Source organism: Lissotriton helveticus, chromosome 3_1 (genome assembly GCF_964261635.1).
Source record: "Lissotriton helveticus chromosome 3_1, aLisHel1.1, whole genome shotgun sequence".
Lineage (NCBI taxonomy): Eukaryota > Metazoa > Chordata > Amphibia > Caudata > Salamandridae > Lissotriton > Lissotriton helveticus.
The window spans coordinates 951540752-951684930 of record NC_136061.1 but is presented as its reverse complement, the minus strand read 5'-3'; positions in this window follow the sequence as shown (position 1 = coordinate 951684930).

Here is a 144179-nt window from a genome sequence, read left to right as displayed (position 1 = left end):
ACAAATAATCTTGCTAAAGGTTATAAAAAATGAGGTCCAAACAGTGTACAATCTTCAGGAGACTCTCTTCCAAAAACAACAATCATTGGTAATATCGGTTTCGCCAATGTAATAAATAAAATAGCTATTTTCATCAGTCATCGTCCCGAAGAAGGAAAGAGCTCCTTGACAGATAGCACATGAGAGGGGCAGATGTGGCACAGCGGTAAGAGCTGCTGACTCGAGAGCTGGTGATCTCGGTTCGAGTCTTGGCATCACAGAGCAGCATCCTGTGATTCTATGAAAATCAATCACTTAAACTCTTGGGGTGATATAAATATGCTACAAGAGTAAAAGGCAAAATGTTATGAAAATATAGTTCCACCAAAGCGGATGTTAACAGTATTCCAGCAGCGGGAACCTGATAAGAGAAGCAGGCGAAGAACAAGCATTAGTAAACACAGACAAATATGCTACAGCCAATAGAAATGGAGGAAATGTAAGTGGCACACACAGGAACCAGTGAAAAGCCAGGAAAAAGAGGAGGCGGGATGAACATCTCTTAAGTTTATATTAAAAATAATAGATTTCTCAAGTACAGAGCAAGCCCTGTGCACGCGAAACCTGAAAATATCTGGAAAAGTTGGACTTTTACCTTTAAAACCTGACCAGATTAGATGATATAGTCAGCTTATTACAATTGTTAGCAGAAAAATTACAAAAACTGGATCCATCATGACTCAAATTATATAAGTTACAGCTCGAGTCAAGTTTAGAGGTCAAACAATGCATTATTGATGTGATGAACAACAGAGCTCAATCTCATTGTCAATCCAATTATTCAAATATCTCCAACACTAATGACCAATTGGTTACCAATCCTCGTCACACTGGGAAGGGTGATATCCCGGAACCTGAGTCAACTATTAACTTAGACTTTAGGGAAATTTTAACTATCAACCAAACTTCCCCAACTGAGGAGGAGTTTAGACCATACATTAGTAAACGTTGACAAAAGAAATTTAAATAAAAAAATATATCTGTGAATTCAATAAATACGCAGGCACTCAAGCTAACAACAACTCTAAGGCACCTCTATTTCCAATCTTTGAGCTGAGAGAAAGCGTTGTGGGGAGTGAGGAGTCATATCCTAGTACATCTTCCAAGTCTGAAATCAACACAGAATCATGGATAGGCTCCATGCTGCATCCAATTCATACAAAAAGGGGTTAATACTTCTCCTAAAAATTATCAGCTAATAGCCCCACAAGACGTAGATGGAAAAGCCTATGCAAAGGTGCGTTTGCATGAGCTGGAGAACTGGATTAACAATAAGAATATCATCCCATGTTTTCAGACAGGGTTCAGGCCGAACGACTCAACAATGGACAACGTGATATCTCTCTCCTATCTGGGGGTCAAGGCTACTCAAAGATCCACTAGCCCGCTTTATGATGGTTTAATTTATTTGCCTTAGCCAAACTCTATCACAAACTACAGAGTCCCACGGCTGAGCGGATCTGAATAGTAACACGGGGCTAAACTATTACCCACCATAAGTTATGGGCCCCTCACATTTCCTGGCATGCTAATAGAGACACTAGAGAGTTGCCATATAGCCACGTACAGGAAAATATTCGGTTTCCCCAAATCAACCAGACGAACATTGATTCGAATGGAGTTTGGATTGCTGAAAATGGACTTTGAGTGTAAAAAGGATTTAATTAAATATTACCATCTAGTGGCCAGAGCAGACTGACTGAAGGAATGTTGCCTTGCAAATGATATTTCAAGATAAGAATAGCAACTGGTCAAGTCTTTTTATCAGTGTGATGGATAATATATGGAATGGTGCAATGACATGGACTGGGTCATGATGGTCGAAAAAGCAGTATATTTGAATAGAGGGTGTCCCAAGAAGTGGGAACGGGTGTGGGGAGGGTGGAATACATTTTGAGGACATATCTGTATGCTACTGTCTGGGGGACTCTTGCCTGAGGACAGCTAATGCTATGCTGAACTAGATACCAGAGGAACCAGCGATGCCTTTGAAAACGTACATACGCCCTAGAGCAATCGATTGTGGCGTAGGAATCTGAATTTTCAGACACCTATATATGACTGTATGTGGGATGTATGCCTTATGCACTTTAGGAAATTGGTGTTCAATATAATGCTGCTAGATAAGCTTTATGTATACATTGCCATGCCATTTTAATAAGACTGGAAGGAGGTTTCTTTGTATTTTTGCACAATGGCACTTTAGTATTTTTGCATTTTTGCACATCGGCACTTTAAAACCTATGCTGTTATTTGTAAATATGTGAACCATTCTTCATGCGTTAGCATTGTAGGAAATATGGAGACATAGATAATAATCCACCCTCTGATCCTTGGTTATTATTACATTATGCTCTTGATCTAGACATTTCAATAACTAGGATGTACGCTCTATGTTCTTTAGAAAATACATGTTCAACATATGCTGCTAAATATATGTCCTATGTACATATTGTTGTTGGTTTAATGGTGATCCTTGCATTTGACCATGTATGTAATTACGTGCACACTTTTATGGATAATGTAATATCCGAATAAAGGTTATTTTGAACTTGACTCTGTCTGTATGTGCAATGATGTTTTTTCAAACCATGTATTCAATAAAAAGAGTTTTTAATTAAAAAAACTGTGCGATGGATACACTGAATTTGGCCACAGAATGTCCATCCGACCCAGTTGGAACATCACAGCACCTAAAGAGGTCCTTAAAAGAACAGGGTAAGCTCATTTTAAAGGAATAGAACATTAATGAAATTAGAAGCATCTCAGGAGCAGTGGACCTCAACAAATCACATCAAGTCCCTTCTTGTCAGCCATACCCGAGAGCAGCCATGTAAAGACAAGCACTAAAGAATATTCTGCTGACCAGACTAACTTCATGGGAATACAGGGCCCACTGGAAAACAAACCCACCTGATTATAGGCGGTGCAGGCTGTGCTCATACTCCTCAGTATCTGTAGCGCACATACTATGTTGCTGTCCAGCATTGCTCCGTCAAATACGAATTTATTTAAGGTAATTATTTCTGCACTTTGGCGTAAGAACATGCAAAGAGGTAGTGTTACACATTCTTTTGTCTGATGTACCGATGAAACTGTCACAGATTGGCAAGTTTTTTGCTATAGGTGGAAGGCTACTGAGAGACTGTTAACCACTCCAAGGGGACATCTCTTCGGGCAGCATCAAGTACAAACTTGCTTGAACCTATGCATTGAGCTGCTGGCCATAAAGTTGGCATATTGCACATAGTTCTACTGTGCTGAGATATTGGATATAGTTTGACAGCTTGGCACCTTGCATTTTGAAAGACATGCCTGTTTCAAAATCATCCATGAATGGCACTTGTCTCCATCTAAATTGCATCATGGTAAATTGGTAACACATTCTTTGTGTTGGAGATGTTCTGCTTCTGGTTGTGATATCACACACAATATTTGTGAATGCCCCTGTACTAGAGCATTCTGGCTTTTTATAAGAAAGACTTTGGCTTCTGCCATGTCAGTACCATTACCCTTTACTTCTGCAAATATTATTTTGCATGATTTTCGAGGTCTTCCGAAATTGTCTAAACCACAGAACCGTCTTCTTCATACTGCTTTGGCTACGGCCAAAATTTGTATCTTACGCCATTGGAAGTCTTCCTTACCTCCTTCACAGGAAGAGTGGCTAGTGGCTACGGTACAAACAGCCTCTTATGAACATGTCATTTATAACTTGCAAGATCAGGCTTCTGTTTTTCTTCAAACATGGTCCCCATTCCTAGACACCACGGTGGATGATGACTCTGTCTCTATTCCTTCCTCTCCAACGTCTGTTATCCCTCCTTAGTTCACCCCTCCTGTTTTTTTTTTCTCTGTTCTTCAACTCTTCTCATATGTCTTGGTTTTGCCTCCTTTTCTCCTTTCTCTTGTTACTCTGGGGTTTTCCTTTCTCTTTTCTTTTCTTTTCTCTTTTTATTCCTGCTTTATAGTTCATTGAATATTTGCTATTTTTGATTATTCACATTTATTATATGCTATGTATAACTATATAATTTTCCTACTTGTATTATGCTTCATTTATCAATACCTTATTTTATTCTATGCTTGCACATGTAAGTGTTTTTGTATTGTCATCTAAAAACGTTTTAATAAAAAATTTCAACACAAAAAAGAAAGACAGGCGTGTTCACATCTTCGCCTGATCTGTTTACCCCTATTGTACTTTTAAACCCCCTGTGATGCACCTTTGTTTTCCATGCTGCTGCTTCTTTTCTATATTCCATGATCTTAATGACTTCACCCTTGTTGCTGTTATCCACCTGTTTAGGCGCATAAGGCAAACACTCTGTATTGTCTCTTAAACTGCATGACACGTGGCACTTTAGATAACTTGCACCTTTGCTTCCTACGCTGCTTCTTCTCTTTTGGAGACCCTACATAGTCCATGATCTTAATTAATATACTCATGTGACTTTTATCCAGTTGTTTGGTCGCATAAGGTAAACACTCTGTATTGTCTTTTAATCTCTACATACCACATCTGCATTGACTTGATATATGGTATGAGGCACTTTGGATTACTTGGACACTTGTCTTCCATGCCGCTTCCTCTTACTTGGAGACCCTAAGTTTCATGCTTATAATTATTCTACCTCAACTTCAGCATCTCAAAGTGGCTTTTTATTTAACTGCTTGCCAGCACAAGCCAAACACTCTGTATCTTTCTTTGTTTTAATTTTTGTACAAAATACCTGCTTTGACTTGATGCATGGTGCGTGGCACTGCAGAACTTCAAAATGTTAAGTAATCATGCAATAAACGTACTTACTTCACTACAAAAGCACCTAATTTGCCTATGTCGTAACTTACTAGAACCATGAAAGAAATATATGAAAAAAGCACTTAATGTAATTAATTGTAAATCTACCAAAGTGGCTGTTGCATACTGTTTTTCTACTACAGATCGTCAATGTATTTGGAAGCTATCTAAATTTTTAGATTATGCCTTTTGCCTTCTTAAGGAACATATTTGTAGATATGTTTGTGATTTTAATGTGTTTTTTCTCTATTATTACAATAAAGCCTCATGCCTCATTCATTAATTCAAAAGTGGCATTTCCAAAATTGTAATTTAAAATCTGACTTTACCATGAGAGAGGATTTTTCATTACAATTCTGAAGACACCAAACATGAACTGGTAGCCAGCGCCCATTTGGAAATTATAGCTTATTAAATGTAATAAGGTAACTCCAGCCTTATCCTATGGGAGAGGTAGGCCTTTCAGTAGTGAAAAACAAATGTAAGAGTTTTTTTTACTACCAGGACATGTAAAACTTAAAAGTACATGTGCTACTTTTCAAATACATTGCGCCCTGCCCTCTGGGCTGTCCAGGGCCTACCCTGGCGATTAAATAGCAAGGTTTGTGCCTGGCAAAAGGTTTATTTTGCCAGGTCGAAATGGCAGTTTAAAACTGCACACACAGGCTGCAATGGCAGGCCTAAGATATGTTTAAAGTGATACTTAAATAGTTGGCACAATCAGTGCTGCAGACCCACTAGTAGCATTTATTTTACAGGCGCTGGGCAAAGGTAGTGCCACTTTACTAGGGATTTACAAGTAAATGACATAAGCCAGTGTTACCACATTTTGAAGGAGTGGGCTCATGCACTTTATAACTGGTTGGCACTGATAAAATGCCCAGAGTCCTAAGGCAAGCAAAAACGAGATCAGCAAAATTAGTGAGGGTGAAGGCAAAAAGCCTGGGGCAAGACTACCTTAGGGCTGACAGGTCTAACAGCTGAGAATGGCACTCAAGGTTTAAGTTGACTCAAGTATTGGGGAATTCCATATCACAACCATATTTTAGTCAAGGCTCTAATTTCGGTTACACAAGTGTAGTCTCGTAAAATTTTGCATTACTATTGTTACGCAAAATCCCCAAAATGATGCTATTATTACACAACGTTGTGTAATTATACAATGATTGTGACAAAAAAGTTGCATAACAGGGAACAACACGGATGACCAGAACTGCTGCTTTTGACGTTTGTGTATTTTGCAGGTTTTTTAAGCACAAACTGCATTAAAATGGACGAGTACGCATTTTGCACATAATATGGCGCTAAATACCAGTTGTGCATTTCATGTAATTGTGCATAATTTCCCCAAAATTTTGCAGCTACACAAATGCAAATTACAGGAATTTCGCATATCCCTACTACGTATGCATTCTTTTACTATTGCACCATATGTCGCTGTAGGATTTAGGAATATCTTTACAGCCGGTTTTGGCATGGACGTATTTGTGGGTAATTAGCTGTTTTGGTGTGGCGAGCAAGGTTGATGTTTTAGAAGATGAGGTATTAATCCAACCAGTCCTGCTTGGGATTGTACATTTGCAATGTTTATGATGGAGCTTGCAGTCCATTCCAGGATGCGCTCTTTGGGTGGGTGTGCTGTTTAATCAGCTGTTTAAAGGTTAATGCATGCCTAAAATTCATCCTGAGTAGTAGTTACCCTGAGGTTGTATTGTTCACGCTTCATAAACCACGCCTCACGCATCTTGCAGACGGCTTTGAAACGTGAAACTGATATCACCTCCAGGGATCAATGCCACAAACTTTACCCTAGTAGCATTGTAGACTATTTGAGGGCAGAATTTAAATTGCTAAGTGGTTAAAAACTCATTCTCGGCGACATGGCTGACAGCCCGCGGAGTAGCACATCCCTCCCGAGCTACCACATGTCGCTTCAAATCTCCTATAATCCTGCCACGGGTGACACTTAACTGGCTGTGCTGCAGTGCTACAGACAGACGTACAAGTCCCCTGCATACTGTGGCAGCCCGAAACCACCCGAAAAATCTGGAATGGTGAAACAAAGAAGAGGCTACGTCATGGTGTCACACTCACTCGAACCCGGAGTCAGGCACTAGGACCCTGTAAACCTGAGTGACTATGCACAGTGGTCACCACCTACTCTAAGCAGGGACAGGAAGTAATAGGGAGAAGGCAAGGAATCGTCCAGTGAAGCTCCAGGACCACAAGAGTGTAGGACATCTGCTTTTCTGCCTGCTAGTCATTGCATCCAGTGGATTGGCAAGAAATAAAGAGAAGTGATGATATTACTACCGCCTCTGTATTACTTTCCATGAGGAGGGGCACCTGACAACTGGCGATGAAGGCAGAAGAATCCACACAAATCATCAGTACAAAGTGCAAAACCCTGAGCACCACTCACATACAAGCAAGCACGACTGTGAAGTTAGAAGACCCTCAAATGAAAAGCAGAAACTGCACCTCAACTTAAACAAATGAACCGCCATCAGTGCAGTACACACCACAATGAGCAGCAGTAAAATAACCCCAAGAAAAAGCAAACCACCTATAGTAACAGAGCCAGAGCAAAGATCTTGAAAGATGCGTGAGTTCTCTAAACGTAGCCAAGAAAGTAAGGTTAATCACCCTTAGAAATAATCAAAGTGTGAGCTCCAGCAAAGCAGTAAGAGAAAAGAAGGACCAAGCCAGTGGTGGTCATCTTAGAACCAGTCCAATCCCAGGCATCCCTGAAGTTGGAAAGATGGACAATTTACAGTAGTTCAATGCATATGACTGAAGAATTTGTAAAGCACTTGGATTTCAAGCATCAAAAAATCCCACCACTGTGGGCACAAGTGAATGGCATGGTGGAATGATTGATAGCCATGCTAAAAAAAGCTATACAACACGCAGGGAAAAAAAGATAACCCTTCAGCTGGCACTCAACACAGAGGTGTAACAAAGGCCCCGCAGCCCCTGCAGTACGGGGGAACCCCGAGCTCCAGGGGGCCCTCAGAACAGTACTCTGACCTGAGAGCTCCTGAGAGAGTCCGGAGGGGGGGCCCTCTATATACTTTGCAGGGGGGGGCCCTCATGGTTCTTTACGCCACTAACTCAACACTGTGCTCAAAGTCTACCGGACAACTCCACAGCCCCACAGAGAAATGCAGGAGGAGTGTACCCGGATACAAGGGTGGACCCTAGAAGAGGTGCCCCTGAAAAGCAAGGGAAACCACAAAGTGATACTGAAGTAAAAGGTCGGCAAAGGAAAGAAAAGATGAAAAAAATGGCAATTGAAAATGGAGAGTCAAGGACTTGCCCCTTGAGGTGGGAGATTGGATGCTAGTCAAACAGGAACAACGAAGAGAGTCAGATGCCAAATACCTGAGTTGATCACTGCACGTGACTAATTATGGTAAGCAATGGGGATGGAGAATTGCACCTGACCCAAAACATCTTCCATTTCAAGAGGTATGATCAGTCAAGCCAATCTCCCAGTCGAGCATTGGCAGATCTGAATGATCTTACATCATTGGATGATGATGATGATGATGCTGGAGTAAGAGAAGAACACCACATGCTGTGTGTAGGTTCTTGTTGCAGTACCCCCCCCCCCCAACCGTTTGCCTAGAATCTGATGCAACTTTGACTGAAAGTGTACTGGGTTCCTGCTAACCAGGTCCACAGTGCCAGTGTTCGTTCCCTAAACTGTACTATTGTTCCACAATTGGCACCACTTTAGACTCCAGGTAAGTCCCTAGTAAATAGCACCCCAGCTACCGAGGGCTTCGGGTCTAAAGAGGGCCTCTAAGGGCAGCAGCACAAATTGTGCCACCCTAAGGGACCCCTCACCAAGCTCATGCAAGTTACCATTGCAGCCTGTGTGTCTTGGTGCAGAGAAAAGTGAAGAGTCAACATAGCAAACATACCTGCTTATTTAGAACTACTGGATGGACACGCATAGATGAAACGTTTATTTTTTGCAGTGCCGAGTGAGGGCAGGGCTTAACGCTGACATCAAAGATCGGCTTTGTTACTAAAGTGAAAGGTGGAACACACCGTGGAACCAAGGTATGACTGGTGCAGTTTATGACTATTTTCGATTGCAAGGAGTTTCGCAAGCGGTGTGATTATAGAGTGATATTGCACAACAACACCATACGATGCAGGGAGCTGATGCTTATACTTATGTTTGTTTTCAGGTGCATAGCAGCACACAGATTAGTTTAAGGTACTTGGCTGACAAACACACAGGGTTAAGGTGGCACGGAGTAACACTTTTTGATTGAGGTTATGGAAGCATGTGTTTGGACACTCTTTTAATCTATCGTTGATTCATTTTTTAACAAATAACCCAAACACCGAATCAGAACCAAGGTGAAGGTTTACTGTATCCCTATAGATTTAACGATAAAAGATACATACTTAGTTTCTGCTGGTTTAATTTCAGTATTCCCCTGAAGAATGTATTATCATACCGAAATGCATTGGGACAGAAAATACAACATGCTGTGAAGAAAATGGAAACATAGTGTAATGTTGTTCATTGCACAGAACAGAAATATACTTATAAAGGACAGCGTCTGAAAGAAGAAACACAACACGTTTAATTTGTGGATTGAACTTGTTTACTGTTTATGATTTATTTGATTTCTCGGTTAAGGCAGTACTGAATGGCATATAAAATTGTACAGTGATCTTAAATATTTGTTCTAAGAAGCACCTATGGGGCAAGTGACAAGTGCGCCACTCTCAAACAGTACACTGTTTGTTTGGGTAATTTTGTACTGACAGGATCCAGAACGCCGCGGCACGCCTCATCCTGGACATCCCCCGACACAGCCACATCTCCGAACACCTGAGAAACCTGCACTGGCTCCCCGTCAGCAAGAGAATCACGTTCTGCCTCCTCACCCACGCACACAAAGCTCTCCACAACCAAGGCCCAAGATACCTCAACGACCGCCTGACCTTCTACACTCCAACCCGCCAGCTACGATCGACCAGCCACGCCCTCGCCGCCGTCCCCCGCATCAGAAGAGTCACAACGGGAGGAAGATCCTTCTCCTACCTGGCTGCCAAGACGTGGAACTCCCTCCCCATCCACCTCCGCCTGACCCAAGACCACCTCTCCTTCAGGAAGCAACTCAAGACCTGGCTGTTCGAGCGGTAGCGGACCCCCCTCCCCCAGCGCCTTGAGACCCTACGGGTGAGTAGCGCGCTATACAAATGCTTTGATTGATTGAGCCAATCAGTTTGAGTGGCAGCACCATATTCAGGTGAGGATTAAGGTATGAGCACAAAATAAATAGTTATTTTTATACTTTTGGAGTGCAGGGCATCACACATATATGTAACACATTTCTGTGTACCATGCCTACACTGCATGTGGTATAGGTAAACCACCCCTACAGCAGGCATTGCAGCCCTAAGGCAGGATGCACTAAACGCATGTGTGGGCATATCTGCATCAGTGGATGTGTCCCTGTGATATCCACGTTCACTCTTAGCTACCACAAGTGCACAGAGAAGCCATACCAAGTACATGTGCCGGACACTCGTGATTATGAGTTCCCCAGCTACATGATGGCTTCACTGTACCCCCAGATGTTTAGTATCAAAGATCTTGTCTTAATAAACCCACACTGATGAAGTGTTGGATTTATTAAGAAATGTACCCAGAGGGCACTTTAGAGGTGCACCCTGAAAACCTACCGACCACTAGTGTGTTGACTGACTGGTCTCAACCAGCCAGTCACCCAAGACAGGTTTCTGACCTCCTATGGTGAAAGCCATTGCTCTCAGAGGTCGGGAACAAAGCCTGTCCTGGGCAGAGGTGTTGATACCTACTCAATGCAGGAACTGCATTCCTGGGTGGGAAGCTTCAAAGGCCCTGTTGCCTTTGTTATGCAACCCAAGCCTCTTCCTATAGTGGAGATGCAAACCCCCCTGTCCTGACCCCACATTTTAGCGGAAAGACATGCAGGAACATTTCTAAGATTAGGAAATGTGCCCACACCAAGTCAGCGCCACCCCTAAAGTGGACTAGCTGATGTGGACGCCACCCTTTCAAATTCCTCCATCATGTTTTTGACAGAATTAGCCTTCTAGGGTCTGGCAAACTAGCAACACCTCACGTAGATGGAAGACTTGGTCAGACCACTAGTCTTTCTGCTGCAGTCCACTTGGAGGTTGCTTGTACAGAGGTAGGGCCCCATGGTAGGCCACGTGTCAATGTGCAATACAGAGTGGAATTATATGATTCCTCCAAGAGTGCACTGTCCCCCTGACTTAGAATCACTGTTCCTCGTGGGGCAGGGATGGAGGTGCAGTAAAAAAAGAAAACATCCTCGATATGCACAGGCTCATAAGGTGAGGCACCAGTCCACTGCACCACATGCAGTGGTCACGTTCAGGTCACTCAATTTTTCTACTTCCCTGGTGCCGGCCAGCCAGAGACAAACTGTTTATCCATGGCGGAGCTCTGATATAGGCTCACCAATGAAGAGAGTTGTCAATGATCCAATCATAGCTGCTGAGGAGATGAATGCAAAAAACACAGGTGATGGACAGAATGTAGAACAATGTCATACATTCACCCCAGTACAAGGATCTGGGCCTAAATCCATTGTTTTTTTTGCACTCCACACCATCCTGGGTTAGACACTGGCTATATGCAAATCAGCTCTGACCCTGTGCCTCATGGGAACAGTCCAGTCCGAACTACCAAGCCATGTCTTTCCCAGACCGGAATCAAGCATCCAAGGACCGGTTTCTGGCTATCAGCCTTCATTCAGCCTGGATCGCTTGACTCCAGTGGTGTGGAGAGCCTGGGACTCACGTCTGAGCATACCCAGCCCACTCGGGGTGAAAATTGCAAAAAACACAGGTGATGGACAGAATGTAGAACAATGTCATACAAAATGGGAGCCAATTAGACACATGTTCACTCCCAAGTAGCATCCCCTATTAGATCTGGATCAGACTGACAGCTCCCTGCACAAAGACCTGCCATAGTCAGAACTGACTCTGAGCTGATGATCTGTGATGACTTGGTTCTTAAATCAAAGCTGGTACAAGGTGAGGGATCCTAACCGAGATGCACCTTGGACACACAGGAATCTTGAATGAGAAGGCTGATGACCAGTGGGAGGGTGGGATCTACAGGCAGTAATCTTTCCCCTAGATTCTTTCCCCTACAACTAGATGGGAAAATACACAGACTACATACACTTTTCTAGGCAAAGAACCATTGCTTCCCTGTCTTGAGGATGGGAGTCGGGCACAGGTTAGCGTGGGTCAAGGTATGTTCACTCCCCAATTGCAGTGGAGGGTTTGAAAAGATGAGAACCAGCAGGTAGTCTGGCCCAGGACCAAACCTGTGGGAGTCATTGAATAAATGACTGCCAATGCCCGAGATGCCATGCAACATTGCAAAACATACATAAACCTATTAAATAAATACATTATTATTATGTGTAATGTCCGCGGCATGGGCTCAGTACCAATGAGGGCCAAAAGCAACAAGTATCTAAATGCATTCATAAGAGGGATACTGGATGGTTTATGCATAGTCCTGGGCTGTCTATAGGCGCCCAACTCGGAGCAATCGAAATTCTTACAGGATATTAGTGGAGTATTGTCAGGTTGGGTAGCACATGACTGGGTGATAGGAGGAGACTGCAATGCGGTATTAGATATTACACTTGATAGATCACACCCCCAACTACATGCAACTGATAGTAGACGACAAGCTGCGGCATTAGCGACTTGGGCTGATGGGTGGGAACTTGTTGATGAGTGTAGGACATTGAATACGACTAATAGGGAGTAAACGTTTTATTCTCCACCTCACAAATTACATACTAGAATTGACCGTATATTCTGTTCGCGTACATTGACTGGTTCCATAACGTCGGTGATCCACATGGGCAAAACAATATCGGACCACAACCCGGTGGAGCTAACATTACAATGGGGGAGACTTCCTACACCTATACCAACTTGGCGTTTACAGCCAGGTTTGTTGGAAGACTCGGTTTTTCGGTCTGCTTTACTAGATGCCAGCACCAAATACTTTGTAGAAAATGAAAACACGGCCAGTACCAGACAAATTGAATGGGACGCGTTTAAAGCCACTATACGTGGGGTAGCGATGGGCACGAAAGTAGGGGTCAAACATTTGGTGCTGGACAAAATCAAGGCAGTAGAGGGTAGCCTGGCGATGCTCGAGAGCGAAGCTGCGGGCACGGCTGACAATCTCACTCAACTCCAAGAAGCGCATATTCAACATGCGGAACTATTGGAGCAATTACAAGTGATAGATTACAGGGAATATACCTCCATACAACACACGCAGGCCGACAGGGCGGGGCCACTGCTAGCGCGCTTAACACGCAACGCTCCAGAGGGTGCTCCTATAACGAAGGTGAAAGACCAAGGCGGATTACTAATACGAACTCAATTAGACATCAATAGCACGTTCAAAAATTATTACACTGAATTATACGGTCCGCATGCCCCACTATCGGAACATAATCTGGAATACTTTCTTTCAGACTTACAAATCCCACAACTAACACCTACACAACGGACTGAGCTGTCGAAACCCATAACACTAGTGGAAATCAGACAGGCCGTTAAAGTGATGCCACGGAACAAAACCCCTGGATCAGACGGACTGCCGGCTGAATTTTACCTGACGTATATTGATACCCTAGCCCCACGATTACACACGTTATACAAGGAAGCCCTAGAAGGTAACGCACTGCCAGGCACGACATCACAAGCACTGATAGTGTCCCTGCTGAAACCGGGTAGGGACGCCCTGCACCTGGAAAACTATCGACCACTATCCTTATTAAATACGGATTACAAAATCCTTAGTAAATTACTAGCGACCCACCTCTCCCAATGCACCACAGACATAATACACCCAGACCAGTGTGGTTTTGTACCGGGTAGGAGCACCGCACTGAATTTGCGTAGACTAAGTCAGTTGATGTCACAGTATGGTAGGGTTGGAGCCACGGGGGGATGTATTTCCCTGGACCTTAGACAGGCCTTCGACTCCCTGAGATGGGACTACATGTTCGCAGTCCTGGTCAAATTCGGCATACCGCCCGAATACATTGCATGGGTGAAATTACTGTACCAAGGCCCTACGGCACGTGTCCGTACAAACAAATGTATTTCTGAACAGATTGAAATAGCGAAAGGAACTAGACAGGGCTGTCCGCTGTCGCCCTTGCTCTTCATTATCGCATTAGAACCCTTACTGATAAAGGAACGGACTGTGGCAGTTAACAAGGGAATAACAAATCTAAATACTCATCATATTATCTCCGCGTACGCGGATGATATCTTATTGTTCCTTAAAGATTTAACGAGCCCTCTAACACCATTACCAGAGCTATTCAGCGATTTCCAGGGGCTGTCAGGTCTCATGATAAATGAAACCAAATCATATGGATACTGCTTTCATGGGTCTCTTGAGGACACACGATTACAGTTTGCACCACACAGTTTCCGGATTGCGCCCGAGACTTTCAAATACTTGGGTATACAGATTTATAGACAGGCACAGGATATGCTGGACGGTAACCTGGGTAAAGCCCTCAGTACCTTGAAGACGCAGGTCCGTTTTTGGAACACGTTACCGCTCTCAGTGGCTGGTAGGGTTACTATCTCAAAGATGGTGGTATTGCCCAGAATGCTCTATTATTTCACAATCATACCAATACTGATACCCATGTCCTTTTTAAAGCACTAAACACGGTCTTAACGGAGCTAGTGTGGGGATCCGGCAGGAGACGCATCAGTCTGGTAAAATTACAACTGCCGACAGACAGAGGAGGTATGGGAGTGCCAGACCTGATTACCTATAGCTACGCGTGCCAACTTCAGTGGCTAGCCTACTGGCTAGCGGGACGCAACCTCCATGAGTTAAATATGTCTGATGCTGATAGAGCAAGAGGAGCTATACATCGATTGCTACTCCCGCACGCTAAGATACTGGACTCTGCCCCACCTTTGCTTAGGCTGGCGCTTCAACACTGGAAGGCTGCGGTCAGATACACTAACAAACACTCTACGTACGCCCCCACAATACCATTGCTGGGGATCCCCCTGGGAACTGGTACACTTACGGAACGCAGGCTGAAATCGTGGCACGACGCAGGAGTGCTATATGTCGGAGATTTTTTCTCGGAAGGCAGTCTTTTGTCACATGCAGATTTCACTGGGTTACACCAGACCCCAAGGGCGCTTTCCTCACTCACGCGCAAATAACACATTACATAAACACACATTGGGCACGGGACGGAAAGGAACCAGTTACAAACACGTTGATCACAATGCAATACCTTATGGGGACGGGTAGTCGCCTGACGAAGTGGCTGACCAGCGGCATCCGATTGGGCAGAGCGGTGTCACTGCAGCCCCTCCGGACCCGTTGGGAGGTAGACGCCGGCAGAGCTCTCAGGGACAGAGAATGGGAAAAGGTACTGAAATACCCCAAAAAAGTAGCACGCAACCCGAAGTTCAAATTCATTCAGTTAATGATAGTCCACAGGGCATACCTGACCCCGCACAGACTACATGCAATGTTCCCGGAGTCGGCAAATACCTGCCCTAGATGTAGCACAGAAGACGCAGGCCTCTTACATATGTCCTGGGACTGTCCCAGGCTCGGGTATTACTGGGTAACGGTACATAAGATTTTGGAAACTGTAGCACCAAACAGACCTTACACGTCCCTGCTGTTCGGCATCCTGGGTCTGGGCTACAAAGAAAAGAAAGGAAGTGTTACTACTAGATTTGTAGACCTAGCGCTGCTGTTAGCTAAGCGAGCAATAGCGATGAGGTGGAAATCAGCTAGGCCACCGGACATCGAGAACTGGCACGGAGAGGTAATGAAATGGGGGAAAGCGGAAGGGTTGGAGCTGCAGAGAGAGGAACGCAGGGGCCTTAGAAAAACACACATCTCACTAGATTGGAACTCAATACTATCGGAGTTTGAAACATGCACTACAGCGCACTTTGAGCAGGCACTCGCAATAGACAAACGAGTATGGGTTCTGTGCCCGAGTCCAATGTCATCAGATACTCAGTTCTTGATCACGATAAACGAGTTCCTGGTTCACTCGCAGGACAGGATGCGGAACTTGATATCATGATGTGCATCATACGCAATGTAAGGGTGGGAGAGTTGACAGTTAAGACAATAATAAGGTTATAAAGACATGAGGCATTACCAGGAACGTTGTGAATTATGTGTTCAGTAAGTGCTGCGGGAAGGGGGGGGGGTTTATGAACGTTCTTTGAGAAAAGAAGAGACAGAAATAAAATGGAAAATTGCACTACTTTATCATTTCTGCTTTAAAATACAAGAAGGAAACATTGTAATGTAACTTGATACTAGATGTATGTATATGATTGGAATATTAGTGCAACAATAAAAAAACTTTAAAAAAAAAAGTATCTAAATGCAGAGGTGTCCAATTCGTACTCAAAGAAGCTCACCTCAGGAGAAATAAGCCAGAGAAAATGCAATGTAGATGAAGGGCCTACTCATTACTCTTTCTATGCCACGGGAGGCCCTTGCCTCGGTTCGTCATGGGGTCCCTTTCAAGCTCACGGAAACCAACATTGACAGCAAAGAAAGATAGGTTATGGTCAACGGAAAACTAGACAGGGCAGATGTCATCCTGGGTAGTTTTAATGCACCCAAAACAGACCAGACACTATTCGACTATACCACGTCAGAGTGGCCATTAGCCTGAATCCCCCATGTTGATGGGGGGAGATTCCAACTGTGTGTTGGCCATGGCATCTCCCTGTGTCTGGGACATAACTGTCACAAAATGCCTGGGGACTGGCATCATGGGTTGGCAATTGGAGAATTGTGGGTACTTTGAGGCAGGCACACCATAGATATGAAGAATACTCCTTCGGCTCCCTGGTACTTGGCTTACACAACAGCTTGGACAGATTATGCTTGACTTCACTCCACTCCCTTGTGTCATATACAGAATACTTAGGTAGAACCTTATTGGATCAAAATCCACTACTAATGGTGAAGACATGGGGGAAGACAAAATACGACTATCCTGACTTGCCAACTAGAAACCCCAAAGCTGGAAGACCAGGCATTTCAGAGAAGTGGTGGGGGAATTCATATGCCACTAAGGCAATTTAAAGAAAGTGAAGGCTTGGAAAGCACTAGCTTAGTGGGATGGGAGGGTTCAAAGTATCAGGTCACTGGAGGGCTCCAGGAAAAATATGGACCGGGAACTGAACACTTTATACAGGACTTTATGGACCTACAACAGGAAGTGGTCAGTAACCCCCACAACTGACAAACTGGTGACTGCTAGGTGAAAATAAGCCATATCCATAATGAGAGGGATAAAGCATGTTGCCTTTTGGCCTAGCTGTTGCAACTTGAGTTAAGAGGTACACCCATAGCACAAATTAGAGATCGCCAGGGGGCAACAGCGCACTTACATTTGCACCGGGAGAGAAATATGGTGTCAACTGATGAGACCGACTGTCATTTGTGGAGAGCAACTTTTGATCCAAATCCCTCATAGTCGGAAATCTTTGAATCTTCCTGCAACAAACCATGAGCTGAGCTGGTGCTATACCCTTCCACTGCCTCATTGCGTGGGGTTCAGTAGTGAGATACCCACATGGACTTCTCTCCTAAACACCGAGCCGACCACCACCGTTAAAACAGGCGGAATGCAATATTCAGTACATCAAAAGGTCGAGTGCACACCAAACATTACTTGTCCATATATGCTATGTTCAAGGAAGTTTTATAGCGTGCAATCCTGGAGTGCGCTCCATCTGTGCGTGTTTGTTAAAACATTGTTCCGACTGGGGCCTCCTCAGGATTCAATGGGGGGGGGGGGCACATTAAATTAAAAATTTAGGCACATTTTGATTTTATTTCAATGGGGAGAGCTCACAGGTTTATGATTTGGCACATAGAGTGTGATTTTATCTTGGTGCCGAAACACGTGGTTCACAAGAGTTTTTTAAAATTCTCTATAGGTCCCCTGAGGAAGGGCAGTATAGTGCCCAAAATGCATTGGGAATGTCATCTCTACGCTGAATTGTGAGGAAAACATGTACCTCTAGGTGTCTGAGAGTAAAGCCGGTTGGCACTCGTTGAGCCTATGAATAAACGGAATTGAAGAATAAAATGTCGGATTACTTTTGACTACTTATCCCCTTCGACGCTCATGACGAGCTGGGCTCGTCATGGCGTATCCTCCTCGCACGCTCATGACGAGCCCAGCTCGTCACGTAACATGCGTTTCCGCAAAACCCAGCGTACGGGCGGAATTCCGCCCGCACGCATGCGGTTAAGGAATAAACTGTTGAAAGATGGAAGAATATGTTTGAACTTTAATGAATGGCTTGCTTAACTTTTGGTTGTGCATCCTGGTGGGGATCCTGACGAGGCCCCAGTCGGAACAAAGAATTAAATATCCCCCATTAGTGGGATCTCATGTCACAAGGCAGTGGAGTCTGCTGTGCCCCATTTTATTTGTAATGGGGGCGAAGCCCATCACAAAGTTGATGAGGAATTAATGTGCAGAAAGGAGAGTACATCTTTCAGTTTCCTCACACACCATTTCAATATAAATTGATGAACTCCTATTATTATTTAGAGTGGGTGACACTGGACTGGAACCTTCAACAAACTACCTTTGGGAGTTAATTCGGTACTTTAACCTCATGGTCAACTGGAAGAAGGTGCGTGCCTTTGCAATTCAACCAACGGTAGAGGATGGGCACCCTTGGTTGACAGAACTTGCATTATCTGCTAAACACTCACTTTCCGATACCTGGGAGTTACGCATTTATCACACTGATAAGGGCCTCATGAGAATCTAAGCAAGAATTTGCAGTCCTTAAAAAGCTGTGTATAATGTTTGAAATATCCTGCCTATCTCAGTCATGGGTAAAATAGCACTAGACAAAACTGTACTAATACCCTTATCTCATGTAATCTTTGTCACAGATTCTATATGGGTCCCTGGAGTATTTTTTTGAGACTTAGATACTCTATTTATGAACTTAACATGAAGCTCAGGAAACCATCACGCCACTCTTGACAAGTTGAAGCTTCTAACAATGGAAGGAGACCTGAGCGCTCGGGACTCTGATCACTATTACCCAGAAGGGCATCTTCAGTGAGTGGTACAGTGGTAGGGGTGACCCAATTAGCATGAAACTAAGGCTAGCTATGCCTACTAGCTGAGGAGGAGGGGGGCTAGTCTTAATGGGGTGCACGACGACAAATGGTGAGTGGCCTAAATTGCTCTGAACCACGTTGAGGTGCTTCAAGAGAGGATTTATGAAAACGATGCATTGCCTGTCCCGCCCTCCGATAGGATTACCGAAGCCCTTTTGGTACTTTACAGCTCAGTAACTAAATGCCTGGACATGTACAGAAATAGCAGGGAATTGTTATTCCTCTGGAGTTTTGAAGCCATCAGATGAACTGTTGGAGCCAGGAGGTCTCCCTGCAGGAGAGCTTGTGAGATATGATGCCCTGGTGAACATTCAGTGAGAAAAACAGGCATTGAGGACAGTGAACCCAAGACGCATGAATTGATGAACCTGTTGTTCACCCTGGATGAGAGTAAATGAGAAGTCACCTGGCTCTACGAAGCCACTCACTCCATGACAAAAGCTGGCATAAATAATATTCAACATAAGTGAGACTTAATCTGGGGGTGTAATTAGACGAAGACAAATGGAAGAAAATACTCACAAAATCTCCAGAAATGTGGTCCTGGACCAAAATCTACAAGCGTTGGAAGAAAATCACTGATAACTAGCCGGCCTGCCAGACATGTGCATTTTAAACATCTCTCACCCAGCTGTCTGAGACAGCTGGGTTAGAGAAATTAAAGGCCTATGGAAGGTAAGTGCCTTTTTTTTGCTTCTGTTATTTTAGTACCACCCGAATTTTGTGCGCACCACCACTCTCCATACATGGCAGCTGGCACTGCTAGATGTTTAATTCTTCAGCAACCTCTATGCTAATGTCATTTGGAGATGTTAGAACAAAACTAGATATATAAACAATAGCATGTAATTTTAATAAATAGCCAGAGTGACCAATAGAAGGGAGCTTGGGAAATGCTGCGTGTTGTGACTGAAAGTTCATCAAGACCAGAATAACAATAACAGTGGAAATAAACCATTACTTTTCAGCTTGACTGTGTGCTCCAGAGATTGCGAGGAGAGAAGTGGGCAGATGGGTAAGAGACATGAGAGACAGGGGTGTCTTCCCTCTTGGAAAAGATGGCATTTATGTAAAAACTGAGGCCTAGTTAACAAATGTAACTTCAAACGAAACAGTACTGTATCAATGTATACATGTGAATTCAAATGTGGAGATGTACAATCTTGCTCAACCGGACTCCCCTCACCACAGATAACACCCTCAATATCATGAAGAGCATCCACTCTGGAGCACCCTCGGACCCCTGCCCGCATCACATCTCCTACAGAGCTCCCACCACGGTCTCCCCCAAACTCTGCTGCACCATCAACTGCTCCATCTACTCCGCCACCTTCCCTGAAGACTGAAAACATGCAGAAATCAACCTCTTGCTGAAGAAACCCTCTGCCTACCTTACAGACCTCAAGAACTTTAGACCTATCCCTCTTCTCCCCTTCCCAGGCAAGGTCATTGAGAAGGCCATCAACGCCCAACTTTCTGAATTCTTTGAAGCCAACCACATCCTCGACATCTCCCAATCCGGCTTCCGAAGCAAACACAGCACCAAGACTGCCCTCCTCGCCGTTACAGACGACGTCCAAGCCCTCCTCGACCGAGGCAAGACCACAGCCCTCATCCTCCTGGGCCTCTTGGTACCGTCTCTCACTGCACCCTATGCACAAGACTCCACGACACCGGCATCCATGTCAAAGCCCTGGAATGGGTCTGCTCCTTCCTTACTGGCCATACTACTTCCGTTCCTCTCGGAACCCACAGAGATCTGCTCTGGAATGCCTCAGAGCTCCTACCTGAGCCCCACTCTTTTCAACATCTACATGGCCCGGACTCGCAGCCATCGTCAGAACCATGGACCCAACATCATCTCCTACGTCGATGACACCCAGCTGATTCTCTCACTCACCAACATACCCTCCCCAAGAATAACTTTTTTAACAATGGAATGACAGCTGTCACCACCTGGATGAAGAACAGCTGCCTCAAGCTCAATTCAGAGATGACCAAAGTCCTCATCATGGGCTCCACCCCCTCTGCCTGGGACGAACACTGGTGGCAAGCAGCGCTTGGAACCCCCACAGACCAGGCACGAAACCTCAGCATCAACCTGGATGTCTTGCTCACCATGAGCCAAAAGATCAACGCTGTTTCATCATCTTGCTTAAATACACTATGCCTGCTCCGTACGATTTTCAAGTTGATCTCCACAGAGTCCAGAAAAATGGTCACCCACACACTCATCAGTAGTAGAATTACCTACAACAATGCAATCTATGCAGGCATCACCCAAAACTCCAAGAAGCTGCAGAACATTCAGAACCCATCCATCAGACTTATCCTCAACATTGCCTGCCACAGCCACATCACCAGCCACCTGAGAGACCTCCACTCACTCCCAGTCAACAAAAGAATCACCTTCAAGCTCCTCACACACACCTACAAAGTCCCACATAAAGCAGGACCTGTGTACCTCAACCACCGCCTCACATTCTATGCACCCACCAGAGACCTCCTCTCAACTGGTTGTGGCTACTGTCCCACGTATCCACAAGACCACAGCCCGCGGAAGATCCTTCTTGTACCTCACAGCAAAGACCCGGAACACACTACCTCTCCACCTCAGGCAATCACCATCACTGCCTCACTTCAGGAAGGACCTCAGACTTTGCTCTTCGTGACTGAGCCATAGCTACCCCCGCGCCTTGAGACCCTTACAGGTGAGTAGTCGCACTTCACAAGACATCTGAATGATTGATACAAATATAAACTCACAAAAATCTTCTATAAATCCACAATGTGATTTTTTTAAATCACTAAAACACATAGTTGATTAGGTTACCCTATTTAGAAATTATACATCACTTTCCGCTTCTTTCTGGTTGACTCCTCCATCAGCTTTAGCTGGTTGTAAACACGATCCTTATCATTTTCAATCTCAAACTCTTCTTCCCTTGTATGCCTCCAATGACTTTATTTTATCTTAAACCCACAATTTAAAAACAGACACCCTGCCAGGACAGTTTCCCACATCATTACAATTATTGAAGGAGTTAGGATTAATCTTAACCTTTCCCCTCACTTCTATCACACCATTCACCAGACTTGCTAAAACCCTTCCCTATTTCACTAACCCAGGAACCTACTGTTTCCCATATGCCGGGATCTTCTAAAGATTGGACTTCGTGAGAAATATTACTAATATTTTGCTTGTAGGTATTAATAACCATGCTGTTATTAGGTATGAAGGTACAGCACTCTGAACTTCAGTACCCTGCAAACACAGCCTTCCTTCATGCAAAGAATATCTAGTGCTAAATTTTTTTATAATATCAATGCCTGCACATCAATTAACTCTTAACTTAGCTGTGTTATAAGCATGCTGGTCAACAAGTGTAGACAAATGTCTAATCTTCACATCATTCATAGCGACACATATGTGGAATAATTTCTCCTAATATATCTAATACTATCTGTCTAAATCCATGTTTCAGTCTCTTCAAACCAACTGCATCATTCATTCCACTCATGTGATACACTCTAGGAAACGCTAAAGCAAGATAACATGATCCAACCCAAATACTCAGCAGATTGAAATAAGCAGTGGTACCACACACATTATAAATAGACTCCTCTCTTAATTGGCTCTTCACCAATCAAAAAATCTCTATTTATAACATGACTCCTTTCAAACTCACGTTTTCCTCACAAACTGCGTTGTCCCAATTCTTGTAGGATCACAACGCACCATACACATTTCACCCTTACTCTCATGTTCCATTGTCAATCTTAGATGCAGATTTGACAATCTAAATTCTTCTTCAGCTTTAATCTGATCTCTCATCTTCCTTTCATCTCTCCAATCTTTCACAATTTCAACTCCACTCTCATTGTATTTTTTTTAGCAAACTCATACCACTCAGTACTTAAACTGCACACAAACTCCTGGTTAGTACTTTTAATTTTCTGCTTAATTTGTGCAATTTTATTGAGAAATGTACTATATTTAAGGCCCTGATAAACACCTTCACCTTAAGAAATAAGTAGATTCTCCAGTTAGACATTCATATCTGACAAGTAAGGAGAGATAAAAATCATTTTGTTGTTAAAAATACTAGCAAACACATTACAAGACAACCCATACGATACTGGTGGTTGTAATTAGGTAGCACCTTCACCTGCGTAAGAGGGAAGAAAGGTATGCACAAAGCAATCTTTGACTCCTATGATTTCAACATACTCATTTAACATTTTAGTGTAAATATCCTAAAATCCACTTGCTAAACGTTCCTTATGTATCAGTGTATTATGTTTCACTTCATGATGTACTATATTTAATTCGCTTGTGCAGACATATACCACCAGAGAAAGGAGGCAAAATAGACCAACTAAGATCATTAGTATAATTAGTAAGGTAATCAGACTAGAAATATTGTAGCATCTGCCATTTTCTACTGAGAATAAAAGCAAAAATGTTTTGTGAAATTTCAAAAGTAAACACAAATGTTGTTTAAAATAATTATGAACTGTTCCTTTTTCTTATTTTTTCTTTGAAAACAACTAAAAATCAAAATAAAACTGAAAAACATTTTTTTCTAGATTTTATTGAAAATTCTCACAAGTCAGTTTAGTCTTTGACAGTCTTTTAGAGTTCTCAGTGTGGTTCTCATTCTTACCGTCCACCCTGAAAGGTGTATTGGCAACAGTTTATTAGACTGTTCTGACTCTTCTTCTTCCTCTGCTAGATACACCCATTAAGGTGAAACATACCTTCTGATGAGAGGTCTCTTTCTTGTTGGATGCTTTAGCAACTGGTGATTTACTTTCACTATTCCCAAATTCAAATTCAATTACTTCAGATTCTTCATTGATTAACTTTAATCTCTTTTTCTGCCAGTGCTTTCTTTTAGACGATCTTTTCAGTCACTTGGTTGCATCAGCATGTGTGACTACTGGTGAATCTTTTCCACTTACTGATGGACTTGAACTCTGATCAGCATTAGTAGCACAATTCACTGTGAACTGTTCTCTGGGGGTTCTTGTAACTCAACTGGAGACTTTCACTATTTGGATCATAGACACATTTTTCTTGCTGCCACTCAAGCCTTTGACACTGTAACAGCTTTTCCTTCTGACCCTCATTTTGAAACTGGACACCACTGCTGGTACTTTTACCAGAATCTTCGATTTCATCAAGAAGAACTTCTATAACTTCTCTGAATTTACCAGTTCTACTTTCAATTTTTTCACCCCGTCCTGTATCTACGCAGCAAACTTGAAGTTGCCTCTGTGAATCAGTGGTTGTTTTTAGGGGTGGGTGATAAATTCTGCTCTGGCAGAGTTTGCAGAGTTTTGGCCACTCTGCATTACTGTTGCAACACGTAGTTCCAATCAAACTCTGCCAACCACCAAGATTTTTGTCGTGCATTGGTCACCAAAGTTAAGTGACCTGAGAATGAGAATTGGTGCTCCCTAGTGCCATTTTCAGGCGTTAGGAGGGCATCTGGTGAGAGTTTCTCAACTGGGGCAGTCCTGACTGTTTGTGGTAAGAATGCTGGCCACTCAAACAGAAAATCTACCTAAGCAGCAGCAAAGAAGCAGCAACCTCTGGCACGCCTCATGGTGCCGTCCAAGGTAATTTTGAAGCGTGGAACAAGCTCCTGACGCTAACACACAACGTGCCAATTTCCACCAGTTCTCTGAACTTCTCAGAACCTTGTGGAGTTTTCCTGTAACTGTTGCATTCCACAGAGTGAAACTCTGCAAGTTTCACCCACCCCTAGTTGTTTTCACCACTTCTTCATCTACAGATGTAACTCTCTTTGTGTGAACACCGGGGATCCTTTGCAGAGTTCCGGCACACTTCACAGTAGAGTTAGACACTAGTATAACTTGATAAGGACAACACCACCTTTCTTCAGGACAATTTTTCTGAATATAACTTCTGACAACCATTCACTCGCCTGGGTTCAATGAATGCCATTGAATTTCTTTTGCCAGTTCTGCTGCCAAGTTAACTTGGTGAGAAACAGATATCCCCATATCAGCTAGACCTTTGCAGTAATCTAGAACAATGTCATCAGAAATTGAAACAAGTGTAACGGAAGGTGTATAAGCCAATCTCATTGCTCTGGCCATTAATACTTCCTGGGATGAGAGACCAGTCTTTTTATCAGGAGTACTTCTGATGCTCATCAAGAAAAGAGAAAGTGCATCAGGACATTTCAAACCAGTGGAAGCACATACTTTGGTCTGGTTTTTTTTTGTGGTTCTCACAAATACTCCAGTAGATTGAAGATCATAACCACAATGGAACGTCTGGTCAATTAGGAGAGCTGTACAAATCAATTGTAAAATCTCATTTTTAAAATGGGAACCATGGTCTGTTCCAATAGAGGTTGGCAGGCCACATCTCGGTATCAATTCCCTGAACAAGAGCTTGGCAACTGTCAGGCTGCTTGCTCTCCGTGTGGGATAGGACTCGACCCATTTAAAAAACAGACAATCATAAGAATGTATTTAAGGGCTTTGTAAAATGGCATTTCAACAAAGTCTGAGTCAAGTCTTGTAAATGGACCCACTGATTTGCCGAGATGACTCAAAAGATGTCAAGATTCCTGCCACAGCTCACCTCTCTTGACTATAACAATATACCGGCATGACTCGTATCATTCCTCACAAAACTTATGATTGAACAAACATCTTGAACTCTGACTTTTGACCATGCTGTTGGTAATAGCTAGCTGCAACTGGTGTTCCCTGGTTTGTTTGAAATGGTTTAATAGCTTTTACAAATGTTTTACCATGTATATCCAAGGTCAGGTTTCAGGCGCCACAGAAACATCCAGAAAATCCACTAGAATAAGCATCAAGCAACAGCAAAGATGACCTCAACGTAAAACTTCCGGAAGACAGCCCTCATCAAATTAATCATCTGCACTTGTTCTTTGCTACGAGCAATCAGAATAAATTTTATTGCACAGTTAATTAAAACTCACAATTTAAAATACATTGTTAAAAGAAAAAGTGGTTGCTGACGGAAATAAAAGTATAAGTATCAAGAGTTAAAATGATTCAGTAGTTCAACTTCTTCTGCATTCGGGCCGTAAGTTCGAAAAATGCCCTAGGACATGTTTCCGGCTATTGGGAAGGTATTTATTTATTTATTTATTATTTCTTTATTTCGGCCGACGGCCATAAAAGACACACATATATACATTCATTAACTCATATATCATAACAAAATACGTGCATCAAATCATTTAGGACAATAATTTCAATAATAAGGTGCAAAATTAATTTTCACCAATTAAATCATAAGCATCATTCATTTAGCAGGGAAGTGCAATTTTTAGCAGCAAGGTTCACTATTTGAAATCAATCCATCTTCAAAGCACCTGTCCCAATTTCTTTCGGGCAATAAAAACCGAGTGAAGAAACCTACTGATACTAAATACAATGAACTGTGCAGTATTTGTTTTTAAGATCCTGTATGCTGTAAAACAAGATCTAGTTCCTAAGAGAACACACATAGGTTTGAGCCATCTTTTTCGAGCTTTCAGGTATGCTTTACATATAAACAACATATGGACCTCATTCTCCTTACATAAATCTGAGCACATAGGACATCTCTCACTTGTACTATTAGGACAATCCAGTTTTTTATTTGTCCAACGCTCGATGTTGGAATTCAGCATGAGGTTCCCATACCTGAACTTCAGGAAGAGAGTCTTGGCAAGAGGAGGCTCTATTTCGTCCAGGAGGGATTCAAAACACGGTTCACTTTTGAAGGATAAAAAAGGTATTTCTTTTTGTGCCTCCTTGATTCTCTTTGCCACTGCATCAAGAAATTTTGTGGTTCTGCAGTTTAATTGGATCTCGCTTGGGTTGAAGCACAGTTTAACTGCCTGTCGGCACGACCTGACCCCCTCCTGGTTCCATTTTTCACGTAGTAGTGTTCTCCTTATGTCCATTAAGCTGGGACAAATACATATTATGTGGGTTAGGTCTTCAGGTTCTGCCCCGCAGAGACGGCAGGTTTGATCTTTATGGTTCCTTTCCCATGGCGCCAGATGAGCAATCAGAACACAACCTTTGTGAACATTCTAAAACACCTTTCAGAAGACAGCCTCATCAAATTAATCATCTGCCCCTGTTTCTTGTTATAAGCAATTAGAACACAACCTTTGTAAACATTCTAAATTACCTTCTAGAAGTCAGCCTCATTAATTTAATGATATACACCTGTTCCTTGTTACAAACAATTAGGATGTGACCTTAATGAACGTTCTAAAGCAGTCATATTTAAAGACCATCCACACTCCTCCCCTTCGCTTAGCCTTTTCCCCTGCCACTTACCTGTTTCCCGGCTTCCAGGACTCTGTCTTGCAAGCTCCCTTGATCCTCCCGCTTTGACCTCATCACAAAGAATGTCCCGCATTAGTCTCACATCTGGATGGAAAAAAAGAACAAGAAGAAAAGGGGAGACACATTAACAGACTTGATTTTACTACGAGCTGAGCTCAGTCGCAACATCATGCTGCAAACAAAGATAACCATTGTTTTTGTTCAACTTGTACATACTGTTGGCAGGGCTCTGCCAGAGAGGACTTGGGTGTAGCTAACCCCATCCAAATTTGCTTATGGGTTTGATTCTGAAATCATACTCACTAAAGTTTTGAGAACTTGGACGAAGAGGCCTCTGCGGACAATCTAAATGAAAACACAACAACAACAAAACTAAAGGTTGGTTGAAATTTGTGAAAAGCTTTTGTGAGGTGATACCTTAGGACAGAGTTAATATTAGACTAAAGCCTTATTATTTGGTTATAGGTACCATATCTGCCAGTACCATTCATCAGACTGGTGTGAATGCCTGTTGCACTTTTGCTGTTGAGAAGATGAGGCACAGCATCTTGAACTATGTGCTCCCGCCAATCCAACCCTGTTCCCTTGAGATTGGCTATCAAAGCAGTGTTTTCTTATGTCATAAGTCACCTACCTAGATCCCAGATGATTCCAATGGGGCAGTGATGCTAGTTCCCGAATCTTCCCGAGACTTGCCCTCGGGTTACAGGAGGAGACACTCCTCAACTTCTCTTTGATTCTTGTCTGCTTCGCATCAATCCAATCAGTGCTGTATTTGGAACAATTCAAGATTTCATTTATACTCTTTGTCTGCCAGCATATCACAATCTGCTGAATATGCTCACCAAGCTTGGGACACAAACCCATAACAAAAACAGAAACAAAACCACTGGCACCATGATTTCTAGAGATCTTCGTCTCCTCTGTGCTACTTAAAAATCTGCATATGTCTTTCATAGTAGGCACTGACTCCTTTGGCTCTTGTGAAGATCTCAAAATCCCTACCCAATTAATGTCTTTCTCTGACACCTTCTTTTATAAAATGCTCTATCATGTCCTTGTATTTCTGCAAACCAGATCAGATGGAGCACTATTAGGCACAACCCTTGCTGGTTCTTCAATCAGCCAAGCAACAGTAACCTTACACTTGGACCACAAATCACTAGGAACTACAGCCACAAACAATAAATTCAAATATGTCCAGATCATTTTATTAATGGTAGTTAACCTATGAACCACCTGGGGCCACTTTTCAGGTTCCTCTCACAATTTTGGAAAATCTGTCATAAAAGCATAAAGATCACTTCTTGTCCAAGTCACATGCACAACATTACCTCCATGTACTTCTCTTAGTGGAAATTCTGAAACTGACCTGACTTCTGAATCACTAGTTGACTCTTTACTTTTTTTCCTGTCTCTAAAGCCCTTTTACTTTCTTTACTGTCTCTAAAGCTTTCTTTTTATTAGTAATAATTCCAATCTTCCACCTTTCTCTGTATTTGTTTGTGTCACATCATTTTCTTGTCTTTTCAACTAAATCCTTAATGTGAGCTCTTAAGTTTATTAAGTCAGATCTATTTTGTAATTTCTCCTCACATTCTTAATTTTACTGCAGTCTACCTTACACTTATCAGCCAATTCTTCAAGTATGTCATGTGCCTCATTTGCATATCTTGTGTCTTCTTTGAGCAACTATCTAATTTCAGCAACATCATATACCAATAGTCTGTTCAGGTCAATAGTTCCATGTAAATTTTCCCAAAATTACATTTCTAAAAGCCCAGCCCTATACCTCACCCGTGCTATTTCTCCCCCTTCATGTTCAACCACTGACTTGATTGGACTCAAATCAGTTGTCCTGATTATACCTGTGTTTTGTGTGAAAATATATGCAGTAAATCACTATGATACCCTCAGGTCTTGCCAGCTCTATATATAACTCTTAAATAATAAAACAACCCTCTTTAGGAGGCTCTTTGATAACAGCAGTAAAAACAGGTGGACCAATTGAAAATAGAGAAACAGCTGTTGTTTCTCCACTAGTACTCGGTAATGCTGTAATTGCAATCTCAGTTGGGGCACTGGCTATTGTTCTCAACCGCAAATATAGTAGGTTCCTGCTCTTGTACACCCACACCATCTCCTGCTGCAGCCATATCTATCTGGTACTACAGCTGAACCAGATCACTGTCTCTGTATTCCATCTGTATATGGACGGGGTCTGGAAATCAAAAGCTCATTTGAAAAGTTATCCTCCACATCAGAATCTTGATTGTGTTTCTCTATAGCTGCCTCATCAGTTTTCTTTTTATCTGTCATCTTTTGACTATTGCAGGGAAAAATCTTACTCCCATCATCATATCCTCCTTCCACTCTCAGCATATTTCCTGTTGATCCCACTTGCTTTCAAACCATTGCCCAAATGCACTCTTCACTCCTTGGACATTTTCTTTCTCTCCTTTCTGTAGCCATCCAATCCCATTTGTTCAATGCCTAAGACTGTGTAGGTCTAGGAAATGTTTTTCTATCATTCATAGTTTGTCTCAGGAAAGCTAGCTTTGTAAAGTTAATGTAAGTCTTTGTCAGATGCGGTATATACAGACTGTTCAGAAATCTAGGTATATGTATAGAACCCAGTGTGTCATCATCCGATAGGCAGGCATTCCCCTAGCAGGTAATTTCTGACCCTCAGTAGAAGGCACACTAGAAGCTTTAGTTTTTTTCAACAGAGCACCTATTATTTATGTTCGAAACAATCACACCCCAAAAAAATCAGAGTGAGTTAGCTAACAGCCAATCCCAGCGCAGCTTTGCCAAAGTTTATTCAATCACAGTGTGGCTCCGCTAACAACCAGCCAATAACAGAGCGACGTTGTGATGATGTCTCAGCAATCCCAGTGCAATTCCCAGCTGACTAACAAAACATGGCTCAATTTTTCAGTGAAGGAAAACAATTGCACAGCCCATCTCAATGAACTAACGCTAAACAAACCAGATTAAACAATGTCTGCTCAAACTAAATAGGAGGAAACTCAGCAAATTAGAATAAGACAAATCTCACAAACAACGAACAAGAGTAAAACCTTTGCATCACTGGTAAAAAACCAACTCACAGTAAGCGGACCCCCGCCCAGCGACAGTCCACCCTCAATTGATGCACCTACTCCTGTGTACTTAGGAGTAAATGACACCAACCAATATTAGATGCACAAGCACCTATAAAGAAAATCTTGTTAATGCAAAAAAAACAACTATCTGTGTGCATGTGAAGCCTCTTAAAACACACTACCTTGTGCAGACAAGTGAAGCCACAATATCTAGAGATTTCGGATTTGGATAAATCCGATAACCAAACCAACCAATAATAGACAAAAATGTTTCAAAGCAAATCACAATTAAAGCACCAACTTAACCCAGATTCAACATTGCATAGCCAAGATTCACATAAAGCATAACAATTCATCTCTTAACACTGAAACAATACACTAAATACATTCATAAACACCAGAATCATTCCACCCTATTCATACTTACAATCCAAATTGTTCAGGAACAGCACCGCAATTGTGATTCTTAGTGAAATCCTTCAGGATAATCCTCACCAGAAAATCCACGATCACTAAGGGCTGGGCAAAATAGTACTTTTAAAAGCATAAAGGAGGTACTCTTTATGGTGCAGACATCCTCTGCTACCAAACCTGTGTGAGCAAATGGTACCCCAAAATGTTTGATACCCCAAAATTTACCTCGGAGTTTCCACATTTTGCTGGATCAGAGATGGTGTTAAACCTAAATTTCATGAGGCAATGTGTCGCAGCATTAAGGCAACTCCCAAGCATCAAGTATCAGAAAATACAATCAATGTAATAAATGAGTCCACTCAATAACTGAGCTCTAAATCAATGGAAAAGTTATAGGTTTTTATTACAGAATTAATAAATAAAGTGATGCAGAGTTTAAATAATGAAGGCTCTCAATAAAAATAATACAGAGAATGCAAAAATCTGAAATTATTTTAAGACGCAAATGGATGGCAAAACCAAGAAAGTAACGGACAGCATCCCTAGTAGAACAGGAAAGTCGTCTGGTCATCCCCCAAAATCGAGGGTGTTTATACCTTATTGTCACACATGAAATTTTAGGATCTGCAGACTCACTGTGGTGTGTGCAAAAGTAAAATTTTATCGGCAAATCGGAGAACTTCAAAAATAGACATCATTGCCTTAATACCTAAACACTATCCCAGTACATGAATAATTATTCACCACCCTCTATGCTAAGGTCATTCGGGGATGCTAAAACTAGATACATAAACAATAACATGTTAATTGATTGAATAGCCACAGCGAATCAATGGAAGGACCTTGGAAATGTTCCGGGCAGTGATTGAAAGTTCACTGAAAGCAGAATAACCATAGTAGTGGAAATAAACCATTACCTTTCATCTTGACTGAGGGGTGCAGAGTTTGCGAGGAGAAAAATGGGTTGGGTGAGGGGTGGGTAAGCAACAGGTCTGACTTCCAGCTTGGAAAAGATGGTGTTTATGTCAAATATGAATTCTAGTTAACATATACCAGGAAAACGCATTTCTACACACCAGATAAAGTTTGTTTCAAAAGTAACAGTACTATATCAAAGTAGGTATCAGATTCCTTGACTTTGCTTTATTGCTGGCAAAAAGAGCCACAGTGATGATGTGAGATACACGGAAGTGAAAAAATGGGCCACAATTGAGAGTGCTCTTACTAGTAGAGGAAAAAAGAGGTGTGCACAATTTCACATGTACTAGATGAGATACTATCAACCTTCCAAGTTATTGCTACGAGCCGTGGTCTAGACACTGGCCATGCCCGCATCTAAGGTAACTGATCCGTGACAACACTTAGGAAACATTAATCAAACAGCTATAATAGGCACTACACCCTTAAACAGAAAGACACATTTAGACTCACACAAGTCCAAAGCTCGTGCAGTGTTAAATAATCATCTACCCACATGCCCTACTAACAAAACCCAGAGCCTATACTTTTGAAACAATGTGCTATTCCCTTTGTACTAGATGTTAAAAACTACAATGCATCAGCTCTCCAAAATGTCATGGGAAGTTAGTGCGGAGTAGCACCTGTAGCTCTGAAGAGAGGCTTGCCACCTGAAGATCAAATATCTCCATAGCAGAAGTTTGGGCCACATCTTTTCAAAACAGTACAACTTTGTTTGCTTAGGGCTTCAAAATGCATGGTGAGTAGATTAATTGAAGGCCAAAGAGTTGCCTCCCTAACTTTACGGGTAGGTGGAAACAGAAACTGTGTGCAACACATAACAACAGAAGAAACCATCACCAGAGAGGCAACCCCTGGCTTCTTTCTTCAGCAGAAATAACAATGATGGATTCAACTCAGATCTGTGACTGGGGGTGAGTGTCTGAAATGTTTCAGCACTCCATCCATCATCTCCTTGTTTTTGCGTCATTCTACAGCAACCTTGACCATTCAACAACAGGTAACTCCCATTAGAGAGCAATCCTAAAGCTTGATGTATCACAGCTGCCAGGGGAACCTTTCAAGTAGCAGGACAGGTTCACCACAGAAGCATTATAAGCCGTGTGTAGTAAAATGTCCTTGCAAACTAAGGATCCACTTAAAGGACTCTTACAGTCTGAACTACAGAGAAATACTTCAGTTCCTTTATTTCAACACCGCAACTTAAAAGGAATTTCCCAAGATTTGTATACAAACCATTCTCCTAATGCATCATATCTGCCCACTTGGTAATGTTGTAGACAGTACAGCAAAATGAAATGTCGTAATTGGCAGTGTAATATACACATGGATTATCGAATCCGTGGATGCAACTTTAGCAATGTTGAAAGGTAACTTCTCTAGCTTTTCTATGTGTAACAGTGTATTAAGCATCCTTGCGTGCCATAAGTATCGGTTGTTCTGTAAGATGGTATGGGAAAAATTGATTCGAGACGTTGATATCACAGCATGTGGCCAAAACACAGTGTTTGTAAAGTCCAGCTCAATAGCATAATAGACCTAAGTTGGGACTGCCCATGTTGTAACAGGGACATGTGTTGTTGCACAATGTCTATCATTGAGGATATTAGGTTTCCCAAAGAGTATATCCTAGATAATAAGGTGGTACCATTGTCAACTGGAGAAGTGTGGCTCACTGGTTAGAGGCGGCAGATCCGTAAGCAGAGAACAGCCCGGGACCAGGGTTCGATTCCGGACGCGGCAGGGTCGTGGACCAGGGTCAGCGGACTCGATAATTCTCACCTCGGTGCCTACTCTAGTCAGAAACCACACTCGGCAACTCTGGGCATCAGCTTGCCTCATCTTCACAACGGCCCCCCCAGACCGCCGGGGATGCTTGGTCGCACCTTAGAGATACCCATCAGGGACCATCTCTCAGGGTGAGCCAGGACGGGTTCCCCAGCGGTCGAAGCGTGGAGATACTCCTCCGGGAGTCGATTCCTAGCGCTATATAAACCCACAATTAAATTAAATTAAATTAAATTAAACTACTGCAAGAGAATGTTCTAACTTCGGCCTATCAATTTTGCGCAATCTTTCAGCAGCTTCCTGCTGAGAAACCTTCCATATTTTGTTGTATATGGAATACAAGAGGTGTGTAGTAATGACACTGGACACCAAAGGCTGCAGGAACAGAAGCTTATTCGCAACAAGCAGTTCCTCAAAGCAACATGCGAGCGTGTTTCACCAACGCCAGCCAAGGATCAACTGACATTCGTGGAATGGTGCGGCACGAACATTCTAACCAACAGAATCAGGGGACTGGACTCAGCCTAGTCCATAAAGGTAACTATGACATCACTACAAAGTGCTTTTGATTCGCAATTCAGGGACCTAACAAAAATACGTTCCAGGTCATCAGACAAAATGGACAAGTGTTGTTTCACACCTGAGACAGTATTGAGGTTTTTAGCCAGTCAAGGCACAACTTCCCAACACTTTAGGATGTCACCACCTTGAGTGTTCAGGCTGCTCATACTACATATCTGGCCTTCTTGTTTTAAAACCCTCAGTGTTGTTGAGGAAGCATACCTGGCATTTGCTCGTGCCTAGTGGTAATACTAACCATCCCTTCCAATTGGGGTCAGATGAATTGTATGTGCCATTACGCAGCATGGTATCTAATGTAACCTCACTGTAGTGTGTAAATTATTTTCAAAACGTGGAATACTGCGTATTTGTGGTGTGTTCAAATCTTTCATCTTGGCCAGTCCAGGAAATGTTGTTTATTGCACAGTTTTGTTCAGGAAAATCATTGTTATGGTATCAAGCATGCTCTAAACAAAGCCTCAGTTCCCTGAACCAGCCACTCTTTTGTTCCCCCAAATAAACTTTACATCTATAGTGTCCCTCCAAAAGTCGAAACCCTGTACAACAGCTGGGAAAGGAAAGAAGCAGAATAGATCAGCTTGGTGTTAGTTAGCATATTTTTCTTTGCAGGTGATGGTGCAAGCCAAAAACAAAATGAGAAAGGAACCAGAAGAATAAGCAAACTTCTGTGCAAATGTTTTTGAACTACCCCGTAGTGTGTAGGGTAAAGTTCCCATTGAGTAATTGTAAACAGCACATGGAATAGTTGCTTTATGCAGAACATGATGACCTTAATGTTGAAAATAAAACATTGTCATAATTAGATGTACTATCATTCAATGCATCAGAAGAAAACATAGTTGAATGCTCTAGATCTTCTAGCAGTTTATGCACTGTATCAAGGGCCCAATTGCCAGAAACAGTACTAGGGGTAATGACATAATTCAAAGAAATTTTGAACAAATATGAAATTTGTAAAAACTCAGTGGGGCCATACACATCATATGGTACCCTATTCCAAACAATCCCATCGGGAACTGGAACAGCTGAAAAATTCACCAGCGAAAGGTTTCTTCGTTCTCTGTGTGATGATGAATGTGGTTTAAGAACCAGGTTTACCAGTTGTAATACATTGTGTTCTCTTAGAATATGTCCATGCAGAAGCAGGAAAAAACTGTCACAAAACCAATCCAAAGCACTAGGAAAAGTATCGCAATTGTAATCCAAAGATGCATCCATGGAGAAACAAAATATGTTGTTTTCAGCCACACATAGAAAATGTGCACTTTCAGCCTGAAAGGAAAAGGTGGTTGTGGCTGTTGAATCCGATAAGGAGCCATAAAAGTTGATGAAGTAGCCAGAGGCTGTCTGATCTATTTTTGGCAGACAAGCAAGTTTGGTACAACTGGGAGATGACGCGATCTGAGGTACACAGATGTAGACAGTGTTCTTATCAGGTTTCCGACCTGAGTTTCTGAACTAGTTAACTGTACAGTTGTTGTAGTTCTAGCAGGTAGAAGACCTAATTCGTCATTAATTGTTGTTTCTCAGTGGAGAAAGGAGGCTTCTCCAGCTATCAAAGCTTCCATTTGCTCTTCCTGTATGGTAGCGAGAGACGGCAGGAAGCTACCAAGGAGCCCACCTAGCTAACTGTTGCAAATTGGCTACATAGTGTGGTTTGATCAGATCAATGGAGACAAATCTTTTGTCTTTGCGACTGGCAGGGCCAAAAGAAGTATGGTTCTGGTACCTTCAACAGCCAGGACACGTACAGGCACTTCGTAGGATGGCCAACTCTTTCCTGTCCACAATGTTTTCCTTGACCAGATCCCCAACCTTCGGGATACAGCCAGACCTCGCCGAGACTACTTTCCCTTCTCTAGTGGCAGACTGTTTTTCTTGGATGTTGGTTTGTCCATCCCGAAAGTCATTCAGTGCATGTAAAACAGCCAATAGTTCATTGAAGTCAAATAGTGTTTCTGCCACCACTGTGCAGGGATCGTCAAGATCTGGGACCCTTATGTTTACCCCAAACAGGATTTCATAGGGAATCCGATAACTCAGTGACTTTCTCAGCATGTTATTTAGTGCCCTCTGGACCCCATATAGGTGATGGATCCAACTGAGACCTGTAGCCAACAACAAGTACAGTTTCCCTATTTATAATTTTCAAAGGGTAGTATATCCATAAATGTGCATGTCCCAAAGACCAGTAGTATTTTCTAAAATGTAAAGTTTATTACATTTTCTAATATAATATACAACATTAATATAAATAACACATAAGAAAGTGAAATTATCATAAAGGTGATAAAAGTGTACATCAATAATTATGGAGCCCCATAATCACAATCAGTAGACCAATAGACAATGTGCAATTATAAACTTCAAAACAGAACACAAACATAGATTAATAAATTAGGTACATACAAAAATTACAAAGCAAGAGACAATAATATCAAACACAAAATATACAATACAAATATTCACAAAAACACAGGAAATGCGCCAACGCATTTTTCGGAGGTGAGGGATTTTATGCCAATTCCTTCATCAGGGTGCTGTAAAAAGATGTAGGGTGGTAGCCAACAGCCATCCTGGATACAAATACTGTTCCTCAATGTACAATAAGAGGATCTCAATAAATATACATACTACATATGTCTGTAGGGATAACAAGAAATAAAGAAATATTTGTAAAACAACATCATGAATATATAGTATAATGGTGCATATTAAAGTCAACTAAAAGAAGTAAAAAGAAGAAAAAAGAAGAGCACGAAAGTGTATGATGAGAAGCAGCCGCCATCTTAATGGATAGTCCTATACCTGTGTGAAACAGATCAAGAGTGGTGCAACAGTGGAGTAAACAGAGAGAAATACCAAGTTACCCAGAGACAGTAAAGAAGAAATAGATGAAAATAATAGTGGGGCCACATACTGGGTAGAAGTGATGTTATCTGGTGACAGAAAATTATGTAGCTGTTACAGGTCAACGTCGATGGTGCCTCTCCCCACTTGACGAGATGCTAAGGATAGCTATACTGCTAAACACAAGATATATAAAAAGATATCATGAGATGAAATAGGAAAATGGAAGGAGACTATGATGAATAAAGAGATAAGTGACTTAGAGAGCATAAATGCTAGTAACAGGCTCTCTCACAGCAATGGATAAGAGAACATCCACAAGTTCCCATAAACTAAGGGAACGCGTACCCTTATAGTCGAAGAGGAAAATCGAAAGGGGTCCGCGGTATGCGATACCAATATAAGAAAGCCACAATAACGAAAATCTAAAAAGGCAGAATCAAAACACAATAGTAAAAATAAAAGAAGCAGAAACTGCTTTAAGTCATGGTTTTTCCTCTCCATGACATAATTTCCCTCTGGATGGTATGAAGATGAGAAATGCAGGGTCACACCTAAACTTCCTATGGCCTCTTTCTACGCCCTAGAGCTAACGTCGGACCCTGGTCCGAACAATGTTCCAACTGCTTATGTCCCAATAAAGACTCACAGATCCTTGATAGAAGTCGGGCATCAGCAGATTGCTGTGGCCATACCCACAGGAATCGAGAGCAGACATCTACTGCCACCAAGATGTACTTGAAAGCCCCATCTTATGACAAAGAGCTGCAATGAGTCAGATAGACACATGCCAGAAGCTTGCTTGAAATGAGTAAAGTTGTCTGGGATGGACGCGCTACAGTGGAACCCTTCATCTGCTGGCAGTTGTCTCATTTAAGGACAGAGTCCTTGGTCTGTTTGTTAACACCTGGCCACCAATAGCGCTGCTGCATAATGAAATTGAAGCAGCCACACCCTCATGTGCACCTAGTATTAACTCCAATCTGTGATCAGTATTTAGTATTACTCTATACGCCCACTCCAGGAAAGTGAGTATATGGTATGTTCTGTACATCTAACTTGTAGGAGTACTTCACTGGAAAGTCTGCCATCGCATTGAGTGTTGACAGCCATCATGATATCTCGTCTATCCTCATGCTAAAATGAGTAAGTGCAGCAACCGCAGCAGTGCAAACTGTTGCTTTTGTGGCTTCATCAGCCATGGAATTGCCAGCAACGGGAACGCCAACACGTTGATGACTCAATGTGTGGATTACATGAGTCCATGGCAATCAATCTTTCAGCTTTGCCACCATTTCCAAAAGCATCTTGTGCATTATTGTGCAACCCTTTGAATCTACGAATACATTCTGGCTCAGTTATACGAATCCCACACTATGAGTGTGGGGAATCAGGGATCCGTATTTCTTAGTAACAGAATTAGAGTCTTTAGTTCTGCCAGCTGCGCTGGGCAATCCTCAAGTGACTGTGTGTAGGTCTTCTCAGGATGGAAATCTCCATTGGGCATGCGCCCTGTCAATATTGCACACGCTGCTGAGTACTGGTGCTTACTCCCTATGGCAGGCCGGGTAGATCCATCAGTCTATATGATACAATCTTCGTGATCTCGAGGCATTTGATTAGGCAGAGGATATTCTTGAGGAACTGCAGAAAAGCTTGTGTTTGTAGTGAAGAATCAAATCTGTAGTCTACATCTGTTGCGGTGAGTGAGTTAGCCCATTGTATCCATCGTGGATGTAAAGCTTTAACGTTTGAAATTTTTGCATTAATGACGGCTCTAAGGTCTGAAACGGGGTCAAGACAAATTATCCTGAGCCAGGGCACGCTCTCTCACTACAGTAATCTGTCTGGCTGTGGGAATTTTTTCAGTGGGTGCAAAACTGCATTTCAGCATTATTGTATAAAAGCGATTTATATGCAAATGGTACTGCGTCACCTTCATTGAATGTGACATGTGTATCCTGATGCTCCCGCGATGATACAGATCACCAGGTTTGTTGTGTTCAGATGTGTGTGTAAACGTTTGGAAGCTATCACGTCAGCTTATACGGAATATAAAATATTTGTGTGTTACTGTGTCCAATTTGAGAAGTCTTGACATATTAACTCATAGAATGGTTTAACCTGTTCTGTGTATTCTGGAATGTATGTTCTACCAAAATTGAGGAATACCAATAAGGATTGTAGTCTTTTCAATGCTGTTGGAGATTAAAGCAGCACATATTTCTCTAAGTGTGTCTCAAAGTTTTTGCCTTCACTTGACAGGTCACATCCCAGAAAAAGGACATGGAGGTGGACAATTTTTGCTTTTCTTTTATTGAATTTGTAGCAAATCCTAACATTATATGATCTACTCTTCTCAAGTGTTCCATGAGGTCATCATCCATCAGATATATGTCATCGACATAGAACAATGCATGGTCATCAAATCTTGCAGTAGCTATTGTACTCTGGCTGAAAACAGCTAGGAGCTATTCTTATTCCCCTGGGGCAATCAACAGAATGGCCTCTGTAAGTCTAGCGATGAAAATGCAGTCAAGTGTCTGCTTATAGGTGCTTTATTCTGGCATATGAATGTTTTATTGCTTCTGGGATGAGGTCGGAGAAAGCAGGTAAAATTTGCGTTTATCGGTTTGGGAAACCCATTATGAAATCAGGTGGCCCATTCTTTTTAGTCAAGAGAATGTCGTAACCATAAGTTAAGTCCTCCCAAAAGATAACATTGATGTATCTAGGTATGTCCCCCTCCAATTGGAGTTTTATTTTGTATAAACTATTAGGAACACTTACCCTGGAATCAGGTGTCGCCACTGTGATATACTCACTCAGTGCTACTCCCACCAGACAATCCATCAGGTTCTGCAGGGCTGTCTAGCATTGTCACTGCCCATTTCCTGCTCAGAAGCAGAGTACTCAATATCCGGGGTATGCCTGATCTTAAGCCCGGCTAACACCTTCTTTCTGAATTGAGGCTTGGAAGAATTCGGTTTATCTTCCTGGTTGACTATATAGTCAGATGAGCGTTGTGAGCCCTCCTTCGGTTTCACATACTCCTCCAAACGGCACTCTAACCATCCACCACTCTCCGAACGTTTATTGGATGACCCCTAGAAAGAACAAGATGAACGTCTATAAGTATCCTGATACTTGTCAGGAGGTCTACTATCATCACGGTTTTGAAGACTATATCGTTTTTTAGTGGCTTCCGATTGTGGAGACCCACCCCGTGATTTAGTCATGCCTTTATTTATTGTCCCAATTCTTCTCTGTTGATTAGTCGGGTGCTTGCTTACAGTGATCCTTTTCAGAAGGACTCTTCAATTGTGGTTTACCAGGATTCGCTCCCAAATCATCTCTACCTAGCAAAGCATAGGTTTCTTCGATAATTTTAGGAAATTTGCGCTTATGCTCTGCAGGAGTCAAATCCCATATGCACTGGCATATAGCCAAGGCTGCTGACCCCCCCCCCCCTTTATGTTGCTTAACATAATGGCAGATACTGAGGCAAATTTGCCTATTATTTTTCGCCCCACGTTTGGGAATATGGTGGGATCAGTTTAAATTCTCTTGCAGTTCAACACCGAGGTGAGATCCATTAGTAGCTTAATGTACGAACCGCATGAATACAAAATGTTGTCTACAGTGCTTAATCTACACAGAACTACAGAGTACCCTAATACTATACTATAATTGCAGGCTGTGAATGAGCACTAAAGTACCCAGTGGGACTGTGATCGCCCCCTCGTCACTAGGTGAACACAGAGCTTGCCCATCAAAAGTGCAAACAGCAGCATCTCTCCCTGTGGCAGCAGGAAGTACTACCAGATCCAGGGTTTTGGAGATGATGGAGATGATGATGATGATGGAGATGATGATGATGATGATGATGATGATGATTTGGAGATGATGGAGATGATGATGATGATGATGATTGATGATGATGATGATGCCTACACTGTGGAAGCAGCTGCGTGAGCTGTCCCTGATGGTGTTGGTACTGTAGCTGGCAGAATTGTCACTGGTGGGACTGTCGCCAGTGGGACGGTCACTGGTGGTGCCGGCGCAGTCACAGGTAGCGCTGTTGTTGGTGGCATTGGCATTGGTGGTGGCTCAGTCACTCTTGTACTGGGGCTGCTGATGCCGACGCAGGTGGTTCTGTGAATCGTCTCCCTCACTTGCAGGCCAGGAATAGCTTTTCCTCCTCAGTGCTGAAAGCATCATTCCTGACCTAAGAGATGCTGATGGCTGCTGCCGGTGGAAGAAGAGTGATCTTCTTTGGTGGCGCTGATGGTACCACTGTAATAACAAGACCCTAGAAAAGTCAAGTGTAAGGTGATGCGATGGATGTCAACTGTCACTGCTCCTTCTGCCGTGGTGCTGCTCCTTTCTGGAACGAAACAGAAGCCTATATATCGTCAAAGAAGCTGTCTGTGAAGGTAAGTGACTCAGCACAAACATTGAGCTTGTTTGCAAGATCACTGGAACTTGCGGTGGAGCAAACAACTGCAGTGGTGCTAGTGGTGGGACTGCTGACAGTGGTGGTGCTGGAAGACATCTACACCAAGGCTGCAGCAATGGCGGTGTTTGTGGGGGGTGGCACAACAGTGGTAGTGTTAGTACATGCTGCTGCAAGGAGGTGATCAAGGTAAATATAAAAACAACTACAGATAGGGATAGTAATAACTAAAATTCAGAGAGAATATTTTTTATAGAAGAGAAATAGATAGAGATTGTAAGAAGAGGAAGGGAATTTGCAAAGTTAAGAGAGATGGGGAGGGCTCAGAATAGGGGTAAAGGGGGGCAGTGGCAGAGATGAAAGGGAGGAAGGATAAAAGAAAATGAGAGAGAAATATAGAAGGAGAAAGGGAGTCTGGGTGGCCGAAGGCACATGCAATAGATAGAGAAGATGGTTAGGGAATATTACAGAGAAGAGCTGCTAGCTGCTGCTTGGATTTTTCCTGGTACAAGGCAATGTCCTGGTCCTGCATAGGCATCTGAAGTTGGCTGATGTTCTGCCTGTTCTCAGCTACTGGCCCTGGTCTGGTTCCTCACTCCCGAGGCTGGTGGCAATATAGGGAGAAAACTGACATTTAAAACCCAAAGATCTGGGAGAATTGCGAAGGACCGCTCAGAAACACGTCCAGACTGCTTTCTCGCAATAAGGAGTGATGAGAAGCAAGAAATGCTTTGAAGATGCTCAGCAAACCAGGCGCCATAAGGGACAAGGAGCGCAAAGAACTCAGGACACGGAACATGCAATGATTGAATGACATGAAGAAATGCAGGAGAGATGTAGACTGAGGAGCCCAAGGAGCACAGGAAGTGAGACAAACTGACCCATGAGCATATATAAAAAAAAATAATAATATATCAACAAAGGAACTCCTCATTACTTCCACGTGGGCGAAATGAGAAAACAGACCCAGCGGCTTCGGGCAAGTAGATGTTTTATTTTTCTTCCAACCTTTCCTGTTGATGCGTTTCGAGCATCAAGTGCCCTTGTTCACACAACGAGCACCGCGTCAGCCATTACTTTTAAATATGCTTGGTGTACCACCCCCCTGTGTGGGTCACCTGACCACATGCATAGACATAGTGGAGATACTACTTCATAGCAGTGCACATTTTCACAGTTATAGCAGCAGTTAGAAAAATATAAATGTGCCATAAAAATTATTATTGACATTCTGGTTTTTGTACAGCATGAATGCTGGATGCCGGACAAAAGAGGCTAGTGCAATAAATAAATACATACATAATCAAATTTAAATACACTATATGCATCTATATACATTATTTAAAATGCATAATGATGGCTTTACTAACTTGTGCAGTTCGAAGACAAAATGTTACAATGGTATAATCCCGGTTATATAAATTAAAATTCCTTTCAATTTGATTAGGTAAATAATTTGTTGTGTGCAAAATATTATCATCAGCAGTGCATTGCGGGATGTGAGTTATAGTTAGCTGAACTAACTATAATGGCGGAATTTCTTTGGCTTTGTATGAGTAAAATGTCCAACTAACAGTAACGTCCCTGAAACCTATGTTTTTTTCAGTGAATTTCAATGATTTTTTAAAAGCGAATTCCTAACTATAACGTGCCTGAAACCTATGTTTTTTCTGTGAATTTCAAAGGTTTTATAAATGCTAATTTCTAACTATAATGTCTCTGAAACCTATATTGTTTTTAAGTACATTTTAAAAAGATGTGCATACTTTTTGTAATGAAAAACTAACTGTAACAGTAGTCTGTTATAAGTTATAACTCAACAATGTTTAAAACTTTAATTAGCAGTAATTAACATATAAGTGTGGAAAAGTGTGATGCAGCAGCTATGATATCTGGCTTCAAACAACAGCGTTCACAGTTCAATTCCCGGCTCCAGCGGCACGTTAGCCCGCCACTATGTCACTGTGGGCAACACCTTGCATAATCTTCCTGACACCTCCGAGCGCTGGCACAGCTTTCCGGGGGTAGCTGTACGCTTTACAAATGCCGGCATTTTTTTTATTTAAAACGACAGTGATGAGAAATATTAGTACGTATTTTTTTTCTTCTATTTTGAACGATTGTTTTTTATGTCTTCTATTTAGAATTATGGCAATTAATAAATGTTTTTAGTCATGAGAATGCAAATGACACAGTTTGCCGGGTAACAGTTTTTAAGCTTTCCAACGTATGTACATATTAAGGACCTTATACGTGTTTGGATCGAAATCGAAACCTTTACCGCTTCACATTTTGTAACTTTTCCCAACACGTGTACAAGTTAAACAGTTAAAACGTGAGCACGTATGAACTGTAAAAAGTGACATCTAAATGGACAGAGCCGCATCTTCCTTCCATAGACTACTTAATAACCAAAAAGTATATAAACCACACCCGTTGTTGGATTAGTTTCGTTTTTGCGAGTTATTTACCTGTGTCTATTTTGTGATGCTGGTTCCCTTTTCTAGCGTCGGATTCTTGTTTTGCAGCAACAAAACATATTCCAGAGTTGTAAGTTGATTGATTATGGCATAGTATATATTTATAATACGTAGCTATTTGTGAATATTTAAACATTTGTATTTAGAAAAAAGTGTTATTGGTTGTTTTTGCCTTTTTTCTGTAACGTCAGCAGCTTATTTTCAGAAACAGACAGAATATAGCATACATTGCTACTTTTCTGGCTCCTTTGAGCTGATATACTGTGACTTTGTATACTATAATATTGACACTGTTGTAGTGTAGTACCTATTATCCCAATAGGCTCTGCGCATTGGAATAATATCTTCAATAGTATAGACCTAGGGCAGAGGTTAACTAGGTCTTCTACCGACGATATTAGACTTAAAGTTTTGTGTTTGCCAGCTAGCTCAGAGTTCACTAGAAACTTTCTCGAATAGACAAGGAGGAGTTTAACCTCCCTGGATAGACAAGAAGGGATTTAGTTTCTGACAACCATAGAACATGACAACTTTGCTCTCCCCTAATCAAGAGTGTATCTCTAGAGTCGTGTGAAAACAATAGACAACTTATTTTACTCAGTCAGTACGTGCATTCTTAGTTTCACCAGTTTGTAGAGAAATAAGAGATGGGCGTGTTTCAATAAAAGATGTTATTTATTGATCAGTCTCTTTTCTCATACAAGAGAAATGAATCGCTATTATTGCAATACTTGTAGTTAAGTAAAGTGCATACAGTAGAGACAGAATTATAAAATAATACTGCAAAAGCATTGATATGGTTTCTGAGCCATATGATACTTTAAAATGGATAAAATAGATACATACATATATACATTTGACTAATCGTACTCAACTGGTGCTTCTAACCATGCCTACCCCAATGTACCTGACCTAAGCCTAATATGTGGGCGGGAGTAGATAAGTAGCAGTTTAAGTTAAGTTTGTTTTGCCAAGGGACTGACTCGAGAATTCTCTGCAAGGGGTTATTCAGTTCTGTACCTGAGATCTAGAATGATGGAGGGCTGGTATCTCTTATCCCAGGTCTTGATATTCCAGCTGCCTGCGAGGGCTGCTTGGAAGCGCCGGAGCTGGATTTCTCGGCAGGAGAAAGGCAGCGTCTCGTTCTCAGCGCGTCAGGAAGGCGGGGCAGCGTCTGTGGGCTTCGCTCTCTGCTGGGCTCCTCAGCACGTCTCGCTGCTCCGATCTCGTCACCACCGCATGTGTTTGCTTAAGGCAATGTCGGTAATATTTATACCTGAAAGGTGCCGAGATTGATGTAAGGATGGACATATATACGTCAATAAGGATGTCATATGAAAGGGCTCGTTCGCACATTCTTTTGCTGAAGTTCTCGGTGAAATCAAAACAATGGCTATGGGAATTTCCCAGGTCGCTGTAGGTTTAATTTGTTTTGAGAACTCCGTATGCCTTATCAGGGGCTGGAGGAATATCGCTTGTCTAATTAGATGGCATGCGTTATGACCTAATCAGATAACGCGCTTCTGTGCCGTGGTGTGGCTTAATCAGATAACGGTTTTTGCACCGTTGGATGGCTACTAGTTAATTATTAACCAAACCAGGGTCAGGAATAGGGGAATCGATACAGTACCTATAGGAATACATCACACCCACTCCACGTAGACTATGTCCATATTTACAAATCTAGGCATAGTGAAACCAGTAGCGTTTGTGTATACCGTACCACCCCAAAATACAATCATATGTATTTAGAAAATTGGAATTTGAAATATATGAAACACAATCACATGTACTATCACGTGTACTATATGCACAAGCAGTCTAATAATGCTAAACATTTAAATTCAGCATCAATAAATGCGAAAATTACACATGAAATGGCTCTAAATACAGAAAAAAAAAATTCGAGACCATTTCATCACAATCATAAATTTATGTATAACAGTGCTAGCATAGCGAATGTTTCGTGACTACCTAAAATAGAAATTTAGTTCTCTAAGAATAATGTCTACTTTAAGCAGAAGATAAGTGTCCCAAAAAATCGTAAATATTTTGCAATTGGGGAAAAGTTCTTGCAGTCTGAAAAAAAATTTTTGAGAATTTTTCATATCGCCTTTTTTTTTTAAGTTGAAGGCCAAATTCAGCATGTAGGGAACTCCGAGTGCCAATTTGCTCAAAGTTATTCCTGCTGTTCTGGTGAAAACATCATATCATTTAGACTGTTGAAAAAACTGTCAACAGCTTCTTGCGTAAGTTCCACTAATTCGGAAAAAGTTGTTACCATGCATTCATGAGCTTGAGCATGATTGCCTCCATTGATGTTTTGATCAGCATAGCTGACTGAAGGTCGTACCTGATCGATGCTGCTTTCATCTTGTACTTCACTACCCCTCAATCGTAGTGGTGAAGACTCCACGAATGCCGTCATCAGGATTGGTAGCCGCTGGGGACAGCACAATGCATGAGCCGTTACCGGACCCAACAAGGTATCTGCGTCCATTGGCACATCCGATTGTAGTGCCAGACAGGTGTCCAACACGCATTCTTCGCCACATAGCAAGCATCTTAATACAGGCATAACACAACTTTGCCACATTGGTCTAAATGAAAGAAACCAAGTCATGTTCAGGTCTCTAAGCCGGGATAGTCCAAGGATTTTAGTTACCCGGTCCCGGTAGCCAATGGCTAGGATCATTTCTTCCCTTGTCGCAGGTGTTTTGTCTGTGACACGGTTTGCCATAGCGAAATAACAGGATCAAAAATAGAATACCCGCTACTAGTCCTAAAAGGAGAGGAAGTCCGCCAAAAATGGAATGGACAAAGTCTGGAAAAATACCCAGGATGGCTTTGAATGGACTTAAAGAACCCGAAAACACTGCTTTAAATACACTGGAGATACCAGTGGTATCAGAAATATTTAAGATTTCGTTCAGTATTTCTGCGAAATGTATGGGGGAATTAGTTGATAACAATGAATGAATCTCTTCTGTTGTCCTTGCAACTTGGAGATCATACGTTTCTTTTGATGACGTGAGCCTCGTCGGCATCTGTAGGAGCACAGTTTTCATTCTCCTTAAAGTATCTATTCCAATAGAAGCAATTTTCAAATCGGGCCATAACCTTGCCTCCCTGTCTGCAGAGTTGCTGGGGAACAATACATGTTCACAGCACATGACCTTCTTAGTCACATTTATGAGATAAGGTTTTCCGGGCAGCAAACTACAACATCTGCGATCTACAATTAGAATGTAACTCCCATTCGAGAGTCTCCTAAAGAATGGTTCTATTCGTGTTGCAGGTGTGCCTAGCTGGTAACATGAAAGGTTATTTGAAGTCCCTTCACAGGCTCCGTGCAAACTAATACCCTGACACAGAAGTGTACCGCTCAGTGATCGTGCACAATTATTGCCACTGAGAAACACTTTCTGGCCTTTATTGCTGACACATTCGTGTGTATAGGGCAAGTTCCATATTGACTTAATGTATCCTTTACCCAACCTTTCATACTGGCCTGCCGGTATATATTTTTGCAGAATTGAAACTGGAAAGTAGTTATCGGAATATTTATTATTCCATGTATTATCCATTCAATGACAGGTCGTTCTGACATTGTCAATGGTAATCTCTCAAGTTTTTCAATGCTCAGAATTGTATAGTCAGCACCCTTCTGTGCCAAACTGATTTGTTTATCAGTGAGATTATATTAAATAATGACGTTGTGTTGATTAAACGCCAAGGCACATAGCCAGAACGCAAATTTTGTAACGTCCAGCCAAGCTGTACAATAGAACGCAATTGGGACTGACCGTGTTGTAACATCAGTAAGTCTTGCGATATTATATCGATTGCTGAAGACACAATGCTGTCCAGAGAATATATTCTGGAGGACATAGTCATTAACCCATTGTCCACCACAGAAAGTGATTTTTCCAAATTAATACGGTCAATTTCCCGTATTTTTTCTGCTGTCTCAATTTGAGTAACTTTCCAAATTTCGTTATAAGCTGCATATATAGAGGCCGCTATGAAACGTTTTTGACGCTGTTTGCGTGGTCCCAATATGAAATCACGCAAGTCAGCACCTTCTGTGAGTAAAGTTAGGTGTTGCTTAATTTCAGCCAGTGTGGACGTTTGTAGCCATTGAAGGCAGAGCTTGCCAACGCTGTAGGTGGTTACTATCCCTGGATGTTGTCTTTGGGAATATCTAGGGTCTGGCCTAGTCAATGTGAACCCCTGTTCTTTGTTCAGGAATCTGTCTTGACAGTTGTTTGTATCTGTGGGCCAGATCAACCATTTTCTCCATTCAGGATGTGTTCTGTTTTGGTTTAATATATGGTTTACGTCTATCTCAACATCTATAGAGCTATTACTGTTCACTGTTGGCTTTGGAATAGACGGTTTGTTCAAATCTTTGATTTTGGCTAAGCCAAGACAGGTAGTTTGTTGAATAGTGTTGTTCAAAAATATAATTTGTTCTGGGATCATGCAGGCTCTAAACAATGATTCTATACCTTGTACTTGCCAATCTCTTGTACCCCAAACAGTTTTTGCTTCAATATTATTGTTCCAGAAATCAAACCCAAATGTATTCATTTGTTCAAAGAATGAATCGGAATATATCAATTTTGTGTTTGTAAGCATGGTCTTCATACCTGTCTTATTTGACAATTTGAAATAAAATGTTTCTGCATTACTTGTGTTAAACCCTGAAAAGTATGAATATTTATCATAAAATGTTTTCGAGCTATCTTTTGGAGGAGTAGCACAATGTTCCCATTGGTTATAATTTAAAACATTTCTAGGTTGAGCAGATTTATGTAGATAATGGTTACCATAATGGTTGTAGCAGAACATCTGATCATAATTAGACGAACCCTGCAAATAATCATGTTCTGTGAATTTAGCAGACATAACAAGATCAGACATCATATCATTGATACTTTCAAAGTCCCAATCATCTGCAAATGAGCTTGGTTTTACAAAGTCACTCAATGAGATCTTGAATTGGTGTGGATACTTCAGGATTTCAACCGGACCATAGATTTCATAATCAGTTTTGTCCCATGCTACACCGCCTGGTATAGGATTGGCTGTGAAGTTTACTGAAGAAAGTCCTCTTTTCTCGATGTGTGAAGATGTGTGTGGTTTAAGGACCAAGTTGATTTTCTGGCTTGCTGTGTCCATTTTAGCATATTTCCCCTCAATGAAATGTCCCAAACATAGTACTAAGATGAGCCACAGAATGAGGATAAATGCACCGAATGCCACCCAAAATTCAATCCATGGAGAGATCAGATAGGTTTCTTTCAGCTGTTGAAAAAGTTCCTTAGCTTTGTCTTTAAAAGTTTTTGTTGATGGCTGTTTCTTTGCTTCACTCAGGTCTTCAGATGAATCATCGAAGTTGATGAAGTAGCCGGATGCTGTTCTGTCAATTGTTCCAATTGCTTTTGGATTTTGCTTTGTTTCATTAGCAAAGTCTGCAGTTACATCATCATAGGTTGTTGTTTCTTGATGAAAAGTTTTAATTTGGGTTTTAAGAGGTTCAAGTTCCATTGCTTTGTTGCATAGTCCTTGTTGATTCACTGTAGATTTCCCAAATGTGATCAGTCTTCCAGTTTGAGCCTCTGTATTTGTAGCAAACATTGGTGTTCTGCTACTTCTTGGGAGTCCACTTGGCCTACTGTTTGTTATCGGCCACATGATTGTGGTTTAACCAGGTCGATGGATACAACTCGGTTCTCCTTTTTACCAGCAAGGGGCGGTAGTACTACTGATCTTGTCCCGTTGACAGACAAGACAGGAACTGCTTTTCTGTAAGAAGGCCCAAATTCCTTCTTTACCGCGATCTTTTCTCTGACTAGATCCCCGACTTTTGGAATCCAGACAGGCCTTGCTGGGACAGGTGGTTTCTCTTCAGTGGTTGTTGGCTGTTGTTTCAGTTTTATGTTGCTCAGGTCTTTTCTTGTTTCATTTAAGTCCTGCAAAATAGCCAAACGATCTTTGATATCAAAGCTTTTGTCTTTAACCACTGAAGTCTGGCTATCAAGATCTTGGATTATCATTCTAGTCCCGAACAATAGTTCGTACGGACTGAACCCTTTCAGAGAATTCCTTGGCAGGTTATTTAGACTACGTTGGACACTTATTAGATGTTTGACCCACCCAGTACCCGAACCTAATACCTTTTCCGTTATAGATTGCTTTATGTCTTGGTTTTTTCTTTACACCATCCCGTATCCCTCAGGAAGGAAGTGAGAAGAGTCCCGCTATGCTATGCTCATTTGGCCATGCTTCCCCATAAGCTTGAGGGCTAAAGGGAATACATTTAGTCAAAACGTAGCATGCTCCTAGCGTATATGCCATTCTAGACTCGCAAATCTTTGTATAACAGTCCAGACGTCAGCCGAGCACTGGGGTCTACATTATAAGTGAAAATTAATCTTTTTATGTTAATATAACGATTTTTCGTGATGGGTACTTTCTTATTGTTGTTCTTTTTCTGGAGTGAAGTGCCATGGTAATAGTCCTCCTCGCTCGCAACTGCGATCTCTATTGCAGTCTGGGCAGTTTTTTACAAAAATTGTGATGATGCAGGCTCATGCCTGGCCACCTGTGCACTGATTGTAATTTATCCAGAGAATCTTTTAGTTTAAGGTGTCTGAGACCCTCACCCATATGTGCGTCTGCTATTAACAAGCCTCTCCTGTCCGTGTTTGGAATCACTCTATCCCCCACTCCAGGGATTCGAGCAAAAGGAACGGAGTTTGCATCGATTATGTATGTATAATTGAGTGGATAATTGATCGGTAGCGCCGAGCAGTCGCCTTTTGATGACGTTTTCACCGCCAGCACAGTTTCACCGTCAATGTGTTTTTCTGTATGCTTTTTTGTAGCTACGGAAGCCGGTTTAGTTGCTACCGCTGTGGCTGTCTGAGCCAATGAATTCCCTGCAACGTGAACGCCATCACGCTGATGACTCAGTGAATGTATCACGTGAGTTTTTGGTAGTTCTTTCTGTAAAAGAACTACTTGTTCCCAAAGCACTTTTTGCTTTATTGTTGCACCTGTGTCATCTTTGTAATCGTTTTGAATCCATTTCTTCAAATCGTTATTGTATGTTTTGACGCAGTAATACGAATCGCACACAATAAGTGTCGGGAATTCACGATCGGCATTATCTAGCGCCATTTTTAACGCTATTATTTCAGTTTGTTGTTCTGAATTATTTTCCACTGAGTGTGTCTTTTTAAGTAGAGGTCTTAATTTACCTCCGCGCCACACTTCTTTTACAATTTCGCATGTGGCCTTGTAAGCCAGCTCTCCCCAAACTGAGGGTTGAGCATGCCCGTCTGTATGTATTACACAGGCGTATTGTCGTAAAGGCAGAATGTCGATTGGCAGAGGGTATTCTTTCTCATATTCTAGATATTTTAAATCTTTCATTTCCGGGTCAAAATAGTATTTTACTTTGTCTGTAGCAACAGAATTTACCCATTGTATCCATTCTGGATTTAGTGCAGTTGTCGGTAAATTACATGGTGTTGTTAATGCCTCAAAAGCTGATTCTGCTGTTCTGACTGTAACATGTCTACCGTCTGCTTGGTATTTTTCTTTTTCTACAGCTGTTTGAACCGCATGAACAATGTTTTCTTTAATGCTGAACCTTCTTTCAGCTTCTGTGTACAAATGTGATTTGTATGCTATTGGTACCTTCTCTCCCTCATTAGAGGTCAGGTATGTGAATCCGCATCTTCCTGGGATGACTCGAATCACAAGGTTGCGTGTGTTGTCCCGTGTTTGTAATTTTGTTTTAATTAACATGTCTGTTTGTAAAGATCTCAAAATTTCTGTGTGTTTTTGAGTCCAATTGATTCTTTTAAAATCCGGTTTTATTAGATCATAAAGGGGTTTGACCCTTTCTGCATAATTTATAATATAAGTTCTTCCGAAATTCAGGAAGCCTAGAATTGATTGTAGGTTTTTTAGTGTTCTGGGTGCTTGGATTACAGCACATTTCTCTAGGAAATTGTCAGCCAGGCTTTTGCCTTCACTTGATAGTTCATATCCTAAAAACAGGACTGTTAGATGGGCAATTCTTGACTTTTTTTCAAAACCGTTTTTATTAAGAGTTCAAGCAGAATTCGGTACAGCCCTCCACAGTCAGGAGAAGACTGTCAATGATTCACGTGTAAAAGCATGGCAGTGATCCCAGAGTTTCAAAATAACATACCCCAACAATCCCCCCATCCCACCCAGCCCCAAGCAGAAAAACCGCCCCCCACCCCAGCCCCAACTACCCACCCCTTATCCCACCCTAACCCGGTGCACGTGATCAGCTTAACAACATGAGATGAATAGCAATGGCAGTGTAGGCCAACAGTCTAGGGTACAGGATCCACATCAGGAGACGGGACATCGTCAATGTCTATCGGGGGGTCAAGTGTCAGGCCCCTGTAGTCCGCCCACCTCTTCCATATTTTGTAGTGTTTGCGTGGACACCCCCGGGCTTCAAAGACCGGCAGCTCCAGGCCCATAAGAAAGTCCAATCCCGCCTTCCACACACCAAGCGGGGGGGCCCGGTCGCTCTTCCAGGCCTGCGCCAAGTCCCGCTTGGCCACCACCAGACCCAACAGCAGCAAGTGTCGTTTGTAGATGTTACCCCCAACGCCTTCCAGGACATGGAGAAGGCCCAGCCTAGGGGTCCGGGGCAGGTCCCATCCCAACACCTCCGACAGGCAGTCCCAAACCCCAGCCCAGAATCTAGTCAGTCTCTCACAGGACCACACGGTATGGAAAAGCGTCCCCCTTTCAGTACCGCACCTCAGACACTCCGGGGCGGCTATCAGGCCCGCTCGCCACAGACGGTCCCTAGTATAATACGCCCTGTGAAGGTATTTGAATTGGATAAAGCGAAGACGAATGGCTATGGCAGTACCACGGGGAGATTCAAGAGCCTCACGCCAGTCATCCTCATCCAGGGGGCCGACATCATTCTCCCAGGAGGCCTTCAACGTCGACAGGGAAGGGGAACAGTGCGTGACCAGGGAGCGGTATATCTGAGAGACCTTCTTGTCACCCAGGTCCCCCATAAAGAGTTTCGCCTCAATGGGACTAAATTCAGGGAGTTGCTCTAGGCCCACTAGGCTAGGGGCAAGGGCGTGGCGGAACTGGAGGTACCGGAAGAACTGGGATTTGGGCATGTTAAATTCAGAACTGAGGTCCTGAAAGGACTTAAGCGTAGTGCCAGTAAGAACATGACCGAGAGACGAGATCCCGATCGCATCCCAGCCGCCAAACCCCGATAAGGAAGCCAACGCCGGAAGCAAGCCATTACGCCACAACGGGGTCTCGGCCGTTAGCCTACCCCACCAACCCACACGATGCAAGGCTTGTCGCCAGATCGCGAAGACCACCTGAGTGACTCTCGGCAACAATCTCCTCCGTCTGGCCGAATACAATAAGGTGTGTAGGGAGGCACCGTCCATCAGAGAGTGCTCCAGGGCATAGGCCGGATCACTACGGTCCCCGTACCACCACTCGTTAAGCACCAGGAGGTGGGAGGCTTGATAGTAAGACAGTAGATCCGCGGACGCCAAGCCGCCGCAGTAAGTAGAGAGAAAGCACGTGCGCAGCGCGACTCTAGAAGCACCTCCAGTCCACAGAAACCGACCCAGCACCGAGTTAACACCGCGGAACCACCGTGAGTCGATCTGAAATGGATGGTTCTGCAGTTGGTAGAGAAGCCGAGGTAGGGCCACCATCTTGAAGATGGCCGACCGGCCATAAATGTTAAGGGGCATACGCGTCCACGTCTTGACGTCCATCTGGACCCGATCCCACACCGGCTGGACATTCCGATCCCACGCTACCGAGGCCGAAGCCGAGAGAAAAACGCCCAAATACTTCACGCCATCGGCAGCCACCCGAAGGGACGCAGCCCACGGACAGCAGGCCGAGTCACCTCCCAACACCCATAGGGTCGACTTACGCGGATTAAGAAAGAGCCCCGACGCCTGACCAAACTCCTGCATCAACTCAAGGATATGGGGGCCCGTACGCTGCAAATCTGTCATGAAGAAAAGTATGTCATCCGCATACAAAGCTATGCGGTCCGAGTGGTCCGACCCCCACACAAAGCCTCGATAAAGTGCATCTCGGCGCACCCGGGCGGCCAACGGCTCCATAGCCAGTGCAAATAGGTACGGGGAGAGGGGGCACCCCTGACGTGTACCCCTGGTCACAGGAAACCGAGCGGAGACCGCCCCAGAGACCCGCACCGAAGCTGTGACATCCGTATAAAGCAACCTAACATAGGAGACAAAGACCGGGCCCAAGTTCAGCAGCGGCAGAAGAGCAAAAAGATAGGTCCAGCTGACCGAATCAAAGGCACTATCAATATCCGCCAGCAGAAGCGCCGCCTGATCCCCCGAAGACCCGATCGCGTCAATCGCGGCCTGCACCCGCCGAATGTTGTGTCTCGTTGCCCTATGCGGCATGAAGCCCGCCTGATCTGGGTGGACAAGGGCCGAGATGTGAGGAAGCAGGCGGTTCGCGAGCGCCTTGGCCAGGAGCTTAGCCTCGAAGTTAATGAGGGATATAGGACGATAGGACTCGTGGCGATCGGGGGGTCTGCCAGGCTTCTGGAATACTACAATTTCGGCGTGACGCCAGTCCGGGGGGAGGCTGCCACGTTCCCTCGCCAATTCCAGCGCCTGCCTGTAGTGGGGTCCGAGCTGCAGATGAAACTTCCTATAGAATTCACTAGGGAACCCACTCGGCCCAGGCGCCTTGCCCGCATTGAGCTGACCCAGTGCGTCGCCCAACTCCTCTGCCGTCAGGGGGAGATCCAAGGCATCGCGCACCTCATCCGAGATAGCATGCGGGGGGACCGCCGCAAGGTATCCCCCAATGCCGTCCGGGGACATGTCCTCCCGAGAGGCATATTGACGCCCATAATAGTGTGCAAAGCTCGCCGCCAGTATCGCAGGATCCGTTATCGCTACCCCGGCGTCGTCGACCAACCCCGGCAGAGTAACCGGCCGCAAGGACTGCTGACACAGCCTGTGGAGCATGGTGCAAGACTTATCGCCCCACTGGTACACCCTACTACGCGTAGCCAACCACGCCTGGCGAGCCTCGTCTAATAAGGCAGAGGAGTAAGACTGCTGCGCCTGTAGGAGTAGCCGCAGTGTAATATCATCGGCTGCTTCCCTGTGTCTCGCCTCCAGCACCTCCACTCGCGCCGCAGCGGCAACAATGCCACTCTGTCGAGTCCGACGGGCAGAAGCGCACCAGGCAATATCAATACTCCGCAGGACGGGTTTCATAGCCTCCCAGACCGTCACCGCGTCCACCCCCACCGTAAGATTGTCCTGCCAATAATGGGCAATCGCGCCACGCAAATGCTGGGAGTAGTCCGGACGCTGCAGGTGCCACGTAGACATCCGCCATCGAAACGGTTGGCGCGCCTTACAAAGATCAATTTGGACCGCCACGGGGGAGTGGTCAGATAGCCCGCGAGGCCGGATCGCCGCCCCTTTCACCCTGTCAAGGAAAGCCCCCGGCACAAACACAGAATCAAGGCGCGAAAGGGAGCCATGCACAGCCGAAACATAAGTGTACTCCCGCCGCGCTGCATGCAGGTGTCGCCAAACATCTACCCATCCTAGACCATCAATCATGGCACTCAACCGTGTAGGGGAGGCCACAGGTGCAGCCCCCAGTCCCCTCTGCCTGTCCAATGCCATGTCCACCACATCATTCCAATCGCCACCAATCACAGCCAGGGAACGGGGGAGCTCAGTCCACAGGGCAAACAATCGCTCCGCAAGGGCCCATTGCAGCGGGGGAGGGGCATACACACTACCAAACACCACAGGCTCTACACCGATCTTCCCCTGTATAAACACAAATCGGCCCTGAGGATCAAGCCACTGACGCTCATGAGTGTAGGCCAACCGTCTGTGGACCAGAATGGCCACCCCCCTGGAGCCCCTATTAAACCCAGCATGGAACACTTGGTGGAAGCCAAACCGCTGCAGACTCAGTGCCTTAGAGCCCAACATGTGTGTTTCCTGAAGGAGGAGTACATCTGCAAGGTCCCTTTTTGCCCAGCGAAGCACAGCCCCCCGCTTAATCTTGTCCAGGAGCCCCCGAACATTCCAGCACAGAATGCGCATGGAAGCGCCAGGAGACGCTAGACTTGGAACATCAGCCATTGTCATGATTAGGGAATTCCCGCGCTCCCCAGCACCCGACCCAGACCTCCCACACCCCAATTGCAAAGATCACAAAGAACACGTGCACCCCACATAACACAACCCCAAACCCCACACCCCAGCTCCCCCCTCCCCCACCCCTATACCTAAAAAAACAATGAAGCATCTGTCGCGGCATACGGTACTCCAGGCCCAAAACATAGTGCCGAAAGTCAAGCATGCCAATGGATCCCAACTAGCCCCCCCTCAACCAACTAGACACACTCCCAAAAACCACCCCCCAGTCCCAATAGGAGGAGGCAGCCCATAGAACGTGCCCCGAACCCCCATCAAACACATAGCCAGGCTAAAGGCAGTGCAGCACAAAGAAACAGTAGGCCGCAAGAGTCCCATATATCCGCCAAAGAACAGGGTAATACTGCACCAGCCAATGTTAGTCCCACCGAGCAAAGTTCAGCCGCCACGGTGGAAGATCACAGAAGAAAGGCATTCAATTGGTGGCCAGCCAACGATGATCAGACGTCCTTGTCAGATGCGTCCGTAGCATGTTGCGTGTCCCCCAGAAGGGGGTCCCGGGACAGGGACCGTCGTCGCGAGCGGGACTTGCAAAGTCGTTTTCCTTTGCCCGGCTGATCACCACGCTCCTGAGATGAGCTGCGCGAGGAGCCGGAGCACAACCCCGGCTGGGCGTGTGGTCGTAGTCTGACCGCCTCGTCGGTCCACCTGAAGCCGGCCTCCGGAGTATCGAAGAAATGGGTCTTAGAGTTGAAGATCACCCGGAGGCGGGCCGGGTAGAGCAGCGAGTATTGAATTTTCAGGCCGCGCAGCTTGGCCTTGGCCGCTAGGAAGGAATGTCTCTGCTGCTGGACCAGTCTGGTATAGTCCGGGAATATCATGATCTTATGATTATCATAGAGTAGAGTGTCTTTAAGCCGCGCCTCACGGAGAATGACGTCCCTATCATGGAAGTTGAGGATCCGGGCGATGATCGGGCGAGGCCGCTCCCCAGTCGGCGGCTTCTGCGTTAAGGCGCGGTGTGCACGCTCCACCACGAAGCAGCGCGACAGGGCGTCCGGGGGCAGCCAGCTCTCCAGCCACTGGGATAGGAAAGCGTCCATATGTCCCTTCTCACAGTCCTCCGGAAAGCCAATAAAGCGCAGGTTGTTCCGTCGCGCCCGTCCTTCAGCGTCCTCCACACGAAGCGCTAGGCCACGCTGAGTCTGTTCCAGTTCAGCAACCCTCTTCTTGAGAGCGCCAACGTCTCCCTCCACCGTCGTGACCCTGGTCTCCGTTTCGGTGATGCGGGCGACTGCATTGCGAAGGTCCTGACGCAACAGCATCACATCGGCACCCACCGCGCCAATCTTTGCGTCTAGCATGTCGCCGGACTGCGTAATGGCCGTCAGCAGCGCTGCATTGTCCGGTCCAGCATTCTGGCCTCCTCCGGCACCCCCTCCAGGGCCAGTGAATTTGTCGATAGGTCCCATTTTAGCGGCGGCCGCGCCACCTCCACCTCTGGTCATGGCGGCAGCAGAGACGGCCGGGCAACACGCACCTGCAAGAGGGTCGCCCCTCGTAAATGTCCACCACTCAGGCCCCCGGTCAGGGCTTTCGGGGCTCCTCTGCTCCTGCACCTCCGGTCCAAGGATCAGCGTCGGTGACTCCGGGCAGGGGCCGCCAAACTCGAGGCCCCGGCTCCGCCAAGGCCAGGTAGGCCGCAGGTTCTCCAAGGCGCTCACCAGGCACTAGCCCTCCTCACTTGCACTACGAGGAAGGGCAGGGGAGCCCGTGGTGGCTCTCCCGCAGCAGGCAGCCCCGGATCACGGTCAGAAAATGGCGCCGCAGACCCCACGACGAGCTCTCCGGTCCGGGTGTGCCAAAATTGAGGCCCCGGCTTGTCTGATCGGCACTAGGCCGCCCGCTGCTCCAGCCCGCCTCGCCGCCTGGAAGGGTCCCGGCGCGCCGGTCCCGGCACCGGATGTATCCCAAAGTCGTCTGCCACCTTCGCCCCAGACGTGATGTGTTTTTCGGGTCCGGGGGCCAGGAGAAATGAAAGGATAATCGTCGGGCCGGCGGGAGCTTTAGCAAGCCACGTCCGCCATGATCGCCCGCTAAGCCACGCCCCAATTCTTGACTTTTTAAAGTTGAATTTGTAACCCTCTGCTGCGAACCCAAGTATTATGGTGTTCACTCTCTTCAAGTGAGTATCCAAGTCATCGTCTGTTAGATAGATGTCGTCGACATAAGATAATGCCTCGTCATCATATGTTTGTAGTAATTCTGTTACTCTCGCTGAGAATAATCCTGGGCTGTTCTTGAACCCCTGGGGCAAACGACAGAAATTCTTTTGCGTGCCATTTATTGAGAACGCCGTCAAATATCTGCTTTCAGGTGCTATATTTTGACAAAAGAAACCATTAGAAATGTCTAAGGTTGTTTTGTATTTTTTGCGCACTATGTTATTCATTAGTGCAGCACTGTGCGAGTTTTGTACTGCAAATGTTTTGCAACATGAGTTAAGGTGTCTGTAGTCCAACACAAGACGATATGAATTGTCTGGCTTGGAGACAGGAAACAAAGGGTTGTTCATTTGTGATGTGCAAGTTTCAATCACCCCCTGGTATTCAAGTTGATCTAGGATCTCTTTTACCTGTTTTTTAGCTTCTTGCTTAATCGGGTACTGCCTCTGGGCAGTCGGTTGTGATTTTAACTGGATCTTGTGAGGAGGAGAGTCCTCATCCCATCCCACATGATTTTTATATAAGGCAGGGGCTTGAGCTACTGCCCACTTTCTTGCAAGTGTATATTTTTTATGAATTGGAATATGGTTTGAGAAGGCAGGCATAATTATTTCTTCGCCATGTGGGCACTCCCTGACAAACTCTGGAGGCCAGTCTTGTTCAGCTAGAAGGATGTCATAGCCCTTGGACAAATTATCCCAAAATAGTCCCCTTATTTTCCTAGTCTTATCCCCCTCTATACACAATGTTATTTCATATATTTTATGAGGTTTGCTAACTCTGATATCTGCAGTTTCCACCTGAATGTATTCATTCGCGTCCACTGTCTCCAGATGATTCAGAAGGACTTTGCGAGCTATGCTCACTTCTGCTGCGCCGTCTAGCATTGTCTGAGCCCATTCTCCGTTTTTCAGCTGTGTCCTCAGTATTCTCGGCATTGTTGATTACTTTAATACTGGCTACCTTCTTTTTTGGAAATTGTAATTTTTTATTCAGATGAGCAGGTTCTTTGTCTTTGGACTTGACGTGCTCTTTCCTTTGTTCTGATCGTCCTCTTCTTTCCGATTTCTGCGAGGAAGTCTGAAAAGATTGAGAGGGACGTGTATCAATATCTTGATATCTATCAGGTTTCTTTATATTATCCCTATTTCTAAGGTTGTATTTTTTCACAGAGGGCTCCCGTTGGGGAGACTTGCGTCCTTGGGCGGGAGATCTTTCTCTCTGCCAAGGAGACCTTCCTCTGGACTGGAATCTTTTTTCTTTAGGATTGGATTGTTTATTTCCATCCTAGCTCTTTTTTTGAGTGTTTAAGTTATTTTTTATAAATACCTTTTCCGGACTTTCAACTAGTTGAGGTTTCACTGGTATTCCATTTGGGTCATTTTCCAGCAGAGTATTGTCTGCTTCTAGGAGTTCAGCTGCTAGTCTAGCTGTCTCCCTTTCTTCTTCAGTTTCTGACATACTATTGTCAAGAAGATTATTTTATTTATTTGCAGATCAGGTTTCTATGGAAACAAAGATTAGATGCACAATATTTTGGAACAGTGTATCCTTCAACGTTGAATAAACCAAGAACCATACATAGGAGTCTCCTCCTGCGAGGTTTGGCGGATATGACCTTTCACCCACTCCAGAAGTCTTTGGAGTATTATGGGAAAAAAGGGGTTCTGTGTGAAAAAGCACGACTGAGTTACTCTAATGTCTTGCGTTAGTTTTATCGCCTATCCAAACGTTGGGCGCCATGTAGTGTAGTTCCTATTATCCCAATAGGCTCTGCGCATTGGAATAATATCTTCAATAGTATAGACCTAGGGCAGAGGTTAACTAGGTCTTCTACCGACGATATTAGACTTAAAGTTTTGTGTTTGCCAGCTAGCTCAGAGTTCACTAGAAACTTTCTCGAATAGACAAGGAGGAGTTTAACCTCCCTGGATAGACAAGAAGGGATTTAGTTTCTGACAACCATAGAACATGACAACTTTGCTCTCCCCTAATCAAGAGTGTATCTCTAGAGTCGTGTGAAAACAATAGACAACTTATTTTACTCAGTCAGTACGTGCATTCTTAGTTTCACCAGTTTGTAGAGAAATAAGAGATGGGCGTGTTTCAATAAAAGATGTTATTTATTGATCAGTCTCTTTTCTCATACAAGAGAAATGAATCGCTATTATTGCAATACTTGTAGTTAAGTAAAGTGCATACAGTAGAGACAGAATTATAAAATAATACTGCAAAAGCATTGATATGGTTTCTGAGCCATATGATACTTTAAAATGGATAAAATAGATACATACATATATACATTTGACTAATCGTACTCAACTGGTGCTTCTAACCACGCCTATCCCAATGTACCTGACCTAAGCCTAATACGTGGGCGGGAGTAGATAAGTAGCAGTTTAAGTTAAGTTTGTTTTGCCAAGGGACTGACTCGAGAATTCTCTGCAAGGGGTTATTCAGTTCTGTACCTGAGATCTAGAATGATGGAGGGCTGGTATCTCTTATCCCAGGTCTTGATATTCCAGCTGCCTGCGAGGGCTGCTTGGAAGCGCCGGAGCTGGATTTCTCGGCAGGAGAAAGGCAGCGTCTCGTTCTCAGCGCGTCAGGAAGGCGGGGCAGCGTCTGTGGGCTTCGCTCTCTGCTGGGCTCCTCAGCACGTCTCGCTGCTCCGATCTCGTCACCACCGCATGTGTTTGCTTAAGGCAATGTCGGTAATATTTATACCTGAAAGGTGCCGAGATTGACGTAAGGATGGACATATATACGTCAATAAGGATGTCATATGAACGGGCTCGTTCGCACATTCTTTTGCTGAAGTTCTCGGTGAAATCAAAACAATGGCTATGGGAATTTCCCAGGTCGCTGTAGGTTTGATTTGTTTTGAGAACTCCGTATGCCTTATCAGGGGCTGGAGGAATATCGCTTGTCTAATTAGATGGCATGCGTTATGACCTAATCAGATAACGCGCTTCTGTGCCGTGGTGTGGCTTAATCAGATAACTGTTTTTGCACCGTTGGATGGCTACTAGTTAATTATTAACCAAACCAGGGTCAGGAATAGGGGAATCGATACAGTACCTATAGGAATACATCACACTGTACTTGACTTCAGAGGTGTTGGTGACCCGTCGGCGAGAAGACTAAAGATTTATACATAACGTCACCAGCTTCTGGTTGTTACTGTGTTTCCCCCTTGAGATCATATACTGTCAATATGTATATTATAATATTACCAGTGATGGTGATCTCAGAGGAGTTCATGACCCGTCGGCGCGAAGAATAAATATTTATATCTAACGTCAGCACCTTCTGGTATCTAAGTCTGTTTCCCCCTTGGGATTATATAGTGTGAATATGTATATTATAATATTCACAGTGATTATGATCTCAGAGTAGTTCATAACGTGTCTCCGCAAAGATGAAACATTTCGAAGACCCAGAGAAAAGAAACTCTGAACATCTTCACCACTGGATAGTATTTCGTTATTGATCTTGTTTTGTATTCATAACTCTATTTTCCTTTTCCTTGTAACATCAGTGACACTCTTTATATTGTAATAGAGTGTCATGTTGTCACACAACAGGAATTGGTGATTTGTCAGCGCCAGGAGTAAACCACCTGAAACACAGCTTACAGACCTTTATAACTTACTTGATCAGATATTTTTACAGTGAGAATATTTTTCTAAATTGCAGTCTAAAACAAGATACTTTGTATAGATACTTTCTTAGTGAATTCCTTTGATAAACCCTACATTTCTGAATGATATTTAATAAATTCAATTTTCCTCAGTTGCAGTTCCTATTCACCTTCTCCCTATAGAATATATAGGACCAGTAGTGTATATTATTATACTCCTATCCTATATATTCTTAAAAGAGTATGTGATTGGTTAGCGGAGCAGTGAGCGACCTCTAAGCACTACGACAGAACGTTCCCAAATTCTACAGAATAGAAATAGTAAAAAAGGATAAAGCGTACATTTTTTTGTAATATAAAAAGTCATTTGAGTTTAACAGTTTTTTACTTGTTATTGTTCTTGGGACCTCAGATGATGTAGTGCGGGAGTGTTTTTTTGTAGAACTTCTTTTCTACTGTTACTTTTCTACAAACTGTTAGGAATGGGGGTCTCTAGTTGGCAAGGGCTGGCGCCAATGTCTAAATAGGGCAAGTGGGCTACCCCCTTTGATAATCCCTGCTCAAACCTGTGGTAACGTAGCACGAGTAGTTAGGCCTATCTCAGAGGCAGTATGTGAAGCATTTATGACCATGCACAATAAGGCAGTAACTACACCACAAAAGGACACAACTCAAGTAGGTATGGAAAAATAGTATCTTTATCTAAGGTTTAACACAAGACTCTCAAAGCGCTTTAACGAGCCACAATGCACGTAAATTAGTATGGACTTAAAAATGCAATAACGTATTCACCATAATGTGGCACTGACTGAGTTCAAGGCCTGGTCCTACATGACCCGTTATGCACCAGATACCTGCCGTTGGAAGGGGACACAGCACACAGCTTCTCGAAGAAGCGGAGACGGCGGACTCCCAGCGACCACAACTCTTGGCTGCAGTGGTCCGCAGCGTGCACTCAAAATGACTCGGGCACTCTGTGACAGGCGGACTCTCAGCGGCAGCAGCACGTGGCTGCGGCGGCCCGGGCTGTTGGTGGTGATGACTCTCGTCATGCAGCTCCGTGGTGGGCTCACAGCGGCAGCAGCTCTCTCTTAGCTTCGGCGGCCCACAGAAAGACTCACGATGATGCAAAGTTGACAAAGGTGTGGGCACTCAGAGGAAGCAGCTCTCTTAGCTGCGGCGGCCCACAGGACAAATCACGATGATGCAAAGTTGGCAAACGTGCGGGCACTCAGCGGTAGCAGCTCTCTCTTAGCTGCGGCGGCCCACAGGACGAATCACGATGATGCAAAGTTGGCAAAGGTGCGGGCACTCAGTGGCAGCAGCTCTCTCTTAGCTGCCGCAGCCCACAGGATGAATCACGATGCAAAGTTGGCAAAGCTGCGGGCACTCAGCGGCAGCAGCTCTCTCTTAGCTGCGGCGGCCCACAGGACGACTCACGATGATGCAAAGTTGACAAAGGTGCGGGCACTCTGCGGCAGCAGCTCTCTTAGCTGCGGTGGCCCACAGGACAAATCACGATGATTTGGCAAAGGTGCGGGCACTCAGCGGCAGCAGCTCTCTCTTAGCTGCGGTGGCCCACAGGACAAATCACGATGATACAAAGTTGGCAAAGGTGCGTGCACTCAGCAGCAGCTCTCTTTGCTGCGGCGGCCCACAGGACAAAAGATTATCTCGACCAGGCTGGCAGAACGGTGGGCACTCAGCGGCTACAGCTCTCTTAACTGCGGCGCCCCACACAGATTCAGCGAAGGTTCAAGTTAATGCAGGCTGTCAGCGGCAGCAGCTCTCTCTTAGCTGTGGCGGCCCACAGAGTTAACAAGGGTTACCAGTCCGGGTTCCTCACAGTAGAACTAGAGGCTCCGGATTACTCGACGGGGGCCTCACCTGTAAGTAGAATCCCTCGCACAGGAATTCAGACGGCTGACGGGGTGAAGTCTAATGTCCCTGAGACTTCAGCAGGAGGCGCTCTCAATTCAGGCCCTCGGGTAGTTTCTTCAGGAAGCTTGGTGAAAGTTTCAAAGTCCTTTCCTCTGTTCACTCGGACAGAGTTTCGTCTTGACATCCAAAAGGAACACACTGGAAAAATGTTTCAGCACAGCGTTTTATACCAAAAAAGTCTTTGTTCTCTAAAGTCACAAATCACTGAATCCAGGAAGAACCAGTTCGGTGGGGTCGGGGAGAACTTGGTTTACGAGGCGACATCCTGACCTTTGAGAATCAGGGGCTCTGTTATCAGACACCCAGTGGGAGGTGGAGCCATCATTCACCTTGCCAGGCACTGCCCTGCTCAGAAGAGTCACCCCTCCCCATGCTCTGAATGCCGATCTCTCTCTCCAGTCAGGTCTGACCCAGCTGGCCCTGCTGCTCCAAAACCAGACGGCGAATACACATACGAGCAAAGCCAACAGGAAAGCTTAGGCAAGAAAATACCTAGTTTCTAGAAGAGGCATTTTCGAACACGGGATATACAAATGATCCTTACTAAAAGATGTATCTCAATGTCCTGAGCTTAAACATAAAATTCGAATTCCTATCAGGTTCCTGGGAGCAGGTAGGATTATGGAATGTAATACTCAGCCTGCCCATTCTGGCCTATGAAATGGAGGGTAACTCTCTATTAGAACATGCCACACAGACGTAGGCATGTTCTTCCTATGACAAACAACACACCCTGCCATAGGGGTGTCTTACATGGTGCGAAGGAAAGGTGCAAGGACTCGGAAGTGGGTGCACCTCACAGTTACAAAGGTAGTTCTGGACTCCTGGTAGACTCTGTAATGGCAGGTCTGAAACATAGTTTAAAAGCTGCTTCTGTGGGTAGCGCAAATCAGCGCTGCAGGCCCACCAGCAGTATTGGGTCTACCAGCCCTAGGCACACACAGAGCACTTATACTAGGGACTGACAAGTAAACCAAATGAGCCAATTGTGGTTATCCCAATTCATACAGTCATCTTTACACAGGGAGTATTCGCGCTGTGGCTCTGATTAGCAGTGGCACAGGGCCCAGAGTATCTAAATTCAGCCAACATAAAAGATAGGAAGCGAAAAAAGGAAGGGAGACCTGCGCCAATGATGCCAGGTCTAACAGAAACTATATCAGAAAAAAAGGGAAGGTGTGGCCAAGCTTAAGTGATATTTTATGAATTGCATTTTTATTTGTCACCCCTTTGATATCTACAGCGTCAGTTTCCGAAGAAAGTTTATTTGTAATTGCTTAACAAAAACTGTTTCAAACCTAGACTGAAATTTTTGCTGCACAACCAAACCTCCCTGTCAGAAAAGCAAACACCACATTCTAAATAAATAGTGCTCCTGGGAAGTATCCCACCTGCGGACTTAATAAAAAGAAGACCGCAACACACTCTGTTATTTTCCCGCCGTGATTTGTAGGCACCACGCAAATTATATAAATGGCCCTTGAAATATATAAAAAAACAATTTTTACCTTCACAATCCCTGTTCACCACCTTGTGACCACTGTACAGAGTTAATAGTTTTCCTACCTTCCCTGCTACTACTTTTTTTTCCCGTACTCCATTGAAGTGCATCACAAAATGGCTGACAGCAGTGAACCATACCCAGCCAATAATGAGCAAACTTGTACTCAGAACACTTTAGCCAATAAAATGTTCATGGTGTTCCACAGAGGTGGAGGGACTCACTCCCAGCACTTCTACTTTTAATGCTTCACAGCCAATGAACATTAAGCTTGGGAAGGTCCTGCTTGGAACACGTTACCCACTTAGATATTCCTGATGCTCCCCGCAGGGGGAGGGAATGGCTGGCAACACTTTCTACTTTCAATGATTCGCAGCCAATTAACATTAAGTTTGGGAAGGTCCTGCTTGGAACACGTCAGTCAATTAGATGTCCATGCTACTCCGCCAGGGGGAGGGATGGGCTGGCAACACTTCTACTTCTAATTGTTCACAGCCAAAGAACATTGAGCTCTTTGTTGGAACACCTCAGCCAATTAAACGCTAATTTTCCACCGCGCACAGGAAGAGAACAGGCCCGCCCACATAATATTAAATTTCGTCTAACAGTGTGACACTGTCCGTGATAAAAGTGAACACCTCATTATAAGTAAACATTACTGCACATTATATTAAAGCAAAGCTGCAATACGGCACATTGTTATTTTCTCAATAAGATTTCCACAGCCTAGTGAACATTGCCGGAATAGCATTGTTCTCCCGACCAGATTTCCAGAGCCTATGCAACCTTCATGCTTGCTGCAATACAGTCCATTGTTTTCCCGACGGGATTTCCAGAGCCTACACAACCTTACTGCTTGACGCAATACTGCACATTGTTTTCCCGACGGGATTTCCAGAGCCTATGCAACATTCAAACTCACTGCCTGTACACCGTATAGACTGCTTATACTAAGACCACATTGTTCCTACTATACCCTCCTATACAGTTTTTCTCTTTTTTTTCCCCTACTCCTTTCAACTGAGTCACAGAACTACGGACCCGATGGCTTGTAAATGTAGAATTGCGAGCTGACGGACTGAATCACAAAATGGCTGCTAACACTTCCTAGTTTCAACCATTCACAGAATAGAAATCAGGCGCAAGCTCGTTCTCATAACCCCTCAGCCAATCAGATGTCAGAATTCTCAAATATCGATATCTGTAAAATTTGATATTTCTTGAAAACTACTGAATGGATTTACACCATTTAAACAAAAGCGTGTTTTCTAGACCAACACCTTTCTCCCTGCCAAATGTGGCGTAATTCCGTTCAGCAGTTTGACCTGTAGCCTTGTCTAAAGTTTCCTAGGGAAATTGCATTGAGAAAACACGTTTTGGGACCCCCCTTTTTTCTCAGCCCCACCTTTGACCAATCACCCCTAAACTTCAAGATAACAGCTGATCACAAAAGAGAAACTTTTTGGACAATTCCGTAAAGATTCGTCAAACTATGCCAAAGTTATAAGCACATGAAAAAATGCTTTTCCTATGGAAATGTGGTCCTAACTATAACGACCTACTGGTGACCGCAAGTAGGTAATATATATATATATATATATATATATATATATATATATATATATATATATATATATATATATATATATATATATATAAATACACACACATATATATACAAACAAGTATAAATTAGGGGAAAGTAAGGTTATAGGGTGGTAAGGGTGTTTTAAGGGTTTAGAGGTAGGGGAGTAGGTGTATAGGGAGGCAAGGGTATTTTCAGGGTTTAGGAGTGGGTAGAAGTATAAGATGCTAAAGGTGTTTTTAGGGTTTGAGGTGGACAGGGGTATAGGGTGGTAAGTGTATGTTTTAGGGTTTGGGGTGGGTAGAGGTGTAGGGTGGTAACTGGGGCATTTTAGGATTTATGGGTGGGTAGGGGTATATGGTGGTAAGGGTATTATTAGGGTTAAGCATTGGTAGGGATTTAGGGTGGTGAAAGTATTTTTGGGGTCATGGGTTGGGAAGGGGTTTAGGATAGGGTGGGAAGGACATTTTATGGGTTTGGGGTGGCCTGGGGTAGGGGTGTTTTCAGGGCTTAGGAGTGGTAAGGAGTATTGAGTGGTGAGGGTGTTTTTAGGGGTTTAGGTGTGTGTGTAGGGGCATAGGGTGGCAAGGGTGTTTCTAGGGTTTAGGGGTGGGTAAAACTATTGGGTGGTAAGGGATTTATAGGGAATAGGGGTGTGTAGGGGTAAAAGGTGCTAAGAGTACTTGTTAGGGTTTAAGGGAGAGTAGATGTATAGAGCGGTAAGGGTATTTTTTTTAGAGTTTTGGGGTGGGTAGGTATATTGGAGGAGGAACAATTTTAATAAAGGGGGTGTGGTGTCTGACCCAATAAAGAAAAATATAAATGTAAAATATTTTTTTTAAAAGAGGGAGTTCCACATTCATACATTAGTATATATACACACCAGCTAATTCGGCAACATCAAAGTCCTCCCTCCATGGTAGGAATCAGGTGGCACCACAGGCATCAGATAGATTATTTATTTTTAAATATTTACCGAAAGTGCATCACAACAGGGACAAACACGTTTCGGCACTTGCGTTCCACAGAACCATAGAGCCCCGCCATATACACAGTCAATTTAAAGGTGCCCTTAACCATCATCCATCATCACTTTTTCTTAAAATAAAAATAAAACTAGACTGCGGGTTTCATGCTACAATTGTCAAATATCATCCACCATTGCAAGGAGTACTTTTTAAAAAAAAATCAAAATATTTCTATGCATATGAGTATTTGAGCCTACTCTTTTCTTTTCGACATGGCAAAAATTACATTGTTCCTTTAGGATTTGTTTCAATTTTTTTCTTTTTCCTCATATTTTCAGTAACCAGAAAATTGACTATGTTTTTATGAACATTAAAGTAAAGTACTCAATTTTCAGTGACATAGTAAAATATTCCACAGGAGTAAACTCAGAGGAAAAGAGAACCAAATTTAAGGACAAGAGCTGGAGATGATGAGCTGGTCAAAAGAAAGAATAAAGAACATAAGAGGAGAGGTTCTCAGTCCTTTTGGTTCCTAAGTACAATAAATGATTTTATCCTTTCATCAAAAATAGAACATCTAGTTTGTTGAACATATGGGAACCGACCGACTTAAATCATCGCCAGCAAGATTGGGTAATGTTGGGCATGACGGTGGCAAAGCGTAACATTGCTTTATTGTGGGGCTCCGAAACACTGCCTACCCTCCGTAAGTGGTGCAAGGATATGGATGAAATTATGGTGGCTGAGAAGTCGGTATTTATACACCGTGGGTGCCCAAAGAAATGGGAGAAAATCTGGGGAGCTTGGAATAAGTTCTGTGGTGGCATTTGTGACCCTCCGGACATTACAGACAATGATGGTGCCTCAGACTAACATAGATTGTTCAAGTTACGATTAATAATATTGATGTGTCAATGACTATGTTTCTCTATGTAATTGTGACAATGCCCAAGGCTGCTTTGCTCACGTGATCCACACAATGCATTTCATTTCTTATGTATGTATCATTGCCCTGTTTGCTTTGTTAATAATAAAAAAATATAATAAAAAAAATAGACCATCCAATAAGAGGAGAGTTTTTCAATTGTATTAATTCATAATCCAAAAGATAATTTGATTTGTCATTGTGTGTTCTGCATATACAAATAAGCATAATATGCACATTATGAACAGAAGGGGAGGAAGAAAGATAAAAGGAAATAAAAGGAAGGAAGAATGAATAAGAGCAAAGATTTGTTTTTCATGCGAGAAATTCAATTGTGCCTCTTATCTATTTGATAAAGAGCAATTGTTGTTTAATTATTCCCTGGTCAGTTATATGTACCAGGGTTTTCTTGGTAAAGTGCAAATGAAGGATGTGCAAATTTAGCATCATCATAAAGTGCAACTTGCAATTTAAAGGGCATATGCTTATCCAGGTAAAGTGCAATTGTACTAAATATACTCATTCATGTTCCCTTATTGTTCATATTGTAAAATTATTTTTTTCTTGCTTATTTATTCTAAGAACAATCTTTATACTGTGAATTTTATAAATCTCTATAAAATCCCCAGTGATATACTGCAATCTACTCTATCTTTCTAACACATTTGGTATTCTAATTATGCAACTGATTTTAATTTAAAGTATCAATACAGAAAAGTGTATAAAAATGTATAGAAGGTTCAAATAAGAAGATAAAAGATTTTTTTAAAGCCATTTTGGAGATAGGAAGGAAAGAAGGGGGGGAGATACATAGATGTATTCATCAAAGTGCAAGTGCTAAAGTTCAGATGCTATTTCTAAGAAACACAATCCTAATAAACACATAGTGTAAATGTAAAAGTGCAAATGCATAGAATTTCATTTCATATTTCATTCTTCCTTATTCTATATAATGCTATCTCCCATATATCTAAAATAGTTTTCTTCATACATTGTTATTCGTCAAATACAAGGAATTATTTTCATGCCACCTCTAAGCTCCAGCATGTGGATGCAATCTTTTCAATCACTAATTCAAAAAAGTCAAAATTCATTTCATAAATGTACATGGAGTTCAGCATCCAGATTATGTCCCATGGGTGCCTCCATGCCCATCAAGATTATTAATCTCAACTCTATCCTTCTTAAGGTTTACTGGCTACCTTCCCCTCTGTCATTTTTTTATTGTGTTCAATGCCAAAAGTCCCCTTGCTTTTACTCCATGTTCCTCCCAAACATGTTTGGCCACAGGTATGAAAAGTCAAACTTTTAATGACAGATTCTATCAAATTCTCAAACGCATTCTGTTCACAGTGCTTCCCACATTTTCCACATGGACACTGTAGACCATATATATCAAATTCTGTGTTACATTTTATATGCTCCTTAATCATTTCATGTCTTCCATTAAACATTTTGCAACTAGTTTTATTTGTTCCATGCTCCCAGGTTTTATACTTCTGGCACTTCTAAAACCCTGGTTGATTCAGCCAACACGTCTTCTGTACAGTTTCAGGAGTAAAATGACTACTTGTCAAGAGATCTCCTAATGATGCTTCCTTTGTATAGGTGATGTTTGGACAATCCATCAGAACTTCGTTGGTTTTCGTCTAATTTCAAGATTTTTAAATTATTTTCCTGATCTCTTTATGTTCCATATTGTAGTCAATGATGAGAGGCGTTTTAGTTTCTTGTGCATCTCTTTTCTTTAGTGTCAATAGCTCATCTCTTGGTTTCTTTATTGCTCTTACCATTGCGGTTTAAACAACTTCCAGTGGATAACCCCTAGATAAAAACCTCATTTTCATTTAATTTATTTTCTGTTTAAAATCAGAATTATCAGAGCAATTCCTTCTGGCTCTTAACATTTCCCCAAAGGGGATGCTCCACCTGAGAATTTACGGATGTCCACTGTTTCCATGGAGAATGCTATTGCACAATGTTATTTTCCTATCAATTCTTGTACAGATGCAATTGTGCTTTATTTAGACTTTAATATCCAGGAACAATATCAGTGTGGGACTTGTGGTGTAAGTAAAGGCTAAATTAACATCATTTTTATTCAGGGATGAGATTAGCCCCTTCGCTGCGGTGTTAATTTTGCCACGGTGCGAGGGGGGACGGGGTTGGGCATGGCGCTTCGGTACGGATGACAGCTCCCTGCCGTCATAAATCATGCAGGGGGAGTGCTCATGACGGCCGGGAGCCATCAGAACTCCGCCCACTGATTAATTTTCCTGCACAGGCGGGGAATTAGCCGTGCATGGGCAGAGCAGCAACGTTCTGACATCTCCCGGCCGTCATGAGCACACGTCTACTTTGACTCATGACGGCTGGAAGCCATCATGAGCATCGAATCAACTAAATCTTCCAAGCTTTTGTTTTCCCCTTCCCATATTAAGAAGAGGTCATCAATGAATCTAGTCTATAATTTAACATATTCCAATTTCCCATGGTTTTCTTCTGTCCACACAAATACTGATTTACAATAGCCCATGAGGAGATATGCATATGTTGGAGGGAATGAAGTCCCTATGGCTGTGCCCTGTTTTTGTAAATAATACCCTCCATCTAAAGATGAACACATTATGGGTGAGGCAAAAGTCCCACATTTCAATGAGCATGTTTGAGTGTTTCAAATAACTTATCAATTTGTCACGTAAAAAAATGGCTCACTGCTTTGATCCCATAATTGCGTCTAATTGACGTATAGAGTGATGTTACGTCATTTGTGGCCATCTAATAGGATCTTTCCAAGGACTACCTTGAATTTTGATAAAAAATAGCCATTGAGTCACAGATAAGATAAGGCTGTGACATATAATGCCAAAACAAGGTCTACAAATATAGATGTGTTTCCAAGAAGGGAAGGCCAACCTCATCCTTGCCGGACCCAGCGCATCTGCAGAGCTAAGGTAGGGGGAAGAGCCTTGTCCTACATCAACGAAGACCTGGACCAAGCTCCCGATCGACATCAGACACGCCCCCCCCCAGAACACCTTCAAGAAGGCGCCCAAGACCTGGCTCTTCGACTGAAAGTAGCTGCGGACCAGCCCCCCACCCGCCCCCCACCCCCCTCCCACCCTCCCGGCGCCTTGAGACCCTCACGGGTGAGTAATGTGCTTAGTATCTCCCTGATTGATTGATTGATTTTATCAAACTTGCAATTAGATGGCCCTGTCGTTTCTGTAGACCTTTATGGACCTTCGGGAGGAAATGAATTCCTGGCTTTGCCAACTTTACAGTTTTCCATGGTATTCTGTCATAATCATATTCAACTGATTTTCTCTTAACTTTTCATAATGTTGTCTTTTTTTCTGCTTCCATCTAGTACTTGCCTCGATCTTGAATCACAACATTGCCGTCTTTATCAGATGTTTTGATTATAATTTGCATGCCTTCTCTTAGTTCTTTGATGACAGCTCTCTCTCCAGGAGTAATATTTTGTCTTTTGTAAATCATATTTTTCCTGGTTAGTCGGGTCAAATCCTCAATCACTATTTCCTGAAAAAGGTCAACTTTATTCCTAGGAGGTTTAAGACCACTATCTCCTCCCTCTCCGGTTTCTATGCCATTGTCATACACAATTGCCTGTATGTCAGCACACCAGATTCTTCCATATTCCCTGTTCCCTCCAATTCACTTTCCCAAAATGCCAAAGCTATCAAGCATGGTAACTCATTTATTGTTATCTCTGATTCTTTTATAAATTTTGTTGCTTTCACTTATGGCGAGGGATGGGTTAAAAGCTTTTTTTTCAACTTGAATTCCCATGAAAATTTCTAGAGATCACTTCTCAAGCTGGATAAGTCTATTTAAATAACCGGCAGAAGTACAATCCTCTATTGAGAAGTTGCATCTGATTTTCATTAAGGGTCTTCGAGGAGAGATTTATTTAAAAAAATCTAAAGTCTTTTTGTTTAGTTTTGCTTTTTCTTTGCGTCTTCTGTTCTTGATTTTCCAACTTCCTGTGCGCCTTCCGATTTTGTTCCCCTTATGCCGCTGCCTCTTGCTGGCAATTCGTCCTTTCCCCTTTCCCCTTTCCCCTGTATTCATGTGCACCTAGCGTAATTCCCTGGAAAAATCCATGCTGATTAGACTAGTTTCCCTGGAAAAATCCATGCTGGTTAGACTAGTTTCCTAATCCGCTGAGCTTCAGGACTGTCTGACATTTCAGATGCTCCTATACTTACTATGGTTTTTTTCATTGTTTCTCTTTGCCTCGAACCATCATATTTATGGGCAAAAATATATATGCCCACTGGCATAATCAATCCGATCGTGATTACACTTCCTTACCATTCTTTTTACAACTTCAGCCTCATGTTTGTTTATTTTACTTTCTATTTGTTTCAATGTTTATTTTACTTTCCTTTTTTTTTCAATAAATTAGTTATTTCTTCAGTAACCACATGTGTTGTGTAGTTCCTAAAAATACATAGGACCTGCACATTTAGACAACATAAATTAATGGATTGGTATCTAGACTGACTCCATACACCCCCACAGGAAATTTTAGATTTAATACCAGCTAGCTCACAGTGCCATCATAAGCCCCCTAACCTTACCAAGGATCGAATAGTTTCTGGCAACTACCGAACATGACAACCCTTGATCCTTCAGGGATCATGGAAACAGTACAGTACTTTTTGCTCAGTCAATCGTGCTCACTTCGTCTCAGAAAGATACACAGAATAAACGATGGGGACGTTTTAAATAACCATTATTTGAACTAGTGTAATTCTAGTATAAAACATATTTGCTGCAATGATCATTAGAAATAAGCAAATGTATAAGATTACAAGCACCAGCAATGTACATAAAAGGTAGAATTCTACCATGGTGCTAAAACAGTGAATATATGCAGGCATATTTACATGACAGTAATCAAACGTACTCCTATGATGCAACCCTACCCAAGTGTACCTAAATGTACTTAGCATGAATGTGGGTGTAAAGCCAAGAATCCCCTAGGAAAGCGCCAACCCCATTACCTGATAGGAGAGAATGAAGGACCCCATGTTGGTCTTGAGTTGGACCCCCGCAAGGGATGTCAGACCACTGAGTGCTGGAGCTTTTGCAGACTGGGACCTCAGTGTCTTGTGTCAGCGTGGAAGCTTCTCCTCTGTCTATCTAGTGGAGGTATGGTTCCTTTATGCCATAAATATAGACTCTGGGTTCCTAACACAACCAATGTGTTGTGAGTACGAATATGTAAATGATCCTTAATCAATACCTGCAATTATGCAAAGTAGTTATTTCGCCCTAGGATAAAGAGGACCATGACTTTTATATAGAGTATGTTAATCCTGTAATGTACGTCATGTGCAGGAGACTTTTCCTAGAATCCTCATACATAATAAATTAGGCTAGTTTCAAGGAAATAGATCGAAATTTCTTCAGGCAATAACTGGGTAAAAGTCAGTGGTAGAAGAACAAGTTACTTACCTTCGGTAATGATACATCTGTAAGAGGCATATATTAGTTATAGATTCTTTACCTTGGAATTACCCCCAGGCGTCAGACTGGATCGGGAGAATTTTTTTTGCAGCAGTCCTCATGACAGTCAGTAGGTGGCGTCGGTCGACTCCACATTCATTTTCGTGATCGCCGGGATGATGTCGCGATATCAACTTAGACGCCGTCCCTGCACGCTGACGTCAGTTTTTTACACGACATTCCACGGCAGAAGCGCAGAGCCATGCAAGACACTGACCACTGGTGCACAAAACTAGGGCCCTGAAAGGGAGTCCCTTACCCTAGAAGTCAGTTCGCATAACGGAGGGGATGGGTGGGGCTGTAAGGAATCTATAACTAATATATGTCTCTTACAGATATATCGTTACCGAAGGTAAGTAACTTGTTCATCTGAAAGAGACTTTTAGTTAGAATATATACCCCAGCAATACCAACTCCAGTGGTGGGTCTGCGAACTAAGTTCATACCAGAAAGTCCTGGATAACTGAACGGCCAAAGAAGCTATCTTCTTTGGCCGTCCAGGCAGTAGTGTTTCGTGAACGTGTGCAAGGATGCCCAAGTGGTTGCCTGCCAGAGGTCACTAAGGGGGACTCCACGTCCCAAAGAAGTAGTGGCTGCCATCACCCTGGTGGAATGAGCGCCAAGTCCTACTGGAATAACAAGGAATAACAAATTTTTATGCAAAGAACGACCCACAAAGAGATGGCTTGTTTTTGCACGGCCCGACCTTTCTTGGCGCCCACCTAGTCAACAAAGAGTTGATCATGCACCCGGAATAGTTTTGTGCGATCCAGGTAGAAAGATAGCACACCTTTTGGATCCAGACAGTGAAGCCTCTCTTCCTCCTTTGAAGGATGCGGTAAGAATGTGGGCAAAGTGATGGCCTGTCCAATGTGGAAAAAGGTAAACACTTGTCCAGATGAACAGCAAGGAAAGGAGGCTTAGAAGGCAGAGCCTGAAGCTCACTCACCCTGTGAGCAGAGGTGATGGCAACCAGAAAAGCAGTTTTTAAAGTTAAGAGCCTGAGAGGACAATAATGTAGCAGCTTGAAAAGAGAGCACATAAGGTAAGTCAAGACCAGGTAATTCCCACTGGGGCATAACGAAAGGAATAGGAGATAAGAGGTGAGTAATGCCCTTAAGAAATCTATTTACAATAGGGAACTTGAAAAGAGAAGGCTGATCAGGAACCTAAAGAAAGGCTGAAATGGCGAGAGATAGCCCTTAAGGGTGCCCAGAGCAGAGCCCTGCTAGGCCAAGGAAAGGAGGAACAAAAGAACCTCAGAAAGAGGGGCAGAAAGGGGATCCACAGCCTTTGCTGTGCAACATGTCACAAATTTGTTCCATCTACAGGCATATACTGTTTTAGTGGAGGGACGCCTGGCTGCTAAAATAACATTACAGACTTGAGGAGGAAGGTCGAAATCAGACAACTGTCGACGCTCAATCCCCAAGCAAGTAGGTGGCGGCTGGACAGGTTTGGGTGGAGGACCGTCCCCTGCTGCTGCGACAGAAGGTCCTCCTGAAGAGGCAGTCTGATCGGAGGTCAATAGCTCAGGATACCGGACTCTTTGTGCCCAATCCAGAGCCACAAGAATGACTTGGGCCCGGTTGCGCTTGATCTTCTTAAGCACTCAGGGCAGAGTGCTTTTTTATGTACCTTTAAATTGTGGATACACACATGATTGAAAAAATGTGATGTAACTGACTCATGTATAAGTACTAAAACATTCACATTGATGAACGGTGAAGAATCATCAAATGCAATGGATATTTTCTGTTGAATGTCATGAACTTTATTTCACATAATTGACAAAGTATGTTAATTGGCTAGAACCCTTTTGGGTCATGACATAGTGCGCTTTGTAAAAAGTGTGCAGGTCTCTGCACACGAACCTTTGCAACCTGGCATGATCCACCAGCAGGATGCAGGAGGAGGCCCAGCAGCCGCAGGGTCATTCTGACAGAAACTTGGGATAGAGGCTGAAAGATTGGAATCATAGCCCGATTAAACCGGAAACGCTGTTCGGGAGGATAAGCCCGAAACTGTGTTGTATCCAGAACCACTCCGATGAAAAGGAGCTTCTGAGAGGAAATCAGGTGTGACTTCAACAAGTTGATAGTGAACCTCAGCAAGTACAGGAGGTCTGCCGTAGTCTGGAAATGGGAGACGACAGCCTGGGGCGAGCCCGCCCACAACAGCGAGATAGGGAAAGACTGGAACCCCTGAGCAGCGCAGATAAGCTGCGACCACCGCCATCACTTTCGTGAACATCTGAGGGGCGATGGTAAGCCCAAAGGGGAGCCCAGTAAACTGAAAATGCTTGTGGCCTACCGTGAACCGTAGGTAACATTTGTGGGCCATCAGGACCGGATATGGAAATAGCCATACTGCAAGTCCAATGCTACCATCCAGTCTTCAGTGTCGAAATCAGACAGAACCTGAGCCAATGTCAACATCTTAAACTTCTTCTTTCGGAGGAAGCGGTTGACGTCCCTGAGATCTAAGATAGGACGCAGTCCTTTGTCCTTCCAGGGTACCAGAAAGTAGTGGGAGTAGCAACCACAACCTACTTCTGGCACAGGGATGCGCTCGATGGCTCCCTTGGCCAAGAGAGACGTAACTTCCTGACGGAGAAGGGCCAAGTAATCCTCTGACATGCGATGAAATGCAGGTGGCATGGCTGGAGGAGTGGTCTCAAAGTGAAGGGAGTAGCCCCTTCGGACTATCTGCAAAACCCACCTGTCCGACGTGATGTTCTGCCAGTGGGGGAGATTATGGCGAACCCTGCCACACAGTGGCCCTGGAGGGTTGGACTAGGAAGGTTTGGAGGCTGCTGTAGATGGGGCACTGGTGGACTGGCCCGCCCGCTGGCCACCTGACCCACGACGCTGGGTCCCACGTCCCCGGCCACGCCGAGGCTGAATAGTATGGGCAGGCCTGCGGCTCTGGATGGAATGTGGTGTGACACCCCTTCCGTAGCCATGAAAGGGGCAAAAAGCAGACTGCGCGGGGTGAGAGGTGGTAGCGAGGCCCAAGGATCTGGCCGTAGCCCTAGAATCCTTAAAGCGTTTGAGCGCATTGTATGCTTTGTCACCAAACAAGCGACGGCCTTCAAAACGTATGTCCAAAGAGTACATTGGACATCACCCGAAAAGCCAGTGGACCCAAGCCAAGCATAGCATCTCAGGGCTACTGACATGGAAATTGTCCTGCCTAGTGAGTCGGAGGTGTCCAGCCCACATCGGATGGCGAACTTCGCTGCATCTCTCCTCTCGTGAAATATACGGGAGAGCACTGCCCGGGCCTATTCATGGGAATGTGGCAGCACCTGCGCGACCGTGTCTCACACAGAGTGGGTGTAGCGGCCCAAGAGATATGCAGTGTTCACCTATCGCAGTCCGAAGCTGGCAGAAGAAAACATCTTCTTCCCAAGGTGATCCAGCTTCTTGGACTCCCTATCAGGTGGAGCAGTAGGTAATGCGCCCTTGGAAGTAGAGGCTTGGACCACCAAGCTCTCTGGGTTAGGGTGTTGGGAGAGGAAAATGGGGTCACCCGAGGCTGGGCAGTGGCGTCGGGGAATCATCCTATCCACAGGAGCCCCTCCACTGGGCTTGGACCAAGTGCCCAGAAGGATATCTGTGAGGGCCTCATTGAACTGCAACAGGGGCTCCGAAGAGGCAGCTGCCGGTTGACGCACCTCGGTCAGGAGGTTGGTCCTGACAGCCACCGTAGGAAGCACAAGGTTTAAGGCTTCAGCCGCCCTACGCAACACCACAGCGTAAGAGGCTCCCTCCTCCGTAGCCACTGGAGGGGGAGAAAGCATGCCAAGTTCTGGATAAGTGTCCAGATCACTGGCCTCACCCAACTCCTCTCTCCAGTCCAGTTCTTCCAACTTGTCTGCCAGAGGGTCCACAGACCCCTCCCAGTCCTCCTCAACCTCCTCTGGTTGCAACTCAGGGTGACACTGAGGGTGATGGGGGACACCAGGGTAGAACAAGGGTACAAAATTACCGGTTGGTGCTGGTACTGGCGCCGGTCGACGTTGGTCCGGCTCCGTGTCGAGGGGGAGGCCGGGATCGATGTTGGTTGGGGACACAACTGACGTCAGAAGGGGCGGAGGCATCGCCAATGGATTCAACACCGGAGGAGATGCTGTAAGGTCGACCGGCGCTGATCCCGATCCAGGTCTGGATCGTTGGGGGCCTTGCGGCACCAAAGCCGCCGGCATCGAAGGCCTAGAACCCCAACTTAGTCCACGTGCCCGAAGGCGCGCTGGCGGAGTCTGGCAGCCCAAAGATGGAGTGGAGGGTTTCATAAAAGCTATGAAGTTGGGCAGGGGCTGCTCCCAGGAAGGGAGAGAGGCTCGGAACCGACCCAATAGACTACCTTCCGAATTCCCCGACAGACGGGGAGAACGTGCAGAGCGTTGGTGCTTCTTCGCCTTCTTTTTGTGCTTTGACTTACCCAAAAACTAAGACTTCGACGATGAGTGGTAGTGATGGCTCTGTGACCTCCCTCTTGACCAGGACCTTGAGCGGCGCAGAGCCGACTGCCAGCACATATGTTATGTGACGATGTTGAATTAGTTTCTCTGAAACCGTTTTGCTTACGTATATGGCTTGTGATGCCTTGATTACTGAGGCCTTCACGCATGCTCTACAAATGTCATTCTATCTTCATCCACGGGGAGACACGGGTATCTGCATACCCATAAAATAATGATCTGCATATACATCACAAGGATGCTTTTTCATTATAAATAAAGAAGCATTTCCGGGGGGTAAGCAGAGGAAGAAGTCAAGCTTGGAGCCCCCTTCTGGCCCTAAGGGTTGTTGCCCTTTAATTTATGAAATAAAGCAACCTATGTTATACAGGGGCAGTGTTCAGCTTCTGTGGATTTATAGTGGGAGAGGTCTACATTAGGTCTTACAGATAGAGGTTTCCTATAACACACACGTCTCAAGGTCTGTCACATTGTTAAACATAAGAAACGTGCGCACACCTGTAGCAAGGTTGGAAATGGAGACTAGAGGAAGAAACCAAAACACCAGGCCTTCTATAGTGGTGTAGATAGAGGATGATCTAGGACGCCATCAGCATTCGGATCTCACATGCTTTCTCCCTTCTTTCTTCACCTGCAGACGGCCTTTTTCGTCAAGCAACTTCTCGTCTCTGCTTAACTTACCAGGCAAAGAATTCCATAGAGGACAAATCCCTCATCTCCCTTCCACTATCACTTCATGTACATCTCCTCTCCATCATGTATGCCCACTTACTTCTGACACTGTAGTGTTGGACTCTTCTTTTAAAGTGCACACTGTTGCAGCACAAACTTGATTGTAGATCCATGGCATGAGCTCATAGTCAATTCAATGTGTGATGGGATGGGGCTTGGGGAGTGATACTGAAGTTTTCATGTGTAAAATTACTAACACTTCATGAGGTACCTGCCCCGTGAGCCAGAGACAGGAGGGAGACACTGTTGGAATTACACATTTAAGGGTTTGCTTATATGGATGAAGATCATCTTTGCACATGAGATGACTTGTTTATATGTTTTGATTGGATCGGGTCATGAGTAAGCAACAGAATATATATATATATAGCATACGTTTTTGGTACTGTTTGTTGAGTGCAGGAGGCAAGTTATAATCAATGTAAACTCTTTTGACTAACAGTAACTTACCTTTACTCCACTTTGGATTACCCTGGATACCTCTGAAACACTGTGGGCATTTATGCTAAGTTCGCTAAAACGGGTTCCTTAGAGTAGCAATACAATTTTTTTATGACACTGCAAGAAAATGCCTCTTTTAGCATAATCAATCCCATTTTTTTTAACTGATGCTATTGATTTTTGGCGGCTGTACACTGGGACCCTGCTAACCAGGCCACAGTGCATGTGCTCTGACTCATAAAAAATTGTCAAATTGGTTACAAATTCTTATTGCCACATTTTACCTTACCTACAGGTCCCTCGACTATAGTACCCTGTGTACTCAGACCCTGTAAATTAAATGTCACTAGTGTACTACGCAAAAGAAACAATTGATGGGCGAAATGCTGGACAATGCAAACATTCCCCCCCAGTCACAAGGATCTAGGTTTAATCCATCATTCTTTTGCTCACCACACTACCCCAGTTTGGACACAGCCATATGCAAATCAGTCTTGACCCTGTTCCTTATGGGAACAGTCCAGCCCGAACTGCCAAGCCAGGTCCTCCCTGGACCGGAAACAAGAATCCTGGGACCGGTTTCAGGGCATCACCTCTTATCAGCCAGGCTAGTTTGAATCCAGTGGTGTAGCACGGGCCCATGTCTGGGCATACCCTTCCCACTTAGGGCAACATATACAAAAGGGGTATGCCCAGACGTGGGTCCCGTGTTCTCCATGCTACTGGAGTCAAGCTATCCTGACTGAGGATGGTTGAATGGCCCGAAACCAGTCCTAGGATGCTTGTTTCGACTCCAGGGAGGACCTGGCTTGGCAGTTCGGGCTGGACTGTTCCATTGGGTGCAGGGTCAAGACTGATTTGCATATGGCTGGGTCCAAACTGGAATGGCACGGTGAGCAAAAAAACTATGGATTTAGGCCCAGATCTCTCTACTGGGGTGAATGTATGGCATTGTTCTACATTCTGTCCAATAATTGTTCTTTTTACACTCGTGTACTACAGTACCTATTTGCCACCACTAAAGTGACAATAAAAAACAGGTCTTCAGGTTTGCCCATGCAGCCTGAGCGTAGTTTGAAAAACTGCAAATTCAACCTAAAAAATAAACCTTTTTCCAGGCCTACACCTTCTTTTTTAGGTCGAGCCTGAGCCAGCGCGCAGGCGCTGCTCTGTGAGGCTTCTTGTAAGCACTTAAATCTCCTGTGTGGGTGTGACTCCCCCCACGCATTGGGTTAGCTGTTGCCTGTGTCCTTTTCTTATTGTAGCCTGAAAATGGCTAAAGGCGGGCACATGTCCCATCTTTTTGCCAAATGTTCACTCCCACGGCGTTTGGCTTGCGAGAGAGAGCAGAGGCGCACAGGCTGGCAGCTGCATTCCTCTCCTCGTGGGTCAGGTTACATGCACAGCGCCGCGAGGAACTCCTGCGCCTTGTGTAGATCTTGTTTTCATTGTTCATTGTTGTTTTCATTGTGCTAGGGTGATTTATGAACTTTCGGGAGTAATGTTTTACACCTGCGAAGTGGCGCAAATATCAACAGATCAACAGTGTCAAGTGACATTTTTCAAATAACCCAGACACTGCTGTAACAGAAAAACTGCAAAAACACAAAGATGCGCAAGGTCACACGTCTAAGAAAGTGAGCCTTCCGTAAAGAGGTGGGAAAAGGACGCGCAGGCAGAAACGCTGCTAAAATCTAAACGCAAGAGTGAGGAAAAGATTAATTTTGAATAATATGTTTGAAAATGCAAGCGTTCTAATATGAATAAATACATTTGAAATAACTACAATTTGCAAAGGACTGTTTAACTTCGTTCTACACCTATGTTTTTAAAAAGCAGATGTTTGATGGGCAGCATCCCTTGAAATTATTTTTCCCTTTTAAACCCAGTTCCATGCTGCTTGCACTGACCTCTAACCTTTAACATATTTGTTTTGGAAGATGGAAAATAGATGCTTAATATTAATGGAGGGCTACCTGCGCTCTCTGTGCCATCCACCACCTCCTCTCTCTGCCCTCCACCTCCTCTCTCTGGGCCCCCCACCACCTCCTCTCTCTGTGCCCTCCACCACCTGCACCCTGTGCCCTCCACCACCTGCACCCTGTACCCTCCACCACCTGCGCTGTGCCCTCCACCTCCTCTCTCTGTGCCCTCCACCTCCTCTCTCTGTGCCCTCCACCACCCCCTTTCTCTATGCCCTCCACCACCTCTGTCACTTCCACCTACTCTCTGTACCCTTTACCTCCTCTCTATGTGCCCTCCACCACCTCCTTTTTCTATGCCCTCCACCACCTGTGACCTCCACCACTTAAGTGCCCAACACCTACTCTCTCTGTGCGCTCCACCACCTCCTCTCTCTGTGCCCTCGGTTCTCTGTGCCCTCCACCACCTCCGCTCTCTGTGCCCTCCACAACCTGCACTCTGTGCCCTAAACCTCCTCTCTGTGCCCTCCACCACTTCCTCTCCCTGTGCCCTCCACCACCTCTTCTGATCCCTCCACCACCTCCTCTGAGCCCCCCACCACCTCTTCTCTGTGCCCCCTACCTCCTCTCTGCCCCCTACCTCCTCTCTCTGCCCCCTATCTCCTCTCTCTGCCCCCTACCTCCTCTCTCTGGGCCCCCACTTCTTCTGTGTCCTCCACCACCTCCTCTCTCTGTGCCCTCCACGACCTCTGTACACTCCACCACCACCTCTCTGTGCCCTCCACCACCTGTGCCCTGTACCCTCCACCACCTGCGCTCTGTGCCCTCCACCACCTGTGCACTGTGCTCTCCACCACCTGTGCACTGTGCCCTCCACCACCTTTCTCTATGCCCTCCACCACTTCTGTCCCCTCCACCTACTCTCTGTACCCTCTACCTGCTCTCTCTGTGCCCTCCACCACTTATTTTTCTATGCCCTCCACCACCTCTGTCCCCTCCACCTACTCTCTGTACCCTCTACCTCCACTCTCTGTGCCCCCCACCTCCTCCTCTCTTTGTGCCCTCCACCACCTCCTCTCTGAGCCCCCCACCACCTCCTCTCTGTGCCCCCCCTCCTCTCTCTGTGCCCCCACCTCCTCTGTGCCCTCCACCACCTCCTTTCTCTATGCCCTCCACCACCTCTGTCCCCTCCACCTACTCTCTGTACCCTCTACCTCCTCTCTGTGCCCTCCACCACCTCCTTTTTCTATGCGCTCCACCACCTCTGTCCCCTCCACCTACTCTCTGTACCCTCTACCTCCTCTCTCTGTGCCCTCCACCACCTCCTTTTTCTATGCCCCCACCACCTGTGCCCTCCACCACCTCCTTTCTCCATGCCCTCCACCACGTATGTGCCCTCCACCTCCTCTCTCTGTGCCCTCCACCACCTCCTTTCTCTATGCCCTCCGCCACCTCTGTGCCCTACACCTCCTCTCTGCCCTCCACCTCCTCTCTCTCTGCCCTCCGCCACCTCTGTGCCCTACACCTCCTGTCTGCCCTCCACCTCCTCTCTGCCCTGCACCTCCTCTCTCTCTGCCCTCCACCTCTCTCTGCCCTCCACCTCCTCCTATCTCTGCCCTCCACCTCCTCCTATCTCTGCCCTCCACCACCTGCGCTCTGTGCCCTCCACTACCTGCGCTCTGTGCCCTCCACTACCTGCGCTCTGTGCCCTTCACCACCTGCACTCTGTGCCCTACATCACCTCCTCCCTCGGTGCCCTAAACTACCTCCTATCTGTGCCCTCCACCACCTCCTCTGTGCCCTCCACCACCTCCTCTGTGCCCTCCACTACCTCCTCTCTCTGTGCCCTCCACTACCTCCTCTCTCTGTGCCCTCCATTACCTGCGCTCTCCCTGCCCTCCATTACCTGCGCTCTGTGCCCTCCACCTCCTCTCTGTGCCCTACACCACCTCCTGTGCCCTCCACCACCTCTGTGCCCTCCACCACCACCTCTCTGTGCTCTCCACCACCTCCTCTCTCTCTGCCCTCCACCACCTGTGCTCTGTGCCCTCCACCACCTCCTCTCTCTGTGCTCTCCACCACATTCTCGCCCTGTGCCCTCCACCACCTCCTCTCCCTGTGCCCTCCACCACCTCCTCTCTCTGTGCCCACCACCACCCCCTCTCTGTGTCCTCCACCACCCCCTCTCTCTGTGTCCTCCACCACCCCCTCTCTCTGTGTCCTCCACCACCTCCTCTCTCTGTGTCCTCCACCACCTCCTCTCTCTGTGCCCTCCACCACCTCCTCTCTCTGTGCCCTCCACCACCTCCTCTCTCTGTGCCCTCCACCACCTCCTCTCTCTGTGCCCTCCACCACCTCCTCTCTGTGCCCTTCACCATCTGCGCTGTGCCCTCCACCACCTGCGCTGTGCCCTCCACCACCTGTGCTGTGCCCTCCACCATCTGTGCTGTGCCCTCCACCACCTGCGCTCTGTGACCTCCACCACCTGCGCTCTGTGCCCTCCACCACCTGCGCTCTGTGCCCTCCACCACCTGCGCTCTGTGCCCTCCACCAACTGCTCTCTGTGCACCCCCCACCTCCTCTCTGTGCCCTCCACCTCCTCTCTGTGCCCCACCTGCTCTCTGTGCCCTCAACCTCCTCTCTGTGCCCTCCACCTCCTCTCTCTTTGTTCCCTCCACCTCATCTCCCTGTGACCTCCACCACCACCTTTCTCTGTGCCCTCCACCACCTCCTTTCTCTATGCCCTCCACCACCTCTGTCCCCCCCACCTACTCTCTGTACCCTCTACCTCCTCTCTCTGTGCCCTCCACCACCTCTTTTGCTATGCCCTCCACCACCTCTGTCCCCTCCACCTACTCTCTGTACCCTCTACCTCCTCTCTCTGTGCCCTCTACCACCTCTTTTTCTATGCCCTCCACCACCTTTGTCCCCTCCACCTACTCTCTGTACCCTCTACCTCCACTCTCTGTGCCCTCCACCACCTCCTCTCTCTGTGCCCTCCACCACCTGCGCTCACTGACTGACTGACTCTCACTGACCGACAGTCAGTCAGTCAGTCAGTCAGTCAGTGAGACCCAGTCAGACTGACTCACTCAATCTATATCTCTCTCACTGACTGACTGACTCTCCCTCTGACTCTCTAACTGACTGACTAAATGACTGACTCTCAATCTCTCACTGACTTACTCACTCTCTCTCTCAATCCCTCTGACTGAATCTCTCACTGACTCACTGAATTACTATCACTGACTGACTCTCTCTCACTGACTGACTAAATGACTGACTCTCACTGACTGACTGACTCTCAATCTCTCTCTGACGGACTCTCTCTCTCACTGACTCACTCTCACTCTCTCACGGACTGACTGACTCTCTCTGACTGACTGTCATTGACTGACTAAATGACCGACTGACTCACTCACTGACTCTCTCAATCTCTCTCTGACTGACTCTCTCTCACTGACGGACTGTTTCACTCTCTCTCTCTCACTGGCTGACTCACTCTCACTCTCTCGCTGACTGACCTAATGACTGACTCTCACTGGCTGACACTCTCAATCTCTCTCTGACTCTCTCACTGATTGACTGACTCTCACTGACTGATTGACTCTCACTGACTGACTCTCTCACTGACTCTCAATCTCTCTCTCTCTCACTGACTTTCACTCTCACTGACACTCTGACTCTCTCTCTTTCACTGATTGACTCTCTCAATCTGTCACTGACTGAATGACTCTCAATGGCTGACTCTCTCACTGACTGACTCTCAATCTATCTGTCACTGACTGACTCTCACTGACTCTCTGACTGACTGACTCACTCTCTCAGTGACTGACTCACTCTCTCACTGACTGACTGGCTGACTCATTGACTGTCTCTTACTGACTAACTGACGCTCTCTCACTGACTGACTCTCTCTCACTGACTGACTCTCTCTCACTGACTGACTGACTCTCTCACTGACTGACTGAGTCTCACTCTCTCACGAACTGACTGACTCTCTCACTGACTGACTCACTCTCTCACGGACTGACTGACTCTCTCTCTCTCTGACTCTCTCAATCTCTCTCTGACTGACTCACTCACTAACTGGCTTACTCTCTCTCTCTAACTGACTCACTCTCAATCTCTCTCTCACTCACTGACTGACAGACTCACTGACAGAGAGAGTCAGTCAGTCACTGAGAGTCAGTCAGTGAGTCAGTCAGACTGACTCACTCACTCAATCTATCTCTCTCTCACTGACTGACTGACTCACTCTCTCTCTCTCTGACTCTCTCACTGACTGACTCTCACTGACTGACTAAATGACTGACTCAATCTCTCACTGACTCTCTCACTGACTCACTGACTGACTCTCACTGACTGACTCTCTCTCTCACTGACTGACTAAATGACTGACTCTAACTGACTGACTGACTATCTCTCTCTGACGGACTCTCTCTCACTGAATGACACACTGACTCACTGACTCACTCTCTCATTGACTGACTCACTCACTGACTGGCTCTCACTCTCTCACAGACTGACTGACTCTCTCTCTCACTGACTGACTCTCAATCTCTCTCTCTGACTGACTCACTTTCTCACTGACTTTCTCAAATGACCGACTGACTCACTCACTGAGTCTCTCAATCTCTTTCTGACTGACTCTCTCTCACTGACTGACTCACTCTCTCTCTCACTGACTGACTGACTCACTCACTCTCACTCTCACTCTCTCACTGACTGGCTGACTCTCTCTCTCACTGACTCTCAATCTCGCTGTCACTGACGGACTGTCACTGACTGGCTGACTCTCTCTCTCACTGACTGACTCAATCTCTCTGTCACTGACTGACTCTCACTGACTGACTAACTGATGGACTCTCTCTCACTGACTGACTCGTTGACTGTCTCTGACTCACTCTCTCTCACTGACTCTCAATCTCTCTGACTGACTCTCACTGACTCTCTCACTGAGTGACTGACTCATTGACTGTCTGACTGACTCACTCCCTCTCTCTCACTGACTCTCTCACTAACTGACTTACTCTCTCACTGACTGACTCTCAATCTCTCTCACTGACTGACTCTCCCTTTCTCACTGACTGACTCTCTCACTAACTGACTAAATGACCGACTGACTCACTCACTATCTCAATCTCTCTCTGACGGACTCTCTCTCTCACTGACTCACTCTCACTCTCTCACGGACTGACTGACTCTCTCTGACTGACTGTCATTGACTGACTAAATGACCGACTGACTCACTCACTGACTCTCTCAATCTCTCTCTGACTGACTCTCTCTCACTGACGGACTGTTTCACTCTCTCTCTCTCACTGGCTGACTCACTCTCACTCTCTCGGTGACTGACCTAATGACTGACTCTCACTGGCTGACACTCTCAATCTCTCTCTGACTCTCTCACTGATTGACTGACTCTCACTGACTGATTGACTCTCACTGACTGACTCTCTCACTGACTCTCAATCTCTCTCTCTCTCACTGACTTTCACTCTCACTGACACTCTGACTCTCTCTCTTTCACTGATTGACTCTCTCAATCTGTCACTGACTGAATGACTCTCAATGGCTGACTCTCTCACTGACTGACTCTCAATCTATCTGTCACTGACTGACTCTCACTGACTCTCTGACTGACTGACTCACTCTCTCAGTGACTGACTCACTCTCTCACTGACTGACTGGCTGACTCATTGACTGTCTCTTACTGACTAACTGACGCTCTCTCACTGACTGACTCTCTCTCACTGACTGACTCTCTCTCACTGACTGACTGACTCTCTCACTGACTGACTGAGTCTCACTCTCTCACGAACTGACTGACTCTCTCACTGACTGACTCACTCTCTCACGGACTGACTGACTCTCTCTCTCTCTGACTCTCTCAATCTCTCTCTGACTGACTCACTCACTAACTGGCTTACTCTCTCTCTCTAACTGACTCACTCTCAATCTCTCTCTCACTCACTGACTGACAGACTCACTGACAGAGAGAGTCAGTCAGTCACTGAGAGTCAGTCAGTGAGTCAGTCAGACTGACTGACTCACTCAATCTATCTCTCTCTCACTGACTGACTGACTCACTCTCTCTCTCTCTGACTCTCTCACTGACTGACTCTCACTGACTGACTAAATGACTGACTCAATCTCTCACTGACTCTCTCACTGACTCACTGACTAAATGACTGACTCTAACTGACTGACTGACTATCTCTCTCTGACGGACTCTCTCTCACTGAATGACACACTGACTCACTGACTCACTCTCTCATTGACTGACTCACTCACTGACTGGCTCTCACTCTCTCACAGACTGACTGACTCTCTCTCTCACTGACTGACTCTCAATCTCTCTCTCTGACTGACTCACTTTCTCACTGACTTTCTCAAATGACCGACTGACTCACTCACTGAGTCTCTCAATCTCTTTCTGACTGACTCTCTCTCACTGACTGACTCACTCTCTCTCTCACTGATTGACTGACTCACTCACTCTCACTCTCACTCTCTCACTGACTGGCTGACTCTCTCTCTCACTGACTCTCAATCTCGCTGTCACTGACGGACTGTCACTGACTGGCTGACTCTCTCTCTCACTGACTGACTCAATCTCTCTGTCACTGACTGACTCTCACTGACTGACTAACTGATGGACTCTCTCTCACTGACTGACTCATTGACTGTCTCTGACTCACTCTCTCTCACTGACTCTCAATCTCTCTGACTGACTCTCACTGACTCTCTCACTGAGTGACTGACTCATTGACTGTCTGACTGACTCACTCCCTCTCTCTCACTGACTCTCTCACTAACTGACTTACTCTCTCACTGACTGACTCTCAATCTCTCTCGCTGACTGACTCTCCCTTTCTCACTGACTGACTCTCTCACTAACTGACTAAATGACCGACTGACTCACTCACTATCTCAATCTCTGACTGACTGACTCTTTCACGGACTGACTAACTAAATGACTGACACTCTCAATCTCTCTCACTGACTGACTGGCTCTCTCTCTCACTGACTGACTGTCATTGACTGACTAAATGACTGACTGACTCACTGACTATCTCAATCTCTCTCTGACTGACTCTCTCTCTCTCTCACTGACTGACTCACTCTCTCACTGACTGACTCATTGACTGACTCACTCTCACTCTTTCACTGACTGGCTGACACTTTCTCTCTCTCTCACTGACTGGCTGACTCTCTCTCTCTCTCTCTCTCACTGACTGGCTGACTCTCTCTCTCTCTCTCTCTCTCTCTCACTGACTCACTCTCAATCTCTCTCTTACTCACTGACTGACAGAATCACTGACAGAGAGTGTCAGTCAGCCAGTGAGAGTCAGTCAGTCAGACTGACTCACTCAATCTATCTCTCTCTCACTGACTGACTCTCTCACTGACTGGCTGACTCTCAATCTCTCTCACTGACTGGCTGACTCTCAATCTCTCTCTCTGACTGACTCACTCAATCTCTCTCTCTCACTGACTGACTGACTCTCACTGACTGACTAAATGACCGACTGACTCACTCACTGACTCTCTCAATTTCTCTGACTGACTCTCTCTCACTGACTGACTGTGTCTCTCTCTCTCTCACTGGCTGACTCACTCTCACTATCTCGCTGACTGACCAAATGACTGACTTTCACTGGCTGACACTCTCAATCTCTCTCTGACTCTCTCACGGATTGACTGACTCTCACTGACTGACTCTCACTGACTGACTCTCTCACTGACTCACTCTCTCACTGAATCTCAATCTCTCTCTCACTGACTTTCACTCTCACTGACACTCTGACTCTCTCTTTCACTCATTGACTCTCACTGACTGACTGACTCACTGAATGACTCTCTGACTGACTCACTCACTCACTCTCTCACTGACTGACTGGCTGACTCATTGACTGTCTCTGACTGACTCTCTCCCACTGACTGACTCTCTCTCACTGACTGACTGACTCTCTCACTGACTCACTCTCTCACTGACTGACTGGCTGACTCATTGACTGTCTCTGACTGACTGACTCACTCTCACTGACTGACTCGCTCTCACTGATTGACTCTCTGTCACTGACTGACTGACTCTCTCACCGATTGACTGACTCTCTGTCACTGACTGACTCTCACTGACTCTCTGACTGACTGACCCACTCTCTCACTGACTGACTCACTCTCTCACTGACTGACTGACTCATTGACTGTCTCTGACTGACTGACTCTCTCTCACTGACTGACTCTCACTGACTGACTCTCTCACTGACTGACTCTCTCACTGACTGACTGACTCTCTCACTGACTCACTCTCTCTGACTGACTCTCACTCACTCACTGACTGACTCATTGACTGTCTGACTGACTCTCTCTCTCTCTCACCGACGGACTGACTCTCACTGACTAACTGGCTCTCACTGAATAACTGACTCTCACTGACTAACTGACTCTCTGACTGACTGACTCTCTGACTGACTGACTCTCTCACTGACTGGTTGACTCTCTCACTGACTGGCTGACTCTCTCAATCTCTCTCACTGACTGACTGGCTGACTCATTGACTGTCTCTGACTGACTGACTCACTCTCTCTCACTGACTGACTCGCTCTCACTGATTGACTCTCTCTCACTGACTGACTGACTGACTCTCTCACTGATTGACTGACTCTCTGTCACTGACTGACTCTCACTAACTCTCTGACTGACTGACCCACTCTCTCACTGACTGACTCACTCTCTCACTGACTGACTGACTCATTGACTGTCTCTGACTGACTGACTCTCTCACTAACTGCCTGACTCTCTCACTGACTGACTGACTGACTCTCTCACTGACTCACTCTCTCTGACTGACTCTCACTCACTCACTCACTGACTCATTGACTGTCTGACTGACTCTCTCTCTTTCTCTCTCACCGACGGACTGACTCTCACTGACTAACTGACTCTCACTGACTAAATGACTCTCTGACTGACTGACTCTCTCACTGACTGGTTGACTCTCTCACTGACTGGCTGACTCTCAATCTCTCTCACTGACTATCAATCTCTCTCACTGACTGACTATCAATCTCTCTCACTGACTGACTCTCTCACTTTCTCACGGACTGACTGACTCTCTCTCTCTCTGACTGACTGACTAAATGACTGACTCTCACTGACTGATTCTCTCACTGTCGCACTGACTGACTCTCACTGACTGACTCACTTTCCCTCTCACTGACTGACACTCACTGAATGACTCACTGACTGACTGACTGACTCACTGACTGACTGACTCATTGACTGTCTGACTGACTGACTCTCTCTCTCTCACTGATGGACTGACTCTCCCTCTGACTCTCTAACTGACTGACTAAATGACTGACTCTCAATCTCTCACTGACTTACTCACTCTCTCTCTCAATCCCTCTGACTGAATCTCTCACTGACTCACTGAATTACTATCACTGACTGACTCTCTCTCACTGACTGACTGACTCTCACTGACTGACTGACTCTCAATCTCTCTCTGACGGACTCTCTCTCTCACTGACTCACTCTCACTCTCTCACGGACTGACTGACTCTCTCTGACTGACTGTCATTGACTGACTAAATGACCGACTGACTCACTCACTGACTCTCTCAATCTCTCTCTGACTGACTCTCTCTCACTGACGGACTGTTTCACTCTCTCTCTCTCACTGGCTGACTCACTCTCACTCTCTCGCTGACTGACCTAATGACTGACTCTCACTGGCTGACACTCTCAATCTCTCTCTGACTCTCTCACTGATTGACTGACTCTCACTGACTGACTCTCTCACCTACTGACTCTCACTGACTGGCTGACTCTCTCAATCTCTCTCACTGACTCTCTCAATCTCTCTCACTGACTGGCTGACTCAATCTCTCTCAGTGACTGACTCACTCACTTTCTCACGGACTGACTGACTCACTCTCTCTCTCTCTCTCAGACTGACTCAATCTCTCTCTCACTGACTGACTAAATGACTGACTGACTCAATCTCTATGACTGACTCACTCTCGCACGGACTGACTCTCGCACGGACGGATTCACTCTCTCAATCTCTCTGACTGACTCTCACTGACTCACTGAATGACTCTCACTGACTGACTCTCTCTCTCACTGACTGACTAAATGACTGACTGACTCTCACTGACTGACTGACTCTCTCAATCTCTTTCTGACTCTCTCTCTCACGGACTGACTCACTCTCACTCGGACTGGCTGACTCTCTCACTGACTGACTCTCTGTCACTGACTGACTCTCACTGACTCTCTGACTGACTCACTCTCTCTCACTGACTGACTGGCTGACTCATTGACTGTCTCTGACTGACTGACTCACTCTCCCTCTCTGACTGACTCTCTCTCACTGACTGTCTCACTGACTGACTCTCACTTAATGACTCTCTCTCTCACTCACTGGCTGACTCTCTCAATCTCTCTCACTGACTGACTCTCTCTCTCTCACTGACTCACTCTCTCACTGACTGACTGGCTGACTCATTGACTGTCTCTGACTGACTGACTCACTCTCTCTCACTGACTGACTCGCTCTCACTGATTGACTCTCTCTCACTGACTGACTGACTGACTCTCTCACTGATTGACTGACTCTCTGTCACTGACTGACTCTCACTAACTCTCTGACTGACTGACCCACTCTCTCACTGACTGACTCACTCTCTCACTGACTGACTGACTCATTGACTGTCTCTGACTGGCTGACTCTCTCACTGACTGACTGACTCTCTCACTAACTGACTGACTCTCTCACTGACTGACTGACTGACTCTCTCACTGACTCACTCTCTCTGACTGACTCTCACTCACTCACTCACTCACTCATTGACTGTCTGTCTGACTGACTCTCTCTCTTTCTCTCTCACCGACAGACTGACTCTCACTGACTAACTGACTCTCACTGACTAAATGACTCTCTGACTGACTGACTCTCTCACTGATTGGCTGACTCTCTCAATCTCTCTCACTGACTGGCTGACTCTCAATCTCTCTCACTGACTATCAATCTCTCTCACTGACTGACTCTCTCACTTTCTCACTGACTGACTGACTCTCTCTCTCTCTGACTGACTCAATCTCTCTCTCTCTGACTGACTGACTAAATGAATGACTCTCTCACTTTCTCACGGACTGACTGACTCTCTCTCTCTCTGACTGACTGACTAAATGACGGACTCTCACTGACTGACTCTCTCACTCTCGCACTGACTGACTCTCTCACTGACTGACTCACTTTCCCTCTCACTGACTGACTCTCACTGACTCACTGAATGACTCACTGACTGACTGACTGACTGACTCTCTCACTGACTGACTGACTGACTGACTCATTGACTGTCTCTGACTGACTGACTCTCTCTCACTGATGGACTGACTCTCACTGACTCACTCTCTCACTGACTGACTCTCACTGACTGGCTGACTCTCTCAATCTCTCTCACTGACTCTCTCAATCTCTCTCACTGACTGGCTGACTCAATCTCTCTCAGTGACTGACTCACTCACTTTCTCACGGACTGACTGACTCACTCTCTCTCTCTCTCTCTCAGACTGACTCAATCTCTCTCTCACTGACTGACTAAATGACTGACTGACTCAATCTCTATGACTCACTCTCGCACGGACTGACTCTCTCACTGACTGATTCACTCTCTCACTGACTCTCTCAATCTCTCTGACTGACTCTCACTGACTCACTGAATGACTCTCACTGACAGACTCTCTCTCACTGACTGACTAAATGACTGACTGACTCTCTCACTGACTGACTGACTCTCTCAATCTCGTTCTGACTCTCTCTCACGGACTGACTCACTCTCACTCAGACTGGCTGACTCTCTCACTGACTGACTCTCAATCTCTCTGTCACTGACTGACTCTCACTGACTCTCTGACTGACTCACTCTCTCTCACTCACTGGCTCTCTCACTGACTGACTCACTCTCTCTCACTGACTGGCTGACTCTCTCAATCTCTCTCACTGACTGGCTGACTCTCAATCTCTCTCGCTGACTGACCGACTCTCTCACTGACTGACTAAGTGACCGACTGACTCACTCACTGACTCTCTCAATCTCTCTCTGACTGACTCTCTCACTGACTGACTGGCTCACTCTCTCTCTCACTGGCTGACTCACTCTCACTGACTGACCAAATGACTCAATCGCTCACTGACTCTCTCAATCTCTCTCTGACTCTCTCACTGACTGACTGACTCTCTCTCTCACTGACTCACAATCTCTCTCTCACTTACTGACTCTCACTGTCTCTCTGACAGACTCGCTCACTGACTCACTCACTAATTGACTCTTTCTCTGACTGACTAAATGACTGACCAACTCTCACTGACTGACTCACTCTGTCATTGATGACTCAATCTCTCTGACTGACTCTCTCACTGACTGACTGACTAAATGACTGACTCAATCTCTCTCACTGACTGGCTGACTCGCAATCTCGCTCACTGACTGACTCTCTCTCATTGACTAACTCTCTCTCCCTCACTGACTCTCTCTCAATGACTCTCTCTCTCTCTGGCTGACTCTCAATGACTGAATGTCACTGTCTCCCTGACTGACTCTCTCACTGACTGACTCTCTTTCCCTGACTGACTAAATGACTGACTGACTTTCACTGACTCTCGGACTGACTCTCTCTCTCTCACTGACTGACTCACTGACTCTCACTGACTGACTCACTGACTCTCACTGACTGACTGACTCTTACTCTATCTCTCACTGACTGACTCAATCTCTCTCTCACTGACTGACTCAATCTCTCTCTCTCTCACTGAATGACTCACTCTCTTACTTTCTCACTGATTGACTCTCTCACTGACTGAATGTTTGACTCTCACTGACTGACTCACTGACTCTCTCAATCTCTCACTGACTCTCTCTCAGACAGACTCTCACTGACTGACTCTCAGTGACTGGCTGATTCTCACTAACTCTCTCACTAACTCTCTCTCCCTCACTGACTAACTCTCTCTCTGTCTCGCTGACTGACTCTCTCACTGACTAACTCACTCTCTCTCTCAATCTCTCTCTCTGACTCACTGACTGACCCTCACTGACTTACTAACTTTCACTCTCTCTCATGGACGGACTCTCACTCTCTCACTTACTGACTGACTCTCTGACGGACTCTCGGTCTCACTGACTGTCTCACTCTCACTGCCTGACTCTCTCACTGACCGACTCACTGACTCTCTCCCATGACTGACTCTCTCTCTGACTGACTCTCTCTCTTTCTCAGACTGACTCTCTCACTGACTGACTTTCTCTCACTGACTAACTCTTTCCCTCACTGACTCTCTTTCACTGACTGACTAAATGACTGACCGACTCACTGACTGACTCTCTCACTGATGACTCAATCTCTCTGACTGGCTGACTCTCTCACTGACTGACTCTCACTAACTCTCGGACTGACTCACTCTCTTTCTCACTGACTGACTCACTATCTCTCACTGATTGACTTTCACTCTCTCACTGACTCACTCACTCTCTCACTGATGACTCACTCACTCTCTCACTGATGACTCAATCTCTCTGACTGACTCTCTCGCTCACTGACTGACTCACTGCATAACTCTCTGACTGACTCTCTCAGTGACTGACTGACTAAATGACTGACACTCAATCTCTCTCAATGACAGGCTGACTCGCAATCTCACTCACTGACTGACTCTCTCTCATTGACTAACTCTCTCTCCCTCACTGACTCTCTCTCACTGACTCTCTCTCTCTGGCTGACTCTCAATGACTGACTGTCACTGTCTCTCTGACTGTCTCTCCCACTGACTGACTCTCTCCTTCACTGACTGACTAAATGACTGACTGACTCCCACTGACCGACTTTCACTGACTTTCGGACTGTCTCTCTCTCTCACTGACTGACTCACTGACTCTCATTGACTGACTCTCACTCTATCTCTCACTGACTGACTGACTCAATCTCTCTCACTGACTGACTCTCTCACTATCACTGAATGACTGACTGACTGACTCCCACTAACTGGCTGGCTCTCTCACTGACTGACTCTCGGACAGACTCTCTCACTCTCTCTCACTGACAGACTCAGTGACTCTCACTGACTGACTCAATCTCTCTCTCACTGAATGACTCTCTCACTTTCTCACTGATTGACTCGCTCACTGACTGAATGTTTGAATCTCTCTCACTGACTGACTCAATGACTCTCTCAATCTCTCACTGACTCTCTCTCAGACAGACTCTCACCAACTCTCTCTGTCACTAACGCTCTCTCCCTCACTGACTCACTCTTTCTCACTGACTCTCTCTCTGTCTCGCTGACTGACTCTTTCACTGACTAACTCACTCTCTCAATCACACTCTCACCAACTCTCTCTGTCACTAACGCTCTCTCCCTCACTGACTCACTCTTTCTCACTGACTCTCTCTCTGTCTTGCTGACTGACTCTTTCACTGACTAACTCACTCTCTCAATCACTCTCTCTGACTTTCACTGACTGAATCTCACTGACTGACCCTCACTGACTGACTCCCTCACTGACTTACTGACTCTCACTCTCTCTCACTTACTGACTGACTCTCTGACTGACTCTCTCGCTCTTTTACTGACTCTCAGTCTCACTCTCACTGCCTGACTCTCTCCCGGACTCTCTCCCATGACTGACTCTCTCTCTGACTGACTCTCACTCTCTCTTTTTTTAATTTTTTTTTATTGTTCTCCCGAGGGGACAAGTCATCAGCACATACAAAACATATATGTAACAAATCGTAAAGTTCAATTTGAGAGCATTTATACAAACAATTAACCAATCAACATTTCACATCGCTAAATGTTCATGAATTGCACCCCAAATTAACATGCCAAGTCTCCGTTTCTTTGCGCCTTTTAAAGCATACAAACTCCACTCCAATTCGTAAAGATTATATAATTTAGCTCTCCAAAATTCAAATGCAGGAGGTTCCTCTTGTAACCAATCAGAGGCAATAAAGGCGTGCGGCAGTCATAGCCACGAATAACAAATACCTATATTTATATAAAGCAGTTCCCTTCTTCACATTATCCCCTATTCCTAGTAACATAAGTGCTGGAGAAATCTTCACAGTGGTCTGTGTAGTCATAGTGAGAAAATGTTCAATATGAACTAACAATTGATGCAATTTAGTACAGCTGAAAAATATATGAATACTATCAGCATTATCATTTTTACAACGGAAGCATTTCCCATCATATCGTGAGCCCCACTTCTTCATCTGCTCTGGAGTGTAATATAATCTAAACACAGTCTTAAAAAACTGAGCCTTCAAATTAGCCGATAAGAAAGCTTCCCTGGACATCACAATTGCATCTTCTATACTTAGACCAGGTTCCCCCAGCTGATGCTGCCAATACACGTTGAACTTCTGTAAGTCATCAGGTCTATGATCCATCAATATATTGTACAGAAGCCCAATTTTTTCCCGTGTACGAATAGCCTCTACTATAGGAACAGTATCAGATAGAATATGCCTTCGATTTACAAAATCCCTCACTTGAAGGTATTTAAAGAAAGATGATTTAGTTAATTGATATTTTGATGTTAAGCTCTCATAAGTTGCAATTGACTCTCACTCTCTCACTGACTCTCTCTCTTTCTCAGACTGACTCTCTCACTGACTGACTCTCACTAACTGACTGACTTTCTCTCACTGACTAACTCTCTCCCTCACTGACTCTCTCACTCTCTCTCACTGACTGACTCACTCACTGACTCTCTCACTGATGACTCAATCTCTCCAACTGGCTGACTCCCTCACTGACTGACTCTCACTGACTCTCGGACTGACTCACTCTCTCTCTCTCTCTCTCTCTCACTGACTGACACACTATCTCTCACTGATTGACTTTCACTCTCTCACTGACTGACTCTCACTGACTCTCTGACTAACTGACTGACTGACTCTCACTGACTGACTCTCTCACTGATTGAATGTTTGACTCTCTCTCACTGACTGACTCACTGACTCTCAATCTCTCACTGACTGACTCTCTCTTTCTCAGACAGACTCTCACTGACTGACTCACTCTCTCTCACTGACTGACTCTCCTTCTCACTGACTGACTCTCTCTCTCTGACTGACTCACTGACTTTCTCACTGATTGACTCCCTCACTGACTTACTGACTCTCACTCTCTCTCATTGACTGACTCTGTCTCTCACTGACGGACTCTCACTCTCTCACTAACTGACTGACTTTCACTGACTCTCTCGCTCTGTCAATGACTGACTTTTACTCTCTCTCACTGACTGACTCTCACTCTCTCTCACTGACTGACTCTCACTGACTGACTCTCACTGATTGAGTCTCTCGTGGAGAAGCGTGGCTCAATGGTTAGAGCGGCAGACCCTGATGCAGAGGTCTGGTCTTGCCTGGGACCAGGGTTCAATTCCCACCTCGGCGGCTCTTGGACTCAATTTCCCCGGACCGGATAATTCTCACCTCGGTGCCTAGTCTAATCATGGGTCCCACTCTGTTACTCTGGGCAATAGCTTGGTTAATCTCCACAACGGCCCCAGCAGCGCTTGGATGCCTGGCTTCACCTTGGGGGTGCCCAGGAGTGGACTTTCACAGGAAAGCCAGGATGGGTTCCACAGCGGTATGAATACAGCGCTACGAGACCTCTGGGTAGAAGTGCGCTATATAAATACAAACACATTTACATTTACATTTACATTGAGTCTCTCACTGACTGACTGACTCTCTCACGGACTGTAACTATTTCCCGACCTTCACCCTCCTGTTATTTATGCCCCCCCCAAACAAAAAAAACATAACAAGCAACCATTGGACAGGCAGATAGAAGTTGCCAGCATTGAAAGGACAAAAAAACCTCAAGACATTATTTATTGTTAATACTTTTTTAATATGGTCGTTCAGTTGTACATAATGCTTTCTTGGTCATATATAAGGTAACACAAATGCTTCTGACACTTTATTATAACTTTTCAGCATGCTGCAGACTTCTGTACAGCACAACTTAAAGACATAGGCAAAGTCAATATCTCTGGCTAAACACTTATAAGGTCCCAAAGGCGAGACCTATTGGCTATGCCAATGCCTGTTAATACTTAGAAGTCACCACTAAGGTAGGCCCTAAATGCCCATTGGACAGGATGCATAGTATTTAAAAAGTAAAACATGTGTAGATAAATTTTGAATGTTCTGGCAGTGCTAAAGCCCAAAAGATATTTTTCCACTGTGGCAAGGCTGGCTGGCCCATAGAATCACTATACAAACGTAACACATTATAATGCATAACTTTAGTTGGGGAATAGCTAGAACCAGCATTCAAGGTCTCAAACTAATAGCAATTTAAAATTCAATGTAATGTACAAGGCAGTTTTAAATTACTATTTTGTAAATAGCACTTTAAAAAAGTTGGCATTTTCCTGCTTAAGCCAAATGTGCCTTTCTGCCGGTGTTCAGTGTCACCTGATGGTTAAAACCTCTCCTGGGGATAAGTTGTATTTTGCTTCAAGACAGTGGCCAAAAGGTTTGGGTGCGGGGAGATGCTTATTCCCCCTAACAGGATACTCCCCATCAGAATTTTTCCACAGCAGCAAATCGGTTTCAGCATGACATTACAGAAAAGGCATCTGACAATGTCGAGCCTGTTCGGCTACAGCTTGCAGCCTTGCCCCGCTGGAGGAGTCGAGGCAAGTCACCAAGTCAGAAAGTAGAAATCTAATATGGGCAAAGGCACCAAAAGTATCCAACTGGCGAGGGACCTTACTTGAGAATGAATTTTAATCTCTCCAACACCGAGTTTTACCGCCAAAAGTCAATGGCTTCGCCGGGACTTGGTCTGACTGCTATCTGGCCTCCTGGAACCAATCTGGGCCACAGCCTGCTGTCTTGCCCCGCTAAGGATTTTCCATTCCCATTTCAGAGACTAAGTCAGAACCTAAAACTCCCGAACAGGACGAACTTGGTTTTAGCATACAACCCATGCTCGATTGTAGTGGGCCTTAACATTTTACTATGACCCGGTCTAGCGCGACCAGTTGTCCGCGGTTGGCGCTTTGTGCGCTTTGGCACTAAATTTTAATTCAAACTTTAAAAATTGATATCTCAGGTTGCCCTTGTTGGATCTTTGTCATTTTGATGTCTATTTGTTAACTACAATTTTCTCTATTGCTATAAATTGGAGTGGGATTTTTATTGTGTTTTCTACTTTTTACCTGTTTAGGTTGCTGATAAATGCTTTACACCAGGAGTCGCCAACGTGTAGCTTGGGAGCTACGGGTAGCTCACCAGCACCCTCAAAGTAGCTCTCAGAAGTGTAGCCAAGCATCTCATTCAGAGAATCTGTGTAGATGAAAAGCGGCAATACTGCTAATCTCAAGACCCTTAGAGTGACAGCCAGGCAAACCAATGATGCGCCTCATGATAATCAGATACACACTCTGCCAGCCTATGGGGTCTGCGAAATCACCATCTGTCTCCAGTCTCAATTTAACTAGGTACCAAGGAGATTAGACATGTTGTAGGCCCTGCTGTATCAGTCACACACATGTGGATGAAAAATTGGGCCATGAAAGAAGAGTGACAGCAGTAGCCTGAACAGTAACCAGTAATGACCCACCAAAGTGTCAGATGACAGGAGCCAGAGTGAAAAATAAATGTTATTTAGGAGCATGATCAGTCAAAGAGCGGAGAAGAACAGTGTATGGATACAGAGCTGAGACAATTAAGAGCCCTGTCTGGGTGTGTGTATGCATGTGTGCATAATAAACAGGATCGCTCCCTGAATGATTTGCCTGGCGTCAAGGACAACAGAATTATAAGTCCCACCCATCCCCATCATAACAGGTTAACCTCTGGTACAATTGTGTTAGTTCATGTCATTATAGCCTGTGTGGCATATTAAAGGGTATCCCTGACCACCATTTCAGGCATTCTTGGTCTAGTTGTGGCATTCTGGAAGCCATGATTGGCCTAGTAAGAGCATGACTGGCCAACTTGTAGCCATCCCAGACACTGGTAGCCGTCCTTTGCATAAAAGTGGCAACGCCCGATAGTTGATAGTTGAAAGATAATTCAAGCTGAGTTGGGGGTGACCTATTGCTGTGGTTATGTCCTTTGTCCTGGAATGCATGTGATGCTTTGGCTGTTATTTCATTAATTAGAGAGGCATTTAATACTGCTAACGTTTATCCTTGTATTTCTTGTGGTACCTCACCTGTATTGCTTGGGTGGTCATTACTGATAATCTTGCTTAAGTTGTGTCACATCTGGCCACTATTTTACAGTGATAACATTTGCTAGTAGCGCTTAGGATTTTCCTTGAGCCGAAGTAGCTAGCAATAAAGAAAAGGTTAGAGACCCCTACTTTACACGTTTCTCCTAATTACACGTTTCTCTGAATTTAAGCCCGTTTGCCATGTGCTACAGCTACCAAGAGTTGAGCTCAGGTTTAAATTACTAAGACCTAACCAGACCGGGTACAGAATTGTGACATTACTTGGTGAGGACTCACATCCCCCACCCCCAAACATATGATCCAGCACAAATCCTGAATTGCGTTGGAAACTAGCCCTAAAGTAACACAACGTAGCACTATGAATGACTTTGCATTTAAGGAGGCTTACCGTTGGTGGTACATTGGCATTCCTTTGCACCCACCCATGGATTTTGATACTGATCCCCATCTACTGACTTAGGTAGAAAAGTATATGCCTAAAAAAAATTATACCTCCTCGAGGCACCAGTACCGCTGAAGAAAAGATGTATTTTCTCCAAATGTTTTCAACTTTGCACTGTACAAGGCACATACAAAGTGGTGAAGTGTTAAAGTTTGTCAAAGCTGGAATTTTTGCCACGGGGTACCTTTTCAGTATAAAACCTATGATGGACATCACACACACACACACACACACACACACACTTGCACAAAGGTGCACTGGTGTGTGCATTGGCACAATGCAGCTTTAGGTACGCCAGCACTGGAGGAGAAAGCAACAACACTATATCTTATCCAATATGGTGCTGTTGTGCAGTCTCCTTTGTCACACAGTGAAGAGCAGCAACTTAGGTTACTACACTGCGTGAAAACGTAGCAAATCTGTCCCTTCCTTTCGCCAGATCAATCACTCTTAACCTATAATGCCGCCTAGTATGAATGATATGTGACTCTTACACCTTGTATTCCTACTTTCGTAATTAACATTCGATTTGCACACTTAGGTGAATTAATTACTCTGTATAACGTGTGTGATGACACACTGGGCTGAATAGAAAAGAAATCCATGGGGGAGAGGGGCTAAAGAGAGAAAAGGGACACCCTTGGAGGGTGGCAGTGAGGGAATCCAAGAAGGTCATTGCAGAGGGATGGGGTGTGCATCATCAAAGCTTCTCACGCCCTCACCTTCGTCGCTGAAGCCGGCCCTGACTGAGGAGCCGGGAGCACAATTAAAACACGAGCGCTTTCTTCTGCCAAAGGCTTGGCACGTGTCAGTCGCACTGTCAAGACATACTATTTACCTACATAAGTGGAAGCGTATCTTTCAGCGACAGGACAATGCGCGCTATTCTTCGCAGCTGTTATGAAACGGAGTGTGTTTGGGTTCGTGACAGGGCACTGCCTTGCTTAAGCATCTTCATTGAGAAAGTAATGACAGGAGCCAGCTCTCTCCCTCTAAAAGCTTCTGTTTTGTCCTTGCCCTGCCCTCACTGTGTGCTGCATTCTTATTTTAGCTTCGTATCTTTGTAGGGCTTGCTGTTTTTTTTCCTTTCACAGCACAGCTCGACACTAAGAACAATTTGCTGAAAAAGACGAAGAGAAATTCGCGCCCTCTATGGATCACGAAGTGGTTCGGTCGATCAGAATGCTTAGACTGCTTGCGAGCAATATTTTGTGTCTGTATTTCAAGTTCAATCAGAGTCTGTAGCACGGAGGGGGCAGAGGACACGTGTGATCACCTGGCCTGGCAGCCTGCTGGTATTTGACGAGCTTAAGGGGAGTTGGTGACAACAGTCTTTATGCCCACCAGCTGTTGGACAGGAACAGCTGTCAATGCTCTCTGTATTGGTGTGCCCTCACCTTCTGTGCGGGCCCACAACTGCAGGGGGAGGGGGGCAATTAACAGTGTTTGGCGCCTTCTAATCACGGCATTAACCTTGTAATTACTCTTAGGGGTAGGCAATTGAACTAGAAAAGAATCATCATTTCTGTTTTGTAGTCCTGTACACTCAAATCTGCACGAAAGGGCTCACACCTGCGTGAGCAAACGGCCCTTGTTTTATCAGAATTCAGATCAATGAGAAGTTCGGGTGACCTGCCTAAAGTAGAACCTGAAAGTCTTAAGGGTACGTGGAATAAATTGAATCCCTTTAGCAATACAAGGCACAAACAGGAGTTTTTCAAGGGTCTAATGGTGGGACAAGAAATGGAAATAATGCAAACAACTGATGAGGAGATGACTAGTTTGATAAGCACGCCAAAACCTCCTGTGATTCTGGGCAAATCACTTAATCTCTTCGTGCCTAAAGAACAAGTTACTTACCTTCGGTAACGCTTTTTCTGGTAGATACAATATCTGCCTGTGGATTCCTCACCTTGTGAATATCCCCCTGCGTCAGCAACGTTCGGAAAACTCTTTAGTAGCACGCCGGCGTGGACGACGTCACTGGAGCACGGCATCGCGCGCGACTCCGGCTGACATCACTGACTCCTTATTAGGCCTACGTCAGCGTGAGGACATCAGTTCCGCCCTTTTTTACGTGCCTTTGAGGCACCCGGACGGACCAATGACAGTAGATATACATATATACAGTGTACATAGTACATACAATTCAAAACTGCACACATAGTGCGAAGTAAAGGTATGAAAAACCCAATATATATAGAAATATAAATATACATAAAATACATAAACTCAGTATAGCAGAGTGGACAACGGGGAGGCGGGTGGGTCAGTGAGGAATCCACAGGCAGATATTGTATCTACCAGAAAAACCGTTACCGAAGGTAACTAACTTGTTCTTCTGATAGATACATCTGCCAGTGGATTCCTCACCTTGTGAATAGAGTCCCACAGCAGTCCCCACTCCCGGAGGAGGGTGTCCACTCTCCTATACCAGAAAATCCTGGAGGACAGAACGCGCAAAGTGGACGTCCCTCCTCATCTCGGTATCCAAGCAGTAATGCTCTGCGAAAGTGTGGAGGGAGGACCAAGTCGCGGCTCTGCAAATATCCTCAACAGGTACACCTCTAGATAAAGCAGAAGTAGCAGACTTTGCTCTAGTAGAGTGAGCTCTTATACCCTCAGGAGGGTCCTTACCCACCAGGGAGTAGCAGATCTTGATGCATAATATTATCCATCTTGAAAGAGTGCGATTGTGCACAGATCTTCCTTTCCTGCAGCCAGCAAATACAACAAATAGCTGGTCATCCAACCTGAACTCCCTTGTCCTGTCCAGGTAAAAGCTCACCGCCCTCTTAGGGTCCAAGCGATGAAGCCTCTCCTCCTTGGAAGGGTGAGGGGGAGGATAAAAGGTAGGTAGGGTAATGGACTGTCCTAGATGGAAGGGAGTTGCCACCTTAGGCAGAAAAGCAGCCCTGGTCCTGAGAACCATTCTTTCAGCATGAATGGTCAAGAATGGGGGCTTTGAGCTAAGAGCTTGAAGCTCACTTACCCTCCTTGCCGAGGTAATTGCCACCAGAAAAATAGTCTTAAAAGACAAAAGTCTCCAGGGACATGAGTGTAAGGGTTCAAAAGGCGAACCCATCAAGAACGTAAGAACAAGGTTCAAGTCCCATTGAGGCACAATAAAAGGTGAAGGAGGAAATTTATTGGTAAGGCCCTTAATGAAACGCAATACAATAGGAGATTTAAACAAAGAGGGCTGGTCCGGCAGACAAAGGAAAGCCGATAAGGCCGATAGATAACCTTTGATAGTTGCCACAGCAAAACCCTGCTGGGCCAAGGAAAGTGCAAATTGTAATATATTGGACAAACAAGCCCTTAAAGGGTCAACAGACTTCTTCCCGCACCAAGCAACAAATTTCGACCATCTATAAGAATAAATGGACTTGGTGGAGTCACGCCTGGCTGACAAGATGACATCCACCACATCGTGCGGGAGAGAAAAGGAACTCCGGTTGCCCCGTTCAATCTCCAGGCATGAAGGTGTAAGGTCTGGAGGTGGGGGTGTAGAACCTGCCCCTCCATCTGGGAGAGGAGATCTGCCCTGTGAGAGAGACGAAGCGGCGGGCACGAGGAGAGGTGGAGAAGATCTGTGTACCACACCCTTCTTGGCCAATCCGGGGTGATCAATATGACTTGGGCCCGGTCTTGGCGAATCTTTCTCAGAACCCGAGGAATCAAGGGTATGGGAGGAAACGCGTAAAGGAGTTGCGAGTCCCAACTCAACTGAAACGCGTCTCCCAGAGGTCCTTGCATCGGAAACTGGAGGCTGCAGAATGACGGGCAGTGAGCATTCTCGTGAGTGGCAAACAGGTCCACCTGAGGAATTACCCACGTCCGGAAGACGTGACAAACCACCTCCGGGTGAAGCCTCCACTCGTGGTCGGCCGAGAACTGCTGACTGAGACTGTCTGCACGTACGTTCAGAACCCCGGCCAGATGATTTGCCATTAGACAAATCTGATGGTCCTGAACCCAAGACCAGAGATGCAGAGCCTCTCTGCAGAGACACCGCGACCCTACTCCTCCCTGCTTGTTGACATACCACATCGCGGTGGTGTTGTCCGTCAGGACTTGAACCGACCGACCGCGAAGGGAAGGGAGGAAGGCCTTGAGCGCCAAACGTATGGCCCGCAATTCCAAAAGGTTGATGTGAAGCAACCTTTCCTTTGGAGACCAAAGACCCTTGACCTCCAGGTCCCCCAGATGAGCACCCCACCCTAGAGTGGATGCATCCGTTATCACTGTGGCCATCGATGGAGGCAGCTGAAAAGGCTTTCCTTGAGACAGATTGCCTTCCACGCCCCACCAAGACAGATCCGCCGCAGTTTCTCTGGAGATCCTCACTGACTCCCTGAGTTCTCCGTTGTGCTGATACCACTGCCTGCGGAGGCACCACTGTTGTGCTCTCATGTGCCAGCGTGCATGGTTGACCAACAGAATGCAAGTAGCCATCAGACCGAGCAGACGAAGGACCTTCAGGACTGGAACAACCGCTCCATTGTGAAATAAAGGTATCATTTCCTGTATGTCGCGAATCCTTTGAGGAGGAGGGAATGCACGACACAGTAGTGTCCAGTACCGCACATATGAACAGGTTGCGCTGGGAGGGCACCAGGTGAGACTTGGGTACATTTATCGAAAAACCCAACCTGTGTAACAACTGAGTTGTCTCTTGCAAATGATGGAGCACCTTCTCTGGTGACTCTGCTTTGATCAGCCAGTTGTCCACATAGGGGGAACACTGGAATCCCCGACCTTCTGAGATGCGCTGCCACCACAGCCATCACCTTGCTGAAGATTCGAGGCGCAGTAGTAAGTCCAAACGGAAGGACCGCAAACTGGTAGTGTTGCGAATCCACCATAAAACGGAGATACTTCCTGTGCGACTTCATGATCGGAATGTGAAAATACGCATCCTGCAAGTCGATCGACACCATCCAGTCTTCTTCCATCAGCGCATGAAGAACCTGCGCAAGAGTGAGCATCTTGAACTTCTCCTGTTTGAGATAGAGGTTCAAAAACCTGAGGTCCAGGATTGGACGATGTCTGCCATCCTTCTTGGGGATCAGGAAATAACGGGAGTAGCATCCCTGACCCCTTTCCTGCTCCGGAACCACCTCTATCGCACCCTTTCTGAAAAGTGCCAGGACTTCTTCCTGCAAGAGAAGCAGGTGGTCTTCCGAACAATAACCTTGGCAAGGAGGGTAATTGGGAGGAAATTCCCGAAAGGGAAGAGCATACCCATTCTCTACGAGATTGAGAACCCAAAGATCTGATGTAACCGATTCCCAATCTCGTAAAAAATAGGCAAGCCGACCCCCTACAGGACCCGCATGATCCAGAATGGTGGATCTAGGGCTGCTTTGCTGTTGTAGGTGGGGGGTGGGTATTAGAGGAGGAAGTTGAGGAGGAGGAGGCTTGACGACCACGGGCACGACCCCTTTGTCTACCTCTATAGGACTTGTACAAAGGATTCTGCTGTTGCAGCTGCTGTTGGTTCTGCTTATAGGTACCAAAAGTAGACCTTCCAAAACCCCTGAATTTCCTGGTGGAAGCGCCTCTAGTCTGTAAGCCCAAAGACCTTGCAGTCGCCCTGCTATCTTTGAACCTTTCTAAGGCAGCGTCAGCCTTTTTTCCAAAAAGGCCAGTGCCATCAAAAGGCAAATCCAACAGAGCAGCCTGGACATCAGTCGAAAATTCAGATGATTTTAACCAAGCGGCCCTTCTAGTGGCGACTGAAGATCCCATTATTCTAGCTACAGAGTCGGCCGTGTCCATGCCACTCTGAATCACCTGACGAGCCACAGCCTGCGTGTCAGACACTACCTCATTGAAGTTCTTCCTATCCTCCTCCGGAAGCTTAGATGATAACTGCTTAACCGTGTCCATCAAAGCATGTACATATCTGCCCAGCAAACAAGTAGCATTTGTCGATTTCAGGGCCATGCTACTTGACGAGAATATCTTCTTAGCATTCTGATCAACCTTTTTGAGTCCTTATCCCCTGGAACCTGAGGAAAAGCACCTGCCAACCTCTTTGAACAAGCCGCCTGAACAACCAGACTTTCTGGCGAAGGATGGGAAGTCAAGAACTCAGGGTCACCAGGTGCCACCCTATAGCGTCTCGCCACCGTTCTAGACACCGCAGGAGCAGTCAGAGGCTTTTTCCAGACTTCCAATATCGGTTCAGTAAGAGCCTCAGTGAATGGGAGAGTCGGCTCAACAACAGAAGAAGGTGAATGCAGAACCTCAGTAAGGATGTTAGATTTAAACTCCACAGAAGGAAAAGTTAAGTTCAGCAGTTCTGCAGCCTTTCTAATAACAACAAGGTATGGAGCCACATCCTTAGAGGGTGCATCAGAAACTGCAGGCAACCCCCATTCAGGCAAAAATTCCAAACCATTTGCACTATGCAGCTCCTCAAAATAATCTTCCTGATCCTGAAGCTCGTCTTCCTCTACTTCAGGATCCTCATAATCCTTCTCTTCCATGAGACGCTGAGCTTTACGCCTCGACCACTCCAACCGAACCGAAGTCGTCGGATCCGGTAACGACTCCGACGGAGTCGGGGCCGGCGTCGAGTGAGGAGCTGGAACAGCCTGAGGATGGGAAGCCGGAACCGGCGTCGAATCTCGATTCCGATCCCGAGGTCGCTCCGGAGCCGGCGAAGCCGTGTGCGGAGTCGATGACCTCGGCGGCGCCGAACCAAGCCAAAGGTGGATATGGCATTGGCAAAAACGGCAGAAAAGGCGCCAGAGCGTAAGCTTGAGGGACACCCAAGTTGTACGACAACGGACCCATTGGACCAGCCGGTGCACCAGTGGGGTACATTGCTTTCGCATACACGCCATACACAGCATTAAGGAAATGCGAGGGGTCCTGTCCAGGACCAGGAAATGGAAGGTATGAACCCACTGGCCGCTCCAAAGGAGGCTGCACTGGAATCGTTTCTTCTTGACCCTCCTGTTCCTCTGGATGATGCACCGGAGTCGCCGAAGCCTGAGGATCCTCCACGTCTTCTTCCTCATGCTCAGAAGACTGACACGGATCCAGAGACTGATTCCGTTCCGGATCCGGAGATGGCCCTCGGGACTGAAAGGGCGAGGCTTCACCTTCTTCTTCGAATCAGACTCCCTGCCGGAATGGTGCCTCGAGCTATGCTTCTTCCTCTTATGTTTTTTCTTCGAGGAACACGAAGCATGTCCCGAAGCCGACTTCGACGCCAACTCCGATCGGGACCCTGACCTCGATCTCGACCTCGTCTTCGACTTCGGCTTCGACCTCGAGCGTCTGGATCTTGACCTCGAAGACCTCTTGGCATCCTTTCCTTTTACCTTGGCCAGAAGGAGTTTAGCCTCTCGTTCACGCAGAGCCTTAGGGTTCATTTTAGAACAGGATCGACAGCCTCCGACATCGTGGTCTGAGCCCAGACACCACAAGCAATCACTATGAGGATTGGTTATGGACATCATCCTGGCACACGATCCGCACTGCTTAAACCCTGTCTTCTTCGACGACATCCTCGGCGAAAGACAGCAGCTCGAAAAAGATACAGAAACACACAAATAGCAACAAAGTTACTATCCGCAACACAAGAGATCCCAAGAAACCGTTAGCGTCGATGACGCGGAAAAAAGGGAACTGATGTCATCACGTCGACGTAGGCCTAATAAGGAGTTGGTGACGTCAGCCGGAGTCGCGCGCGATGCCGTGCTCCTGTGACGTCGTCCACGCCGGCATACTACAAAAGAGTTTTCCGAACGTTGCTGGCGCAGGGGGATATTCACAAGGTGAGGAATCCACTGGCAGATGTATCTATCCGAAATGAATGTGTGTCCTCATGTAACGTAACTGGTGCTATGTAAAGCGCTCTGATACCCGATTCGGTTCGGGTCTAGTTCACACTATATAAAACTCTGCAAAAAAAAGAAAGAAAAAAGGCAGACACAGAACAGGAACCCCATAGACAAGAACAGGAAATAAACTGCTCAGAAGAAAACAACCTGCGAAGAGAATCGGTCATTGCACGAGCACGGTCACTTCTGCAAAGATGATTATCTCGACAGAGCCTAGGGTAATGTTCTAAACTGAGGGTGGGGCCCCAGTAGGAATTATGAAGGGACATCAATTGGGGAATTTATGGAAGTATTGTCTTTCCTTCCAAAAGTCTATCCAACAACCAACAAAATAGTATTCAATTCAAATAACCAATTGCAAATAATCTGCATATTTCATGGGCACGATCTCTCACGCAAGAGGAGGTATGCTAGGTGGAAGGCAGCTTCCATATAACGGCCATTGTAGAGATCTTATGACACCACCACAAATTACCACAATAGGGCACCAGATTGCAACAAAAAAAAAAGCCACAAATAGCCTTGTTGCTAATGGGAAAGGGAGCATCATAGGCAAAACAGATGTATCTGAGGATCTGAAAATGCCTATATCGGAGCTGGTGAGGTAACCTGTAAAACCTTCCGGAGCCTGTTTCTAGCCTCTTGTGGAGGATCAGTCACCACTTACAGACTGATCAGGGCATAGGAGTAGTAGTAGTATAGGCTTTATTCGATAAAAAACATATCTTAAAAGCATCATGTTAGGGAAAATACATTTACAGCTTGGGAAATCAAGATTTGATGCACAGATTTCATCAAAACACAATAAAAAGAATAAAATCACAATTTAAATATTAAAATCAAAATTTACACATTTTCTTTAAAATCTAAGATTAAACATTTTCTTTAAGCCTTTTTGTTCCAATAGCCCAAGCCCATGATAAAAATTTGGAAAGACCACATACATATAGAGACCGTGTGTCAGACATCAAAATATGCAAGCCTCATTATAGTGGCTAGTGCCCAATAATCTGCATAGCGGTTTGAGCCAGCATTTCCTTGGCAACGCATATGCAGGACATGCAAAAAAGATATGTGCAATAGATTATTTTCTAGATTTACAGATTGGACAAAAGGATGTTGTTTGGAGTGGCCCATTCCAGCGGGCAGTTAATTTGCGCACTGGAAGCACCCCGACCCTAAATCTAAAATACAGAGCCCTATCAGCAGGTTTACAAACTATATCAAGGTAGGGTTCCCGGAAAGCCACATCCTTGAACCTGATGAAATCTTCTGTTAGTCTGCCTAGCTTAGGGTCAGTGCTATTTCTAATTGTGACCCAACTCCAATAGAGATTCTTAAGTATTGACTTAGGGGGGGGGGGGTGGGGGGAAGACCTACTCGCCCAAGCTTCATTAAGTCCCAATTCACCAAGTAAAAACTTCACATCTTTATGCCACTTTATTTTATACCAACCCGACATCGAAATTACTTCTGCAAGTCCCTCTGCATACTTAACTAGTTCTGGCACTCGCCCATAACCCATAACAATAGCGGCCGGACTTTTGCCAGATCTTTAATCGAATGGCATCCTAGATCAAGTAGCAGGGGTAGCGATGGGGTACTCTGCGGCAGTGACATTAGGTCCTTCAAAAATGTATTTTCTGACCTTACCAGCTGTTCCATGTTACAAGTGCCCCAAAGCTCCGCCCCATAGAGGGCCGAGCTAACACCCCTCGCCTTGTAGATATCAATTACCGGGGCAATGGGTCTGGATGAGGAGGAGCGTTGTTCCTTAAGGAGCGCCCCTACAACCCTTTTGTGGCTTAGTAACATTTTGCAAAGGTGAGGGTTCCACTGCATAGTATCCGAAATACGTATACCTAAATAGTCAAATACAGTGACCCTTTCCAAGGATACCTGGTTTAGGACTGGGGGTCGCCCGAGTTTTTTCGGGGGATTCAACACCAGATACTTTGTCTTATCTGTATTTATTACGAGCCCTCTTTGGATACAAAAGGCCTGAAAATTATCTAGGAGGCTCTGGAGGCCCACTGGAGACTTGGATATTAACAGCGTATCATCAGCGAATAAGAGGGTTGGAATTCGCTCGCCCGCCAGGGATGGTGCATCAGATGGATTTTCCAGCAAGTGCTCAACCACACCATTCACATATAGTGAAAAGAGGGTGGGAGCAAGAACACAACCCTGGCGGACGCCTCTCTCCACTGGAATTCTATTAGTCTTTTGTCCCTGAGTGCCCCACCTCACTTGTGCAAAGTTTCCTTCATGGAGCCTCACTAGAATTGACAGAATATTTGGGGGAATCCCCATATCGGACAGTACTCCCCATAAGCTTCCCCGAGGCACCAGGTCAAAGGCAGTCTTTAAATCAATAAACACAAGGTAAAGACTACCTTTGCCTATAACTACCACTTTCCAATAAATTAATAATAAGCAAAATGCCTGCTCTATTGTCCCGGTACCAGCCCTGAATCCCGCTTGGTAATCTGAGAGGATCTTATTTTCGTCAGCCCATTGTAAGATTCTTTCAAGTACCACCTTCCCGACAACTTTCTGGGTGGAGTCTATTAGGCTTATAGGGCGATAGTTAGAAGGGTCGTCCCCGAGTCCCTTTTTAAAAATTGGGACGACCTCAGACCCCTTCCACGATTCGGGAATTGCGGCACCGTTGTCAATGGCGACAAGTAAAGTGTGAATAAATTTCCCCCATTTGGGCAAATCAAAACGAAGCAAGTCCCCGGGAATACCATCTGGACCGGCTGCCTTTAGGGGCACAATGCGGCCAATCGCATTTTCCACTTCCTTAACTGTGAAAGGATATCTATCTGGTTCTCCTAGAGATGTCTGAAAACTACAAGAAGAGAACTCATTTTCGCCTCCCGGTTGACATATATACAGTTTCGAAAAGTGATCAAACCACGATTGGCCAGTGATATTACACGTGATGAGGTCACTAGCAGGGCTGTTCTTAGCTCTTATAATGTTCCAGAATCGACCCGCATCCCTCCCATCACCGGCCTCCTTAAGTGATTGCCAGTACTGGTCCTCCCACTCCTTTTTAGCTTCTATAACTACTGACTTATACTCCTTTCTAGGCTGCTAGATGAGAGCTTGGGACTTGGACTTAACAGCCTTAATTAGAGCAGATTTCTTCTTTCGGCAATTGGATGTGTACCACCCCTGTTTGCCCTTAGGCTTCTGCAGCTCTCTCTGGGTCCCACCTCTAGTTTGCACCAAGAATAAGTTGCCCACCGCTTCAGTAGTGTTCTGGAATGTTGCCGTCACCCTGGAGGGATCACAACTAACTAAAGCGGTTGCATCCAGCTTGCTCTGAGCGGCTGTCAAATGGGCCCCTATGGACTGGACTTTCCATTCATCCTGGGCGACTTTGCGCCACTTCAGGCGCCTTCCACAATTTGATGGGCAAACTTTGGAGGTTGACATTATTTTACTTGGTGCAACCGGCCCATTTTCATTTAGCCATAGGTGAAGCAAACTCAAGGAAAGTAGATTATGGTCACTATCTATAGTTGGTATAATTTCCATGTCCTGCATAACGTGCCAGAGTTTAAAATCAAGGAGAATATAGTCAATCCTTGATGTGTGATTAACCCTATTGTACGTGTGGGCCCCAGGGCATAGGGGTCCCCAAGTTTCCTCTGTGCTGCCTGGGGAGGGGGGAAGCACATGCACAAAAGCAGGAGACCACCCAGCATAGAACCTCAAAACTGCCCTTTAGTCAGTCAGGGGAGAGACTTAGGCATGCTTTGCACTAAGGATGGACAAATAAATGTTTTCGTGATAACTTGGAAAGAAGACTGGTTATTGAATCTTTCATTCAAAAGTGACAGTGAGTGTTTTCAAAGGCAGTTACATCCATATGCAGATTATGCAAACAAATGTCGAAATATCACCATTTAAAACTATACAAATGGCGCAAGAGATGCAAATTAGCATCCACTAAAGGTCACTACTACAAAGCTACGTATGTATTGCATTTATAGAGCTCATTCTGCAATCTCAGGGGGCTTTGGGTCAGGTAGCGCAGAGTATAGTCACACAAGTAGCTACTGATGATAGGAAAGAAATAAGCTCTTATCCAATGTCATCAGAATATTTCAAATGAGTATTGCAAATAGGATAGAAAGGTCTTGAAAAAGCCGATTTATGTCGAGCACAGGACATGACAGGCTACGAAGATGCATTATTGGATAGTAGTCAAGAGGCAGAGAATTTAAACCAAATGCTCACCGAAAGAGGGCGTCTTCAGACCTATCCAAAACTTCTGGAATCCTTATTCTGTTATATATCCAGGTACGTTGTTTTACTATGAGGTGCATTGCACAGGGAACAGGCGACACTTAATCAGTTGCAACTCTGGTCAGGAAACTGGAAAGTTGTGGTTGGATAACCTTGGGGTCCTGGATGACTTGTAAGGTTGGAAGATCTTGTAAAAATATCCCTGTGCAAAGTGATACAGAGACTTGTAGCTTCTGGCAACGTTTCGAACTGCAGCCTTGCTTCAGCAAGAAGGTAAAGTAGGGAGAAGTCACACTGCAAGTACAGGTGTGGGACCGGAGAACTACAAATTCAGCACTCGACAAAAACCCAGAAAGCACTCATGGCTGGATTTCCCATTATGCACATTCGTACAAGTGCAGTATGTCACTTGCTATGTGCTACAGTGTTGCTCAGCCTAGCCTTAACTATTCCTGTCCCATGTGCTAGGGCGTATGCGCATATTGCATTTTCAACTTGTAGAAGCAGAAAAAGTGGATATATAGGAACGTTCCACACAGATGTCAGACACCAAGAGAACACAGACATGCCCCAGTCTCTCTATCCTCATTTAAGCAGCTCCGCTAACTAAAGAGGCTAGCATGCAGAAAGCACGAAGCAGCAAATGAGCTCCAGCAAAAGAAAACAGGAAGGAAGAGATCTGGGGAATGCTAACCGGAAGAGGTTATGCCTCGGGATTTAGCCAATAGTGATGCTGACTACTTAAATGCGGTGTGGCTGAGGACCCGGAGACAGAAGAGAAGGGGCTAGCTGAGGGCAGGCAAGCTGTGGGAAGGCAGGCTCACAGCGATGGTGAATAAAGATGAGAGGTTTCATGGTGAGTACGTGCAGGGCCTGCGGGGTGGGGAGTGGGTAGGGATTTAAGAACATAGCCACACACTGAAGTAGGCAGCCAACTGAAAGTGATATGGAAGGATGCCAGGGAACCAGAGGTGATGGCATGGCAGGGGGCTCTAAGAAGCATGTGTTGGAGAGAGAAGAGGTTGAATGAATTGCCCGCCAAAAAGCAGCTAGGGCAAGATCTGTCTTTCTGTTAAAAATGTACTCTGTGAAATAAGTCTATTTTTAGGCTTCAATGCCTCAGTGGATGACAAACCGGCACAGGAAGGAGCCTGTAACCCTACTAGCACAATTTGCTGCTCAGCAGGAAACGAGAATGATCTCAATACAGAGACACATTGTGATTAGTTAACAGGTTGTCAAACCTCTCCGCTATACAAATCTGACTCGCCACCTTTCAACCAATCAGAATCTATATCAGTTTTCAGACCCTTCCCATTAGTGGCTGGACAACCAAAGAGACCAACTGGGGTAGTCCACTTTTTCCAGGGCTACATTGCAGAATAGGAAGGCACAGACCGGTCTGAGCAGTCATCAAAGCGCAGTGGAAAGCCAGGAACCCTGCAGCGGTGTGTGCCACTGTGGTACTACTACCCATTAGTGTGTCTTAATCATTTCCCTAAAATGACTTTCACATAATGAGCTTCTTTTGGCATCTGTAGGTTGGAAATTGTATATTTTCCTCACTCCTTGGTGGTGGTAGGAGGACAGCTAGAAGATGGGTTCAATCATTCTAGTAAAGGTTTCATTAAGAGCATCAGATCCAGATGAGGAGCTGGGCATGATTCGCTGTAGATCGTCTGCACAAGGGCACTTCACACTCTGTCTCCGGAATGTGACAAAAGGGTCCAGATGGAGCAAGACATTAGGTTCTGACATACAAGACAGACGTTCTTTTGACAAGATACTTGCACCTTCCCATTTATGTATGGCCAGTGAGGATGATCGCCACAAGGGAGTCCTGCACACAGAATTCAAAGAGTGCACGAAAGACATGTGCTGATCCATTTCTCCTAAAAGAGGGAACTGGTGACAGCAAATACAAGTGCACAAATGAGAACTTCTTATTGGACGGTCTATGCCTGTGGTCTACCAGCACACAATGAACTGTATTGCAATATCTATAAATTAAGTTTTCAATTCAGCCACCCTGTTTCAGGGATACTCAAAGGTTGATAATGGGAAAAAAACACCTTTGGACTTAGGGAAACAAAGCCTCCATAACGGTGTGGTACAGACCCTGGTGAGAGGGAAGAGGTACAGCCACTCGCAATAAAGGCCTTATTGGTGCTAACAGCTGATATATTTCTAACAATATTTGTATTTTTGTTATTCGTGGAGCGCACTGTGACCAAAATGGTACCCTGGTGCCAGCTAGACCACTCAGTAAAGGCATAGAGAATGGGAGAATGTCCTGATCAGAAAAACAGAGGTTCGTCTTAGACAGAAGTCTAGCTCGATTGTTAGTGAGGGAAGAGCCAGGGTTTTAGGGAGGTTCTAAAGCTCAACAGGTGAGTTTGAGATCTTACGGAAACTGGCACGTCCTCCTTGTCCGACTTTGTCGAATCTATGTTCTTGGACATAGATAAGTGTAGCAGATCGTTCAGATCTGCGAGGGGTATATTTTCTTAGTCTGACTTGTAGAAGCTTTGATCCTTTATTTTGTAGTGCCTTAAAGACAATGCAGAGTGGTTTAAATATAAGCCTCTGTTTACTAGGTAGCAGAGGCAGAAGAGTTCCGGGATCTGTTCAGCGTTCATTTCGCTGAGACTATCTGAATGTGTTCCAGTTTCTTTAATAGATAACTAGGGGCTCCTAAGAGGAGAGCATTACAATAGTCCAAGCTACTTAGTAGGACACCTCTAGAAATCAAGGATATGGCTGTGGCGTTAAGCATTGGGTACAGTTTCCTGAGACCGCGAATAATAGTAAACTAAGTCCCCGCAACTCCGTTCACATGCTTTTCCACAAAGTAGTCCTCCTCTAGGATTACTCCCAGGTTCCGCACTGCAGTTGAGTTGCCCAGCAGTGTTTCCATAGGTTGAGGACAAAAATTGGGAGGTATGGGTATTCAAATTTTGCTAGAGGGGCAGCAAAGGACCTCCTTTTTGCTTCTGTACATCTTGAGTGAGTCTGCATTCATCCATCTAAATATATCCAGGATGCAGGCCTGAAAATTGTAATACAAGTCAGCCTGATTTTTGTTTAATGATAATATCAGTTGGGTGTTGTCTGCATAATTAATGAGCTCAATCTTGTGGGACTTAATAAGAGAGATTAGCGGTATGATGTAAATATTAAATAAGATTGGCGAAGGGCAGAGCCCTGAGGGACACCACTTTGGATCATTCTAGATTTAGAGCGAAATGGGGTCATGGATACAGCCTGACAACAGCCATCTGGATAAGACTTTAGCCAGTTTATCAGGCCTCTGACACACACTGATCATAGTAGTCAGAAGAGTGTGGTGGTTGATCATGTCAAACGCAGCTGATAAGTCGAGGAGGACCAGTACTACTGGTTGTTCACTGTCTGTAGTCCTACGTATTTCGGAATTGAATCAAAAGAGGGAGAAGGAAGAATTTGTGATCCTTTCAGCTTCCTTGTTCGTTATCAAAAAAATTAAAGTGGGGAAAGATCCTATGTATTTCATCAGTGGCGCAGATCAATGCAGTCTCTGTTCCCTGACCAGGTAAAAAACTGAATTGATCTTCCAGCTATATATTGGGACAAGATTTTGCTAACATGTCACTCATATTTTTATTGGGAAGGGTAGAAGGGAAATTGGTCTAAAGTTGGCTAGGACTGACTGGTCAGCCAAAGCTTTCATCAACAGCGGCTTATAGCCCCTCTCTAGCAGTTAGGCACAGTCTCAGTTTCAAGGGATTGATTACAAAGTTGTAGGAGAGGTCCTGGCCGTTCGTCTTCCCATCTTATCCATTGCTTTGGTGGAAGGGGGTCAAGAGGTGATCTAGACTTAATAGACATTTACAATAACTTAAATGCCTCTATGGAGATAGGATCCAGCCCGGTCAAAGTCGCTGAGAGCATGTCCAATAAGTTTAGCATGACAGGTCGAGATGGACTGTTCGTGTTAGGAATAGAGATATTTAATTCACTGGATCTGTCAATGTCTTCTAGAATCCTCTTAATCTTATTTTCAAAGAACTCTGACAAGTCGTCTCATAATTATTGTGACAATGTATTTTCTTGCTTAAGGCGGGAAGGGTTTGCGAGTGCATTAAGTATTTCAAACATCTTTTTTGCTGTATTGGAGGCCACAGTAATCAGCTCACGATAATAGTTAGCTTTCCTAATCTTGTGTTAGTAGTCATTTAGCACAGTTTAGACTAATTTTGTCTTTGTTTTGGTAATGGCGACGCCATTTCCTTTCTAATTGCCTACAAATGAATTTGGACTCCTTTGGAGTAGCCTCGTACCAAGGGGGCAATACACTTTTGTGAGGTTTTTGAGTAGTCAGAGGTATCACTTCATCTAGTGTCTTTAGGATCTCACTTTCGAACCTTTGACAATTCTCTTGTATAGAATCTGAAGGAAAAGTGTGCAAAATTTAAAAAAAGGATTTGGTGTTGATTGTGGAAATTTTGTGTCACGCTTTAGTTTCTACATATGCTTGATTGGTCTTTTAGGCAGTCCCTTCTTGTCCAAATGTAGATGAAAGGTAATCAATGAATGATCTGTCCAACACAGAGGGATAGCTTCCCTAACTGATAATAGACCTTCTGGGGAGAAAATGAGATCAAGAGTATGGCCTCCTATGTGAGTCGGGCCTCGTACCTGTTGTTGGAGACCAATAGTTTCATAGGTGTTCACCAGTTCTTTGTAAGCCAGGGATAAATCTCCTTCTGCCCAGAGGTTAAAGTCTCCTAGCAGAAAAAGATTACTATGCATAAGTGTCATATTGGTAATGATATCAAGAAAGGGGGGAGGGGAGAGGAGCTTAAGGTGTTAGGCGGTCTGCAACATAAAATCCCTGTAGCCATATTCTCTTTCTGACCCTTTAACTGAAATCCTAGTAGCTCAATTCCATCAACCTGACTCAGGGGAAAGGCGGTAAAGTACGGGGAGAGGAGTTGGCCTAACAGCTAGGGCGGTCAACCTCGAATCTGGGGAACTGGGTTCGAGTCTCAGCAATGACGCTGAACATCCTGTGATTCTGGGCAAATCACTTAATCTCCCTGTGCCGAACAAAAATAAATGTGTCCTCATGTAATGCAACTGGTGCTATGTAAAGTGCTCCGATACCAGATTCGGGTCAAGTTCGCGCTATATAAAACTCATAATAAAAAATAAAAAAAGCTCCAATTGTCTCTAAAGAGAATACCTAGTCCAACCCCTTTTCTGGCAGTTCGAGGTTTATCGAACCATTTGAATCCATCTAGACAGGCTCTGTCGAGGTCAAAGGTAGATTCCCCTGTGGTTCATGTCTCAGTAATAAATATGACTTTAAACCCCCGATGTCAAGCATTAAATGAATCATTTATTTGAGAATGTTTTGGTAGCGATCTGGCATTCAGCAAACCACATTTCAGCATATTCGTGGACATTTTGTTAACACCATAGCTTTTTGAATCAACAGTATCAGCCATGGGGTGAGAGGTGGGGGCGCTTAGTTTACCAATGCATAGGAGTTAATTGCGCATGTAACAGAGGTTTTCTTGCTCAGTTAGGGTTGCACAGGCAGCATGACTGGCTCTGAGCGCAGCCGGGCGCAGACAGTTTTGCCTTTGGTGCACCTACTGCTGCACAGGCGGTCTTGCCCGCTGTTTTTACACATGGTCAGCGACTGGCTGCCGCCCCCCCCCCCAATCCGGCACCCAACACCCAGAAACGTGGACATGAGACTTCTTTACTTTTGGAAGGCGGGCGCTAGTCGCCCGGCCGTATTTATTAAGATATGAAATTAAAAAAGGTTTTAATTGCATGGTCAACAATTATACAAAAATCAGCAGGACATTAGATACAAATCTCGTCAACAAGTTTGAGAGGCTAACCTTAACAAAAATTCTAATACATGTTGTTTCCTAACCGAGTCTAACATCCTCATCTTGATTTCTGTACATTTCTGGCCATATGGCAAGGTCACTACCGGTGTCAGGTCCTACAAGCAGCGCCTCCCCTAGAGCCGTGCGCATGCGCAGTCGTGCCCCGGGAATTGCCCGGTCTACGCCGTGAACTCCATTTACCCACTAAAGGAGGGCCCTTACTCTGCGCCAGCCGGTGACGTCATGAGTATACGCGCGCGGGGTGGCTACCAGCCTAAGGAAAGCGTGACTACTCCTACCCGCGCTCCTTTGAAGCATCAATTACCTTGCCCCTGGAGTTCTAGGAGTGGCCCGCTGGCCCCTCCCCCTGGGCGGGAACCTCCATAGGATGATGCCCGCCCCCTCAGACCTTAAATATGTGCTCACCGATAATGACCTTACCGCCACAGGCCAGCATTGTTAACCGACGATCTGGCCTCCCCCCTCTAGGCCCTACCTAAGGAACGCTCCTGTTTGGAAGTCCCTCCAACCAGGCCCAGATATTGTCAGACCACAAGACTTTCCCTGCTCCATTCAAGTGAACTCCATCCCCAAGTAATACCGTTCACCCCAGATACACCCATGAGGTATCGTCTGCAACAGGGGGGCTCGAAACAGCTTGTCCAACTGTGTGTTGATCCTCTTTACCGAGTGATTCAACGCCCTGACCGAATCCCCCCCCCCGCCACTGCCATCGAGGTATGAGTTGCGACCATACTACCGTGCAACCCGGGCAGGTCCTGGCCATCCACCCCGCAGTTGAGATAATCTCCTCAATCAGAATGCGCCTCCCCAGTTTGGCCAAATCATTCTCCCCCAGGTGAAGTATCACCACTGACGGGGGGTCGGGCTGCTGAGCTCAGAGTCCCTGACAGAAATTCCTGAACTGACCAAGGCACAGACCCCCAAATCAGATCTCCCCTGTACCGCGTCCAGCCTGTTGCTTGTGCTGGGCTGTTGTAGCTCCTCCACTTCTGGTGATGAGTTCCTCCCCTGCGTCACAGGTTTGAGAAACTGCAAAGGACCAGGAAAAGACCAAGAAAACCTGGGTGACAATTCCCACTTCCACCTTAGGGAATGGGTAGCACTTACACCTGCCAGCAAATACTTGGGCCCTTGGTGTCCTCTTTCTCGACGTATGCTTCCCTTTTGACGTCCACCCGCTGCTGATGTTGCGGTGTGGAGCACCCCTCAGATATCCGCCATGGACCCAGCCGTGACTGACGTAAGCATCCCTTGGGCTGTCCACCTGTTGCAGCTGTTGTGATGTGGAGCACTCCAGGTATCCACCATGGACCCAGTCATACATAAATGGAAAAGATAAACACAAACCATTAGTGTTTCTGGCGATAACTGCTGTACACGTGCTAGTCTTACATTACCATCACTTGCTAAGTTTTAGATAAGATTAGCGCCAGATGACTACTCATTAACACTTCGACAGTAAATGTTAAGCATAGCCTCAGTTTGTGTCCCATGTATTGTGATTGAATTAGTGTTACGGAGAGTGCCCTGTAGAATGACCTTTATTAGGAATAATATCCCGTGTGCAGTACAGTGACCCAGTGGGAGTGCCACCATATCCCGTGTGCAGTACAGTGACCCAGTGGCAGTGCCACGACACATTTATGGCTACTAAAATTCTGCTGTAGACCAGGACATCACCTCCTATTCCTGGTTTACCACCCACGTCTTTAGGCCATAGGGTCTAGGTTTGAAAAGGCCAGTCTGTTTGCTAGTGCAGCATCTAGGTCGTTAAGCATAGGATCGGCACCGCCCTAACCATGCTAGGCTATAAAATTGGCTTCCTATTTTCACATTCATTGTTACTACAAGAAAGTTGTGCTGCAGGCGAGGACATCGCCACTTAATCCTGGTTTTCTACCCACGTCTTTATGCATAGGATCTATGTGTGAAAACCAGACAGTCTACTTAACAGCGCAGCATCACAGTCTTTAGCTAAAAGGATTAGCACAGCCCTCACTCAGCCAGGCCGTAAGCTGGCCCAAGGGCCTTTTTCGCTCGCCACTTTGGCTTCTGGGAAATATCATCCTAGCCAACCGGACATGATCACACGCATCCCCAGAACTATGTGATGCCGCAACTAGGCTCTTGGGCACCTTTTAGGTGTGACAGGATTATCAGGACCCCAAGTAATCTTTCTACAGGCTCTAGGCCCTGTCTCTATGCCATTCGTCGTTCCCCTACCACTTTATTAATATATGGCTTTGGTACACCCCTAGAGCTCAACGTATATGGTGCTAAATTACTGTGTGCTATATAGGTTTACAGACTGTAATGATTCGCCTCTAATCTCATCCTAGGCTCAACATATATTGTGCCAATTTACTTGTGTGTTAAATAAGTTTACTGACTGTAATTTCTTGCCTTTAGCCTCGTAAAGGAACTAAAGGGATGTGTTTAGAACAAATACATATATTTGTTATACACCTGTTCTTTTTTCATTCACTCATTCATGAGATTATAGACTGGTAAAACGAGCTGCTCTACATTCCGTCAAGACTTAGTCTGAAGGCTGCACGCAATACAGCTACCACTAGGATAGCTTACTAATAATGTTGACTTTAACCTATCATCAATGAAGGGTCGTTTGGACTGGTGCAATGTCCCCCCTAGAATAGTGAACAGCACCTCATATGTTGATTACCTTCACAATGAAATAAGTCCCTTGCTTGGCTTTCTGCTTTGGCTTGCAAAGGAAAGTGGGACCTGGGAAACTGGCTCTCAGTCTCGTCAAGCCCTACCCTTAGATGTGCGTTAATCCCCAGGAGGACCCCAAGAGAAGGGGGTATACCCTATTCGCGAATGGTTCCACTATTGTTCTAACTATCACCTCAGCAGACACCACTGATAGTAATTCTAGAGTGTCAAAATTTTGACTTATGTCAATGGCTGTTCCTTGCGTAAGATAAATAAGCAGCAACCATGGCTTGGATAAAGTATTGCAAGTGCCTGGAGGACATCAATAAAGAAGCCCAGGAATGTCAACATCCCTCTGATTCTCCAGGTGAAAATTAATGTCATCCATGTACCGTGAGCTCTGATTTAGACAATGAGTTTTTCCAAAACTGAACTTATCAACTGTATGACCTGAGGGCTTGAGAGCCAACGGAGCATTTTTGGGTAACTCACAACCCATGGTGGGGACCCATCCCATCAGGGAGCTGCGTCTGCCTTGTGAATTCTACCCAAGTACAACCTGAGCAGTTTAAAAACGCCCAGGCTCCATATTGATGGGTCCCACCCAGCACGTGAATGCGATCCAGTTGCGGGGCACACCGTGCTGTGAGGGAGCGTCCAGGGACAAGGGGGTCTCCTGGGCGCTCCCCGCCTCTTTATCCCTGAGGGGCCAGGCGGGGGGGCAACGCCCCCCCGCCCCACCCCTCCAGTAGCCCGCCCCCCCTGACCCGGACCTTCTACACTGGTATCCGGGTCAGGGAGGCCGCCGGCCAATCGGTGGTGGGTCGTGCCCAAAGGGCCCGCCCCCACCACCGAGAGGCACCAAGGGGGAAAGGGGGGAAGCGGTCGCCGCGCCGCCATGCGTGCGGGGGGGCCGAGGGCCCCCCTTTTCAGAGTCTTGATTGACGCTTTTTTAGCAAGATGATGGACTCACTTCCTTACGGTACCGCCAATGTGCCCAATAAAGAATGCAAAGTCAAAATAACAGCATGGGAAGTTTAAAAGCTTTTCAGAGTAGAATGTGCCACAATTTATTAGATTGAAATAACTATAACAAAGCCTTTAACAATGAATATTTCCAATAATTACGAGATGCCCTTAAAAATAGGTTTTAGCGTGGCGCGAACACTCCAGCCTGCTTTTTTTTTATAGCATCTTGATTGACGCTGTTTTAGCAAGATGGCGGACCCGCTTCCTTACGAGTACTGCCGATGTGCGCAATAAAGAATGAGAAGTAAAAATTAAAAGCACAGGAAGTTTAAAAGCTTTTCAAAATAGATGCCCCACAATTTAACAGACTCAAATAACAATAACAATGCCTATGATTATTTCCAATAATTAGATGCCCTTAAAAATAGGTCTTAGCAATAGGCGAAGAACATCTGGGATGCAGATCCGGATGTACAAATTTAACCACACGACATATTTGTTCAGTTATATCATTTAGGCAAAGACAAGCTGTGAAAACTATCCCAGGTATAGTCCAGAAAATTGAGCAGTAAGCTCCCTAATTCATAACTGTTGTGCAACAGGAGTCGTCGTCTTGCATTTCACACCAACTACTTTCGAGGGGAGTTGCACAACAATTCCATAAAAACAGACTTAGTTGAATGATATAGAATGAAGCACATTGAAACTAAAAAGGTAGCCAAAAGAGATAAAATGATCATACAGGGATAGGATAGATGCAAAATTATTTAACAAACAACAAAGAAAACCTAAACTATACAAAGGGGGACTGGTTCAAAGGGTAGGTGCACTGTTACACAGAGGAAGTGTTGCCAGCAGTACAGGCTTCATGAACAATATAGCTATCCCTCGCAAAAGCTTCACCTTACTTCTGAAATGTAGTGCTTAGAACCATCCTTCCATTCGGTTTCTAAATGGCGGATTGGTGACTACTTTAAGTAATTTGTACTAGATTACAGTAATGCTCTCGTCTGATAAAATGCACAGTTGTTAATTGCTTAAGGGGTGCAATTTATATTGTCTCTTTTTGGGGCAATGATTGGTTTACTGCGTAAGGCACAAATCTCTTTATTTTTCCTCTTTGTTTATATTTAGTCCTACATTCATACAGAAACAGGTTGCGTGAGCCCCAGCTTCCAGCTTGAGCACCACAATATAGACAGGGCCCTCATTGAGACTGTTTGCTGGTGAAAGAGACAGCCCTTACATGAGACTCCCTTCTAGAAACTGCAATTTCCTTCCAATTAGTGAGAGCTATGCTGAGAGAGGCTCAATTACCACAATGGTAAAACAGTAACATTTGTTTAGGAGGCTGGGGAATAGAAGTGTTGTTCAGGCCCTGAAGCAGGGACTACCGATGAGATGTGTACATATCACCGCTGAAGACCAGAACCTTGGATGAAAAGATCGCCTTTCTTCTGAGAAGGTTGGGCTGTCAATCAAGTGGGGCATGGATTGATGAATCAAGACACCCTATCCATTGTTTGTCAATGATCATCAAATGGAGTTCCATGATTTTTATCACATGTATAAAAAAGCATAGAGGTGGCAGGGTCATAAATGATTAACAGATTCCTGAGCGGTAAAATAAAGGCAGAGATAAGAAAATTACTACTGCTGATGAAATACAAAGGGTAGAGGTAATACAGATACAAAATATGCATGTGCTACTATAATACAAAGCGAAGAACCCTGAGGAAGAATTCCTAGCTGATCGTGTTTCGCATCTCTGAAGCGTACATGCACAAGAAGAATGGCAGTTCTCAGGTTGTTGACTTCCCTGTAGCTTCGAGGGAAAAAGCAAATCAATTGTTGTCAAGAAGCCAAGGGAAGGAATGTGTGCTTGGTGCCAGCCAGTCGCCCAGGGGGTACTAACAGAAAAGGGAGCATTCTTACGAAAAGCCTGGCCAATTGGCTGCTGCATGGCCAGTCTCCAGCACTGAAGGGGGCAGAAGCAGAGGACCAGGGAGGATCATATCACGCAACGCACACACTAACATCTTGTTGTCTTCATCGTAACAGTCCTCACTCTATGAAGAGGAGTCTTTAACCTGGAAAATGCCAGGTTTCCTAAACCTCAAAATACGAAAGAACGTTCCTTTTCTAAAACCTAAAGAAATTAGGTGTTTTAAAAAGTTAACTTCACCCTCATTAACAAAGAAAAAGATACATTCCTCCCACTTTTTTCTGCCTCCATCAGGAGCAGTCACTTTGTATCCAATTATCATCAGGTGAGGAAGCTTACTGAAGATAAAGCTCTCTTCCTTTTGGGGGTTGGCCAGTTGGGGTCTCCACTGGGCTCAGTTGCTTGTTCAAATGCACAACTGCTTTGCACTATTTTGACAGCTGACTTGCACTTCCTGGGGTTGTGGCTTTTGGAATGTCCTGCACTGGTAGTCTCCTGGTTCATTTGGATCGCTCTTTCGCTGCCCAAGCATGAATCCACTAGATCCTTCTTGTGCTTTCCTAGGCATTTTTCAAGGGGGCTCTCCAGTCCTGGCTTTTGCATCTGGTGCCATTGTTACCTACTTTTTACAGTGTTTTTGTTACCATAGATTCTGGAAGTTTTGGGTCCGGTTGTTGCCCATGCACTGCCTTGTGAATGTATTTTTTGTTCCATCGGTGCCCAGGGCTACAGTTTCCCATTTGAAGTCTGCTGTAAGTATTTCTGGTCCTTCGCCTGTCCCTTCAGGTCTCCGAAAAGCGTGTAATACCTCATACAAAAAAGCAGGGATCATCTTTTTGGCCATTCTCCTACGATATGTGCTTTCCACACCTGGTGTGTGTGCATGTGTTTCGGTACGGTGCTTGAGTGCTTTCGGTTTTCATCTGGTGTGAAAAAAGTTAAATTACAAGAATCACCTGAATTTTTTTATAAAAAGCTGTAAATAAAATTAGAAAGAACAGTTTCAGAATATAGCAGTGAAAACGTATTTCCCCTTAACCTAGTGTAAGATTTTTAATTTTTAAGAACTAGCGAGCTATCACCACTGGAAAATTGTTGGAAATACAAGCGGAAGCAAATCGATTTTCCCCTAAAAATAACACCTTATTTAATGACCACTATTCTGGATAAAAACCAGATTTAAAACAATGGAAGTGGGTAGAAAATGGTGAAGACACGTACACACATGCATGCCAACGTGCATCAGATCAGACAGAAGGGAAGAATACAGTCAAGAAATGTAGCCAAGGGACGGCAACAACGAGTGCCTTGAGACTACCATTCTTAACTGAGTTAACAAAAGCGTGAACACATCCTTCCCATGTATCATTTTGACAAGTCCACCAAAATTGATCTACAGCTATGTCTAACCTCTCCAAGTGTGGAAATGGCAGATAATCTCTGTTAGCATAAGCTGAAACCATCTTGTTTGTGGCATCCATTTTGTCAGCTATGAAATTCTCCTGTCCTCTGGTGCTCGTCTTTTTCCCTGCCTGTGCTGTCTATTTTAGTTAACTTCCTGAATCAGCTAAAAGCAATATGCATGCTAAAGAGTTTGTAGCTGCCAGACCACGTGGTCTCAGACCCAACTGTCAATCTCTTAGTGCTGCCATAAGCACTCCTGCTCCCTCTCCCACTTTACTGACTAAGGGATTTCCCATTTGCCCGTGTTTGTCGGTAGTTGTTCCTGTGTAGGCATGTACCTTCTATTTGAGTCTACATGCTTACTCTGCAACAAACTCAGTATAAAAGCCCCATGGTCTGTGTATTCAAGTCACTACCTCCTGGAACACTTGAGAGTGCTGCATGGACGTGGTCTTACTCATGAGTGAATAAACTTGTTATTTTGAATTTCAGCTTCAGTGTCAATCTCGATTTTGTTGGTCTGAAGGACCCATGGACAAAGATAAGGATGACCCCTGCACCGGTGTGGCCCTAAAAAGGCACATTTTCACAGTTTGGCGCCCGACTCGTGGGGCTCATTGGAGTCGTGGCCGCCAGAAGGAGGGGTTTTCATGGAAGAATGGAATCTTGCTGAGGAGACGTACTGCATGAGGAGACCATTGTCTTTGCAGACAGAAGTGTTTTTCAGTTTTTCTTGATCTGACCCCCCAGGTGGTGGCCGGTCCCGACCGAGATTTCCTTTGGTGCACGTTTTAAAGTGACCATTAAGTCGACCAAGAGATTGGCAGTTGGAAGTTGGAGACTTTTGTTTGGTAAGGACGCTGAAGCTACACTTTTGATTTTGGATTTACTTGGCCAAGATTCTTTTTTTTACCTATTGCAATCGTTAAAGGCAGGTAATGTGGAGATTTTTCTCTACCTTGATATATCTGGGATAAGTAATATTTTACTATAATTTGGTAGCATGCCTGCTCTTAGTGCACTTCGCCGGTTGTGTTGATGTCATGGAGGTACCAAAATGGATTTAGAAAGTACATTAAATATGGTATTTCTTCCATAATGTATAGTACACTGTTGAACAAATATACGAAAAAGGATCCCGATTTATGATGGCCTGTGAATGGGTCATTTGACTTTAAAAAGATTCAATATTTAGAGCAGTGTTTACTTAAGAAGAAAACTCGACAAGATATGTTTGATTGTGTACAAATGTGGGAGAAAGAAGTGCATGAGAGAGTGAGGAAAGAAGAAGCTATAGCGGAAAAAGAGCAGCATAAAACAATCTATCTAAAAGCATTGGTATTGAAAAGTAAGGAAATGAAGGATATAAAAGAAAAAAGATAGGGAGCATTGTTTAGAGGTAACTGGCCAGTACCCTATTAGGCGCCCCATTTGTCCTATACTTAATAAACCTCAGATGATGCAAAGGGATATTTTATTAATAATTGGGTCTATACCCCTTGGAGTAGAGCAGATGTTATGGGTCTTAAAGCTGCTTTGTCTGATCCAAGGAAAAATCCAGCCGCTTTTTATGAAGAAGTGGAAGGAGCTATTAGCTCCTGCACTAGGACCCTGCCAGATATTGATATATATATATATATATATTTTTGGGACCTATTTTGCCCCCTGATATGTGGAGAACAATTCAGAAGGTAGACAATATTGCAGCTTATGGTGATACTTGGGTGCATTTAGAGGAAATAGATGTGGCTAGAGAGCCTGCGCAGAAACCACAACAGGTGAAATTAGATCTTCCCAAAGCTATTGTAACTAGGTTAAAAACTCTTATACCCCTTAAGAAAATAGATTGGACAACATTAGCATCCTGTAAACAGAAAAAGGATGAGTTCGTTTTTGATTTCTTTACCCGATTTGAACAGACATTCCATGACTGTAGTGGGGTCATTGACAGATGACACGTTAGCATCTGTTCGTCAACAAATTTGACGCTACCATATTGCCAGAAATAGCTAGTCGCCTAAAGGCCAGCGGGAGTTCATGGACTAAGTCTTCCCCAGTCTCCCTTTTGACTATGGCCCAGTAATATGAGCGTCAGGAATTGGAAGCAAAAGGCAAAAAGGATAAGAAGGTTAAGGATTTAAAGACAAAAGTTATGCTGGCTCAAGTCTATAGTCCACCATTCAGAGGCAGTGCTAGAGGCAGACATGCAGTATATACCCCTGGCGTACCCCCTTTCTCTTGAGCAAGTTTGTCTTCTGATCAGTGTGCTTATTGTAAAGAGACTGGGCATTGGCATTCTGAATGCCCTCTTTTGCAAAGTCAGCAGTGTTAAAAGGTAAGGGCCGAATTCGACCAAGAACCCTTCAGTATTTGCCCGGCGTTAGCCGCCTCTCATACCATTCGAGATTACCAAACAAAGAGGCAGGCGCTGGAGACAGAAGGCAGGAAACAGGAGTTTATTCCGACGGAGCAGAACACGTCAAATCAGACAACAGGGTATCTTCTCGAGGTGCTCTAACCGCATCTCTGAGGCCTGGCCTCTTATACACAGGTTTATGGCTTTATTACATACACTGCATCCGTAATGTTTCTTTGAAGGACAGAAAAGACATCCTCGGAATCCCCGGTCCAGGCCCGTTCCCACACATATCTACAGTAGAGTTCCCACCCCGATCTCAGCATGTGGTGGTTATCGCTCAGCTGGACATTCCGCTGGGAACGGGGATGTGTGTGATCAGTCGGATCTACGGGGTGCGAAAGCATTGATTAATCCCCGCTCCTTTGATGTGAGGCGAGGTCCTACTGTAGGGGGCAATAAACTGCATCTGTTGGGCTAGGTGATGGCCTGGGATCAGGCCGGACAATCGGGCAGGGAGGAAGAGGTTATCAAAAGGGCCTGTTCTTGGAATGAGATGAAAGAGCGAGGGGGTTCAGCACGGGATGTGGCTCGGAGACAGGGTCGCGTTAGAGGTGCGTTTATGGCCCAAGCAGGAGAGACCGGGGGCCGTCGGGGCGCGGGGGAATGCTTGCGAGGCCGGGGAGTGAGGGGGAGAGAGAGACGCGCAGGCTATTGGCAGTGGGCAGAGAGGCCTCGACACACAACATGGCTGCCACTTACGCGCATGATGGGGCCTAAAAGGGACAAGATGGCATGGCCACTGTTTCACGATTTTCACTTTACTTTCAACAGTGGGTGGGGTGAACATAAATGAAGGCCGCTTATATATACCTAATTTGGTCATTTTCCACAGTCCCCAGTTTTTATCATAAGTTAGTTCATTCCTGTTCACGTCATAGGTGAGGATGTACGAGCTGACATTAGTTATACAATTCGCTTTGGTAACCCATATGCATTACAGGTAGATGGAAATAATTCTGCTATCAATGCAGACAGAATCGTACATAACCATATGTAGTCAATGTGATGGGCGGGGAGACAGTGCATACAAAATTACATTAGCTGCGTCATACGTCAGACCTTGGAGGCGGGGACATTACTTTAGACGATGTAGGGGATTCGTCCGAATACAAACATGATGTCATACAAAAAATGTTCTGGCAGGATAAGGGCTATTATCACTTGAGGTCTGGACCCCATGGGGGTCAAAACTAGACAGCATGTTCATGTGCATAACTGGTGTTCTACAATCATCAAGATACAGAGTTAACGCCTTCTTAGTTATCCATGTACAGTTGAAAGTGACCGATGTAAGGTTTCGAAAGCTCAATTGGGTGGTAATCAATACAAAGCGGTTGGGAGAGGAATTCAACTCAATATAAGGGACAGTCAAGGGGTGGCAATGTTCAAAAAAAGGGTTCGTCGTTCCAGTGTCTTATTACAGCGAGCCATCACTGGTAGGCTCTCATTGTTTTTCTTCTTTCGTTGGCGCTGTTGAGCACCGGCGGTGGAGCTATGCGTCCAGCTCGGATTCAGATTTCGCGTTGCAGGGTGTGGCCACTCTTTTCTCTCGGACCACAGTCCTGTTTGTCCTGTTACCTAACTAATCTACCATAGGTACTTTAATGGGGTACCCGTATTCCGTTCTTCTTTCGGGACAAACTCTATTCTATCTTTTGGGCAGTGTTTCTTCTTTAAGTCACGTTCAAAGACTCCATATGAAAAAAAAAGGGGGTGATGGGGGCGTGCTTTGGGAGGCCGAGGGAAAAGAGGGCGGAGTGGGATCAGATCTGAAACGGACCAAGGGGGGCAGAAATTTCAAGCAAGTGGGCCCATCAATCGGGCACAATGGGCTGGGACTTTTGGCACGAGCTCATCAACCATGCAGGGGCTTCTGGACAGCCCTTCTTTCCTTCACTTTCCACGTTGAGAATGGTGCCTTGTCCCGCAACTCTTTGCTCAGTCGCTCCACCTTGGTCGAGGTCATAGATATTCCCTGATCTGCAGCCAGGCGGTGCATCACGTCCGGCCCCTCTCCTCCGACGACCGCACGTTATCTTTAAATGAGTAAAAAAAAACAACAAGTTTTTAGAGAACTGGCAGGGGAAGATGTTTACACACTTTAATTTCTCTCCCAACCCCAAGTAGTTGGGGAAACGTTTATTGGTCACGATAGGGTGGGTGCTTAGTAATCCTTACATCGGTGTATGCTGTTAACTCATGCATTATTGCTGTGGTGCAGGTCTGCAAGTATCTTTCTATTTTCAAACATCGTCTGTCTGGTGTTTATTCCTGTTATATTCACGAGCGTGGCAAGAAGTCTGATATCCAACAATTACATGGTTCATTGAATTCAAACCGGCTTCTCCAGTAAAGACTTGTGATTTTCTAAAACGAATCCTGTTGAGCTATATTTTTCTTCAGAGTCTGCTAATTCATAAAAAAGTGTGAAGTGCTTATTATCATGGGCTTACAGCTACCTTTTCCAGGGAAGGACATACGTTAAGCATTTTTTTCTTTTCTGACAGCAACGGCTAACTTTTATCAGCTTTTGGACGATTTATCTTTAAAAACAAGGTCATCAGCTACAGTCTTTGAGATTTTCTGGGACGGCTGGTTACAGAACTGGGACCATTCTGGAAAAACGGGGACGTTTCGGACATTCTACTCAATTGCAATGGGCGGTGGTAATCCAAATGATGAGGGTGGTGTTACTAAAACACTAAAACAAAAGCCACTGACGTATAGTTCCCTTTTAGGGGTCAGATTAGGGGACATTAGTCGTCTTACCTGTCCTTTCCTTCTCAGCCAATTAAGTTCCATCATTTTACAGAAAGGAGAGGTAGTAATATGGCAAAATACGATCTTTTGTTTCTGTCAATTTGTTCAAACACTGTCGTGTCTAAAGCCAATTATACCTGTGCCGACGAGGTACAGTGTCGTCATTTATTCAAAAGGGAACAAGGGAGCCCTCAGAGGGAGAGAGCGTCGTGTGCACCAAATAGGCTATTAGTACACGTACAACATAAAGAGAGAGAGAGAGAGAAACGTGGATAATAATAGGTTATTCAGTGCACACACATATAGAACAGTACGGGTCGGTTTCACGTAAAAACACAAGCTGAGGGAAAACAAATTCATAGTTTACGTACACACAAATACCAGATAGGGTGCGACAGTACATACATCAAGTACGGAAACCTAAGACAGAACACAGAGCTATTTTGGGCAAAAGGACTTTGTCATGCATGTTGCGTATTCTCAGTATTCCCTTTAATTCATTCTGGGGGTCGAGCTCGTTGTTCTCCTTCCTTCCTAATAGTAGACAATTTTTGTTGGTAACCTCGCTTCGAAAAAATACTTACTCCTTTTTAATTGGTCGGACACTAGTCCAGTCGTGCTTATACTCACGGTGGGGTCTTCCAACATCTAGCAAATGATGATCCAAGCTGAGGTAAAGGAGGGGTGTTAGTCGGACGTGCGGTGGTACAATTCTGACTTTTCTATGAGGGTGGAAGAAGAAGGGGTAAATCTAAAAAAATAACAATATCCCTAATATCTGGGCTGAGGGGGATTTTGGATGAACCCCAACCCGGGGTACTCTTAACTTTTCTTATTTAGTCAGCACATAAATTGACTCATTGGTGCGCATTATTTTGGGCGTACATTTGGGATATCGGTTGGGTTCGTCGTACTGAAATAAGCCTTCAAGTTTCTGCTGTAGGCCACTCTCCCATTCGCTAGCTCCAGAGAGAGTCGTTCCTAAGTAAGGTAAGTGCTATATTTTTATTCGTCTTTCACATGCAGGTACCATGTTCGGGCTTAATTTTCCTATTCCATTAACCGTTCGATCAACGCCTCAATCATACAAAAAGCATTCTTTTATTGACCCAGACGTGCGCCACACATACGCATTCATACCGTGCAAATCAGGGCCCATGCGCACATTCATACCATACAATTTTTCACGCTCCCAGAGATAGGTCCTACATATAATGTACCGTCTCACAGAGCTAGCCTATTTTCCTCGCGTGGAACACGATGCGGTTTTAGGTCGTCTCCATACTTCAGCTGAAATTCCGATGTAACCTGCAAAAAGAAAAAGAAGGGGGGGGGGGAGGGTGCAGCGTTCAAAGCACATCAGCGCGCATAAACACGAAAATGTTTTTACCTACCACGTACTTGACTTATCTCTCTGGGACGCAGTCCCTTATGTCTCGGCATTGAAGCCCAGAGGAACTGGTAGTGCGGTAAAGATAACCAATGGTAGTCTGTTCATTACATAGATCGCCCGAGGGCGGTAGTACAGACCGCGTGTAGGAGAGGGTCAAAGGCCAGGGGTATTCAGTATAAGGTGGGGGGTGACGGATTCATGTTTTCATTCGAGGAAAAGAAAAGGTTTACGGTGGTATAGGGTCGTTCCTGTTCGCAGAGCATGGTATTTAAAAAACACCCCTATCAATCTAAATGACTGTTACGATGTTAGTTCCATATATTTTTTCTATAAAAAAACCTTGATTGTAAAAATGTCAACATTCAAATACGGGCCTCCAACCATACAGGCCGGCCACGGGGCAGACGGGAAACGCATGAGGTAAGGAGAGATTACACTGTAGTATAGGAGTACGTAACGAGCGAGCCATTTAATTGGAAAAAACTAAACGTGACAAACGGTTGCAGGATCAGTGAAGGTTGATTTTATAATTGAAAGTATAACAGGATCAGTTACAATAAAATCGTTCATACGCATACCATGGGCGAGTATCATAAGTAACATTACTTCGCAGCTTTTAATAATACAATAATCAATAGTAAATAAACCCGACATCAATAGGGTTGTCCGCATGCTCAGTCAGTACACTTCCCCACCCGCCATGTGCACAAAGACCGCATACATCCCCCATAACATCAAGGCTAAGTAACTAGAATCGTCATAAGGAGTTGCAAGTCCCGCCCATACTGGCGCCATTTTGGTCGAGGCCAGGCGGGTCCAGAGTATAGTTCGAATGCCTCCAATAACTAGCGGCCGGACCAGAATCCCTTTCGGCAGTTCAAAAAAAAGTTCCGTTAACGTCAGCAGAAGAGACAGGCGGCATAAACCGCGACTTAAAGGCGAGGAAGGCAAAATCTTCCCTACCGGGTCACGCTGAGGTCCCACCGGAACTGATCGAGTTGGCAGTCTACAGTGTCTCTTAGTAATTCGGACAAAGGCTGGTGTCAGCACGAGAGCATCACCATCTTGTGACGACGTTGCGGTCACTCCGGAGAGCGGGACAGCAGGCGTATCCCTCCACAGATGCGTTGAATCAGTCTTTCCTTCGGCACCAGATGTGGATAAGGCGGCGGTCGCCCGGGGCAGCGGCATATCCATGGGGGATAGTCGAGCAGCAGTGGCGGTTGCCCCCACCGGACGCCCGCGGGAGTCGAGGGCCAACGACTCTCGTAGAATCTTTACAACTGAGAGGACGTCTTCAGGAGTGGGGCTCATGCCCGAGCAGGCAAGCATCCGAGTTTCATGTTAGCCCAGAGCCATCCTAGTGGACCAGGACAACTTGTTGGACATCACCTCTGGATGATCCGGGGACGGGCCTTGGCGCGTTGGGTTGCCTCCGGCCTATTCGCACAACGGTCCTCCACCCCAGGCTGCCACCGACGCCACCTCGCCGGCTGATGGCTTTTGTAGACTTTTCTATAGCCCAAAACCAACCAAAAAAACAGCCCAAAGTAGCCCAACATTGAAGGCGGGACAGGAACAGTGTTAAGCAGATGGCGAATGCGTTGGGATTGTTGTTGCAGCCGTTTGCCATGTAAATAGTTGTTTAATAAAAAGTTTTAACATGTTACTTTGCTGGAGTGTTGTATATATTTATAATATTTGCATAGGGTTTGTCGTTATTTGGGCGGGGTGGGCGGCGGAGCCGAGCTGTCTTGCAGCCATCATGGCGTCGAGCTCGGTTCTTCTCACTAGTTTCATATTTCTCATGAGGGGTTGTTCCTAATGTTTCTATTTTAGCGGGGTCAAAAAGATCCCATCAGTGGCCTACTGATTTTGCTCGATTCCTTTTGTTTTCCCTAACGATTTTTATGTTATAGTTTGCTAGCACGATACAACGGCTAATCCGTATTTTTATATATATGTTCTTTTTATTAGGGGTGTCCTCCGGTGGAGCCGGATGATCTACCTCTAATAACGGTCCGGGCTGAACCAACTACTGAACAATGGGGAGAAGATAGGCATGACGGGTTACAATGGGGACAAAAGTCTGCACTACCTATCCTTCACTATCCACAAAGACTAAACAGAGTATTGCGACTCTGTGCTTATTTGTGAATAGAGAATAACCCAACGAGAACCAATTTCAAACGATCAATGTTCGGATAAACAATCAATCAAATGAGGGATAAAAATAGGCACGACGGATTACAATGGGGGCAAAAGCCTGCGTTACCTATCCTTCACTATCTGCAAAGACTAAACAGAGTATTGCAACTCTGTGCTTGTTTGCAAATAGAGAATGATCCAAAGAGAACCAATTCCAAACGATCAGTGTTCGGATAAACAATCAATCAAATGAGGGATAAAAATAGGCACGACGGATTACAATGGGGGCAAAAGCCTGCGTTACCTATCCTTCACTATCTGCAAAGACTAAACAGAGTATTGCGACTCTGTGCTTGTTTGCAAATAGAGAATGATCCAAAGAGAACCAATTCCAAACGATCAGTGTTCGGATAAACAATCAATCAAATGAGGGATAAAAATAGGCACGACGGATTACAATGGGGGCAAAAGCCTGCGTTACCTATCCTTCACTATCTGCAAAGACTAAACAGAGTATTGCGACTCTGTGCTTGTTTGCAAATAGAGAATGATCCAAAGAGAACCAATTCCAAAACAGTAAATGCTTGGATAACAATCAATCAAATGGAGAGGGAAGCAGGCACGATGGATTACAATGGGGGCAAAAGCCTGCATTACCTACCCTTCACTATCTGCAAAGACTAAACAGAGTATTGCGACTCTGTGCTTGTTTGCAAATAGAGAATCTCTCAGAAACAATCAAATGAGTAATACTAGTATTTTCAAACAATCAAACAATCAATTCGCAATTCGTCGTGTTACATGACCTTACCCGGACCGCATGGACAGTTTCTTGTCTTCCGCTTCCAGCACCTGATCGTCCTCTATTCTCCGTAATTGCTGTGGCACTCCTGATGGTTCCCAGTCAGGACCGTAGATCACTCGAGAGAGGTCTGCTCGGAACCAGTGAAGTTCGGATGATCGGCTGCCAGACGAGGGTCTATCGGGCAGGTGCACTTCCCGATCGTTGCAGTCGTTCACTCTGTCGTTGGGACCTCTCCCACTGGATCCACGTGTCGCTGATGGGCCCCACGTTTGGGACGCCAATTGTTAAAAGGTAAGGGCAGAATTCGACCAAGAACCCTTCAGTATTTGCCCGGCGTTAGCCGCCTCTCATACCATTCGAGATTACCAAACAAAGAGGCAGGCGCTGGAGACAGAAGGCAGGAAACAGGAGTTTATTCCGACGGAGCAGTACACGTCAAATCAGACAACAGGGTATCTTCTCGAGGTGCTCTAACCGCATCTCTGAGGCCTGGCCTCTTATACACAGGTTTATGGCTTTATTACATACACTGCATCCGTAATGTTTCTTTGAAGGACAGAAAAGACATCCTCGGAATCCCCGGTCCAGGCCCGTTCCCACCCCGATCTCAGCATGTGGTGGTTATCGCTCAGCTGGACATTCCGCTGGGAACGGGGATGTGTGTGATCAGTCGGATCTACGGGGTGCGAAAGCATTGATTAATCCCCGCTCCTTTGATGTGAGGCGAGGTCCTACTGTAGGGGGCAATAAACTGCATCTGTTGGGCTAGGTGATGGCCTGGGATCAGGCCGGACAATCGGGCAGGGAGGAAGAGGTTATCAAAAGGGCCTGTTCTTGGAATGAGATGAAAGAGCGAGGGGGTTCAGCACGGGATGTGGCTCGGAGACAGGGTCGCGTTAGAGGTGCGTTTATGGCCCAAGCAGGAGAGACCGGGGGCCGTCGGGGCGCGGGGGAATGCTTGCGAGGCCGGGGAGTGAGGGGGAGAGAGAGACGCGCAGGCTATTGGCAGTGGGCAGAGAGGCCTCGACACACAACATGGCTGCCACTTACGCGCATGATGGGGCCTAAAAGGGACAAGATGGCATGGCCACTGTTTCACGATTTTCACTTTACTTTCAACAGTGGGTGGGGTGAACATAAATGAAGGCCGCTTATATATACCTAATTTGGTCATTTTCCACAGTCCCCAGTTTTTATCATAAGTTAGTTCATTCCTGTTCACGTCATAGGTGAGGATGTACGAGCTGACATTAGTTATACAATTCGCTTTGGTAACCCATATGCATTACAGGTAGATGGAAATAATTCTGCTATCAATGCAGACAGAATCGTACATAACCATATGTAGTCAATGTGATGGGCGGGGTGACAGTGCATTCAAAATTACATTAGCTGCGTCATACGTCAGACCTTGGAGGCGGGGACATTACTTTAGACGATGTAGGGGATTCGTCCGAATACAAACATGATGTCATACAAAAAATGTTCTGGCAGAATAAGGGCTATTATCACTTGAGGTCTGGACCCCATGGGGGTCAAAACTAGACAGCATGTTCATGTGCATAACTGGTGTTCTACAATCATCAAGATACAGAGTTAACGCCTTCTTAGTTATCCATGTACAGTTGAAAGTGACCGATGTAAGGTTTCGAAAGCTCAATTGGGTGGTAATCAATACAAAGCGGTTGGGAGAGGAATTCAACTCAATATAAGGGACAGTCAAGGGGTGGCAATGTTCAAAAAAAGGGTTCGTCGTTCCAGTGTCTTATTACAGCGAGCCATCACTGGTAGGCTCTCATTGTTTTTCTTCTTTCGTTGGCGCTGTTGAGCACCGGCGGTGGAGCTATGCGTCCAGCTCGGATTCAGATTTCGCGTTGCAGGGTGTGGCCACTCTTTGCTCTCGGACCACAGTCCTGTTTGTCCTGTTACCTAACTAATCTACCATAGGTACTTTAGTCGGGGTACCCGTATTCCGTTCTTCTTTCGGGACAAACTCTATTCTATCTTTTGGGCAGTGTTTCTTCTTTAAGTCACGTTCAAAGACTCCATATGAAAAAAAAAAGGGGGTGATGGGGGCGTGCTTTGGGAGGCCGAGGGAAAAGAGGGCGGAGTGGGATCAGATCTGAAACGGACCAAGGGGGGCAGAAATTTCAAGCAAGTGGGCCCATCAATCGGGCACAATGGGCTGGGACTTTTGGCACGAGCTCATCAACCATGCAGGGGCTTCTGGACAGCCCTTCTTTCCTTCACTTTCCACGTTGAGAATGGTGCCTTGTCCCGCAACTCTTTGCTCAGTCGCTCCACCTTGGTCGAGGTCATAGATATTCCCTGATCTGCAGCCAGGCGGTGCATCACGTCCGGCCCCTCTCCTCCGACGACCGCACGTTATCTTTAAATGAGTAAAAAAAAACAACAAGTTTTTAGAGAACTGGCAGGGGAAGATGTTTACACACTTTAATTTCTCTCCCAACCCCAAGTAGTTGGGGAAACGTTTATTGGTCACGATAGGGTGGGTGCTTAGTAATCCTTACATCGGTGTATGCTGTTAACTCATGCATTATTGCTGTGGTGCAGGTCTGCAAGTATCTTTCTATTTTCAAACATCGTCTGTCTGGTGTTTATTCCTGTTATATTCACGAGCGTGGCAAGAAGTCTGATATCCAACAATTACATGGTTCATTGAATTCAAACCGGCTTCTCCAGTAAAGACTTGTGTTTTTCTAAAACGAATCCTGTTGAGCTATATTTTTCTTCAGAGTCTGCTAATTCATAAAAAAGTGTGAAGTGCTTATTATCATGGGCTTACAGCTACCTTTTCCAGGGAAGGACATACGTTAAGCATTTTTTTCTTTTCTGACAGCAACGGCTAACTTTTATCAGCTTTTGGACGATTTATCTTTAAAAACAAGGTCATCAGCTACAGTCTTTGAGATTTTCTGGGACGGCTGGTTACAGAACTGGGACCATTCTGGAAAAACTGGGACGTTTCGGACATTCTACTCAAGTGCAATGGGCGGTGGTAATCCAAATGATGAGGGTGGTGTTACTAAAACACTAAAACAAAAGCCACTGACGTATAGTTCCCTTTTAGGGGTCAGATTAGGGGACATTAGTCGTCTTACCTGTCCTTTCCTTCTCAGCCAATTAAGTTCCATCATTTTACAGAAAGGAGAGGTAGTAATATGGCAAAATACGATCTTTTGTTTCTGTCAATTTGTTCAAACACTGTCGTGTCTAAAGCCAATTATACCTGTGCCGACGAGGTACAGTGTCGTCATTTATTCAAAAGGGAACAAGGGAGCCCGCAGAGGGAGAGAGCGTTGTGTGCACCAAATAGGCTATTAGTACACGTACAACATAAAGAGAGAGAGAGAGAGAAACTTGGATAATAATAGGTTATTCAGTGCACACACATATAGAACAGTACGGGTCGGTTTCACGTAAAAACACAAGCTGAGGGAAAACATAAATTCATAGTTTACGTACACACAAATACCAGATAGGGTGCGACAGTACATACATCAAGTACGGAAACCTAAGACAGAACACAGAGCTATTTTGGGCAAAAGGACTTTGTCATGCATGTTGCGTATTCTCAGTATTCCCTTTAATTCATTCTGGGGGTCGAGCTCGTTGTTCTCCTTCCTTCCTAATAGTAGACAATTTTTGTTGGTAACCTCGCTTCGAAAAAATACTTACTCCTTTTTAATTGGTCGGACACTAGTCCAGTCGTGCTTATACTCACGGTGGGGTCTTCCAACATCTAGCAAATGATGATCCAAGCTGAGGTAAAGGAGGGGTGTTAGTCGGACGTGCGGTGGTACAATTCTGACTTTTCTATGAGGGTGGAAGAAGAAGGGGTAAATCTAAAAAAATAACAATATCCCTAATATCTGGGCTGAGGGGGATTTTGGATGAACCCCAACCCGGGGTACTCTTAACTTTTCTTATTTAGTCAGCACATAAATTGACTCATTGGTGCGCATTATTTTGGGTGTACATTTGGGATATCGGTTGGGTTCGTCGTACTGAAATAAGCCTTCAAGTTTCTGCTGTAGGCCACTCTCCCATTCGCTAGCTCCAGAGAGAGTCGTTCCTAAGTAAGGTAAGTGCTATATTTTTATTCGTCTTTCACATGCAGGTACCATGTTCGGGCTTAATTTTCCTATTCCATTAACCGTTCGATCAACGCCTCAATCATACAAAAAGCATTCTTTTATTGACCCAGACGTGCGCCACACATACGCATTCATACCGTGCAAATCAGGGCCCATGCGCACATTCATACCATACAATTTTTCACGCTCCCAGAGATAGGTCCTACATATAATGTACCGTCTCACAGAGCTAGCCTATTTTCCTCGCGTGGAACACGATGCGGTTTTAGGTCGTCTCCATACTTCAGCTGAAATTCCGATGTAACCTGCAAAAAGAAAAAGAAGGGGGGGGGGAGGGTGCAGCGTTCAAAGCACATCAGCGCGCATAAACACGAAAATGTTTTTACCTACCACGTACTTGACTTATCTCTCTGGGACGCAGTCCCTTATGTCTCGGCATTGAAGCCCAGAGGAACTGGTAGTGCGGTAAAGATAACCAATGGTAGTCTGTTCATTACATAGATCGCCCGAGGGCGGTAGTACAGACCGCGTGTAGGAGAGGGTCAAAGGCCAGGGGTATTCAGTATAAGGTGGGGGGTGACGGATTCATGTTTTCATTCGAGGAAAAGAAAAGGTTTACGGTGGTATAGGGTCGTTCCTGTTCGCAGAGCATGGTATTTAAAAAACACCCCTATCAATCTAAATGACTGTTACGATGTTAGTTCCATATATTTTTTCTATAAAAAAACCTTGATTGTAAAAATGTCAACATTCAAATACGGGCCTCCAACCATACAGGCCGGCCACGGGGCAGACGGGAAACGCATGAGGTAAGGAGAGATTACACTGTAGTATAGGAGTACGTAACGAGCGAGCCATTTAATTGGAAAAAACTAAACGTGACAAACGGTTGCAGGATCAGTGAAGGTTGATTTTATAATTGAAAGTATAACAGGATCAGTTACAATAAAATCGTTCATACGCATACCATGGGCGAGTATCATAAGTAACATTACTTCGCAGCTTTTAATAATACAATAATCAATAGTAAATAAACCCGACATCAATAGGGTTGTCCGCATGCTCAGTCAGTACACTTCCCCACCCGCCATGTGCACAAAGACCGCATACATCCCCCATAACATCAAGGCTAAGTAACTAGAATCGTCATAAGGAGTTGCAAGTCCCGCCCATACTGGCGCCATTTTGGTCGAGGCCAGGCGGGTCCAGAGTATAGTTCGAATGCCTCCAATAACTAGCGGCCGGACCAGAATCCCTTTCGGCAATTCATAAAAAAGTTCCGTTAACGTCAGCAGAAGAGACAGGCGGCATAAACCGCGACTTAAAGGCGAGGAAGGCAAAATCTTCCCTACCGGGTCACGCTGAGGTCCCACCGGAACTGATCGAGTTGGCAGTCTACAGTGTCTCTTAGTAATTCGGACAAAGGCTGGTGTCAGCATGAGAGCATCACCATCTTGTGACGACGTTGCGGTCACTCCGGAGAGCGGGACAGCAGGCGTATCCCTCCACAGATGCGTTGAATCAGTCTTTCCTTCGGCACCAGATGTGGATAAGGCGGCGGTCGCCCGGGGCAGCGGCATATCCATGGGGGATAGTCGAGCAGCAGTGGCGGTTGCCCCCACCGGACGCCCGCGGGAGTCGAGGGCCAACGACTCTCGTAGAATCTTTACAACTGAGAGGACGTCTTCAGGAGTGGGGCTCATGCCCGAGCAGGCAAGCATCCGAGTTTCATGTTAGCCCAGAGCCATCCTAGTGGACCAGGACAACTTGTTGGACATCACCTCTGGATGATCCGGGGACGGGCCTTGGCGCGTTGGGTTGCCTCCGGCCTATTCGCACAACGGTCCTCCACCCCAGGCTGCCACCGACGCCACCTCGCCGGCTGATGGCTTTTGTAGACTTTTCTATAGCCAAAACCAACCAAAAAAACAGCCCAAAGTAGCCCAACATTGAAGGCGGGACAGGAACAGCGTTAAGCAGATGGCGAATGCGTTGGGATTGTTGTTGCAGCCGTTTGCCATGTAAATAGTTGTTTAATAAAAAGTTTTAACATGTTACTTTGCTGGAGTGTTGTATATATTTATAATATTTGCATAGGGTTTGTCGTTATTTGGGCGGGGTGGGCGGCGGAGCCGAGCTGTCTTGCAGCCATCATGGCGTCGAGCTCGGTTCTTCTCAACAGTTTCATATTTCTCATGAGGGGTTGTTCCTAATGTTTCTATTTTAGCGGGGTCAAAAAGATCCCATCAGTGGCCTACTGATTTTGCTCGATTCCTTTTGTTTTCCCTAACGATTTTTATGTTATAGTTTGCTAGCACGATACAACGGCTAATCCGTATTTTTATATATATGTTCTTTTTATTAGGGGTGTCCTCCGGTGGAGCCGGATGATCTACCTCTAATAACGGTCCGGGCTGAACCAACTACTGAACAATGGGGAGAAGATAGGCATGACGGGTTACAATGGGGACAAAAGTCTGCACTACCTATCCTTCACTATCCACAAAGACTAAACAGAGTATTGCGACTCTGTGCTTATTTGTGAATAGAGAATAACCCAACGAGAACCAATTTCAAACGATCAATGTTCGGATAAACAATCAATCAAATGAGGGATAAAAATAGGCACGACGGATTACAATGGGGGCAAAAGCCTGCGTTACCTATCCTTCACTATCTGCAAAGACTAAACAGAGTATTGCGACTCTGTGCTTGTTTGCAAATAGAGAATGATCCAAAGAGAACCAATTCCAAATGATCAGTGTTCGGATAAACAATCAATCAAATGAGGGATAAAAATAGGCACGACGGATTACAATGGGGGCAAAAGCCTGCGTTACCTATCCTTCACTATCTGCAAAGACTAAACAGAGTATTGCGACTCTGTGCTTGTTTGCAAATAGAGAATGATCCAAAGAGAACCAATTCCAAAACAGTAAATGCTTGGATAACAATCAATCAAATGGAGAGGGAAGCAGGCACGACGGATTACAATGGGGGCAAAAGCCTGCGTTACCTACCCTTCACTATCTGCAAAGACTAAACAGAGTATTGCGACTCTGTGCTTGTTTGCAAATAGAGAATCTCTCAGAAACAATCAAATGAGTAATACTAGTATTTTCAAACAATCAAACAATCAATTCGCAATTCGTCGTGTTACATGACCTTACCCGGACCGCATGGACAGTTTCTTGTCTTCCGCTTCCAGCACCTGATCGTCCTCTATTCTCCGTAATTGCTGTGGCACTCCTGATGGTTCCCAGTCAGGACCGTAGATCACTCGAGAGAGGTCTGCTCGGAACCAGTGAAGTTCGGATGATCGGCTGCCAGACGAGGGTCTATCGGGCAGGTGCACTTCCCGATCGTTGCAGTCGTTCACTCTGTCGTTGGGACCTCTCCCACTGGATCCACGTGTCGCTGATGGGCCCCACGTTTGGGACGCCAATTGTTAAAAGGTAAGGGCAGAATTCGACCAAGAACCCTTCAGTATTTGCCCGGCGTTAGCCGCCTCTCATACCATTCGAGATT